Source organism: Anser cygnoides, chromosome 4, assembly GCF_040182565.1.
Source record: "Anser cygnoides isolate HZ-2024a breed goose chromosome 4, Taihu_goose_T2T_genome, whole genome shotgun sequence".
In the NCBI taxonomy this organism is placed as follows: Eukaryota; Metazoa; Chordata; class Aves; order Anseriformes; family Anatidae; genus Anser; species Anser cygnoides.
The window spans coordinates 48,953,483-49,075,378 of NC_089876.1; the positions used below are offsets into that span (position 1 = coordinate 48,953,483).

General features: G+C 38.2%; 2 long non-coding RNA genes across 11 annotated transcripts; one reads left to right on the top strand and one right to left on the bottom strand.

Moving 5' to 3' along the window:
• Window positions 1–28,387: 28,387 nt before the first annotated feature.
• On the top strand, window positions 28,388–114,669 carry LOC106032282 (uncharacterized). Of its 10 annotated transcripts, none has more exons than XR_010831147.1 (11): window positions 46,222–49,904; window positions 88,518–88,600; window positions 89,344–89,495; window positions 89,782–89,874; window positions 90,947–91,017; window positions 91,235–91,412; window positions 92,618–92,852; window positions 94,381–94,466; window positions 98,453–98,567; window positions 99,207–99,301; window positions 113,806–114,669. It is a non-coding gene; the product is annotated as an uncharacterized lncRNA (long non-coding RNA). The 10 variants fall into 10 exon arrangements; XR_010831145.1 differs by lacking the exon at window positions 113,806–114,669 and adding an exon at window positions 110,170–110,569; XR_010831141.1 differs by having other exon boundaries at window positions 98,453–99,301.
• On the bottom strand, window positions 84,169–97,097 carry LOC106032283 (uncharacterized). The gene is made up of 4 exons (XR_001204750.3): window positions 95,711–97,097; window positions 94,423–94,549; window positions 86,582–86,633; window positions 84,169–85,569 (listed from the first exon to the last, which is right to left on the bottom strand). It is a non-coding gene; the product is annotated as an uncharacterized lncRNA (long non-coding RNA).
• Window positions 114,670–121,896: the final 7,227 nt, after the last annotated feature.

Consider the following 121,896-nt stretch of genomic DNA (forward strand, 5'->3'; position numbering starts at 1 on the left):
GGGACTTTGCAGGTCATTAAATTTTCAGACCCGAGACATAAAAAATATAGAATGTAAAATTAGTGGTTACATATGAAAAGCTGGACTTGAGTGACTGGCCGAGACTGGATGACATTAAAACTTTGTGACAGACTCAGAAGTAAAATCTGATTTTGTAGGGCGGTTATCATTTCCTTGACTCTTCAGACTTTCCTTTTGATATTTATAAGATTCTGTGTGTATTTATAAGATTCTGTGTGACTCAGGACACTATAACAAAAAAAAAAAAAAAAAAGCATACAATAAATAACAATGAGGTCCGCAGAAGAAAGTCTTCTGTTCTGTACTTTTTGTACTATTTCATACCTAGCTGTAGGTGGGGTGGCACTGAGTAAACAAACATAAATCAAAGAGTTAGTCCTCAAACATCTTGTGATCTAGAGCATAATTTAGGACCAGGTGTATGAGGAAATAGGTAGGATATTATTCAGCTTGTTAGACAACAGTCTCAGCAAACCAGCTTCCCATTCCTCAGCCTACCATTGTCAAGTTCACTACAGGAATGGTGAAAAAAGTGTTGGAAAAAAGTTTATGAAATAGAATGGTAGATACTAAGGAATTCTAGGTGCTAATGAGAAGCAGGGTAGGGCAAACTTCTTTTAAAATTTACCAAATTCATGCTGAAGGTTAGCGTGATGAGCTGTTGGGAGATGGGAGTCACCGATAGGTATTAGATAAAAGCTGATAAGCAGGGTGATGGGGCTGAAAAGAGCTTTTAAAGTGCAAGTGTTTGTGCCATTTCTGTAGGGAGACCAGAGCCCACATAATAACCAGCTGCAAGATACTGGCTAAGCAGGTTTGAATATGCTCCTGAAAGAGGTATTAGAAACTAAAGAAGCATAGATGTTGGTGGTTTTGCTGCACTTCTCAGTCATTTATCAGCTATTAGGAAAGGGTTGGTTAATGCATGGGCCACCAAAGGTGTATGGAATTTCAATCTCCAAAATGACAGATGCCCAAATCAATGGTATTGGCGTGGTCTTAAATGACAAGGCTGCACAGCAAACCTTGTCATTGCTGTCAACAGCAATTGAGAGGAAGGAGCAAGGAGGGCTTCTGGAAAAAACACTGTTTGCCTCTGTCTGGGATGGTGACTAGACAACTACAGGGAGATACCAGAAAAAAAAGGTAGTTGTGTTTGCAAAGAAAGAAAGAGGTCTGGCTACAGCTGCCAATAGCTGCGAGTTGTTTCTTTGTTTGTGGGATTATCTAGATAAGTCTATGGAAAGCAAAGAGGGATCTGCGCAGAGGCTTATGTAGTATTCGCAAGATATTGAAGGAATGCATTTTTGTGGAAGAGGAATCTGAAGAGGGTACTCTCATGGGAAACACTGGAAAACAAAACTTCAAGATAGTAATTGACTGATTGAAGCAAAGGCACTTCAGGAGCATTGTCTGCATTAGAGGTAGCATTAGCTAGGAAGAGATAATTAACAACTTGGATTTGAACAGCTTTTTTTTTTTTCTGTGAAATCTAAGAGACAGAAGTTGAACTGGAGAAATAGTAGAAGAAATAAGGAAGCTTCTGGAGGTAGCTGTAAGGTGGACATTGAAGGGTTTCAGAATTACATAGAAGGTCAGTTGGTAACTGCAAGGGAAATAGGCAAGAAGTGAGATTTGTAAAGATAAGAGATTTCTTTGCATCCTTGATGTGACAAGAAAGAGTCAGAAAGAAGGAGAAGGCCAAAAAGAAATACAGAGGGAAGAGACATGACTGAGAGAAAAGTAGGGAAATGCAAGAGATTGGAGAGGAGGAGAGGATTTGGAGGTGGAGAAGAGGAGATAAGCTTTCACATGGTTTATGGGAGAATTTGGGGATAATTCTTCGAGGAATAGGAAGAAAGCAAGTCGTGTAGAGCTGGAAAGTGTTCACATCATTTTATCACTATTCTCTTAAAACAAATTGGCTATATTCAGTTTGATGGTATAAAAGGAAACATGAGAAAGGGATGGTTTGAACAGTGAATTGAAGGTGACAATATTAGATTTATTCCATTTATTGCCTCAGTGCTCTTTGTTAAGCTATTCTTTTTTTTTCTTTTTTTTTCTTTCCTTTTTTTTTCCATTTTATTTTTATAATGGGATAGTGGTAATGTGTAGCTAATGGTTAAAACTCAGAAAATTTGCATGTATGGCATCATGTCATATCTCATACTCATCATATCCAAATCTAGTCTACTCTTCATTCAGGTTAGTAAACTTTCTTCTTGGATAATGGTGAGAGAATAAAAATGAGACCTCAGTAGAGTCCTGGTTTCAGTTTTTAGCTCTGACTGCCAGCTCTGGTGTCTGCCATTGTAGAGAACTTGGCAGAAAGGAAGAAAAGTCAGAATATTGTAACGAAGAGTTTCTACTTTTCTGAGATTTTATGTTCAGTATATTCCTGATTAGCATATCCCTTCCCTTCCCTTCCCTTCCCTTCCCTTCCCTTCCCTTCCCTTCCCTTCCCTTCCCTTCCCTTCCCTTCCCTTCCCTTCCCTTCCCTTCCCTTCCCTTCCCTTCCCTTCCCTTCCCTTCCCTTCCCTTCCCTTCCCTTCCCTTCCCTTCCCTTCCCTTCCCTTCCCTTCCCTTCCCTTCCCTTCCCTTCCCTTCCCTTCCCTTCCCTTCCCTTCCCTTCCCTTCCCTTCCCTTCCCTTCCCTTCCCTTCCCTTCCCTTCCCTTCCCTTCCCTTCCCTTCCCTTCCCTTCCCTTCCCTTCCCTTCCCTTCCCTTCCCTTCCCTTCCCTTCCCTTCCCTTCCCCGTCCTTCTCTTTTTAAATTTATTTCTGTAACAAGTAGTATTTATAGATTACAGGGAACATTTTACTCTTATGAATTAAATTAGAGTCCTTTATAAGAGTTTGTACAAAGCCACCAAAGGACTCACATTTGTAGCCTTATCTGGGCTGATCTAATGCCTGTTGTTTCTGTGTGTGTTTTGTTTTGTTTTGTTTTACTCTTCAGTGCTCTGAATATGGCTTAGCCTACATTCTGGATGGTCCCTTAAATTGTGGTCTACGAGGAACACTTTATCTAGATTTCTCCCTAAGAAAGGGTCAATATTTGAGCCAAGATTTACCTTTTCAAGTTAATATCAATATATAAAATCATTACACATTAATAAATACTTTAGCAAAACATAAGTATGAAAAATAGAAGAATAGCATGCTGTGACTGTTGCCACAACTGAGACTAAAAAGATCCATGTCTCTCTCAATAGCAAACATATAGTAGATATATTGAGGTATTGTGCAATACATGATATACATTTATTCTGTATCAAGGGAAACTGTTATGATTAATACATAATGTATATGGTCCTTTAAGGCGAAGAGATATGTACTGAGTGAATAAGCTAGATTTATAGTTTAATAGTTCTTTTTAGAACTTATAGTCAGATATATTTGAAAAATGTACACTATACTATCTCCAATCGCTAACAAAAAGAAACTGAAGAGATGTTTCAGTTCAGAGGACATTTCTTTTACTTATTTATGACTTCAGCTGCAATGGTGGAAAATGCTTTCAGTGCAGAAATCTTCAGTAAATTAATAACATTTCACAAGTTAGCAGGTGAATAGAATGTTTAATCTTCTGTGAAGTACATATGTCTGCACTAAGAAAAAAAAATCACACAAAAATTACCTTGCTTTTAACAAAAATTAAAAAAGGTCAGAATGCAAAATAAATATATGACTTTGAGGCTGTAGTATGAGGAATATGGAGCTGCTAAAGTGCATCCACAAATTTTGATAAGAAATTGGATGTATACTTAAGCAATTCTTGAGGCTGAATTGTAGTTTTTTTGTGTTTTACATCTAAATATTTTATATTTTTTTGTTCTGCATTGATATTATTAATATTCTTACTTAAACTGAAGTCCCTGGAATGCTAGAGCTCTGATGTGCAGAGATTTTTGCCGTGTTAGAATGGGTTTGTTGCAGCTGTGAATTTACAGCATTCAGGTTCAGTTTGGCAAAAGCTGTGCAAAAAATAATGTTTAACTTCTGAGTAGTTTCATTGACTGCAAAGCATGAGTATTTGTAAGACCAAGAGCTAAATATGTGTGTGATATGGCAATGCTGGGAATTAAGGGAAAACAGGTATTATTGCCAACCAAAGATCATTTTCCAGGAAAAAAAAATTCATTGAAAAAGGGGGAGGGTGGGAGGAAGGAGAATATGACTTTTAAGCTTTTTGAGTTTGAGCCATATTTCCAGTTTATTTGCACATTTATGGAATCTTTGTTATCATGGTTATTATGAATTATCAGAAATACAAGCTTATTAAGTCATACTATTGTGTCGGCCGGGCCTTTCGGTTGGGATTTAGTGTTCTCTTTACCAGACTGCACATTTGGAATCATAACAGACATTGTATTTCAAATATTCCAGAGGGTATGCCACCTTCTGATCATTTCCCTAGTTGACATGATAAGTAGAAATTGATTTCGCTCTTGGAGTGGCTTAGGCAAGTCTCCGCTGCAGTGGGGAACTTTAATTACATCTTTAATCTAACCAGCAGGGATAGGTAATAGTAGCGTCAGCCCAAATTTCAACAAGAGCTGGAAATAGGAATGCTTGTTTCCATTTTCTTCTCTTCACTCCCTCTGCTAGCCATTCTAGAATGAGGCTGGGATAGGTAAACCTATTCTTGCTAACCTTACATCCCCTAACCAGAGTGAAGTCGTACCTTGACAGCAGTATTGCACTCGCTATAAATTCTGATGGTAGATAAAATGCCCACAGGGTCTACTCTGCTATCTGCAAATCACAGCAGTCTCTAATTGCCATCCTATTAAACTATATCATGTTATTGCAGGGCCTGAGACTCCTAACAGGAAAAATAACAATGTGATGTTTTTCATCAGAATGTACACTTATAAACATTTTTATATGCTTTTCTTTATGCCTAGTTTAAGCGTAATCAATGCTAAATGACAGTGAAATTCTTCCTAGTATATTTGAAATTGTATGTTTTTATGGGGATATATCTCAAAGTGCTCTATTTAATTAAAGCCCAAAGAGTCTTTGTTCAGGATGCATTTATTTTACAGTTGTGTGGGTGTGCATACATCTATTTTATGAAATTGTATTTGTTCAATCCCATTTTTTCTGTGAGAGATTTTGCAGCAATAAAATGTTGCAAGTGTTACCATAGCAATGATGATCTCAGAGTAGCAAAAAATGTTCCTGTTGAATCCCACTATCAGGTTGTGGTTCCATCATCACTATCTTTTGCTCAGTAAATTTTCCCATCCCATTGAAATATGAAATGAGAGTGACATCATATGATAGTCATATATGAAAGAAAACTGTTATTTTTGTTCTTATGACAGCAAATCCACTGGCTTAAAGAGTATGTACATCAGTAAACATACTTCACGTGAGAATGAACTGTGAGACTGCACATGAAAATAACAAAAACATCATTCCAAGTTCCAGGAAAGGCGTAGGATGTTACAGTTTTCCAATTTGTACCCCAGTAAGCCAAGAATCATATATTAAGACTAAAATGGTTATACAGGCCTTAAATGAGTATGAGAGAAAGGAGAATATTGGCAAAATCTTATCATCTCTACGTGCCACTTGTCAGTGTATTTTGTACAGATGGAATTCTTATAATATTTAATAAAAATCTATGCACAATGAATATACTCATGTTCTGGCAAGTAGTCTGGCAAGTTTGGAAGCTTTGGACAGAACCATTCAAGCATTCAGCCATTAATATTAGGGTTTTGCCATGCTGCAGAGGTAACATGCATGCATGTATGTGACGTCCTTAGCATAATGAGTGATGAGACAATGCAGTGAGCCAATATTTCATTGTGCAAAATGGTATGATGGGACTTCTTTTCATAAATAAGCCCCTTGTCTCAGCAACTTATGCCCTGAACTTGCTAGGTATTTAAACTTATGGACCAAATTTTGAATCAGAAGATACTTAAAGGACTATTAGTGCTCCAGCTCAAGATGCATATTCTCAAGCTTGATTTTAAGTCTGTAGTATTTTACGGAAATCACCAGACGCAAGATGGATGTTGTGCCATAATGAAAAAATATATAATCAGGGTAGGAAGAAAAAATTTGTCTGATCAATTGACTTTCTGATTTCAGATTTATTTTTTTCAAATGTTATATATTGACAGTTATTCAGAGCTTCCTCAGTAGATTTTTAACATCTGCATAAGTCTCTAAATAGTGACGTTTCTGAGACTCTGTGTTGGCTCTCTTTCCTTGCAAGCCACATGCCTTATTTTACAACCAAAGAAGTGTAAATATACTTATATTTGACATTAGGCTAAGGAAAAAACAGCTCCCTCAAATCTCGTCTGTTCAGGACCTTTCCTGCAGTAGACCTAATCTGAATTTAAATCCCATGCCTTTCTATCTCTGAGTGGCCTTTGAAAGTCAACCTCTTTTCATGTTTCTTCAGGTGCTCAGTAACACGACTGTGAAAGCAAAGTTGTGGTTTCATACTTAATTCAGGCCTCAACTATTTCAGTCTTTTCCTGTGGACAACATTAGGATAAAAGGTGTTGGATTCTGTGACAAGACTTGGCATGTATTACAAAACTATTTCATTTAATCTTCAGGTGTTTGCTTTGGAAGGCAGCAAGGCATCTCTATTCTTCTGAAGTTTCCCATATTTTGATATTCCTGTCTGTCTCCTTTCTGATCGTTGTTTTTTCCGTGTTCCATAATATAAAAATCAATATTGAAAAGGCAGTGGCTTCTCACATTCATTCCTCTGTGGATTTGTGATGATTTATAAAATATGGCTAATTAACTAAGTAAAGTCTGAGAGTTATGCTAAACACTTCCCAAACTCCATGCTCTATTTTTATGTATGCAGTTTTTATTAGTATTTAATATTTCCTTGAAGGGCAGGTGTTTGTAGGATTTCTCAAATGATTTACTGTATTAGCCTTTATAAAATGATCATAATATTGGCATATTTTTCCTTAAAATAACTTTACTGAATTGTGTATGCCACAGTTCCTTCCACTGTGGCAATGGAATATGCTTTAAAGCTCTGCTGCAGCACCACTATTTAATCTGCAGTACATCTGAAGGTAACTATTGAAACAAAAATATTTTTTTCTGGGATAATATTTCAGCAGGAATTATACATCTATAGTTGTATACCATGCCGGTACAGCTCACCTCAATAGCAGCTCAGGAATGAGCATTTATTATCCAGTAAAAATATCTTAATAGATTAAATACCACACAATGCCTACCAAACAGATCAATTGCCAGATATCTGGGGTTGCAATCGTGAGCTATTCCATTAATCAGTAATAACATGTCTTTTGCAAGCTTGTGCTAGCTTCTTACTCAACACAGGCACACCATAATGATGGTAAATTTATGGAAATATATAGAAGAATTAGTAAAGTACAGCAATTTATTATCTGTGTAATTACATCAGGAACATTTTTCCAATTGAAATAAATTTTATATAGATTAGGAGAGTTTTCTATAAATATTAGAGCTGATCATTTATCATTAACTGCAATTAAATGTATCAAGTATATCTTTTTTCTTTGCTTCTCTGCAAACTGTTCAGAGAAGTGATAGAATTTTGCAAAGAATTCCGTGAGTACTTGGTGAAAAAAAATCATTTTCTGTGTTGCTGATGAACTGTATGCTTTTTGTTATACGTCATATCACATGGTATTATTTCCCATTTAATTGTTTAAATAAGCACAATGAGAAAAAAATAATTTTAATAGCAAATACATTTCAATTTTGAATAATGTATTCTAACATTAGTGAAACTTTAAAGATTATTTTTTCCTAATAAATTGGTATTCATCTTTATACTAAAAACTGATAATAAGAATAGGACTGAGATCATGCATACTTACTATTCTACGCATGCACATCTTCACTGCTTTCTTGTGTCACCCATCTGGTTAATGTCCCTAGTTTCCCTATGCCTTCTCTGGCACCCATGTATTAGCTTGACAAGCTAGGCATTGAGGCATGTTTAAGGTGTTCTAGTATTTCTTTTGAAACCCATGTTGACTAAGCCTGCTGAGTTTTTCTGAGTTTTAAAGTGTATGTCTTGCTGATGGGTTATGGGAATGCCTGCTGGAAAAGAGACTTAATGACATTGCATAGATTGATTTCTCTAAATTACATGGGGCATGCAAGGTTTGTTTACAAACTCTCAGAAGGAAGATACCATAGTTTTCTCATTGCAGACTGATATCAAAAGAGCTCTGTGGTGCTCCTATTGTGCTGTGGGATATGACTTGGATATAATATTGGTTCATTTAGTGTGTTTGATGAGAAGTGAAAATGAAAAGATGTGAACATGCAAATAATGTTATACTTGTAGTGGTTTTTTAATTCTTGTTTAATTAGCTGCAGGTCAGAAGCACTCTGCTTCTGAAAAAAATACCAGAGGATTTTAATTTTACTGAGATGATATCTAAACAATGATTATGAGAATGATACAGGAACTGGGGAGTTTAGTTTGTTCCCTTGAAACAGCCTCATTTCTTATGAATTTTTAAAGAGGGATCTTTATTCAATTGTTGTTTTTTCATAAGACTTCAAAATATGTCCAAGTGTTATGAACTTTAATATCCAGTATATTGCACTCCAAAGATCCCTGTGCAATCTAAAAGGAAATATTCTATTTTTTTAAAGAACTCATGCTTTCATTAAGTCCTTTTCTAAAATTCTCCAATAAGCTTCCCCCCGAAACAATATATTTTTCCATTAAGAACTAAAAATATTTTTGGCAAGAAAAATAGTAAGTTGAGAATTACAGGGACACTAGACATTGAAAATCTACAGTTCTTCATGGATACTCGATTATCATTTTCCATTCATTGCACTTACTTTCAGAAAAAAATAATGAATTTTCAATATCTCCTCTAGAAAGACATTCAATTTATGTGCCTATTCTTGTATTGATAGAAGAGCTAAAGATTTCCTTCTGAAAAGACTTTTTGTTCATTGTAAGAGATGCACTAGGAAAGTAGGTTAAAATTATGTTGCTAGGGAACAGAAATGGATCCTAGCAACTGCTACAGAAAATGAAAATTGTATGCATGCTTTAAAGACTGTTTCAACCCACAGCAATTTTGTTGGCTAATATTGTTTTCTCAAAGATGATTAATTTTGTGATTTTTTAAAAATTTTGTTTAAATGATCTATTTGTGCTATTTTATTAGCAAAATAGTATTTCTTATTTATAGTTGTGTTCTTAGAAATGGAAAAACATTTTTTTACCCATTATAGTATATCACAGTGTGCTGATAGCATGCTTGGTGTTTGGTTGGCCCAGAACTGTAACCCTTAGAGATCCACATTCCTCATTTACATGCAGGACTCGCCTGTTAGAGAGACCCTCATTAACCTGTGGCTACTGGTAAGGTAACCAGTGCTGTAACGGAGTATTTGTTTTAATGAATCGTTATTGTTATGTTCAGGGACTGAACATCTGAGGGATGATGTATGCAGGTGTGATTCCAAAATACTTTTAGGAAAAGAAAAACTAAAAGTTTAAAAAAAAAAAAAAAAAGAAGAAGTAAAAGAAAAAGTAGCCCGATATTCATTTGGCAGTAGTTTTATTTCCTTCCTGGACTTACATTCTTTCATATTCTTTTCTGTGCTCTTTTTCATCTCATATCCCTAGTGCCTTTGCTCTTCTTTCAAGCTTTTTTTTTCTTTCTCTTCCACTTCTTTCTTGATCATCCGTCCTCTTATTTTGCCAGATTAGGTCTTGTTGTAACTTCTCTCTCTTACTGTCCTTTCTTCCCTGAATGGCATATTTATATCCATTTCCCTCAGTGAACCTTTGCATTGGAAAATAGGGCATTAGTTACATGAAATAGCACTTCATGATTCATTTTAGCATTGCTGACTACCTTCAAAGCTCGTAGGCTTGTATTAGTGACAGCTGAATGGTAAAGAAAGATCTTTTATATTTTCAGTGTGTAGGCTGATACTATGCAAGCTCAGTACCACTTGATCTACACCCATATGTATTCTCTATCAAATATGTATGTATATATAGACACACAAATATATTCATTTACCATACCATGTCATCCCAAATGTATGTGTATATTCTAATGTGCATTTGTGTAAAATTGTCTTACTCCTTCCCTAAATGCCAAGATAAATACCACTATAGGAATAATATAAAATAGGCCAACACACACAGCTGAAATAGGTTCCAGCTTGTGTTATCTTTCTGTATTATATACTTGAGTGAATCTTGGAGCAACAGAAAAGAGTTAAGCATGTAAAACAGGCCCTGCAGTTATTATGATATGAAGTGCTATTTCCTGCTAAGGAGTAGGAACTCTGACGGAGTTTAGATATCAAAAATTAAATTAGACACAACAGGTGAAGAGAAACCAATGAGACATGATAGATTTTACTTTCTGTAACAATCTCAGGTAAACTACCTGTGTCTACAGGTGAATATTGCTAAGTAGGAGCTTCTGAGCAATTGTGACTTGGGACTTCTGGAGGAAAACATGAAAGAGTCAGGAAATTGTGAAGTATCCATCTGTTCTTATAGGTGTATCATGAGGAAGACTTTAGAAATTGAAAATGAAGGAACCTTTAAGCTTGCTTTGGTTTAGTATGGGCATGTAAGTGTCATCCTAGGAAGCGTTGTGAAGCAGTTGAGCAGCTCTTCTCTCACTCAGTAGTCAGAAAGTAGCCAGTCAAAACCAGGACATTTCTTCCTGTCTGTCTGCTGGATATTTTTATGCCCTTCCTGCTCCAGAACCTTTGGGAAATTACTTTTAGGCTTTATTGTTTGCAAACTGAGGGAAAATATTGGACTATCTGTGTCCATATGGACAGAAGATGGGTCCAAATACGGGATTCCCCTCTTTTGTGTCGTTAACAGTTCCACAACCTGGATGTTTGTAGATACATCTCAGATACACAGGCCTTGGCCATTTAAAAGATTCTAGATCAGAACCACAGTTTGAAATTAATCTGTAAAATCAGTAGATAAAAGATCCTGAAGTTCCACCTCTGTAGTTCAATTCACGTTTGGAATATCACATATACAAAATGAGCTTCTATGTCCTGTAAAACATCCACCAGTGAATTCACTTGAGCTATAGTCTTGTAAAAAATATGTCATTTATTTGTTCTTGCCTGTTCTTCAAAGGACACAAATACACAAGTCATAAAAATACACACTTGCTCATGTGTATGTACACTTATAAATGAGCCCACAAGCAATAAACTCATTTGGCTGTTACAACATTATTTTTATTGCAACTAATGGTTAAAAAGGCTATTCAAATCTATTTGCCCAAACATAGAATTAAATAGAATTTGGAAGACTCCTTGCTGTAGTGTTGGCTTCACACTCCCACTAATATTGAAGAGTATTTTTGATGTTATTTCAGTTTAATCAAATAACTGTGTAAAAGCTGATTTCAGGATGCATTTTTTCTTCTCTGTGTCTTTAAATTGGACCAGAGATTTTATGTGTTGTTTAATATTTTTGTAGAAACTCCTGCTTCATAGAGATCAAATTTGTTTGTCCCCTTTGTAACGGGAGGGCAATTGTGTCACCATGGTTGCAGGTTAAGTATGAGAAAAGGTTTTGTGGGAGGATATCTAAGTGACATATTTGTAAGTGAAGCAGCAGCAGAAGAAGATTATGGATAAAATGAATGAAGTTATTCCTGGCAGTGATAACATTTTAGAGTTTTCTTCTGTGTGAAAGTTTTCTTAAACTGCATGATCTCCTGAACCTTTCTTAAACATGCCATACTTAAAATTGAACAGATTTTGACATGATGTACAACTGTGTTTTAACAATAAAGCATATGCTCATCCATTTAAGGAGGAATAGAAGTGTATCCCTCACACCTTCTTATGATGAAATACGATAAAAAGATCAAGTTCCCAGAAAGTAAAGGACTAGAAAATGCTGAATATAGTTTTTGGGGTATGGAAGCTTACCCAAATGTAGACTACTAAAGCTTCTACTAATCTTTAATCAGACTCATTAATCGGGTAGTTGTTTAAATGACCTCTACTGTTTCCAGATTAGCAAACAGGCAGAAATGGTGGAATAAAAATAATATTAACTACTTGTACATGCTTGTATAGCCTAAGGATTGATATTAAGGAGTTACGTATATACTTACAAAGGAAGACCTGTGGGAAAATAAGGTTTCAGCTGTAAATTTCAGACAATAACGTGAATGTTTGACCTCAGGTTCTTATTTATGCAAGTTCTGTAGCATTATAGTCTAAATACTTCTAAATACAGCTGTAGTTGAAAAAGAAAGTGTATAATACATAATTGTGTTCAACTGAAAAACCATAGGTTATATGTTTTCAAAGATGCAATGCAGCATATACTGGGTTTTTGAAAATTAAATTCTTCACATGTTTTATCTGCTAAGAAACTTAAAGATTCCTGACTGGCTGTTAGAAATCCAAATATCACAATAGTTTACAAATTGTTTCCCACTTAAGTAACATTATATAAAACCAACACTCACAGTTATGTGCAAAACTAGTAAATTGCATGCTCTTTTTTATTGTAGCTTATGGTCTGGAATTGTTTAAGTAAGGTCACACTCAAACCAATGTGTGTGATAAAGCTTATTTCATCTTAATATGAAAGAACTGTTTTTTTTTTTTTTTTAGGGGATGTGAGGTGGTAGAAGTCACTCGAGAGACAATAGCTATCCCCGAACCTGGGGTCATGTCACAGGTTACTTTAGCATTCTGAGGATTTACTTTCAGAAGCATGAGTTGCTCTTTCATGTTAGGTTCATGGGCCATTGAAATAACATATCCACCTTATCCCTGCATTTTTTTTAAGCCTTTCTTCAACACTCCCTTGAACTACAGCAGAACTAAAGCTGGTATGCACGTTCTAACCATGAGGTATCTACCTAGCTTGAGTGTGTGCCAGCTTCATCAATTGCCAACCATGTGCAGTCTTGCAGTATGGAGATTTTGCATGGGCTCCCTTAATCAAGGTAAACTCTGCCTAGAAATAATTATGTACAGTAGATGCTAAATTAATAAAGGGGCGTTGTCCTTTTAAGGGAACAAAGACATGATAAAGTAATAGTATAATCCTTGTAAACACAGCTAAAACCTCAATAAGCTAAGAAATAATGAAAAGTAATCAGCACTGTGTCAGGATTCTTGATTAATAAATAACTAAAACTCACAACCTGTTCAATAAGGGTGTTAAGTTTAATGAAATTAGATCTCAGCAATGTGAACTGGTCTCCCATTTAAAATAAAATCACCATTGCAGGAATTAGTTTGGCAATCTTACTCTGGTCCTCAAAACATTTTACTTTGCATAACCAAAGCACTTAATAGTTTGGTAAAAGTTGGTAAAAGTGGTGATTTACAATATATCAGCACAATCTGTAGGTCAGGATAAAAGTGAAACAGCTCTACTGAAAAAAACTGCTTGCACTAAGTTCCATCTATGATATTCTGGTTGTCTTCTGCTTCATTAACCACAAGGACTGATCTCATATTAGTTTTCTCTTTTTACGTGTTTGAGAGGATGGGGGATGCAGTAAGGGAGGTGGATTAATTGGAAATGCAGGATCAATTAGAGATGATTTGTCCATTTTCCACTACATTTATTTCCACATCTTGTTATTTCCTGCAGTACTGTCACTTATCTTATTTTTGTTTAAAAGAAATGTCTTGCATTTCATACATCCAAAGCTATGTTGTTCAAGGAGCTTGACAGAAAATTGTCAGTTATAAATAATTGCTTTGTGAAAGTTAGACAGCATCACCTAAATCTCAAAGCACAGCTGAACAGGCAGCGTATTTAATGAAACTTTAACAGATCCAGAAATGCGGTTGACATGAACAAACTTTTATGATTAAATTAAAGATTATTTCTAGTCCAAAACCCCAAATTAACTACAGCAAAAACAATCCTAATGGCTCCAGCATGCTAAACAGGATTAAAGAAAATGTGTCCTAAAGCTGACAGTGATCATTGATCAAAACTTCAGTCTTTTTAGCCCTAAGGTAACCGAGTCAGATTTCATCACTGTAATCCTTAAGGTATAAAATAGGAATTGAACTTGCATGGTAATGCAAGCTGGCTATGAAATTAGAAGGTCTTGGCTCACAAAACATGAAAAGTTGGCATACTCAATGGAAATGATGTTCAAAGTAGCTCACAGTAAGAATGAGAAAAGCAGCTTGTACTGCTCTGGAAGAATAAATGGCATTTCTCTTTTTGCAGCACTCACACTCCATGCACTAATAAGTATTAGGGAAAAGAAAGTAAAGTATATGCTAAAATAGTAATAAAAATAGTGATCATTTGAAGTTTCTAAATGTTAAGAAAATGTCTGTTATGAAATATGTGTGTGAAATATATTTCTGTGAAGAAATAAGTATGTAGGAAATAAAATGTTATGCCATATTTTGCATCATCTTTGCAAGGGAAGATCTAAGTATCTTAAAAAAATAGTTTTCCTAAAAAAAAAAAACAAAAAAACTAGTAAGAAACCTAACACTTGAAAAGGATTTGAGTAAATGAATAAAAAAAACCACAATTTATTTTTGATAAGGATTTTTATTGTTGCATTCTTACAATAAAAGTGAAAGTTCTTCAGCTGAATTTCAAAACAGGGAGAAATTCTGTCTTACAAGCACCATAATTGATGCAATAATTCTTTATATTGATTGTAAATCCTAGATTTCTTACTCAGCAAGAGGATGAGAATTCAAAATGCATGTCCAGAGGAAGGATTACTGACTGAGAAGGTCTGAGCCATGAGCTCACTGTGTCAGTTCTAATTGTACTTTGCTTTTCAAAATAGAAGCAGAGCATTGTTTCAATAGGACTCTTCCTTGATTATCAGCTAGGATCTCTAAATAAAGTATGGGATAAGAAAGAAGTCCTAAATACCTGAAATAATGCTGAAGTATAGCTTTTCCTTACCCTGTCCACAGCTTCCCACAAGAAGGGTGTAGGAAAAGCCCATATAGTATAATGACTGTAGCTACTTTGTCTTTTACAAGATCTCTGCCAGTGAAGCAGATGGGGCACAAGCACTATGACTTTGCATCCACAGGCACATCCAAGGGTGTGATCACAACTGTGGTGGTTTGCCCCAGCTGTCCTACCTGCTCTCTCATGCTCTCAGTGTCATCCCAGTGCTTGTCAGAAGCTGCAGCATGATCGGCTGTCACAGTTCAACAAAGTTTACATCCTCATTTAGTATGTTTCAGCATATGTTCAGGAATATTATGACCCCAAAAGCCATCACTTAATCATCCGTATGGCCAGATAAAACTCTGAGAGATACACACTGAAAGAATATGGCCTTCTCCAGCTATTTGTCTGATTATGATCTTTTTCTTTTTGAGCTACTTCATTGTATGCAGTCAGATGCCCTTGAAATACAGAAAGGTCAACGGGTACACAATGTACTGTTGAAAGCTGGCTGAATAGCCAGACCCAAAGGGTAGTGATCAGTGGTATGAAGACTATTTGGAGGCCAGTAACTAGTGGTGTACCCTAAAGGTCAGTACTGGGTCCAATTCTGTTCAATATCTTCATTAACTCTCTAGGTGATGGGACAGTGTACCCTCTTACTCTTGACAGAGTACTGGCATGGGCTGCCCAGAGAGGTGGTGGAGTCTCCTTCCTTGGAGATCTTCAGAAACTGCCTGGATGTGTCCTGGGCACCCTGCTCTGGGTGGCCCTGCTTGAGCTGAAGGTTGGACCAGATTGATCCAGAAGCCCCTGCCAACCTCAACCATTCTGAGATTCTGGGAATAGTTGGGCTGTGATCCCCTTATGTTTCTTCTAAACTGTTTGAATATGATGTGGACTTCTGTCAGCTATCTTCACCCTCTGTGTTTTTGCCTGTTGAAGTTTCCAGTTTAATAATAATAATAATAATAAATGTTATGTATCTCTAAAGGGGAAAAAAGGGTAACAAAGGTCTTTAAATTAGAATGGCACAATAAAGAAGTGATGATGAGAAACTGACTCAAAACAAGTATGAGATAAGATATGCATTAAAAGTGGCAATTAAACATTACGATAAACTACCATCCAACACATCTTGAGAATAGGTTGGATAACTGGGGGAGTGGAGGGTTAATATACTACAGTCATGGTTACTGCAGAGGCTGGAGCCTGGTTTGGGCTGCTGTGGTGCATATGCAAGAGCCTTATACCAGCCCTAAGTAATTACTTCCCTTTCCTATATACTCGGTGCTTTTCCACCAATCCACAGTTGGCATGTGCAGCAGGCATGTGTATTTAGCAGCTAAAGCATGAATGCATTATGTCTTGCCTTGTGATCAGACGTGTATTTAGCTGCTAATGATTCCACATGGGAAAGAGGCGTCAAAATGTAAATAGCAAGGAGGGCTGTGTGAAAACAGCCCCTTATGGGGGGGCTGTGAGGTTAAGATGTGTGAGCAGCTGACACCTGAGCTGGGATGAAAGGAATGGAGTAAAGTTGGCCTCTGGAAAGTGAAGGTAGCAGGCCAGATTCACTGAACAAATAGATTCCTGACCAAGAATTAATTTAACACCCTGGACTTGCAATTCTGAACCTTGATGGTCTGTGTATACTTACTATTAAAATGTCATTACTGCTGGTTAGGCTTCTTCGCTGCCATCTATTTTGGAAAACAATCTCCAAAGTGTTCCTTTTCTTGAAATAAATTTAGTAAATTTCCAGTGCTGGAAATTTGCTCATTTATGGGCACTTTTGCCTAAAGAAATATTAGTATGGAATTGGAAGAACAGACCTTCCAGGAGAGGCGAAATTGTAGTAATGGATTTTATTTGCATAGGCTGCCTGCTTGCAGTTCCTGAAGTCCTGTGAATAATTGCAGCCCAACCTGGATGATGCCATTTGCTAGAGAATAAAGGGAAGGAGTAGATTAAGTGGTGGGGTTTAGTGCCAACCTGGGATTCTGTTCAGTTGTCCTAGGTTCCTTTTTGTTCCCCAGCTGAGGATTCATTTGAGGACAGAAAACGAAGATGCCATGAGATAATACTGGGAGCTATATACAGCTGGAAGGCACTAAAAAGAGACGTATGTTTCATGGGCCCTACCTCCATACCTATCTCTGTCATAAAGTTAATTCAGTAGGAAGAGAATGATGCTTCTAGCTGGGATTTAGCAAGAAGCACTTTGGAAAATAGAAGCAGACCTTAACAGAGGTACTACAAGTTCTGTTGTGTGCTGGACCAATTTAGAAATGGACATTAGAGGCTAGATGAATTAATATCAGGAAACTGTTACCTGTGGGATATTCTCACTGGTGTCTGGGAAGAGAGTGCCATCGCCAGAGTCCTCAGCAGAGGTAAATAAGTCTCTAACTATTTAGTTGCCCATGTTACTGTGTGTATGCATATTTTATTCTTATTCTGAAAAATTCTTAAACATATTCAGTTCCCACTCTCCTAGTTTGTGCCTATCTCAGAGATTCTATATGTGGAAGCCATATAAAGAAGGTGCATATAAAGATGGTGCATAGTTTTTCCACAGTTTAGAGTGGACTTCAGCTAGGTTTATTTATTTGTTGAGAGGGGCCTTTGATATATTGTATCCGGCCCATTTTTGCTGCCATTAGCCACCTGGCAAAGGAATTGCAAAGGGTTCATCTGAAGTTGAAGTAGTAGAACCAATATACACAGTAGTTAATTAAATTGGCCAAAATACTTTTGGCTGAAGCTTTCAGGGCTTTAAGAAAAGGTCTTATTAATTTTTTTCCAATTTACTTTCAACGATCTGAAAATGATAACCAGCACACTATTCCACTGCCTACTAAAATATTTTATCTGAAAATTTAAAAGTGACCTCTGTAAGCAACTACCAGATTATCTGCCTGTGAAAATAAAATATGGGGATCTATTTTCAGTGTGCTCTAATATAAAAAAAGACTGTTAAACAATAGTTTATTTAATGTTTTTTTTTTTTAAGATTGCCTGCTTTTTTACTGTACATTTGCAAAATTACAACAGTGTACTTCTTAAAAGAATCATAAGGCCAAATTGCAGTTGCACTGGGTTTTTGTGGAACAGTAAACTTCACTGTGGAAGAAATTAAGACTATAAATTGTGATAATATCACATAAACACATATGAAAAATATTCAGGTCTCAACAAAAAGAAGAATCCTCTAGGGAAAGGTGACCAAAGCCACAATTATTTGTCTTCACAGATCTGTGCCTGTTGCTACTTTGCTTTCATTTGTTTTCAATATTTTGTTCCCATCTCAAGGAATTACTGGAGATTGCATTTATATTTCAAGAAAGTGTTTTCTGAGAAATTCGAGGAAACTATTCAAATATTATCCATAAGTAGGATTAATTTAAAAGTGGAGGAGGAACCTCTGCTCCAGTACACACACATAGAGAGGTGTGTATATGCTTTGATGATTTTTTTCCCCAAACATACTCTAGTGCACCATTCCAGGTTGTTCTGGTAGGAAATTCAACTTCCCCATAAATTTGTATTTGAAAATAAACACCAGAGATTGATTTTTATTTTTATTTTTTCTTTATTTTTCCTAAGAACTCAATCCAGCAAAAGCATGTGGACTGGGCTAGACTAGTTCTTTAAAACACTGTTTTATTACTGTTTCATTTAGGGTGGTAAATTTGGTGGCACTAAATGTAGCTTTTCAGTGTAATTCTGGACAGAAACTTTCTGCATTAGCTCTCTTTTCTTTGCTGAATAACTGAAAGAGTTCAATTCTGTATGTAGTCTGTAGGGTAAAGTACTTAAACTTGCACTTAAATCTATGTTTTTGTTGTTGTTGTTGTTTGTTTGTTTGTTTGTTTCTGATACAGAGCTAATGTTCATTGACATCATTCAGGCCATCCCTAGCCATTTTCTGCTTCATACTTTTATAATGAATTTTAAACTAAATTATTTCACTTTCTAATTTTCCTTAAAATACTATGATATTGTACAATAAGTAGGGATCAGAAATATGAAGCTTGCCAATGGATGATGTTTTGGACAAGATTTTACTGACAGTAATACTACCTGTTATTATAAGAACTTTTGCTTTTTTGGGCATTACCCTCTATCTTTACCCTATTTGTTTACATGAAATTAACCATTGTAGGTTATTTTAAAGAATTAATTAAATTGAGGGGATAGGCAAAAGACGATCTAAAAATACTTAAGAATGAAAATATTAAATGCAAAAGAATAACAACAGATACAGAGCAGGGAAAAGAGAAAGCCTCAATGTTATGCAATCGCTGTTCAATAGCCAAAACACTTGTGTGTTGTCAACATTGTTTCAGTCACAAATCCAAAACACATCACCATGGGGGCTGCTATGAAGAAAGTGAACTCCATCCTGGCCATACCCAGTGCAGTTAGATAGTTTGTTGTTAGCTGTTTTCATATCGTTTCTTTCTTTGTTTTCATTATTCTTTTCATGTTTATAAATTAATTGCTTTTTTTCTCCAACATCTTTCTAGGAACTGACATTAGAATTAGCTTGTAAATTCAAAGGGGAAAATTTTTCACTTGTTACTGTTGCTATTTTTAACCTGAAAAAGACTGTCAATTGTAATATGTGAGTCCAGATCTTAAATCTCTGTTCAATCTGATACAAAAACAGAGATGGTTCAGATGCTGGCTGACTAAATCCCAGATGAAAACTGTAGTTAATTGGTTCCATGATTATCTAAGATTTTAGGTCTTCTTTGCTTTCAGCCGTACACTTGACTCTCAATCTGAACTATCTTTTTGAGAATTTTCTATTTCAAAATTAGTGTGCTTCCATGAAAAGGCTCTGTTTTGAAGAATCAGAATTTCTTGATGTTTAACCAAAAATTCCAGACAAGTTCTAACCTTTTTCCAGCACCACCCATTTTCTACTGATTATAACTTGCCTAAAATCACAGTACAAATATGTGAAGGAGGGCATGCCTACACTGGCAGTTACAGGCAGGTCTGAGCACACTTTGGCTGTGCTAGCTGAAGAAGGGCAGAGACACCCAGTACAGGGCAGAAATTCCAGCTACCGTAGTGCCATCCTTCACACAGCCTAAAACGACAGCTCAGAGATCACTGTTAAGGACCACCAGACTAATTCACCAGTAGGAAGAATTTTTCTTACTGTTAATCCTTGAAGAAGACAGAAGCACTGCTTTTCAAACCCAGACTTGGAAGTTCTGCCCTTGTGTTCAAAAATGGGAAGACCTGATTGTATCCAGAGGTGCAGGAGCAGCTGCAGTCAGCTGAAAGGATCAAAGTGGTTATACTACTGTATGTAATATACTTGTTTCAGTGCCTCAGATTCAGTTGCATAAATGGCAAAAAATTGAAACGTTTTGTAAGGTGAATAGAAATTTTACTTTCCCTTAGCTGTCAGCTTGCTTCCTAATCTCCCTATTCACTATATATTATATATTAATTTCTGTTACCTAAGTCACAATACTACTTAGAACAAGGTAGTTGTACATGCATTCTCCACCATCCCCTGTTTGCAAAATGCACCATTACTCCTTCTCCCAATGAATACAACACCTTCAAATAGCATTTTTTTTGCATCCATTCCAAATAGTCACTGAACTGGGGAAAATGACGTTACCTCTTGTCTGCTTAATGTGTACGTAGAACATTGGAAATGAGTGATTGTTTTTATTACTTAAATTTTTGCTTAAACTAATTCCACCCCCACTGATCTTATCTGGTAGACAAAGACAGGTATGCTGCTATACACGGTAATTGCACAAAATTTCTATCCATAGTAGACCCATAGTATGGGACTTTTTTTTGTGCAGATGCACCATGAGAGTCAATTGTTCAGATACTGGTCATGGCTTCCGGACATCAGGCAACTGGGCTGGAGCTCAGATCTCAGAAATCCCGGACAGATGCACAGCACTTTATTGTGTGAAGAAGGAAGGCTGATTTCTTAAGCACCTCCCTCCCCCTTCCCCATAAATTCATGTCTGACTAACAAAGAAGTCATATAATTAACAAGTGGTATGTAGAGCTGCAGAATCAATGAAGCCCCATTTCCGGTGGACTGTTGCCTTGTGGTTGGTTGGCCTTGATGTCTGAGGTACTAAAACCTTGAAGCTTTTCCTATGACATGAATATTTATAAGTGCTGGCATGCAGGTTTTTGGGGGTCATAAAAAAAATGTGAACTCCTTCTGCAGCCCTTCCCTCAGCCAGAAGCTTATATGGTCTCAATCCTCAGTTTGAACATCTATTTCTGCAAAATATATGGAAACAAAATATTCTTTGAGATCAATGTCTTTTTGTTTAATTTCAGTTGAAATCAGACTGTAAGTGCCAAAGCTATTTATGAAACACATGCATATGTGCTGTGTGTAATCAGAGAGCCTCTGACAGTGTAGCAAACAATACTGCATTTTTCATAAATGTACTTAGTGAAAAGTTAGAGTATATTTTTCATAATTCTAGATGTCATCACAGGGAAAATTGTTGACTTAATTTGTGTTTTGACAAGTTCGGATGGAATCATGATTTGTGTCTTAGGAAATAATGCCAGATGAACTAACTGTCATGGAACTTCCAAGACACAGAAATAGGGTGACAGGTAATAAAGCAAGAGGTTACATGATTATGGAGTTGTGAAATTTAGATTAATTTTGAAAACGTTCTGAAGCACACTCTGACACTTACCTACAAACTAAATATCTGAAGAACATAGGAAATGCTTTGCATTTCTTTGATAGCAACTTAGTCTCTTCAAAAAATAAAAAATAATAATAAATATTTTTGAAAGTAATTTCTTATTATTTCACAATTTTTGTGAGTTTCAACCTTACAAAGGAAATTCAGATACTTTGACTAACAGTTTGAAGATCAAAGAAACAGCTTTTTACTGAAAAGCAATAAATAATTCTGATCGTATACATAATACTGATTTAGTACTGATTAAAGCAGAAAACCTAGTTTTTCTGAGACAATATACCTCTGTGATGCATATAAATTATGGTTGTATTACATGCTTTATCAGAGGCTTTAGAACCTGTAAAATATTATTCTTGGCAGACATCAGTTTCAATGAAATTTGAACCAGAGTTTACAAAAGTTCTCATAAGAAAGTCATGCTTTCATCCATGGAAAGCTAGAAATAAGACCAGCAATGACCCATTCAAAAAATATGGAATAGCCAGGAGAATGAGCCCCTGGAAGTGGCACTGCTTACCTGCAACATAGTCTCCAGTCACAGAAGGTCATATCTAGTACAGCTTGCATTGTGCTTAGCTTTAAAATGTGATAACACTGCAACAGCCCCTACTCCCTGCTGATGCTGCCTTGTGAGACTACTCTTTTGCAGGTTTCTGAGAATTTATGGAGAGATCTACTGAGACAGAACTGAGTTACGTGGCTTCTGCTTCCAGGGCAATTATCTCATTTAGAACCCTCTTTGTATTTGCCACTTCAATGTGTGCTCAGAGTGACTGCAAACAGGCACATATGCATGTACACAGAGGAAGAGGAGCTCTGAGACTGCATCCTAGGAAGGAAAAGATCATATTTTAAACTGACAGATACATTTTCTAAATTTTATCCATCCATAGCCTCTGTATTTGTGAATGAAAAGGTTGTTTTGATAGCTGAACTGAATCCTGAGGGATTCAATACATTTATTTCACTCTGAAGTTAAAGAGCAGAGCAGTGGGAGCTTATGAATGGAGTAAGGGAATACGCACTCTGGTTGGCAGCAATAGAAGAGAATGAGTATTTAGGAGAAGAAAGAGTCATTAATTATGTACTTTTTATATATACATATAATTTTATGTTGCAGTATGTATTCTGTCCAATTTACTTTCTGACATCCTTGCTCTTTTCATTTGATCTTGCAGTTCAGCTGAGCTGTATTCCAGAGTTTACAGTCTAGTCATTATTAGAATTCAGGAGTAAAAGGGAAGTGTTGCAGAAGTGCTCATAATCAGGAGCCAGCGTTTTCCAGATTGGTATGCCACATCTGTTCTAACTTCTAGTTATGAATAGTAATATCTTGTGATTGTATGAACAGTAGGGAATACTAAGGAACATGTGGAAATGCATTTGCTATGCCATAGGGTACTTTAATAAGCTGCACAAATATGTGCAACTGATGCATCCACAAACGTATCAGTAACATTTTTTTTCCTTTTGCAGTTTTGAGGAAGTCTTGCTGTAATATTTGAAATGAATCTTGTTAGATTTTCATAATCAAAGGCACTATGCTTTGTAGTATAATATAATATTTGTATAGTAATGTATAATATATGTTCTGTGCTAAATCAGGTTCCTGTTGCTTTTATCTAAAATCCAACTCAACATGCAAATTATTTTTTATTCTGAATAACATTTTCAAAAATCTGAGTTAGATTGTTAATCCATTTAAATACATCTAAAAATACCTTCAGTTTCCTAAAGATGTATGTAAGAAAGACCTGTAGAAACAATCAAACAAATTTCCAATAAATGAGCCTGCTAATCCTGAATACATTAAAAATGCACTTAGTCTCATGTGACATATCATTTAGTTTGCCAAAAATAACGATCCAGTTTATAATAAGGTACTATTGAAATATTCCTGCCCAAGAAATGTCAGAAAGGCATTAGCATTATTAGGCAGCCACATGGTCTTAAAATTAGCATAGTGCAGATATACCTCATTTAACAGAGTCCTTTAGTCTGACTGTTTCATTAATCAACACCTGAAATTTAGCCTGAATAAGAACTTGTGTTGTGGAATTCCTATATCAGGTATGACTCTGCAATATGCTTGTTTGGAAAACACTGAGTTGTCCTACTCTATATCTTTGTTTTCCTTGATAGTTTTCCATTCAAGCTATTGCAGCTATTTGCATATTACATTGACCAGGCAGATGTTTCCATGCTTACTTGCAGCAAAACGGAACCCTTTAAACACTTCAGAGCTTACTGAAAATTTCGGAAAAAAAAAAAAAAGAGTGGACTACAAAACATATTTGCTGTGTGTGCATATATAAAGTCTTAGAAAAGTGAAAATTAATTATTTAATACCTTTGAATATTTTTATTCCCTCTTGAATACTTGAATATTTAAGTATTTTCTAACTTAAAATTTCAAAATAAGAGATTTACTTGTCAGCTCTTTCTAATCATCAGATTCATGTTAACTAGCATGAAGTTAATCATAGTTCCCGAGTCCAACAGACTATTTTTCCTAGATGTGGTGAGCATGGAACATTGTCACTAATATCTCTAGGAATCTGACTCTCACTAACATCTTTAGGAATCTGACCTAATAGTTTGATACATCTTTGGCAGTTTATCAGGTGAAGTGTGTAAAAATTAAAAATATACACACTAAAAATAATCCCTTAAGTTATTTTTCAAAATGATTTCAGAGCCTGATAACTATGAGAAGAAATAGCCAACTTTTTTCATTCCTTTCACAACAAAAGTAATAGAATGATAATTAATGTTAGGCCCTACTTTTCAAGGAAAAAAGTAATACATCTTAAGTAAACAGCATAGAGATGAGCAAATAATGGTGCAGTTTTGCCAGAAAAGGGTTAATCTGAACAAAAGGTATGGCACAACCCAGTGTATATTAATGAAATTTTCTGCTTAGTTCATATAGAACTTAGGAGAACCTCAATTGAGTAAAAATGTCCCCAGATTAATAATTAGATTATTATGGATAGTAAAGTCTCTCCTGTGAGGAAAGGCTGAGAGAGCTGGGACTTTTTAGCATGGAGAAGAGAAAGCTTGGGGGGGGTGGGGGGGGATCTTATCAGTGTCTATAAATACCTAAAGGGAGGGTGCAAAGAAGATGGAGCCAGGCTCTTTTCAGTGGTGCCCAGTGCCAGAACAAGAGGCACTGGGCACAAGCTGGAACAGAAGAGGTTCTCTCTGAACACCAGACAGCACTTCTGTACTGTGTGGGTGATGGAGCACTGGCACAAGTTGCCCAGAGACATGGTGGAGCCTCCTTCTTGGAGATCCTCAAAAGCCACCTGGAAGTGGTTCTGGGCACCCTACTCTACAGGGCCTTGCTTGAGCAGGGGTTGGACCAGATGAACCCAGAGCACCCTGCCAACATCAGCCATTCGGTAGTTTTTCCACTTTTGATCACTGTCAGTGACAGAATATAGACTAAATAGACCTTTGGTGTGACTCTTGTTTTTATGGTATTTTCTACTATCTTTTCTGTAATTGGAATTGTATTCCATTGCAGTATTGAAGACTATATGCTGAGGGTACTGTGCATGTGTTTTCCAAATGCCTAGCATAAAGGGGCATCAGTCTTTGGTAACTCATAGGTGCTGCCCTGTAAAAATAACAATAACATGATTAATAACATACACTATGTGTTTTTCCACTTCTAAAGTAAACCTGTGGGTTTTTTATTTATCAATGCAAGGAAATAAAAAAGAACTCCATGCAAGCAATGGGATTGGAATTCAAGGGTAAATTTGGACATTAAATCAATATTCATGTAAGCATGTGATCTTCTGCAAGTTTATTGAATCTAATATAAACTAGGCGATTTGGGCTCTGCCCCAATACCTCGATCTACATACAACTTTTAGTATTGTAATTTTAGCAGGCCCAGGACCTTCAACCAGATCACAACGTACTAATGTTCTCTGTGCAATCTTCAATTAATATGGTTTTGGTGTATTTTTTTTGTTTGTTTCTTTGAAAAATTACAAAATTACCCAAAAGTTAAATGAGATATGTGCTTCAGTAACATGACTGTGAATTTGGATTTCAGTTTAAGCATGTTTCGATAACATTATTATATGATAAAGTAGTCTATTTCCGACTCAGGGAAATTCCTGTGCAGTTGGAAAGATATGCCAGTGAAATGTTTCTCACACCTTTCTTATGCCTCAGGTAGTGGTTGAAGGTGCAGGACATCTAGGACATGCTAGACATCTTCTAGGACTCAGAAAAGCTGCTCCTTTGGTACACTGTTATGTAACACTGACGTGTTCATAAGAAATTTGCACTTTTTCCCATCAACTAAATCAAGGTTTCAGATGACATGGCCCCTTAAACTTATGATACATGATGACGTTACTTAAATAATTCAATATTGTTGACATGAGATGAGATGAATTGTTTTATGGATTAATAGATGGGTGACCTTAATGTTTATCATAATGAAGTAGAAATGAATTGCCATTTTGTTTGATCATCTTGACCATTCTTCTAGAATATGTTCTATCTGTTTTTGTGCCATAACTCTTAATCGACCCATATCCTCCCTTTCAAAATCTTCTTGCTTAAGAAAATAGATGTAAGATTTCTCTCACCAGGCTAGCAAATGAAGTGTAATAGCCTGTAGTAATTTTTAAAATTAATTTCAGTCATTTTCTAGCTGCCTGCTTTTAAAAGTTATGTGGCATATCAACATATATGGCACATCAGTGTCTAAATTTCAGTCTTTACCAAGGACTCTTATAACAGATGTCAGTACTGTCACTAATACCCTTCATACTTGTGATAGCTAATAAATAGTGGAATTTCTTCTTTAAGGACTTATAACATTATGTCTATGCCTACATTGTAGAGCATATTTCTATTAAAGTCAAAGAGGCCATCTATCAAAAAGGAATTTAAGTATTTCCTGTGTTCTTTACCTTACCATAATTATATGAAAACATATTTTAAAGTGTGTTGGTTAATTTTGCTTCATGTTTGAATGGGTATAAAGAACTTCACCAATAATTTTTAGATACTCCTGACTTACTGAGTTAAATGAAAACAAAATTTTTGTATCGCCTTCTGGTAATAGTCATGCTGCAGAACAAAATATATCCCAAAGTTACAGGGCTTATATCTGGGCTTTTATACATTATGTTTTGAATTCTCACATTTTAATATTTTACAGTTCTTTGAGGCAAAATAATTATTCCAAAATATTTACTTGCTAGCAAACTTTCTTTCAGACTTCTGTCGCAAATGCAAGATCAGAACTTCCTGCAATCTGATGGCACTGGACACTGTTTTTATTCTCCTCCTTAAGGCCAGAAGCTTGTGTTTTGGCATTCAATTAAAAATAAAACAGAACAAAGTGGACTGCTCTGAAGAACTGCAGCCAGTGTCTGCTATTTGCCTAAGCAATGTTAGCTCTTGGCAGTGAATAAAAGCTCCAGGAATGGCACAGCTCTTTGAAACAAAAAAAGATCTCTCAGCACACTAAAAACAGTGGGGTTTTCCCGCCTGGCATTCCTGCTAGACCTGCACAGTCACTGGACAGACATTGCAACCTGTGAAGCAAAGCAGTCTTAAACACAGCAGTTAAAAATCCTGCCTCCTCTGATATCCATGGCAAAAATCCCAATGGAGACAGGATTTCACCATGTTTATTCAGGCTCCAAGATACTCCTTGATGTTTATAGGATCCCACTATGGAAAGGACTGCTGTAAAAGTTCCTTTGACAGCAATTTCCCATCTACCAGCATAAAAGCTGATCCTGGCTTGTTTTGGCACAAATGTTAGCAGCCGGAAAAAGCCAGGGTTGCACCCACCAGACCCAAGACTAGAGAGGCATGAACATATATAATAACACCATTTAACCACCTCTCCTAGCACTGGCTTTCATAAAATATATCTCAGCTTATCCAGAGATCTGGACAATTTCTTCTAAAAATCACTTAAGAATTGAGAAATTACTTCTCCAATATGCTATGTGTTAGAGAATTCATTCAAGTGCGGGGTGATATAAATGTTTTGTTAGCACTCATTTAGGATTACCTTACATTACTCAGAATTGGCAAAAACACAGGCAAGTCACATGGTCATCCTAAATGCACACCAAGAGAGCGTTCATGCTACTATGTACCAGTAAGGCCGGCAGGTCATCAGCGAGGCAAATATGAAATAGTTGACAAGAATGACTAGCCTCTGGAATGTAACTCTGGCTTCTAATATCTGTTAATTTCTGTGCTCTGCAAGGGCTGGCACGTTTCTGAAGCAGACTGGCATACCACAGGAATAAAATGACACTTGCTTTTGTTTGTATGGTGTGAAGACGAAAATTTGATTTGAGGCTATGTAAGTCTAATCAGCAAGTAAATACGACAGGCAGGCTTAGCAAACTTCTGAGCGTAGGAAAAAGGAAAAACAAGATGCACAATTCTGTAACCTAATGGTATGCTTATGTGTCTCAGCCAAAAGCCTCAACAAAGCCTCAAGTCACAGAAAAACAATTTTAATAAAACTGTTCATTCTAGACTGTTGAATTAACTAGGACATAGTAAGCAAATCTAGTATGTGAAGTTATGAGGCTTGTGATACAGCTCCTTTATGTTTGAAAGAACCCGATGGTAAACGTGAATCTGTACACAATTATGGAGAGGAGGAGTGCTCTAACAAATCTTTTCCTTTCTACAGCCCTTCTAAACTCCACACCCGCCCCTTCTGCTGACATGCTGACCACCTGTGTGAGAGATGGTGCTTTTGAAAATGGGTACCAGAATAGTTTCGGTATGTTGATCTTCTTTCTTTAGTGACCCCCTTTTTTGCTGCATACTTACCTTTCTTGGTACATTTGGATGTCCTGCTTTGAGTCATGAGTATATTTTTTCTGAATAATCTCATGCACAGTTGCACAGATTTTTTATGAGCCTGCCACAATTTTGTCCCAAACAGCATAACTGCTAATGTGTGAAAGAGAGGCTGAAATGGATAGACCTGCAATTTTTTTGTGGCTGAAAGGAAAATAAAAATTGAAATAGATCATAGCAGCTTATTGTTTTACCATGGCCAGACGATTAATCCTGCAAGAAAGGGGAATAAACTGAATGTCATAAATGCAACTGTGACTAGATGTTGGAAAATGAGAACATCCTGTGACAAAAAGCTAAAACATTAATTCTCAGGAATGATATTGCTTGCGATTTTCTCTTGTTCTCACCTCACATACATAGGATTCCTTTCCTGCTTTTTCATTCTCGGTTATTTATGATTTTCTCACTTTTATAATCTTGCCTATAATTATTTCATATGAAGATCATCTTCTGACTGGTAGGTTCTGTAACAATGACATTGGCAACACTTCATGAAAGTAAAATAGTTCCATCCAGAATACTTCATTTTACAGAAATGTAACACCTTTGAAATTCAGACACTGCTGGGGGTGAAGACAAGAGTCAGGATAATGATCAAAATTCTAGACAGAGCCAAAGGGCAAACCATTATTGTTACTAAAGATGCCATTGCATCATTAATGCTCATGCAAAAATTAGAAAGTAGATTTTTTTTTTATGCTCTCATTGTGCAAGATTAGGCACAATTGCATTGAAAACATTCAGTTTGTTCCCTTTGATGAAGATTTGGAGTGGCTGAATCAGCAAGAACATTTGAACCTGTGGTGCCAGACAGTCTAAGCTTGCTGTATTAAGATACCTCTTTCCTGATTATTTTTACCTTTGTTATAAAATAGTTTTATTTCATAAACATGCAAAACTAGCTGTGCTCTATGACCTGTCCCAAGCTGTAGGATACAAGACGCATAAACAGACTGACTGAAGAACTCAGATTAGTTTGTGCAAACAGGAATTCACATGTTTTATGATTACAGGATTAAAGGAAAGCAAACGAAAGCTACCATGTATTGCAATCTTATTATATATTTACCATATTTATAGGTAACTTGATTTCCAAAATGTATTGGTTCGGTAGAAGTTTAAACATCTAGGGAGTTAATATTTATTTAGATTCACCTAAGCAGACTGGGACACATTTCCTATAACACTGAACCTCAACTATGTAGACACCTGCATTTGAATTAATTATATTCATCAACAGTTGTAGGAGAGAGGAGGAAACTTTCTAGGCATAATTTCTCTCACCTATTTTAAATGCCTGTTTTAAGAGGAGAAGAATCGTGCTCTGCTGATGATAGAGGTGAATCAGTCAGAATCAGGTTTATATAGATGAATGATTCCTTCTGCAGAATGTCAGAGACACAAAGTGAGTATCTAATTGCTCAAGGGAAGAAGCACAAGACTTAAAAATGGAGCATCCTCTCCCTTAAGAAAATCTTCAGTATTTTAACACAACCTTTAGCAATAAGTATTTAGCATCTATCTTGGGGTACTAAATAGTTATAAAGACATTTTTTAAGTGTGTTTTTGTTGCTGTCATAGAAACTAGCATCATGGATTAATCAATTTCTTCTAGTATTCAGGGTGGAGGAACTCTAGATGGAGCTGTAAACAAACTTTCTTATGGAGCTTATATCATATTTATTTAGCAAATTGGACATGTAATGCAACTGTTAAAGTACTAGGATTTAGCGGTTCAGTTCATGATAATTTTGCAAGACTTTCTTACCCTGACAAAGTTACTAAAGGAACTTAGGAATTATAGTGATTAATTTTCAGATGCTTTTCTCTCTCTTTCACTTTCTTGTAAAATTAATTGCCTCAGAATGACATCTGTAGAAATCAGCAGGTTGAAGGGATGGATGGAAGCTAGTAGCTAAACTGGCAGTAATACAAGATTTCAGCAAATGGCCAAACTCCTGCCACCCAGTTAGTTTGGTGCATAGCTGTTGACTATGAAGAAAATGCTAATCTACTGCACTGCCTTGGTGACATGCACTTAAGTGGATAGATTTGTTTTCACAAATGTTCAGTGATGGGAATACTTACTGGCATGAGAGAGGGATCCAATTTCAATTTACATTCTGTCTGAGTTAGAATAAGGGTTTGATGATATGTCTTTCGTGTCCTAAGAAATGGCAGAGACAGAGGGCAGTCTGGCAGGATTATTTCTCAGTCTCTCAGATTGGAACTGTTGAGTTTTATAGAAATAAATTCTAATTTCAGGAGTGGTTTAAGCCTCTCTTTTCCATGGTCTTATACAGCATCATGATCATGGGACCAAAAAATCAATTTCTCATATTTTAATGGTGTGTGTGTTTGTGCATGTCTGTCTCTATCTCCTTTCCTAATCATTCAATGTCTGATTTAGCTTGGACAAGGCAGGGACAATAAGGGCTGGATGAATGGCTAAAACAATGAGTTTTTGAGTAAAATAATAAAGTCTCTTCTAAATCTAGTTTCAGCACAAACTTTTTTTATGAAGGTCTTGTTAGCGAGTGTGCTTTCAGAGCATCTTCAGGACACAACAGGACAGATGAGTACAGAAATCTGTTGGGGTGAAACTCATCTCAGCATGACCAGAATTTGAGAGGAATTGAAAATGCACAATAGCATATAAAGCAAATGCTATTTTAGACCAATACACACATTCTGGATCACAGGGAATCTGAGTATTTATTCTTCAGATTTCCTGTTCTCCAAACCTTCCACTAGCATGATTACAATTTTCCGTGTGTCAGAGGAGGCAGTTTTCTCATTGCCTTCTTCACGGATACATTGGTGTTAGATTACTGATAGCTGTTTTAATCACAGTAGGTGACTAACTGTGAGTTGCCTTATATAGAATTCAACTATTCTGTTTTATTTTCTCCAATATAACTGCATAAATCAGTAAAATATGCTAATTATAAGGGAAAATCATGTGGTACATATATTACAAGAAGTGGCAATTTTGTTGTATGAAAATCAATGACAAAGTAATATGGATTTTACTGGGAAAAGAAACAAGCCAAAATGATAATTCATCACTTTAAAACTGATTTCTGAAGATCAGATCTGGAAGACTAATATGTTACTTAATACGTTCATTAGTAGTAAAATTGTCGTTTCACTTTGAGGAGCCTTGTGATAGTAAGTGGTTAACCCAGAACATTGGAAACAATCATAACAGAGAATGGACTGGAGAATGGACAGGTCTTCACAAGCCTTGTTATTGAGAGCTGACATTACAAGAATCCTGTAATATTTTACTTCAGCTTTAGGTGGTGTGACTGATAAGAGATAAGATGCAATTTAGAAAATATGGAAACAGTAACATTTTCATACTTTTTGTTAACATCAAGAGGGTGTTTTAGGATTAGCATCAGCCTATTGAAATTCATCAGAATAATTATTATATTTTTTTAGTAGAGCTCTTATCATTATTGCAATTAATTTTAGTTTTGTTTTACTCTTTGAAGGAGAAATATGATTATTATCCAGTATCCAGAACAACCCAATTTGCAAACTAATCAGAGTCAAGAGTCCTTTAATGAGTGCATATACATTCTAGTTAGGTGGTGAGAGTGACACCTCTTTCTATAATCCAGATTTTACTTCATTTATTTTTGAATCCTTGCTTTTCTGTAGTTAAGGCAAAGTTGTGGCAAAGTTTGTGTCTTCAAGGAAGCCTCTTTGATTTTGAAGTTCAGTGAATTGAGAAATGAATGACAAATTACTGATTTAAAGGCAAAGTTTCAGTTTTTAGAATAAGCAGCTTTTCTTTCTAAACACAAGCTCTTTTGGTGTGCTCAGAAAAGTAAAAATCTCTCAGATAATTACCACTTTTCATTTCCCCCTTTTCTATTGTGGTGTCCTTAGACATTACATTATTTCAGTTCTTTTTAGAGAACTTTATAGTGAAAAACAACCCTGGCGGAGGGCAGTGCAACACTGGCATAGCTGCATGCCATATTTTTTCCACTTTGCACCGCAAGAGAATGAATATAATTTAAAAGGTTTATCAGGCACTGGGTAAAGTGCCAAATCCCAGACAAGCCTTTTCTGAAGTCTGCACGTGCCAGGAAGGTAATGGATAATGGATTGGTAGTAAACTGTCATGCCAGGGGAAAATACTGGCTTGACACAGAAGTCCCAAAAGGAAAAAGAAAAGCTGTAGCTTAGGAAGGCTATTGCCAACAAGCAATGAGATCAAGTAAATGAGTGCAGCTGCCAAGCAGTAATGTTTGTGACATTTTTATGGGTGTGAGTCTGTTTTTCTAATTCTGACTTTCCTAACTGAATAATATACCAAAGCTAATTTCTCCAATCAGGTATCCTGAGGTGCCTTCTCAGTGATCCTGTGATCACTAAATAGAAGTCATAGGAAAGGCAAGGATGAGATTTCATTGATGTGATTTCTCACAGGGCTGGATAAAACGCAGAGGTCTTACACAGAAGGAAAAATTCATTTTCCTCCCCTCCAGCATATTTTTTTCACAGAGAGCTATAGTTACATTCATGTTCATTCTTTATGTAACACAATCCATATTTTTATATTTCAGGTATGAAATATATTTCATATTTCAGGTATGTTTACCGTGTCACAAAACAATTCTACTTCAGCAGAAAGATCAGCACTAACTGCCTTGTTAGGTTGCTGTGCCATGATCAGAGAGAAATTACATAGGTTTTTGGCTGATGCGTTACAGCCCTACATTAAAATGCTAAAAAAAATATTTAAAAAAAATGGAAAGACAGACACATAAACACTTAATATGGCAGTAATCTTTTTATTTATTTATTAGGGATTGGGACACTATGATATGGTAGTGTATAATGTGTGAAATTCAGTTCTCCCCAACTGAAGAGAGTCAGTATGTAATACAGAAAGTTTTCAAACTGCACTCAGAACCAAATTTATAGAAAATGAAAAAGCCGTGAAAACTAAGAGAAAGATTTTGGTAAAATACTACTTTTATCTTTTTCTAAGACTTTTGTAGGTCTTCTAATACAAGTCATTAATATGCTTTAACTTCATTAAAAAAAATTTGATTTAAAATCTTACTTAAAAATTACTCTCTGTTGCTTTCTACATATATTGTAGGCACAGAAGCAGCCATTTTTTTTTCCCCCCTACCAGCCAAAGAAATCCAAGGAGAAAAAGAATAATCTAGACTCTACCTAGAACTTGAGATATGAACTAGATTTTCCATTCTACCAAATATTTCCAGGCAATTCCAGAATATATAACTTAGTTTCTGTCACACTTCAGCTTGGCTCAGCAGGGTTCACATACCTTACAAGACAGTAGTGAGGAAAACTGCAGAAAATGCTGTGGAGAGCTCAACTCTACAGTCACACACATGGTATAGACATCTTGTATAAAATCTTACAGAACTCATGGTATGGTATGGAGAGCCATATTTAAGAGGTGCTTGTGGGTTGGTTTTAATGATAAGTGGTAACACAGTTCCTAAATTAGCAGAGTATAATGGGTCCCACATAAAAGATATTAGTTTATTTATATTTAACCAGAAAATGCAGTTACTATTTTCTGTGATAAAAACTTGCTACATAATAACGAAGATGCTGAGTTTAACTTTCAGTGATTAGATGTGTAAGGGGCAATCTTACATATATTCATAACAGCTGAAGGACTTCAACTCTACCTCTGGAAGAGAGAAATTGGTACAGGTGAAGGGTTATTTTGCACATATTCCTAACAGCTGAAGACCTTCAGCTGTGCCAATTTCTCTCTTGCAGAAGCAGAGAAAAAGCAAATTTTCTCACACACTAGCCTGTCTTCCTTTGTATGCCTGTGCAGATGATAATTTGAAAGCTGAAAGTTAGTTTACCAGATCAAGCTAGTTTTTAAAAACTCTCCTGGAACTGGTGTTGCTGTACCTTATTCTGAGATTTCCAATTAATAAATATTTTAATTTGCTTCTCTGAAAAGTAATTTTTCTGCTGAGGGGAGTGTGTTGCAGACACTTCTGTGATCTGCCTATATTGATTCCTTATTAAGCCACAGTAGTTAGTAAAGATTTCCAATGTGTGTTTTTGTCTAAATATCATGATAAAATCTCTACTATATGTAACTGTTTTTGTTGCCTTTAATTACAGACTTGCTTCCTTTTCACTTTTAGTAGAGACTATTGTTCTCCTGTTCTCTTGTTTCATCTTAAAACAAAAAGTTGTGAATATGAGGGTAACGTAACTTGCAATGTAATGTATTTACAAAATATTAGTGATATAATTTACTCCTAAGTAAGAAACAATGAATCAAACTTGTTTTTAGAATGCATGATAGCTCATTCTAAAAATTTTGAAGGGTAGGGATATATTTTTCTCAATTAGTTTTTATCTTGGCCTGACCATAGCCTTAGCCATACCTTGAACTTTTGCCTTACCTTAGCTATTTCCTTTGCACAAACATATCGCTTCAGACTCTATTTTTATTTTTAAAACAACAAAATACAAAAAAAAAATCTTTGTATTTGCTATAAACCCCAATAAAATTAATATCTGGCACTCAATAAATGAACTGTCTTTCTCACAAAACTCAGTATGTTAAAAACATTGTGTTGTGCAACTTCACAAAGGAAAGTGTGTGAGAGTTATTTTTAAAGAGTTTATCTGCCTAAAGTGAATTTTTTTGTACACCTAGAAATGAGCAATAGTGTAATAAAAAGTACCACAGTTTAAAAAGATGTGAAGGGTTAAATAATGTTCCTTCTACCATTTTCTGCAAGCCCAGGTGTGAGAGGTTAATGGTGATTACTGCAGTTTTAGGCTGCAGGCTGGAGTTAGTTTGTTTCAGCCTAAAGCTGGGAAAGGCTTTCCTCCTCTCAGTCTCTTCTTTTATGCAACATCTTGAGTTTTCTGGAATGAAGAGTTGCAGTATCAAAATGTTTGCATTTGGAAAACTGAAGGTTTGATTTATTTACTTTTAGTGGTGGTGTTGGTAGCAGCAGCTTGTGTTTTGTTTAGGGGGCAACGGAAAAAGGAGCCAGTGTTGGAGAGACATCTCAGGACTTTTATTAAAAATGCCAGAGGTAAGAAGAAAGGTAAATCTAGGTTATACTTGGCAGGTGTGTTCTGAGGAGAGCAACTTTTTATTTACATGGGCTTAGTGCTCAAGCATTGGCAGTACTGTAAATAGTTGGAGCAGTGGAGCTTGGCTGGGACATAGGAATCCTGGGTTTTGCACTTGTGTCTTGTTCTGGCTTAAAAAAACTTTCATATACTTCTGGATTTGTGAAACTCAATTCTTATGATCCGAGGTCTGCTTTCAGTCAAAATCATCAAGGCTAAAGAATGCAAATTGTGAAGGTCTATCCAAGTGCTAGGTGCAACTTGTTTTAATACAAAGCAATTTCTCAGTTCCTGTGTAAGCTACATCTGTATTTACCACTTTATAACGGCTTAATTATCAAAGGTTTTGCCTGGTTTTTCCTGTAGAATACTCTAAACCTTCCATTTCCACTTCCACTATTGGTTGCATTAAAATGTATACAGTCAGCTAGCATCCCTGGTGACTTCCTTGCTGTACAGTAAAGCAATTGCTTTCCTCCTGCTTGTATGCACACAACTTTAAAAACTACTAATAAAAATGAGGGGTTCAACAGACAATTATTTCAGTGCTACTGTAACAATCTCTATGTGCAAAAGTTTATTTATTTATTTATGCCATTGGCACTGTTGTTAAAGAAAAGCTCTCAGGTGCTGCGCTATGTTTTTACCAAGTCAAAGAGAAATGATCCTTGGAAGGTGCATTGCTCTTTATTAGACACCTACCATATAGCCTGAAGAATGAGAATTAGATTAAATGCTCACAAAAACTGATAGTGTAGTCTGTTGTATATAACTGTATTGTCCAAGATTCTGCTTTTCTTTTTTTTGCCTTCAGACCTTTAGAAACAGTATTATATTGCTAGGGATTGACCATTTAGTGGTGGCATTGTATTTAGAAAATGAAATTGCATTAGCTCTAGCTGCAGTTTGATTATGCTCTTTTCATCTAGATGCAGCAGTTTGCCTATAATGAAATTTTCTCAGGTCCCTCCTCCACCTCCCCAGTCTCAAACTTTCAGGACTTCTGCGCTGCTCTTAGCGTTTTCTCAATGGTTTTTGTGTTTAAGATGGCCAAGAGGGAAAAACTCTTAAATGCAAGAGGAGAGCCATCTGACCACTGTTCTGTGCGTGTACCTAAACATCTGGTGGGAAGTCTTCTGATGAGACTGAACTGTTGGATGTGGGGAGCAAATGTTGTCTCTTCTAGTAGCTTGCCTACATTTTTTTATAGCACAGATGCTACACTACTAAGCTTATCCTCCTTTGCTTAATATTGAGCTTTCTGGATCCATTTGCCACACTAATGGAACTGTGCATGTAATCTTATAAAAGAATTAGCCCTGCTTTCTTTTCACCTGCAAAACTTAGAAATGATGAAGTAATAGGGAAAGTTGTGGAGACAAAAAAAAAATCTGTTCAGACTGAAAACTCAGTAGCAGAAGATCATTCTCTTATTCTTATTTTCCTCCCTTCTGTAGTTTAAATCATATGCTTCATTGTGAGTTTTGTGATCTGGTAACCCTTTTTTTTTTTCACCCAATAAATCCTTACCAACAGTAAAAACTCAAGATGGAGAATACCCTTCCGAATCTATGAATCTCTGAAATCAAGGAGAAGTCTGCTTGTTAGATTATATATTTCACAGATGAAAACTGTCTAATTTGTGGCTCAGTACATCTTGCCAAAAACACTGTAACACTTCTCCCCAAGACATAATCCCAGTTTTCTTAAGCTTTTTCAAATAAATAGGATTCCTTTAATGTCTTTAGAGGCATTGAAAAAATAGAGCAATTGTATTCATAGGGAAGCAGTGTGAGGTTTCAAATACCACAGGGACTGGTGTTTTCTAGTTTCTTTCTGTGTGCCATGGTGATCTGACAGAATGTGAGTAGCTGGTAAGTGAAGGCACCTGCTAGAAATTCGCCCCCCCCCCAAAAAAAAAATAAATTGGATTTCTTTTCCAAAGCTACTCTTTGGTTCTCTGCCAGGGAGCTTTCTCAGTCAGTCTGGTTTTGTTCAATTGAAATCAGACATGTTTATTTCATGCATTTTCCATGTTGAGGTGATATGGCTTACAGATGGCTCACTGGAAAAACAAAGAATGAGGCCCTGGTCATTAATACTTGCTGAGGGGAGAGTACATTGTTGCCTAAGAATTTGGGATGCAGTTTGAAATTGGTTTCAGACATCGTTCATGGTTTTATGATTGGTTGTGCAAAGTAATCAGAGGGTTCTGTGGTGGATATGTATTGTACTTAGAGATGGGATTTGCTGTGTCATTTTGAGAGAAAGGGTGGTGAGTCACCTCGAGGTCACTGGAATTGGGCAAATGTTGTATATACAATTCTTGTGGTCATCCAGATGATATTTTAGACTAACCAGACTGTTCTTGAATGCCTGACTACTTGATCTGGGTATCTGATGAAAGAATGAAGAATTGAGGTCTGTAATCATTTTATGAGGCACTATATGTTAACTAGTGTTAATGGTGCGGAGGGAAAACGATAACCAGTATCTGGTTGCTAAGAATGATAATGAAGTTATAGACTACAGGGAATGTTATTAAAGATCAGGTTGGGCTTGGACTTAATTACTCTGTTCTTTTAAGCATATTATACTTAAAATAAAACTTATCAAGACTGTTTTGAGCTGTTCTAACTTGGAGAACAAAAAGAAAACTTATAAAGGGACAGTAGTCTGTCAATAGATGAAAAAATGGGAAAAGCTTATTATTTTGGTGGTTTTTTTTTTTTGCTTGCTAGAGGATACAAGCCTGCTAGAAAAGTAGAAGAATATTATATTTATGTATCTCCATATATACATATGTACAAGTGTTTAGATTTCTAGCAGTAATGGATTTTTCTCAGATTAGCTGGGGTAGATGATACTTTTTGCCATTTATTGGAAAGACCAAATAAAATAGTAAGGTTATAAATAAATATATATAAAATAAATATAATATATATTATAAATATATGATAGGGCCTATTCAGAACCTTATAAGAACTTTCTCAAATGGTAATTGTTCATCAAACACAGCATATGTAGGCTTTGGTATGAAACAGCCTTTCAAAAAAAAAAAAAAAACTCATGCTGCCTAAATTTTTGTGAGAATCAATCAGTTGTATATTTTCTTAAGCTTTTAAAAGAATTTCAACAGCATGATTCAAACTGTCACAACAGTGGTAGATGTCCTTTATAGGATTGCACTCTGCAATAATTTTCCCTCTGTGCAATTAGGATGTTGGGCATTGTTAGTCTCAGTGGGCTTGGTGAGTGAAAATGGAACATCGTGAAAACTGAATTCCAGAGCTGTCAAATCAAGTCAGTATTAACTCTTGTTTGATTCTGCGTTATAAAAGTCTTGTGTCATGCCAAAGGTAGCAACAGCTTTCTTGATTGCTCCATGAAACCATGTCATAGTTTGTGCCACCAAAAAACTAAGCAGACAAGCAACCTAAGCAGAAAGAGAGAGGACTGTCTGTGGGGATTTTTAGCACTTCATTACTTCATTTCAAAATTACTAGTTATTATATCAACCTTGGCTGAGAATTTCATTAAAGCAATGCAGAGAGCTTGGAAGCTGAACTAAGCCTGACTGATATAACTGCCAAGTACATTGTAACCTTCTGTTTTGTAAAGAATAGCTTACTGTGATCTATTACACATTTTTAAACCAGGAGAAACTTCTAAGCACCTTGCTGCATGCAGGCTTTATTGATCTGAACCCTAGTAACTTCTGTGCAGAATTGAGAATGGATTTAATGCTGAAAACCATTCAGAGTTGAACTCTCAGGACCAGACTAGGCTTCCAGATGGATGTAGTGGTGGCCCACACTTAACAGCAAGAAAAATTCATCTTGCATCTGGAGATACTATAACAGGCCTCTGGATTTCAATAAGAACATAGAGGTTAACAGGGTAAAAGAACTGATGATAAAGAAAAACAATAGCACTCAACTGAATATTCAGAGAGGCACTTGGTATCATGGACAGTAAGGCATTTCATAGTCCTTTTATTGTGTTTGTCAAGTTCAAATCTGTGTAGTCAAAGTACATCTAGCCTGTTTTTCAGAATGGCTTGCAAATGGGTATGTTTTTCAAGCGGGACTTTTTAAAGAATTTCAGACTTGCAAACCAAACACCAAAGAACCTTGCAGTTGCTATAAAATATCTCAGAAGTGTTAATGTGGGAGAAAAAATAACATAATTATGGATCAATGGAAGATGTTGAAAACTATTTTTCATATATAGTTTTAAAGGATAAATATAACCAAAACTAATAAAACATCCATACAGACATATATGTATATATATATATATTATTTTTTTTTTCAGTGGAACATCTACAAGCTATACGAGAAGCAAAGCCAATAATTGTCTGGCAAAATTCCATTTACTAGTCATTGAAAACTAAAGATCTTTCACTGAAAGGTGAGGTAAGCGCACAGTCTGAGAAGAGTATCGTAGGAGGGTAAGCAAAAATTGCTGAGGGGAGACCAAGAAATGTGTTACACTGGTTTAGTCATTGGTCTTTCTTATTTGAAGTGCTTTAGTTTCCACAGAGCCTATAAATTCTTTCTTGAAGATTCAATAAAATTATGTAGCCCTATAAACATCTGAGCAGCACATCAGACTGTGGTCAGAAGTTTGGGTCTATGAAAGAAAGAAAATAATTAAAATGATTTCTTGAGAAGGAAGAGTAGACTGAATACTTTTGCAGAACCTTAGACGCTTTCATTACTGGTATTATGGGATGAAGGTCCTCTTGTGGTGGGATAACTTTCCCTCTCCAGCAGAAGCAACTGACAATAAATGAAACTTCTGAGGAAATGGGACTGCCAAAAAAAAAAAAAAAAGGCAATAGAAAACACTTGAAATGCAACTCTCATTTAATATCCACAAGGAAGGTCAGTAGTGGATATAGGATCCTCATTACATCTGAATCCATTTGCATGGGAAGGGATGGTGAGAAGCCATTCTTCTTGTTGGTCTCAGAACTCTCTGACTGGTGTCACTGCTCTGTCCCCACAGTCTAATGATGTTTCACCTAAGTTGATTTGGAACCTATTGAGTTCTTTGACAATAATGTTAAAAGGAATTCAGCTGTGCCGTATGTGGGTTTGGTGGTTTATTTTAAATGATGGAGAGTAAAGGTGGCTGCCGTGTGGAGGGTTCTTTTCAGTGACTTCATTGTATAAAAAAACAGAGCTGGCATTGCATTACTGTTAGCAGCAACAGGAGAGGAAAGAGCAAAATGGTGTAATTAGCCATCGAAGAAAGCTTGAGAAACTTTCTAGCTGAGTATGTTAACAGACCTAATGTGAAGTTTAAGATTTAAAAAGTGTGTGTGTGTATATATATATATACTTGCCACAGGAGAAGTATTCTACTTACTGTTGTACTGAAGAAGCATCCCTGTCAGTTGTTCTTAGCTCTTTGGTGAAGACCTTAAGCTCAGTCATCCAGTACACTTAGATCACCTTTGATGTAAAACTTTTGATGAAGTAAAGTAAAATAGAAATTACTGACAGATCCTTTTGTCTGATCCTCAGTGCTGATACTGGTAGCTGTATTTGCTCCAACTCATTCCAACTTGTCGCCTTTGTCCTCTCCTCTTCCCTCCAGTCTATTCAAGACAATGACTAAGAGCTAGAAAGACTTTGCATTTTGGAGAGCCATGTGCAAGTGGGAGGGAAAAAGGATTTATGATTTCATCCAAGTCGTTCCTAATGCAGAGTTCTCAAACATCATGAAGAACAACAACAAGACAAAAGAGCAACTATGGGTTTTAAAATTGGTGCTTTTGAAGGTATCACAATCTAAAACCTGCTATTCATGAGTCTCAAATTATCCAGTATGGAATGTGTCTTAAATGACATGGTCTCAAGTATAGTGTGTTCAGGCTCATGACATTTGGACCAAGTATCAGATGGAAAACATATCTTCAAAAACAGTAACCCTTCTACATCCAACGCAGAAATTCCATTAAATTGGCATATCTACACATACACTGCATTGGTGAATTGTACTATGTCCAGGAGCTTGGAGGATCTGAAGAGGTATAATTTGCTTTGTACCACAAGCTCATTAATTTATTTAAAAAGATAAAATAATTTTAATTAAAAACTAGCCCAGTGCTGATTCTGTAAAAATCTGTAAGTCTATACATGTCATGTATGTCTTCATTTTAGACTGTGATACAGAGGTGCCTGACCTGGAGAACAAGGTAGCCAGGTATTAGAAGACTATCTCAATATTTTACATTGTGAATATGGTCATATAAATTCATTTTGCTCAGAGCAATACTTATGTGCTACCTGATTTTTTTTTTTCCCTAAACCATTGGAAAACCCCATGTTTTTCAATCAGGGCAAAAAAGCGAAGCGTTGTTTAAGGAAAATCACTTCACTTAAGGACAAAACATTTCAATAAATATGTTGGCATTAGGATAAAAATTAGAGCATGGTTCTCTGTCTCCTATGAAGTTGTCTTCACCTCTTGCTTCCTCTTCCTCCTCCTCTTTACATTCTCCATTGTCCTGGATCTTGAACTGATCTGAACTGTGGTAATACAGGACACTTTGGGCAGGGTTGGTGTCATGGGCTGAGCTCTTTCAGTAAGAGAACATCAGTGGTCTGTGCAGTAGTCAGCTCAACAAATCCGTAAGTAGGGCAGTGTATTTGTTTTCTAGGTTATAATAAATCAAATATGCTGTGTGTATTTCATTATATTCTGTGGATTGATTTCTCAACCTCCCAGGTTAGGTCTGATCTAGTCTCCCCAAACACACCACCAGTGGAATTGATTTTAAAAGATCAAATATATTATGTTAGCATTGTAAGTACCTCTTGATATGACTTTGGAAAAATCTATGTGACCTACAAGCACAAAATAAGAAGTCTGTTTCCAACTGGAAGTCTTTTACCTGTATGGGCTGAGAAGGAAAGTGATACTGAATGCTTTTGTTCAGCACCTCTCTGAAATCTTTCTTATGTAGTATCCATGGAGATCTTTGCTCAGAGGGGCAAGCATTCAGCAGCTTCCACAGAGAAAATTGCAGTGCTTCTCTTCAGAGAAATTGGATAAGATACTCCTCCCTTTCCATGCTCTCAGATTGCCTCATTGGGAGCCTGCAGTTTTTATACTGCTACTCAATAAATGTGATTCCTGTACAAGACATTCAACTCCAGAGGGTATTAATAATCAATAGAATCTATAGATACAAGACCGAAAAATGTTTATTTTTTGTCTGTGTTCATTTCCTTCTTATTTCAAAAGAGAGTTGAGTGGATCATTTAGGACTAAGCTGTCTCCCCCTGAGGACATTTACTGCAGATATTTATGCAAATACTTTTTTTTTCCTTCACAAAAAATGAAAAGGGCACCAGATGCCAGCAGCTGTGATCTTTTCTGTGACACTGGTAAAAGGCAAGGTGGTATATAGGTCAGGCTGACAGTTGGAATTGATGATCTTGAAGGTCTTTTCCAACCTATATGATTCTTTGATTGTATGTCCTGATTTTTCATTATATGCATATAGGCATTTTTCTTTGGGTGAGTACATCTATAAAATCTCATTCAGATCTGTTATCATCAGTTACACCTGGATCATGCAGGTCAACCAAAGCGCCTAGGACCTTAGGTATGTGCAGTGAAGAAGAAACACGTGACCTAGCAATTGCAGAGACCAGAGATAATGGGATCTTAACATTTGCTGGGAAGTAGTTTTTAGAGGGAATAGTTAGAAGGATTTATCTTGTAGTTTTTAGAGTTCTCATTCTGTAAGGTGTGGAGCTCTGTATACAATGCAGTGCTGATGAATTCCCAACTACAATGCTTACCCATGAAGTGATGTAGAGTGGTTTAGCGGAGGAGAGGTCTGGCAGAGCACTAAGCTTTCCAGAGGAATCGGTCTCATGCCGCAGCTCTGTGTGAAGTGTGCTTTTCTTTGCAAAGTGCAGTTGCTACAAACAAGATGTGGGTTGCTTGCGAGGCAGCTCCCAGAACTGACGGGTGTGTGTATGATGGGGCTGTTGCTGTGGGAACTAATGAAGTTCTAAAGTCAGCAGTAAGATTTCTTTCTGCTTTGATCCCCTGGAGAGGATGAGCAAGTCCTTTTCAAATGCAAATCTTCAATGCGTAGCCTGTGTAGAGGGAATAAAGATGGGAAGGAGAATAAATCTTTATAAAGCTCCAGGCATTTTCATATTGGTTGTGCTACTGGTGCACTTCTTTAACCTTTATTTTTTCCTACTTCTGCACAGGGTTACATTGAGTAAGCTCTGCTATGCTAAAATCACTCTGGAAGTGATTTTTCTATTCTGTGTGCAGGAAGTTTGTGGTTTTGGCGGGAGTCTGCGTTCTTCTTTCCTCAAAGAAGGGGAAGTGAAAAGCTTCCTGCTACCCCAGAATGAACAAGGGAGATTTTTATCTCTTTGGGAGGAACTTTGCCTGTGCTAATACGGAGCTATCTTCTGGGTTTGGGGGAGTTACACTTGTCCATATTGCTTCTCTTCCTCTGCCTATGAAAACTCATACCTTATGGTTTCATCACAACCTAACATTGAATTGCAGACATTCCACTTTAGAAAGTTTTTTCTGAACTTTCTGAAAGTTTTTTTTCTGCAGAAGTATCTTGTTCTGCAGCTTTTCATCTGTGCTAAACTACTGATTGCAAACTACATTCTTGCAACATTTCTGAAATAGTTATTTCTGTGCAAAAGCCTGTAAAATGCCAAGCACCTTTCCTGCAAAGAGGTACAGCAGCCTAGGATTTAGGCGCCAAACTGTTTTCAATAAGATGATGCCTGCCTGATGTTCTAAAAGCTGCCTTCTATACAAAAGGCTTACAATTTACATATTTTTAGGGAAAATAAAAGTCTTAACAGCCAGGTCAAGATTGCAGTGGAAGAAGGGATAAGTCAAATGTTGCTTCTGTTTTCCCCTAACCTGGTAGTGGCTGTCCCATGAGCTCTTTAGAGTCCATCAGCCTGTAGGTCTCTATTTCACTTGCCAGTTACTGTTCCTTGAACCAGATTTCTGGAAACGGGCGGTAGTGAGTAAATGCGGAAGAGAGCAGAGTTAGTGGAGGTGTGATGCCATTGAGTGCTGCAGCCTAGAGCCTTAATTCAGACACAGTTTTATAACCTCTCCTTGAATTGCTTAAAACCTCTGTGGCTTGGATCTGTGAAGAGGGAGCAAATATTGTCTGGCTTGCAGATGGAGTAATTGTGAGGGGTCTATTTGCGTGAACTCTCACTGGATGAAAATGTGTGTTTTGCATGTTTGGCTGTCGCAAGCACAGCTGTGCAGCGTTCTTGATTTTGGGGGTTAACATCAGGATTTCACTGCTGTAGTTCCACTGACTTCAGTGGCATGACTTCTGCTTCTCAAGGGAATTGAGAAAGGAGCAGGACCAACTAGTTTTAAAGTTGCTTTTCACTCTAGCTACTAAGTAGGTCGTGACTTTCTCTTACCATCTGTTTCCCATAAAAGCCCTGGCTGCCTTGAGTGCTATATGATAGGCTGTCTGGAAGCTGGAGACAAAGTGCATGCACTCTGCTAGAAAGACTTTCTGAAATATCTTGTATACAGTAGCTAAAGTTGCCACATGCTGCTTATGCTACAGTGTCTGTATGCGGTCACATTTACAGTGTTCACACTGCAGCATTCACAAGAAAGCCACGTAATGATGAAAGGGCTTAAGTGCATACAGAATGATGTAAAAACAAGTTAAAAATAAACTTATGCAACATCTAAGGAGTGGAAAAATCCAAAGGGCTGTGCAGGACAATGCAAGCCTGTATTCTCGTGGATGGAGGTGGGGAAAGGAGAACTAAACACATGTCAAAACAAACACACTGAGGGATATGAAAAATGTTCTCTCCTACCACATTTATTTTCTGTAACAGAAACCAAGGCTGAGAATTGAAAGAAAACAAGTCTAAGTGTTTCATCAATGTAAAAGTTTTCAGCATGTAGAAAGTAATAGTTAAAGAGTAATCATCCAAAGCCAGCATTTTACTAAGTCATTTCATTAAATTTCATGTTTATTTTACATTTGACCACAATAAACTACCAGGTATGTTGCTATGGGTTCTGCTTGTTTCTGTGTGTTTTCCCCTGTTGTCTTTTTGCTAATGGTTATAAAAGCACAAGTCTGGAAGATGATCACTTGTACCTGAAAATCACTTTCAGCAAAGAACAAATACATTTATTAGGTTTCTTAGTTGTGTTTTTTTTTCTTTTAAACTATACCTTTTTCTTTTTTTCTTTCTTTTTTTTAATTTTTTTTCCCCACCCACCCCTGCTGAATTCAAGGCAAAATGTATGAGTTTCTGTTATCAGTGGGTGCTATTTAGCATTCATATTTAGTATTCAGATCATCTTCCAGTCTTTCAGTGTAGGTGCCTTGTAGCAACTGTTGTGGTTTCCCCTTCACGGGGCTGAAAAGGTTTTGTGCTGCATGCAGAGTGTGCGTCACTGGGACAGCATAGCTCTCATCAGTGGCTTTCCAGAAAGGACATCCTGCTAATATCTCCAGGAAGAGAGGGAGGAAAGTTTGCAGAAACTATTGCCACCATGTAGTTGAGCTGCAGACCAGACAGATGAGCTGCTGGGTGTCTGACGCGTTCTCTCCCAGCCAAGGCGTGGGGCCAAGGTATCTGACAGCACATCCTTCATTCGCTACCCTAGGCCTGATGGATCAGCCTGCTGGTCAGGCGTCAGGACTACCACTTCTGTCTTATGAAGTGGTTTCCTGCAAGGTGCAGAGGTAAACTGAAATGAAGGACAAGGTCTAGGCACCAGGAGTTCAGGCTAAATCCTGCAATGTGTTTAGTTACCTTTATAAAAAAGCAACTAAATAGCCAAGAATTCTGGGCTTGACCCAATACCAGTTAAAATCAGTGGACTTTCTGATCAACAAAAATCATCAGGCCTAATGGAATTTGTAATGGCTTTGAAATACAGAGATTTAGAAATCCACGTTCTTGCAATTTACCCAAAACAAACAACAACAACAACAGATTTGAAAACTACAGAGATAATTTCGCATACATAGGTGGTGGTTTGTTTGTTCGTTTTAACCTGTGTGTAAACTTTAATAAATTGCTTTATCTAACTTCAGGGTGGGCAGCAATAATCTCTGGCGTGGAAGAATGAATTTTTGAAGAAAGAGGATGAGCATAAAATCCTTTCATCTATGCTCTTGCATGGCTTCCACCATCTGACATATAGATATTGTAGCTGGGGGGACTACATGATGTTTGAAGTTTTCTGTGGTTTGTTTGTTTGTGTTTGTCTGTTTGTTTTGCATACAAAGCCCTTTCTAAACAGACAGAGCCTTGCGTGGATGGATCAGAAAAAGGCAAACATCTTGCTGAAAAAAACTGTCCTCTCTGCATCTCAGTGATGTTGAGACTGCAAGGCTTTTATAAAGAAAAGCTGATGAGTAGAACTTTTGAGTACACATAAGCACATAATAAATCTAAATGTGAACTCTGCAATATGACCCACTGTATAGCAGGGTGGATCTGAAAGCTTATAACTTTGTGATCTGTGGAAGGATTTTGCAATCCATTCTCCAGTTCTGCATCTTGAATTAATTGGCTGTAGTTTATACTTACATTTTGATTATGGAGCACTTGAGTAACTTACATAGCAGCACAGCAGCTAGATTTATAGTGGAGATGCATTAATCCTTGTGAGATAAATATCTAAAATCCTATTTGTAGTCCCAGTGGAAGAAAAATAAGTGGGAAGGTGAGAGGGGTCTGGCTGTATATTTAGTCTTTAACAGCTGCATGATAGATGAATGGGAGCAACTTGGTAAGGAGGAAAACTCTAACTAGATTATATGAATTTCTATGTTCCCCAGATTTGTTCTGTGGAATTATTCTGAATATTTCATTGACAAATATACACTGAAGTAAATAAGATCTGCCTTTTGTTTTCTGTAATAATCATCCTTTTTTTTTACCCAGAGATATTTGATCTGAACCCATCATGTTAACAAAATGCATTTAGCAACTATTATAAAACTAAGCAAATTATTTGAGGGCATAAATGTCATTTTATTTTTTAATTAAGCAAATCTGAATTTCAGTTAAATATCATGCAAAACTTAGGGTAAATAAATCTGAAGAAGCTCCTTTGGACATGGCAGGGAGGTGGTGAATGACAAGGAAATATCAGGGTCCTCTGCTGTCAATGAGATCTATGAGGCTTCACACAAAAGCCTCAGTAAGGGTGAGGGGGGAATCATTTTTTTGCAGTGTCCTGTAGCTTTTCATTAGATATAGAATTATTTTCCAAGCATGCAGGGGGAGAGTTAAGGATCTGTCACAAAGTGATGTTATTGGCAACTGGGGAATAAATGCCTCTGCAAGCAGGAGAAAGGTGTGGTGGTTTAATTTGGGGGCAATGCATTCTACCTGTTGGATGTGGCCAATTCATGAAGCTGTAACTGTCCTGTTTATCAGATCTGCAAATCAAGATGGTATTCATGCTAATTGGCGCTTCCTCCTAGAGCATATGTGTTGTGAGAATTGTAAGTATTTCGGTGCAAGGCTGCAGTCTCTCTCACAGGTGCAACAGGGAGTTTGGTTTCAAGGAGTCTGTAATGGTACCACAAAACATATTTGGTTTTAAGAAATGATGGCTTTCTGGCTAAGCCTTGATTAAAGTGAAAATACTAATTATTCCTAAATTAAAATTTCTTTTCTGGGATTTTCTAGAGGCACAAGATAGATGTGCTCTTCTTAACTGCTATGGAGCTGTTCTTCTCTTCCTGTGGTCCAGTTCAACTACAGTTACATACACTGAGCAGCACCTCCTTTTTGTTGTTATTAACTTTCCATTGATCTACCATCTCTGTCCTTCTAGAAACATTGATTTATCAGTAGAAATATGGGTTATTTTTGACAAAAACATGTCATGATATGTGGGGTGATTTGATCATGCCTTTCCCTGTACTAAATTTCTTGTTACAGCTGTGCCTATGATTCTTACATTTTACCAAGTTTCTCACTAATATTCCATGTTTAAATAGAGGTCCTTCCACACTCCTTTAAACTCTTAAGGCTGACCCCAGGGCTCTCTCCCAAGTGACTAGCAAAAATGACAGATTTGTTGTTTAGAAAACAGTGAATGGAGGAGACAGAGAGGATAGAGTATTCCTTCCCACCTAAATAATAGTAAATTCTGCTAAGAAAATGTTTTGTTTTGTTTTGTTTTTTTCCAGGCCCCATTTAGGCAAAATAACTCTTCATGTTGCATAACCATCTCCCTGTTCCTTTTCTCAGTAGATAGAAAACAGAAGGGCCACATTTGGTATACTGGCAAGAGATGTTTTACAGCAAAATCATTAACTGTCAATAAATGTTATTTAGAGTGGTTGTAGATGCTATATTTACCTGAAAATAACTGTATAGCAAAGGTGAAAAATCATTTATTTTACGATAGAAGCTGTATCAGTCTTGAGTTAACCTATTGGATTTATGTAAGCATGCACATGTATGGTTGATTATGGAGTTAGGATATATGTTGTGCTGCATCTTGTTTATCTGTTTGCCAGAATGAATTCTTTATGATTATATTTATGTACTAAATTACAGCTGGTTTTCAGGACTTGATATCTATCCTGAATGTATCTGCTAGTGTTCCTCTTTTTTTTTTTTTTTTTTTTTTTAATTCTGCAATTTGATATGCTTTGCCATGGAAAGAGGTTATACTTTAGGCAGAAATATTAATGTGTCTTATTTTCAGTACAGGGAGCAGGCTGATTCAGTTTTATTTGTTCTTAATGACTTTAAAGGCCATTGTAAAACAGTGAATTCAGTACTTGCAGGAAAAAAATTAGTCTGGCCTTAGGTGGAGTTTCTCTCTCTCCCCCTCAGCTACTCATACAGTGAAGTACTCTATTTTTCTCTTTGGTAATGGATTTCACAAAAAATAGTTTGGATACTGAGAACACACTGAACTCTTCCCCCAGTGTCTGGCTACATAAACAGATGACCTACCTGTTTATCACAGGCTCGTTCTCCAGATGTGACAAATTTCAATGAATCAGTGCTTCCTATTAAGCAATATCATCAATATTTAGAAGAGCTTGGTGGAATTTTCCATTGCTGTCTGTGGCAAAATGTTTATTTCCAGCATGTCTGGCAGACTTACTGCAGATGCCTTTCTGATAATGCTTTCTTTAAGAAATTGAAGGAATATTTTTGATATCTCAGGACAAGGTAATATTTGAGTATTTATGCATTAAGTTGTTGTTGTTGGTTTTTTTACTCTAAATAGCAATTATTATTGCCCCAAATATAAAAGGAATGGAACACTTACAGGTAGATTCTTCCAACAGCATATCAGGTTAAATATTGAAAAGCCCAAGTTGGAGGTCTTGTATTATGACCTTGATAATTTCTCCATTCCTGTCAGCAAAAAGTGTTCTTTTGCACAGTGTATCCTTTTCTTGTTAATTGGTGTACTCTGTTTTAGTCTGTGGTGGTATTTCTTGATCCTTTGTTCCTGTCCTATGTCCTATCTGAACCTTTATCTCTGCAACTAGAATGAGGAAAAAGCGTGAAACCAGCACTGTTTCAGGGATCTCCTTTCTTCTGTCATGGTGTTCAAATGTCTTAAAGTATCCACTGATTTGATATTGAAGGATCAATCACAACCTTTCAAGCAGTAATTGGCAGAAAATGTTCATGTCCACTTTTAGGTCTTAACAGAATTTTTAGGTCTTAGACTGAAATGAAATGGTTGCATAACATGACAGCAGTTATCGGATTGGTGTTAGTGTCTCCTCGCTTTTATCATGTCAGATACAACAGATTTCTGCATCAATTACTGTTTTCCATACATGAGTATCAGCATTTCTATCACAATATTTGTTCCCTGAATCTCAATTCTTTTTGCTATCAGATATCTTAAAAAGAAGTGTGAACAGCTTTTTCCATTTGCACTGTGGTAGGCTACTATTATCTAAAACAATTCTGGTTTTCAAGGTACAATGTTGTTTTATTTGCAATCTCCTATAGCCCCGTTCAGAAGTTACAGAAGTGATCCTGCAGTTATTTGTAAGGGAGGATCCTTATTGTGTAGATCCCCGTGGTATTGTTTCCATAGTATTGCTGTATCTATATTAGGTTATTTAGATGACAGAAGTTGTCCTAGGTAGATGAGGAATCTTGTTACTGGCAAATGTACCTTTGTTTTAAAGATTCAGGAATGGTTCCTACTGTAGTGTCTTCACTGTGTTTGCATGTTTGGCTGGTTACTACAGTGTCTTTGTCAACTTAACAAAAAGGTCAAGAGCTCAGTAGGCAAGAAAACTGCTTTGAGATTCCATTGCCAGGAGAAGGGGTAGAGGGAAGCGGGAACATCGTATTTTTGTGATCTCCATTGATTAAATTCCTGCAGGAGTGTTTCCTAGGACATGTTAAACAGTGGGAAGGGAAAGGGGTTGGGGGGAGGGAATGTGTATGTTTGTGCATAAATATGCATATTGTGGGATATTGGAAGCTACTTCTTATCTGTTTTTATCTCTTGATGTTTAAATGTACAGAAATTAATAGTGACTGGTTACTTTCAAAATGGGTCTTTGAACGTAGTAAGTCTGCATGCAGAAAAAATTTATAAATGGCTGAAAGTAATGTCAGGGTAGAAAGAGAAATGCTAGATAACCTACTTAGTTAAAAGAGCTTACTTCTTACTTCGTAGAAAAATATTTTGTATCAACCCGAACCACCTATTCTACGGTTTCTTTTGTGTGAGTTTGAATTTACCAACCCGTAAGCTGCAAACCAGTGAAGCTGCATGAATTTACCCTAGCTAGAATATCAGAACAACACAGGTTGCATGATGCTTACGGTCTCGTCGTAAGTGTCAGTATTATGCATTGTTTTTCAGCTGATGTCAGAGGTGCCCTAATGTAGCTGTCCTTCTCTCCTTCAGTTTGGTTTTCATAGCTCAGATCAACCATAAAAGCCAAGTCTCTTGCATGATATTCAGTGTAACTTTGATTTACACAGTTGACTCATTGATCTTACTTAAAGTTACTTGTATAACAATGAACTGAGAATAATTGAACTGAAGGCAGAGGAACCAGTGGATTTGGATGACTAATGAAGTCAATGAAACCAGAATGGATTGATACTTGAAAAAAAAGTTGTAATAAGACTGAACAAATTTTCTTGGGAAAGAATTTGATTAAATTAGTAAATTAGAGGTGTTCCTCTAAAACTCTTGTGTAACCAAGCACAAAGAAATGGGAACTTATGTCTTGGTCATAAGTTTATAAAGTGATAATTTTTTATATTTATATATATTTTTTTATATTTATATATATATATCATTTATTGATGATAATGTATACTATTTATACTTAAATGTTGCTTTATTAACGTGTTGTTTTATTATAGAAGGCTGTTTAACCCTGACCAGGACTGGCAAATTCAAAGATCAATTCACAATCAATTTTTTCCCCCTCTAATAATTTTGTTTGACTGTCAAATTGCTTTTTTAGATTGCCTCTTATTCAGTAACAAAGCACTTTGATAATTTAAAATTTGAAAAACAAGCCAGGGCTGTCAAAACATGATTTTGGTAAAGGTGTGCAAGATTCTTAACAACTGTATAAGATGTTACTTTTTTTTTTCCCCCTCATGTGTTTCATATCCATAAATTTACCTGATCATCACCATATTTTAATCTGTAGTTTTATAGACATCGTCTGGATTTTAATTAAGGGATTGGATGAATATGAAAGACTCTCCTCTGGAATATTTCCAATTTTTATTTCATCAGAAAGTATATAGGCATAGTGTTTCCATATGTTTTGTAACATTTTGCGATAATCTGAATGATGGTCATTGCCATGATATCATTGCTTCATGACATCAAATTGTGATCAGGTGGTAATTTAATTAAAGGGAAATACTGTAAATTCTTAATTCAGTCATGTACTGAGAATGCATGAAATGTCTTAAGCATAATGTGTCCTTAAATCATACCTGATTTTTGTAGTTTACATTACAATTTTCTCGCATCTATAGCTTTTTAATTCCATAGTCTCTGATAATTAGTGGGTTACATGGATTGCTACTTAGAGAACAGTCTTTTATTTATTTACTTGAATTGCCACAAGACCTAAATTTAGAAGAAAACACAATGAATTTATTTTTACCTCTGAATGATTGCAATTTCTTCTGAGCCACTGCAGTCAGTTGCTTTATTTCTAGGAAGCTGAGTGTCAAATGTAGAATGTCATGACATATAATGATACTGGTGCAGCAAAGCTTTTTGCCATATTGGCCTTAGATCATTGTCACCAGACCCCCTTCCAAAGTGGTATCGGCTGGACGCCATGCCTAATTCTTCTCAGTAGTGTGTTAGGATAAATGAAGACTGAAATGATCAGTGTTGTACCTATAACTGTACTGGTGTTACCCTTACTGGAGGAAAGAGGCTTTTGCCTGAAAATTGTGATAGTTCAGCATTGGGTACTTCCTTGCTCTGCAAGTGGTTTCTTTGGTTGGTTGGGCTTTTGTTGTTTGTTTTCTTTTCTTGGAGTATGCTTTGTTTGTTTGTTTTTGATGGTGTTTTGTTAAATTTTTTTGCCTTTGTTTGGGGGGGGGGGGGGGATTGGATTGTGTAGGTTTTTGTTGTTTGAGTAGCCTGTGCTGTACTGATACATCTAGGATAGGAGTCAGAATAATCTTTCTGTGTAGTTCCTGCATGTTAATTGATCTTAAGTACAAACTTTAACTAGAGCACTACTAAGCCATATATTAGTGGTTTGCATGTGTGCAAGAAAGATTCAGTAGTTTTCATAATGGACTGTCCTGGTTCCAGTTAGGACAGAGTTAATTTTCCCTCATAGTAGCTGGTAGGGTGCTATGTTTTGGATTAGGATGAGAAGAGCGCTGATAACATGCTGATGTTTTAATTGTTGCAGAGCAGTGTTTACACCAGGCCAAGGACTTTTCGGCTTCTCGCTCTGTCCTGCCAGCGAGCAGGCTGGGGGTGCAGCAGGAGCTGGGAGGGGACAGACCCAGGACAGCTGACCCAAACTGGCCAAAGGGGTATTCCATACCATCTGACGTCATGCTAAACAATATATAGGGGTGGCTGGCCGGGGTGGGGGGGGCCGGCTGCTCGGGAATAGGCTGGGCATCGGTCAGCGGGTGGTGAGCATTGCATTGTGCATCACTTGTTTTCTTACACATTATTATTGTTAATACTATTATCATTATCACTATTATTATTATTATTGTTATTATTATATTCCTTATATTCCTTATATTATTATATTCCTGTCTTAATAAACTGTCTTTATCTCAACTCACCGGCTTCACTTTCCCGTTTCTCTCCCCCATCCCAGAGAGGGAGGGGGGAGGGTGAGCGAACGGCTGTGTGGTGTTTAGCTGCCAGCCGGGTTAAACCACAACAGTCCTTTTGGCGCCCAACGTGGGGCCCGAAGGGTTGAGATATCGACAAATCTGACCAGAGTGTGTTAAACTAAAATTGGTATAAGTATTGGACCTGCTTAATAGTTGCTAGTCACGATGTTGATTGCCTTAATCTCCAGTCTGCTGTACCTGTATTCCAAATTGAGTTTTATGGTGCGTTACTTTCTGTATGTGCTCCCTGTTGCACTGTTTATCCTTTCCGGGCCCTGGTTTAAGATTGTTATGGTACTGTGCGGTGTAGCAATGGCTTATGAAATGATGAAATATCTGGTCACGACTTTAACCTGGTATTTGTACTCAGCACTGACGGGTCCTGTCGTATTGTGGGAAAGCATCGGAGATGGAAAGCTGCTGTATGGAGTCCTACACGACGAGTTGCAGAAGCTGCTGAGGGAGAAGGTGAATCGAGTCAGTTTGCAGAAGTAAAAGCCATTCAGCTGGCTTTAGATATTGCTGAACGAGAAAAGTGGCCAGTTCTCTATCTCTATACTGATTCATGGATGGTAGCAAATGCCCTGTGGGGGTGGTTACAGCAATGGAAGCAGAACAACTGGCAGCGCAGGGGCAAGCCCATCTGGGCTGCGGCATTGTGGCAAGATATTGCTGCCCGGGTAGAGAACCTGGTTGTAAAGGTACGCCATGTAGATGCTCATGTGCCCAAGAATCGGGCTACTGAAGAACATCAAAACAACCAGCAGGTGGATCAGGCTGCTAAGATTGAAGTGGCTCAGGTGGACCTGGACTGGCAACATAAAGGTGAATTATTTATAGCCCGATGGGCCCATGACACCTCAGGCCATCAAGGTAGAGATGCAACCTACAGATGGGCTCGTGATCGAGGGGTGGACCTGACCATGGACACTATAGCACAGGTTATTCATGACTGTGAAACATGTGCTGCAATCAAGCAAGCCAAACGGTCAAAACCTCTTTGGTATGGAGGACGATGGCTGAAATATAAATATGGAGAGGCCTGGCAGATCGATTACATCACACTCCCTCAAACCCGCAACGGCAAGCGCCACGTACTTACAATGGTGGAAGCAACCACCGGATGGCTGGAAACATATCCTGTGCCCCATGCCACCGCCCGGAACACTATCCTGGGCCTTGAAAAGCAAGTCCTATGGCGACATGGCACCCCAGAGAGAATTGAGTCAGACAACGGGACTCATTTCCGAAACAATCTTATAGACACTTGGGCCAAAGAACATGGTATTGAGTGGGTGTATCACATCCCCTATCATGCACCAGCCTCTGGAAAAGTTGAACGATATAATGGACTGTTGAAGACTACACTGAAAGCAATGGGTGCTGGGACATTCAAAAATTGGGATACACATTTGGCAAAGGCCACCTGGTTAGTCAATACCAGGGGATATGCCAACCGAGCTGGACCTGCCCAATCAAACCTGTTACGCACTGTAGAAGGGGATAAAGTTCCTGTAGTGCACGTAAGAAACATGCTGGGTAAAACAGTCTGGGCTACTCCTGCCTCAGGAAAAGGCAAACCCATTCGTGGAATTGCTTTTGCTCAGGGACCTGGATGCACTTGGTGGGTAATGCAAAAGAATGGGGAAGTCCGGTGTGTACCTCAAGGGGATTTGATACTGGGTGAGAATAGCCCATGAGTTGAATTGTAGTATGTTAATTATTATATAATACTGTATGTCATCACTACCATAATTGCTATATATCATAGATGAAAATGGTGATTAATTAGAATATATTGGAAAGAGTGTAACCTGAGCATGACATAAATGGTATGGAATAAGGGGTGGATATCTGTCCTGGTTCCAGTTAGGACAGAGTTAATTTTTCCTCATAGTAGCTGGTAGGGTGCTATGTTTTGGATTAGGATGAGAAGAGCGCTGATAACATGCTGATGTTTTAATTGTTGCAGAGCAGTGTTTACACCAGGCCAAGGACTTTTCGGCTTCTCGCTCTGTCCTGCCAGCGAGCAGGCTGGGGGTGCAGCAGGAGCTGGGAGGGGACAGACCCAGGACAGCTGACCCAAACTGGCCAAAGGGGTATTCCATACCATCTGACGTCATGCTAAACAATATATAGGGGTGGCTGGCCGGGGTGGGGGGGGCCGGCTGCTCGGGAATAGGCTGGGCATCGGTCAGCGGGTGGTGAGCAATTGCATTGTGCATCACTTGTTTTCTTACACATTATTATTGTTAATACTATTATCATTATCACTATTATTATTGTTATTGTTATTATTATATTCCTTATATTCCTTATATTATTATATTCCTGTCTTAATAAACTGTCTTTATCTCAACTCACCGGCTTCACTTTCCCGTTTCTCTCCCCCATCCCAGAGAGGGAGGGGGGAGGGTGAGCGAACGGCTGTGTGGTGTTTAGCTGCCAGCCGGGTTAAACCACAACAGGACATTATTGGGACATAAATAGTGTTGCATTTTTGAATAGAATTTTCAATTCAGGATACTTCATGCTTGTTGCAATGACTCTTCTATCACGCGTTGGCCATCCTCGGCATATTAAAAACTTGTAGAGGCACTGTGGTGATACATCCAGTTGATATTGTTTAGTGTAATGCCAGCTTATTTTGAAATGAGTCCTAAAAAATAAATTTCAATGAAAATTATGACTTCTAAAAGTCTCATTTTGAAAAACTCACTTTCCCATACTAGAAAAATTGTCATTAAAAATATGTTTTAATGGCAGAATTTGTGTCAGGTAAATGTCCTTTATTGTCAAGTCATAAGACTTTCTTACCAGGAGAAAATGTTTCTTTCCAGTTCATAAGTGAAGTGAGACAGGTATTCTTATATCTTCTTTCATGGAATATTCATGGGGAATAAAGCCCTGTCTATCCAGTGTAACACAGAACATCCTAGGGCCTGCAAGATCTGCCCATTTCTTATGTTTTCTTTTTCTTCCAGGGAACTCATCTTGGCTTTAGTAAATGGTCAAAGCACTGTGCTAAAGTTATTAATATCCTAAGGAATTAAAATTTTTGTTTTATTTAGAAATATTAAGTTTTTTTTTTAAGTGATAAAACTTAAATGATTAAAATATCACAAAATTTGTGCAGAAGTTCATGATGTGTAAGCAAGCCGTTTCACATTTTTAAAGACCAACACTGATCTTCATGGTAAAATGAAAGAATAGGTAAGAATCTAACTTCAATTTCATATTTTGTCTCCATTGAAATGGAAACTTAATGACTATCACTCTGTGTCAGGGTTTGACAGAATGTTTCTAAACATGTTCTAAATATATTTGGAAACTTTTAGTGAGAATTTGTAACAAGACTGAAGCAAGCTTTTCTTTTTGTATATTTATTTTTAATTAAGTCAACCTTGACGTAGAATTGGCACATCTTATTAGAGATAATATATCAGAATTCTGGATTAGTCATTTTCTGCAGAGAAAAGGTAGATTTAAGGTTTCAGAGATCCATCTTTGAACTGGATCAAGCATTTTCGTATTAATTCAGTCTGATTAAAGTGATCAGTATGCAGAAGCTTAACTTAGATAAGAACATGGTGTTATTTCATGAGGGAAAGTATTTGTGGAGGCCGTGTGTTTTACTCAGTAAGAATCATCTTTCCTACTTCTAATCATGTCAACAACCATGAGTTCCTTTGATCCCTATGTATTCAACATGCCATTCCCTTTTGGGAATGGGAACGTTGTGCCTTCTTGAAAATATATTGAAGTCCAGCATCAGTCACTTACAATAAGCCTCAGTGGTTTGCCAGACAAAAGCAACACGCATGTAGACCATGTTTACTCAGCGTGTATAAAGTTGTATACAAATGACTTAACCAAAGGGTCAGTTTGATCACTGAAGAGTCATCAGAGGAACTTGAATGACTACAGCCACTACTTAGATGTCACCAATTGCCTCAAAACGATTGCAGAGATGTCCATATGGTTCAGCTGTGCATGAATCTTGGTGCCTTCACTGTGGCCTGCCACTTGATCCAAGAAGAGGTAAAGAGGGAGGTTGTCCTTCTGCAGACGGCCTGGTAGAATATTTGCTGGTATTCTGGGATATCAATGTCCCTCTCAGAGCTATTCTGACAATAAAGGTATTGCCTTTTCTTGGGGCAGGCTGTAGAAAAGAATAAATATAGGTATATTTTAGCTTATGTATAGCAGGACTACTATCTTACTTTGTGACATGTGGGTGTTCCCAGTGCATCTCTTTCAGGGACTTATATTTATTTTATTTATATATGTAGACAATTTCCTCCATTAATTTCATGGGCAGCTGCAGCACTTCTCTAATGGCAGAAAAGTTTTTAATGTATCTAAGACACCAAAGAACTGGATGCTGCAGTATGGGGTATTGTATTACTTAGGGCTATAGACACCCATAAAAAGCATCTAATGCCCATCTCAGGAAGACAATCATTTGATTTCAGTAGGGCTTTCAAGAAAGTTGAGTTCTTATTGTAATTCTGCCTTCGCGGTTGTGTTTCTAGCCTATCTGCAGCTGGCACAGATACCACCTGTCTTCTACTGTGGGGAGAACAAGCATAACAAAAGATTGGCTTTCCTGACCTTCCTAATCAAAATCTCACTTGAACTTTCCCCTTTATAGTCACTATGGAAACACTGATCTCTGTAAGTTATAGTTTCATTTCCAATAGTTGCTATTTATACTGTCGTTTGAGCTGCTAGTACGAGGAAAACAAGTACATTCACTGAAGAACACCTTATTTGCACTATCCACATGCTCTATAGAACATTATTTCCTGTATTACTAACACTTCTCAACTCTTGTAATTTTCCATTTGGCTTGTTCTGCTAATTTGTTAAAAGCAAAATTATTCAACTTTTTTAAATGCTTGTTTCCAGAGCACTAGCAGTTCTAATAGCTGTATAAAGAGTTTTTGTTTCTGCCACACAAGACATACAGTCCATTTCACCTTTTCTTTTATAATTGGATTTGCAAATGAGTATAACTTTGAAGGACTTGCTTGCAATGCAGTATCAAGCATGTGTTTACCAAGTAGTAAAACTTTGATAAAGCTTACAACTCAAATAATTAACTGTGTGAAAAACAACAATTACAATGTCTTATGCCTTGAGTTCTGTTCAACAAACGCAAGATACAGCATTCATTTCTAGTTTACCTGTGGGAATGGAATACTGGAAAATGATCTAGAAAAGGATAGTACAATGAATTGATATTCGATGTTCTTGTAATCCCCACATATTGTGAGGTTTTCAAATTGTATAATGGTAGAGAGATCTTACTTCTTGATATCTATTTGTTTGGGGGTCAGCCTTGCACAACTTAGCTCTCTCTTGTCCTTGGGATTTTTCAGAGAAATGCATATAAGCACTGCCACAGTGCTTGCAGTAACTGTGTAAGGCAGCTATGTTAATGTGAAGTAAGGGAGGGCTTCCTACTTCAGATTTAATACAACTGTTTCTCACACCTTGAGAACTCCTTTGTTATCCTTACTTCACCACTTTGTCTTTTTTTCATTTGAGGTTTCTTTTTTGTTAGTTTTAATCAAGTGTTAGAAATGCAGTGTCATCAGCTCAGTATGGAATAGAAAGAAAATTATATCCTGGTGGGCAAAATAGAGGCAGATCTCCATTGTACACTGTGAATGATGGTGAGGGGTTATACACTTCTTGGAATTACAAATGAGCTTATGGATGTGCTAATAAAAATATTTTTAAAGGGCAAGAGATACTGAATGTACAAATCAGAGAAGGGATTACAAGCAAACGTGATTATATAAGAAAGGGCATTAACTGAATGTAAGGGCAAATTACAGGAAAACGAAGGGGGGGGGAAACTCTCTTTCAGTATTCATGAATCTGAAGAGCTGATACTGAATTATCCTATGAGGTAAATACATTGGTCTACACATCTGCAATAAAATATTCTTCCACAGATACAGGCAAAGGTAGTAAACAGTACTTAAAAGAAGAGTCCTGCTGAAAAGCACTAACAGCCAGAAGGAATTCTTTAAAACAGAGTAGATGAATGAACACATGAGCCAGAGTCATTTAACAGTGAATGCCAAGACCAACTATTACCGCATCTGTCAAGTTTGGGAATGTAAATGTCATGCCAAAAATGAAAGAAATCTTCGCTAAGGAATAAGAAACTTCACTATTGTCAGATTCATAGAGGTTTGTCAAGATACTGCATAAAGTTGCACCAGAATAAGTTATTTTGAGCATTTATAAAATGTGGGACTTGAGTGTTAAAACTGTTTTAGGAAAAATAAATGATCACCTGAAAATAAGCATTTTGTTGAAGGTGATTTACTGAGCAAGCAACTGAACGTCAGTAGACATCATATCTTGTTGTTTGATGTGAAGCAACATTTCCTGGTTATCTGGAAGTTAAGAATGGGTTCAGAAGGCATCAGGGATGTGACGAGCTTGAGGTTTGCATTTTTCCTGCCTCTGACAGGTTTGAGGATGATGCTTACCTCTGCTTACACAACTTTACTTTTGGAACCTTCAGGTCTGTCTTAGGATTCGGGTAGAGGTTGTGCATGCACATGTTTATAATTTTCTCTTCTAAAATACAGACCTAACTTGGATGGAGCTGTATAAATATGGTAGCACATGCATAAAGGTAGTATATGTGGGTGTAAATACAGTAGTCTGAAACACCGTGCTGTGTGATTTAATCTTTTGGTACCTTTTATCTGGTTTGCATTGATCTATGAAGACATTGTTTTCCCACACCTGGACCTAGTGCATTTAAATCATGATTTGGTTTAACACAGCAGTCTGTAGAGACAGGGGAACAGGTGAAAGAGGGAGTACAAAAATCTAGTAGTACTTTGGCAATTAATGTTGACACTTCCCAGCTGATCACAAGTTGGTCTTTCTTTTTCAGTGAACAAAAGGCAAGCAAACGAAAAGCATTTAAAACTTTCCTACTGTTGCATCATGACAGCAGGGATAAGATGAAAGGAGGTGCTCGGACTATCCTCTGAAGGCTGCTCAGCCTGAGCCCTGCTTGCTGCAACACAGAGGTCTGCATCCTGACCCAGCTCTGGCAGCTGGCAGCAGTTTGCATGGCTGTGTTTTAACCCACCTTCTGCCTTCTCGTTGCTATCTTTGGTCTGGCTCCATGGTATCTTAAGGATTAGCTCTGTGCATATTCCAGCAGCTTTGCATGTCTCTTGGCAATATCCAGCTTTAAACTTAATACAGTGGGAGGTCATTCTTCCCATTGCTATGCTTCTTATTTGTTTAGATTTCATTCATTTGTTGGATCTGCCACAAGCTTTACATTCTTGCATACTTGGTTGGCCAGTAAGTACACGTGTATAACTTACTGATAAGTGACACATTTTTGTCATTGTTTCCAGACTAGTGCAGTTTGTTACGCTTGCCATGTGTGTGCCATTTTCTGTTCAGTGGTAATCTCTTTCAGATGTTGTATGCTAATGTATCTTAATAAACCATTACTTCAGACAAAGTACCTGAATAATTTCATTATGCTTATATAAGCAAACATCTTTTGGTATTTTAACCCTTATCTTTCTAAGCAGGGATGTTGAGGCACAGGTGAGATGAGAAGACAGTAAAGCAAAAGCAGTTTGCAGGGTTATGGCTCGATACCTACCAGCCATCTCTGTTATACTGGTGCCCAGTGAGGGTAATGGTGCAAGGATTGCCAAATGAAGCACAGAATTGCCCTTGCCTTAAGAATTTCTGTTGTGCAAGGATGTCTGTGAAGCTTTATGTATTTGGCTTTGTACCTACTGGAGAAAAATTAGATATTTCTCAACAAGAAAAAAGGACAATGGTCTTCTGTAATATCCCTAGCTACTATAAAGAAGCTTATGGTATCAGCAGGAATTTTGACTCTGAAGTGAGAAATAAAATGAGACAAAGGAAAACTGACAAGCAATAAATATTCCCTTTCCATTTAACTTGCCAAAAGGCCTAAGAATGTAACACCAAAGATCTGTGCTGAAGTTCTCTTGCTTATTTCACTTAAAGCAGTACATTTCTTATTATCTACAAAATATTATCACATCATTTTGTCTAGGATGTTGCTTAAGAAAAGCTCTGCTGTGACTCATGGTAGTTAAGCTGGATAAAATAAGTGGCAAGAAACTCAATTCTCACTGATGTTCAATTGCCAATTAATTTTCTAGAGCATGATGCCTTGTTTAATACAATGATTTACTTAAACACAGTTTATTGTTTCACTTGGTTTGAAGGTATTTTAACCACAGTGATGGATGTGTCTAATTTAGATATCTTCATCCTAAAGCTTAAAGCTGAATAAGTGCGTTTTAGTCTTATAACTTCAAATAAATAGATAAACTGCTTTTCCAAGGTGGGGAAGATAAGTTTATGGCTGAATCCTACATCTGGATCATTATAATTTGGAAATGCCACTCACCCACTTCTAGATGTTTCCAAAATGAAAGTATGGAATAAAATAAGAAATTTCACTTCGGTAATTCTGAAACCACTAGCTATTACTCTTATACAACTTTAACAAGAACAAAAAGTACATGGTTGTCCAAAACACCATGCATTACGTAGTAAGCCTGTGCATGTATGGTAATACGGATGTTGCACAGGATTTTCGTGTGTTTTGCAGATTCCTGTGAAGAATTTCCAGTGATGGCCCCTATTCTTCAGAGCAGGGAGTGATACTGAAGGGCAAGGGAATGTCTTGCTGTTCATTTTTATGGCCACCGGGTGTCATTCTAGGAGCAGACTTTGGCCAGCCTGGGTGCATTACTATGGCAGCAAGTACTGGAGGCTTCACAGAAGCCTCTTTTCTTGCTTTGCAGAAAATCAGCCTCTAAAGCAATGATTATTTACCTTTTGTGTCTATTTCCGTTATTCCAAGGGATAAACATTGTTGTTTTCCATTTTTGCATCCAGAGTGTGACACGCCAGGATGTAGCATAAAATACTGAGGCGATTAAAGGCATTTGCGTTAAGATGTCCTGTAAATTCTACATAGTCATCTGGGGAAACTTCTGTATCTACACATCAAATTTGCATGGGTTTAAGTACAGTGTTTCTGAAGATGTTAATAGCTATTTTCAATAATTACCTTATTAGCAACTGTTTTGAATTTGTCCATAACTAACATCTTACGATGAAAGTGCAGGAAGAATGGGGAGGCAGAAAAAAATTCTAGGCAGAATCAAGTAAATGCTACTTCACCCCCCACCCCCCCACCCCACCCCCCCAGCTCGTGTCCCGGAAAGAGAAAGCCCTTTAAAAGAGCCACGGCACCATGTTCAGGCACCAGTATAGGCTTAGGTTGGTGTTACGCTGAAGAAAGCTTGCTGGATTCAGTGTTTGACATATCTTGCTGGTCTTGTTTCAAATAATTCTTAGGAGGAGTTTAAGTGGGAGAATGAGCCAATAAGAGCACTGGATATCTTCAGGAACAGGAATAGTAGCATGAAGAAACATGTGAAGAAAAGGAGATGAAAGATTTAATGAAGGGGAGCAAGGTACATGAGGCAATGAGAACAGATTTTGGTAGGGCAGAGATTTATGGAGCTTTAAAAGTGGAGATGTGGAGCCTGGACTTAAAAGTGGAAGGGGTCTGGAAGAAAACCAAGATGCAAGCGGGAGTAACAGTTGAAGTATTAGAGACTGTTTCTAACACTCTGAAGTGGAAGAGGAACAAGGAATTTTTGTCTTGTGTAACTATGTTTATCTTCATCCCAGCATATCTGCCTCTTTAAGTGATTAAAATGCCTCTAAATTGAAAGCATCATTGTCAATCCAGACAAATTAATCTGGAGACCTATGTATCATTCTACTAAATTGCTGAGAAATTATTCAAGAGACCTGAGAAGTGGCTGATAGCAAAGCTTCACAAGTAATATATATCAGAATTGAAGTTGGTTCTGGAATTCTTGTTCCATGTTGCCTGTGATGTTTTCAAAATAAAATATATTTTAAAAAAAAAAAAAGATGCACCTTTTGTAATGTTAGTTTCCATTTACTCTGCCTGCCACCTAACTCTCAACAAAGATCAAAGATGTCTGGAGTTTAGATTTAAAATATCTGTGTGTGTGTTAATGGTGTTTTTTCGTTGTTGGTTTTTTGTTTGTTTTTAATATGGAACACAAAGATCAGTCAACTCTGGCTTGACCTGAAACTGTCTGGAGCAGGTACAATTTGAGGGGTGGAAATAGCTGTGTCTTCTATGAAATCTGATGCCCCTCCTGCCATATTAGAGCTGGAATATTTCTCATCTCTGCAATTACTAAATGAAGGATGTTCATTAACAAAGATGGGTTGCAAAAGCTGGCAGCAAAAATAGTGAAGAAATCCTTTATGTTTCTTGTTTTCTATGCTTCTGATCAGTCTAAGCCTGTCTTATGTATAACTTGAGAATCTTTTTCTTGATTATATGGGAATGCTGTTATGAATGTCATGCTTGCAACTGAATAGTTTTAAAGATTTTCTAAAGCAGTTGGACAACTTTAATTATCTGATAAGTGAAATGCAAAGTATTGTTTTTATTGGATCAGACACAGAAGCATTTAATATTTCGTTGTTCCACTATGGTTGCATTTCTAGTAGTGTCAGAACTTGAAAATTTGCCTCTTGTCCTACTAATAATGGTTTTAAAGGCTATCACGCATTGCCAGTAAATTTCCTTCTGAAGATACTTCTATGATGAAGAGAATCAGGCCTCTCAAAGAACTGGGTTTCATCTGAGCTTTTCTTTTTACATCCACATTTCAGGAAGGAAGTTGTGTTCCTATTATACTTTCTCTGCCGTGCTGTCTGAGCATCTGCTAGTATTATGTTAAGGAAGGTGACTACAATCTCTCACATGATGCTTTCCTTCCTCTCCTTCCACCCCTCAAATTTCTCTCCAGGAAGTGAATTATGTGTTTCATGTTCTGTATGTATGGGCGAAAGAGCTGGCGTACACGTGCTGCTGTGCATGAGACAGCAAAGCCAAAAGTACCCGAGTTCAGTGCAGAAGAGACGTTCCTTGCAGTAGCTGCTGACATGAGGAAATGCTGATATTTCTTTGGGCTTGAACCTGCTTCCTGGAGGCCGAGGCTATCTTCTTTGTCAGGCTTCTGACAACTTGGAAGAAAAACTGAGGGGATTTGCATCCAGCTGCATGAATTAGTATTTCCTAACAACTGAAAATTGTTAGTGGCTAGACATAGGCATTGGAGGTGGATTTCAGATTTTAAAATGAATGCTGTTGTGCCCATTCCTTTTAGGGTCCTTAACATTTTAGTGCATTTTCCTGGATGTGTGCCACCCATTTGGGAGTGCAAGTGATATCATTTGTCAGCTTTGTATTGCCTAAGGTTATAATAATACTCAGTTCATCTAGAACTGCTGGTATGTCTCTCAACCACCTTTACTTTGCAATAGAGTATTTATTGATTTATACCTGCCTGAGGGAGCTCCTTCCCAAAAGCTGTCACCGACGGTACAAGTCCCACCCGGGCTCTTTGCAGACTGATTCTTGACAGGGAACACTCCTTAGCCCCTGCAGGCTGTGAAGATTCCCAGTGCTTTTCTGATCCATCTCCCATCCTCCTCCCTACCCCAGTTCTACCCAGGCTTAACAGTGGAACAAAAAGATTTATTTAGCAAGCGCTTACAAACAGGATTTTAGGGAAAAGATTGAAAAAAATCTTTAAGCTACAACTGTTTTATAGCTTAGACCTATAGCTGCCTAGCCAGCCTGGACTACTTCCTACCCCAGCATCAGTGCTAGGAATTTGGTGTGACACAACACGCTATTTCCAGAATTTTGCAATCATTTCCTCCAGTGCCTTTTCTTGCCTTGGAGGTAAATTTTATGATAGAGATGAACTGCAATGAAGAAAAATGACAGCTAGAAGTAGAAAAGCTGTGGGATTTCTGCTCTCTCAACTGATAAGCGGTTTACTGGCATTTAAGTGAAGCACTTCTTTTGACAGGATAGTTTGATTCCTTAAAAGTCACTCACATTAGCCAGCTTGAGACATTGTATGGTGCCCATTCACTTCAACTTTTGAGGCTTAGTTTTTTTCTTTAATATTAAATGTTGCTACACGCATTTTACAAAGTTTGTGGTTTCTAAACAATCACCAATTTCTTTTGTGAGTACTAAACATCCTCCCATTACTACAGGTAACTGATCTACTCAAATACTGTTTGGCTTGGATGTATCTGTGAGATCAGCTCTTGATTTGTGCAAGTATATTCTCAATATGTTTCCTTAATCCTCTATCAGAGACAAAGTTTTTGTTGTTATTTTTATATCTTTTATAACAAGTTATGATAAACAGTTTTGGGCTTTGCATATCTAATTATACTATTGGGTTCTTAACGAGACAGAAAAATGGTACGTTGCATACAGCTAGTAATTACTGGGAAGATCAGAAGATATATTTGAAAAAGATGTAGTGGTAACTGCTTAAAATATTGCAGCTGCTGCAGAGTTTGCTTTTAATGTTAGGTTGGGTATATTTTCAAACATAGTACATCTAGTTACCAAGTCTGACTTAACTAGTAGTTGTCTTGCTTATGATGTTGGGCAATAAAAAGGAGGGAAAATACCATGATTTTTTTTTTTTTAAAGTTTGTATCTTGGGTTGCTGTTTGTTTCTTTCTTCTTCTTTTTTAAAAGAACAATGTTGTTGAATAGCTAAGGAACTGTAGAGGTTGAAGGCTAATTTATTGTCCTGAGTTGGGTGCTAGTGAGTAGAGTTTCACTGCCTCTCTGCACTGTTCTTTCAATGTGGAACACATTTAGAAGGGGGAAAAAGAAAAATCAGTTTTGCAAGAGAATAATACTCTACAAATGTCTGCCTATACAGAGGCACAGAAGGACACATTAGCTGCTTCCACTGTGATATCATCCTCCCCTTGGATATTTAAGTACCACAAAGACCACAGAATAAGGGAGGGAGTCTAGGCATGCTCTGTTATGACTAACTGCCAGGTTTAGACGTGGCTTTTTTTATTATTATTTTTTGATTTGTTTTTTTTTTTCCTCAGGAATACTGGTAAGTCTTACCTTCTAGTTCCAAAAACTCTCTTTCATTCTGGTAATGTGCTTCTGTATCGTCACCTGTCAGCTGGGCTTGCGTGGCCTGATCTCTTACAAAGACAGGATTTGTCTGCTTTCCTCAGTCAGGGAAAACGCTGTTTGCTGTTGTATGGTGTTGTATGTTGTGAGGTGTTCTTGGTGATCCGGCATGGTGTGGTGCTTCAAGTATTAGCCGTCTTTAACTCTACTCAGATACATGTAAAAAAGAACATGTGACTTGAAGCAGGAGCATGCTTGAATCCAGCACTCACCACCTGTGCTTATTTGGAAAATGGGAATAATAAATAACAGGAGGAGATTTGTTCTGTCCTTCTTTCTGCCCTTCTTTAGGGTGTAAATGAGAAAATCTTGTAACTGCTATAGTTACAGATGGAACTTGAGAGAAGTTAACTTTCTTTTCTTTAGCTCAGAAGACAATATTCAATCCATGTAATCTATCACTAAAGCACAGAGATCTTACTTTTTGGGGAAAACATTGTGGTGAAAGTGACTGACTCCCTTCCTTCAGGTATAAATTAACTAAGAGTTAACTAATGAACCCATGCAACGAGGTTCTATTCAGATAGTGTATGAAATAGCTACATTTAGTAATAATTAATACTGTGCAATCCCCAATAACTAACCAAGATATGAAACTCCCTCAACTCCAGTTTAAATATTACTTTGCATGGTCTTAGTTCACTCCAGCTCTCCCCAGGGCTTTCACTTCTATCTCCAGCAAACAGCCAGAGTCAATATGCAGTGTAATATCATCAGATATGCACTTCCAACACAGAAATTTAATGGTCACCTGTTATGATTAAAGCCATAAGAGATTAGAATGCTTCATAGTCGCACAATTCATGTCTTTTATGATTTATTTTGCCCTAATCCCACTGAGTGCTACACAATATTTGTAGAGAGTTACCGAGTGACTGAGAGGCAACGAGTTATATCTAAGTCCCATCTTGGAAATAACTTAGTTCTCTAGGGATGTTAAGTGAAACTTTATTAAAGGTAGGTACAAACATCCTCTGACTTAAGGGTTAATTATCTGGCAACACTGAAATTCTGAGTTGTACGTGTTTAATTTTTTTCTTTGCAACAATTAGAGATGCTTAATTATTTTGTAACGTCACCTTTTTTGTTGTCACTTTATTGCAATAGCTACTCTATTGTACTGTCCTCATAAGCTTCAGATGAACAGTTTCTCTGACTGACTTTTCTCAAGAATCTGTAAAAATCCTACTAGTTCTCTCAGCTCTGACAGGCCATGCAACAATCACGGCACACCAACAAGGTCAGCTATAATTCTTCAGAAACAAGGCCAGGAGCTTTTCTTTAAAATGCTTTCTAGCAGCCTACAGAGGAACATTATGTCCCCATACTAAATGTTTCAATTAGACAGGCCTTCATTTCTGAGGCTTTGGTAGCAAATCATCACAATTTCTGTGGCTGATGTGGAGAGCCTAAATCTGATTCCAGAACCAGATGTTTTTTCCACATTGGTTTAGCAAGCCACTGATTTTAAACTCTAGATGCAAACTAATAATGCAATACGTATGCAAGTGAGGGTGGAGGAGGAGATCTCCCTCAAAACCTTATAGAAGGTAGCCAGAACTGATGACATTGGACTAGTGTAACCAAATATACAACCCAATACGATTGATCAAGATTTCTCAAAGTCACCACAGGTATATTAGGAATGAATTTGGGCCTGTAGGTTCTTATATGTGCTGCCACTTTGGGAAGCTCTCCGAGACTTGAGGTGTATCGACGTGTATTTCAGATTCTTTTTTTTTCCTGCTGTGATTGCTTGTGATTGAGACAAAATGTGATTTTTAATCTCATTGATTATCTTATGAAAATGATAATAAGCTAGTTTTTGTTTTCTTCAGTATTTTTTATCTGTGTATAACATGCTGTTTCTGGTTCAGGACTAGGTCATACGGCTGCTAAAATTCTAAAAAGTCTTTCCTGAGTAAACCCCAAATCAATCTTTTGGGTCAAGAATTGGGTTGACTTGAAACAGTTTGTCAGGGGAGAGGGTAGAATCAGGGAAGGAATAGAACTATTGCAGTTTCTCTCTAGAAAGCTATTAATTTTTCAAAAAGCATGTTGTGTGCTTTGACTTCCTACATGTGAGTTCTAGTAAAGCAGAAAAGAAACCCACACCATTGCCTTATGCAATACAGAATTAATCTTCGGGACTTCCCAATGGGGCCAAGAACTTAGTTCCCTCTTAAAAATAAATAAATAAATAAATAGATCTGTGGACGAAGCATCTGTGAGTATAGTGAAGTAACAACTAGTTTTGCTTAGATGGATGTATCCTCCAGCCAGCGTGGGCTTGAACGTTGCTATAAGTAATGTAATTTCCATGACTGGTTAAAGAAACCTGTGACAAAATTAATCAAGTATAGGCACCTGCAGTTCAGTGATTTAGAGCACTCAGAGTAAAATGCAACTTTCTATAATGGTGACATTTCCTCATAGTAAAATACGCGTGGAACACCAGGTTTGTCTACACTTATTGCAGACATGACCAATGGGATGGGTAGCTTGTTCGTGCAAACCGTGATATCAGCTGGAGGCTGCAGAGAATGACACCGATGTTTGTGTAGAGACAGGTAAAAACATTTATTACAGTATGCATTCATACCTAAATACCACATCACATATTTCAAAAAAAAAAAAAAAAAAAGAAAAAGCTAAAACTCTCCTAGGTCAAGTCCCTTTCTCTGTTAGTACAGCTGTGTCTTTTTACAAGCCCGTCTTTAGTGCTTTGGTTGTATTCTCAAAAGGCAAACACCACTCCCTTTGGAGGCAGTTTCATAATCAATAGACTTCATTACAGGCAATGTTTTCTCCTTCCTTTGTTCGTTTTATTAACCCTAGATGACTCTTGCTATCTCTCAGGAATCTAATCCCTGACTCTCTTTGGATCACTCCCCTCTCAGCCTGCCCTTACCCCACATATTTTGGAGATAGTATATAATGCCTCCTAGCAAAATTTTCCAGGAACTAACTTCTCTTTGCACTGTTGAGCAGAGCATGCTTAATTATATATATACCTGCCAAAACTAGTGGTGGTGTTTTGTTTTGTTTTTGGCTTTGCTTCCTATTCTCTTACCACCTGGCCCCATTAAGAACAAAAATAGAACTAATTTTATTTTAAGTAGTTTAGAAAATCAGACTGGTGCACAGAACTACGTTTGGAGAATGCAATGAACATACAATTGTAAAGGATCTGTTAGACTTCCAATCATCTTCCTAACCAAAACTTAAGAGCTCTTTGAGAGGAGAGGGATATACAGGTTAAACTGATAAAATATAGTGGAATACTAACAAACCTCTGTGTGTGTGTGTGTTTAACATTCTCTATTTGCATAAATCAATGGAATGAGTCCTTTCACAAGGACAAGATTAACAAGAGGTGATTCCATATCAGTATGAAGTTAGATATTTTAATTTTTCCTCCAGAGTGCAGTGAGCATAGCATGGTATGTAAGGATTAGCTCAAACTGATATGGTTCCATTTATGAAAGGTCCTTCAAAGGAAATTCCTGATACAGTCTGACACAAAAATTCTGTCAGGAAGAAGCACGTTAAGCAACCTGCTTTCCAGTTAGGGTATATTTATTAGTTACACGAGCCAAAGTATGTGCAGAAACGTGTTGAAACTCTTGCTCTTTTTCTAACCTGCCTTAAAATTATGTCATAGCAAAATTTTATTTATGGCTTCTTTTCTTTAATAGTATTTTTTCTTGTCAGTTAAACCAGAAACTATTATACCTTTTCTGATGGTGGAAGAAGAGTTGTATGTACAGCACAGCTAAAAACAGAAACTGAAATGTCTGAATATTTGCCAAGATGGAACAAAGTATTGGTGTTTTTTTCTTTTATAATTAGTATGCAAATTTTGAACTCTCTGAGAGATAAGAGAATAAGAAAACTAAAAAGCAGATTTTTTTTCATTCTGGTTGCTTCTGATCAGGTCAGAAAATGGCCTTAGTTGTCCAGCAAGGAAGGAGGGCAAATACCAGGGAACGCACCTGAGCAGTTCTCGGTGATGTCCGAAGCAGCGCGTAAGCACTGCAGGCCCACCGTGGTGCCATTGCTGGAGGCCAGCAGTTGTCTGCTCTGCAGAGCCATGGCTTGTAAACTGTGCCCCTCCTGAAAGCAGTTTTTACAGAGTTTTGGACACAAAAGTAGCAGTAACCTGTGGCTCTTGTAACTGTATGGTCACAAAAGCAAAACTTACTCCTAGAGAGGAATTAAAATAAACTTCCTGTGCTTATCCTGCCCCACTCGTATCCCCAGGCCTGAAGGGATGAGCAGCACAGGATCCTGCCTGTGCTGTGCCGTACCCCCAGGTTATGATTATGTAGGAAGAACCCTGCCTGTTTCATATTTACTGCTTTCTCAATGAAAAAGATAAAATTCTATGAGCATAACCATAGCGGTGTGATAAGAAGGAAAATACTATGGCTATCAAAGTCCCTACTGCATAACAAGCTCAATATTTCCTGCTAATTTTAAAGTGAAAGGGCCTAGCTTCCCTCTCACTTAATATGGATAAACCTCATCTTGCTCAACTATTTGCTGATTGTTTCATTGGGCAGGAAAGTGAAGGTTAAAATATGCCCTACTTGAGGGATTTCATATTTAGGCCATTATTCAAAAAAGTCATTGGTAAATTGTCCTTCAAAGACCAAACTGCCTCTCAGTAACTGAAACCAAACAAAAATCAATCAACATTCTGTAGTAAACTGGGTGCATCGATCCTGTTCATAAACTTGTATGAAATATGATTCAGTATATATGCTCCCATGATTAATTGTGTGGAAAGCCTTCACCCTAAAGCCTGAATGCTGCTGCGTGGTGCAGGAAAGAGCATTTTATCTCACTGCAGGCTAATGATTTGTTTAGAGCTTAGTGAAACATCTGTTTGAGGGTGGCAGATGACCACACCTCATACAGCCATGGGACACGAGTATTTCTGAGGAGGTGGAATCAGGCTGCACTTCCAAGGATGAATTCAGACTGCTCTGTGAATAAATGAGCTGGAGTCAGGTCTCCCTCTCTTCCAGTGGAGCCCCCAGGAGAGCTGGGGCTTGTAAAAGGAGTGGGAAACAAAACAAGTGGGAAGACTGGGAGGGAGAAGTGCTTGTGCCCCAAACTGGGATTCTGCTTGCTGATGGCAGGTGTGAGTACAAAGATCTTAAAATGCAGGGGATTCCATTATGATTTTAGTTGAAATGTATCATGGCACCTTTACAGCTCACAAGATGTAAAGGAAGTCCCGGGGACATCCTTCACATTGTGGTACCATACACAACACCTCCCACCCTCCCCTTTTTGGTTTACCTGCCATATTGAGTATGTTTGGGATTACTGAGTTCCAGAAGGGACAATTATAATTTCTTGGCATAGGGGTTGGGTTGTCATGCAAGCCTCCAAGAGGTTGCTGCTGAGATGACGTCTAGGCTGCTTTTTTTTTTTTTTAACATCCGAAGGGAGTAAGATGCTCAACTGCAAGCTGCTTCTATGGTATATATCTCCTCCAGACCACTTAGAAAACATGGCTTTCAGCCCTTTCTTTATAGCCCACCATTATGACTGGATGCTTCATCTTTCAAAGAGAGATGAGAAATATCCGAGTTTTAATATTATAGCATTTCTGGTTGCTCTGCTTGTCAGCAGTGTGTTCTAGTTCAGGAAAGGAAAAAAAAGCAACTTTGAGCAGCTGTGCTTGCTGTCCAGTGCTTTCGCATTAAATAGCTCCTGGTTTGAAGATAATTTATTAATTGTCATCATCACTGATGGCACTAGAAATGCAAACAAGTGCTCTGAGAAAGCTGATAAAAGAGTTGTCATTGGAGCAGTTTATTAGTTTTGGGTAGTTGTTTTTTTTTTTTTTGGTTTGTTTGTTTGTTTTTGTTCTGTGTACCTTAAGTTGTTCATATATTTGTGTAATCATACAAAATAGATTTTTTTAATTCTCTGTGAATGCCAAGTATTCCTACTGTCCTGCCATCTTATTATCTCTGTAAAGTCTGAATCACTGCTAAACTGCTAGGCTGAATGTTCAAAATCTGTACTATAAAGAACCAAGTGGATCTACATATTGGATTTCTGTACACCAGTATCTCACCTCTACCTGTGTGCCATTTTCACATAATTATGGTTACATACATTTCCCCTCCTTGCATCAAAAGGTATGTGCACAGCGGGTGTTCTCCTCAGGAAAATCTCTCTCAGTGATTATGTAGCTGCAGCCCGTGACTGTGCAATCCACTCTCTCCACCTTCTCTGTGTGTTACATTCTACTTTTCCCTGGGTTGCCCCAATCTCCTCTGTTGTCACTATAAGCAGTGCGCTCCTCCTCTCCCTTTAGGTCAGTTATTACACCACGGTAAAAAGGGGAGGATATGAGTGTGTGTGCATCCACCGGGAGCTGGTGAGTCCAAGTTTTAAATCGATACAGGACAGAGGTGGGTATATTTCTGTGAGAGGGCAGAGCAGTGGGAGCTGCTATAAAGGTTTAAAAAAGAAGTAAATTATGCACTCCTCCCAGTGCTAGCCGCAGCAGGCAAGCCAATAAAAAGCTGAGCCCTCTCCCTGGACACAGCAGACGTGCGTGCACCTGATACAGGAATTTCTGCCAGCAGTGCAATTTGGTTTTCCTTGTGGTCAGGAAGTGCAGGCAGCTGCGTTATGATTACCTCGAGCACACGCTCTCAGGGAGCAGCTACTGCTGGTTCCTACTATCAGGTGCACCCAAGTAGGAGAAGTCAGTGTTTGAGCCTCTGTGTAGCCAAACTGTAGATTTGCCATGACTTACTGTACATTTTCTACTTTTAAGATATATGCTGAACCCCAGGGCAGTGTACATGCTTTGAACACTACTTGCATAATGATTTAGTGCTCACTAGTAAATCTTCTGTGGGCCTATACAGTACTGTAACTATTCCCGACTTTCATTTTTCCAGACTTGTAGTGAGATTTTTTTTATTATATTTTGGTGGGGGGGGTGCCAGTTTCTTATGTTCAAAACATTAGGAAGGCCAGTGATTGCTTCAGCAGCCAGGCTGTTTGCCCCTGGTAGATATGAATGCAAAGCCACTGAACTTCATAGATGCAGCTGCATCACAGGATCTCTCAGTGTGACAAGTTATATAAAACAGTTTTAAATATCACACACTAACAAATATATCATGCTGTTATTCTTTCTTCTCTCAATTTTTAGTTTTGTCTGGTTTTATCAAGGATTAGCAAAACATGGGATTGGAAAGTATTGAATATTGTTTACTGTTAGGCTTTGAAAAGACTCCCTCTCAGGAGAGTACCTCAGAATTTCTCTACAGCCTATAAAACCTACATAAAATCATAAATTTTCTTTGGCAATCTTTTATTTTAACTGAAAGAAAGTAAAATAAAGACAATTGTTAAAAAAAAAAAATGGTGGTCTGGTGGGATTTAATGGAGAAAGCAGACTATAAAGCTTGCTTTGGATCAGCTAAAATAGACTTCCTGACTACTCCTAAGCAGTTGCCTACTTGCATTCCTTTGGAGAAATTTTTGTCTTGTTCCAGATTGGATATTGCATATTCATAGGACTATTTTAAAACGTGGAGCTGATTTAGAAATTCTTGCCTTGAAAAAAATAGTCATAATTCATTCCTTTCCCCCTCAGTTTCTTGCTACCTTTTTGTCTTCTTTAATTCTTACATGAACAAGCTGCCAAGAGTATTCATAATGCACAGTCTGATTCTGTTTCTTGATGGCTAAATTATACATGATAAATATTCTGGCAAATATTAGGTTTTAAAAAATCCTGCATATATCTAATACATGAGTTAAGTGTACTAATAAAAGAACTGGGATGCATGGAATAAAACCCCTCTCCTTTTCTAAGAATATTTCACATGCAAAAGCTGCACATTGCTATCTGGACCTGTGGCCTAGCAATTAAGCCACATTTTTCTTTATTATTTTTATTTTGGCTTATGCTAGATGTTCAGTACTTCTGTGCATTAGCATATATGATAGATTTTGAGTTGTATTCCTTCCTATCTTATAGTTTTTTTCTTGAAGGCATGCTTTGGGCCTTAGAAGGCATGAGTTACATTTCAGGGTTTAGGGTAATAATGCTTTTTTTATTCCAAGTATTGCTTTCATCATTATCCTCTGCAATGAGGCTATTAGAAGGGGATGGAGGGAGGAGGGGAAGGGAGAAAGGGGGAAAAAAAATCTGTGGTAAACTCTTTCAGGTAAACAGATGACTGTTAAAAAGTTTGCACACCCATCTCTTCAGGGTGACCCTAAACTGCTACAGTAGAAAGAACATTTTACAATAGTGTCTGACAGTGTTACTTTCCTTATCAAAACAGCTCATCAAGGTTAGTGTATAACTACAAGTCTGAGTAAAAACTTGGTTTAAAGGCATGAGGTCACTGGAAAGAAATACTTGCATTTATTTGTATTGAAACTAAGCTAAACACATAAACAGCTAAGTTTTGTGTTGTCCTTTGTGATTACGTCCTCACAGAAAGTAGGGCTCACAGAATCAATACAAACAGGAAAAGTCTTCTGTTTCTATATTTCTTAGATAGAAGAGAATCAGCAGGAAGAAACTGGGTTTCTGATAGAAGCTGTAGCTGTGCAGACCTCTCCCTGTCAAAGTTCGGGGAACTATAGGCCTGTCAGTTTGACCTCAGTGCCAGGAAAGCTCATGGAGCAGATTATCTTGAGGGTCATCACGCGGCACTTGCAGGGCAAGCAGGCGATCAGGCCCAGTCAGCATGGGTTTATGAAAGGCAGGTCCTGCTTGACGAACCTGATCTCCTTCTATGACCAAGTGACGCGCTTGGTGGATGAGGGAAAGGCTGTGGATGTGGTTTACCTTGACCTCAGTAAGGCTTTTGACACCGTTCCCCACAACATTCTCCTCAAGAAACTGGCTGCTCGGGGCTTGGACTGGCGTACGCTTCGCTGGGCTAGAAACTGGCTGGATAGCTGGGCCCAGAGAGTTGTGGTGAATGGAGTCAAATCTGGTTGGAGGCCGGTCACTAGTGGTGTCCCCCAGGGCTCGGTACTGGGGCCGGTCCTCTTTAATATCTTTATCGATGATCTGGATGAGGGCGTCCAGTGCACCCTCAGTAAGTTTGCAGATGACACCAAGCTAAGTGCGTGTGTCGATCTGCTCGAGGGCAGGAAGGCTCTGCAGGAGGATCTGGATAGGCTGGAGCGATGGGCTGAGGTCAACTGTATGAAGTTCAACAAGGCCAAGTGCCGGGTCCTGCACCTGGGGCGCAACAACCCCAAGCAGAGCTACAGGCTGGGAGATGAGTGGCTGGAAAGCTGCCTGGCCGAGAGGGACCTGGGAGTAGTGGTTGATAGTTGGCTGAATATGAGCCAGCAGTGTGCCCAGGTGGCCAAGAAGGCCAACAGCATCCTGGCCTGTATAAGAAGCAGTGTGGCCAGCAGGTCTAGGGAAGTGATTGTGCCCCTGTACTCGGCTCTGGTGAGGCCGCACCTTGAGTACTGTGTTCAGTTTTGGGCCCCTCGCTACAGGAAGGACATGGACGTGCTCGAGCGAGTCCAGAGAAGGGCGACCAAGCTGGTGAGGGGTCTGGAGAACAAGTCTTACGAGGAGCGGCTGAGGGAGCTGGGCTTGTTCAGCCTGGAGAAGAGGAGGCTCAGGGGCGACCTTATCGCTCTCTACAGTTACCTTAAAGGAGGCTGTAAAGAGGTGGGGGTTGGTCTGTTCTCCCACGTGCCTGGTGACAGGACGAGGGGGAATGGGCGAAAGTTGCGACAGGGGAGTTTTAGGTTGGATGTTAGGAAGTACTTCTTTACCGAAAGGGTTATTAAGCATTGGAACGGGCTGCCCAGGGAGGTGGTGGAGTTACCACCCCTGGAGGTCTTTAAAAGACGTTTAGATGTAGAGCTTAGCGATATGGTTTAGTGGAGTACTTAGTGTTAGGTCGGAGGTTGGACTCGATGATCTTGAGGTCTCTTCCAACCTAGAAATCTGTGAAAGAAAGAGGGAGCACAGAGTGGGGTGGCCAGAGTAAATGTTTTCTGCATTTTAATCTGGCTCAGAGTTACATTTGTCCAGAGGGAAGAGGGCACAATACTGCACCAGAATTGTTATCTTCACTCACCATCAGAAATGTTAAGTGAGATGCCCTTTTGCCTGGAGGAGGTCTGACCAACTGGGTGGTTAAGTTTCTAGGAAGCTTGGAAAGGTCTTACAGGCTGCTCCACGCAACCCAGCTGAAATGCTCCCCTTGCTTCTTGGAGGGAAAGAAAACATTTCTACACTGGAGGGGGGGGGGGGGGGGGGGAAGCTTGAAAGTTTTGGATTCTGAATTTGTAGACACATGGAAATAGCTCCAATTTTATGGGTGTATATAGATGTTCTGATTTTGCTGCAGTTATGTTCTCTTTATTTAAAGGACTTTATATACTATGACAACTTGAGACTCCATAGTTCAATCACATAAGCGCAGAACTGTGTCAAGATGATTTGGCAAGTCCTTGGATACATCCAAGTATATAATCTTGCTATTGATCTATGTTTACTTTAGTCTGATAACTATGCTGATAAAAGCGAGACAGCTCTGCTGGTAGTACAGGTAAGTACTGCACTGAAATCCATAGAGCTGTACTGCTGTGCCAGTAAATGAGAATCATATCCCATAGGAACAATGCCTGAAATAATAACTTGATAGCTTTTCATTCATCCTGAAGGTACTGGAGCAAATTTTATAGGCAGTCTAAGGAATTGCTCTGTTATGTTTTATGGGGATGCAAGATTTTTCTGCTTAGAAATAGCTTGCTGGACACCAAGGTCATACACATGAAAAAATTGTATTTAATGCCAGGCCTTCTGAACATCAGGGACTAGGAATTAAGAAGTGTCAAAATTAAGGGGTGTGTTTGTGTGTGTGTGTAAGATCAAGATTTTACAGCTACCTTTGTATATAAGGGGTATTGTCTACAGCTACATAAGAGCGTGGTACCAGGGGAAGTCTTAAGACCATGCACATGGTGAAAGATGCATCTCTTTCCTTTACGTATCCTTTGCTTTTTCCAAAGGTTCTTCTGCTTCTAAGTCTGTGAACATAGTGATATTCATTGCACCAGTTTTTATGTTGCCTGTGCCAAAGCTAAATGAGTCAAAATCATTTTATTTTGATGGGGAGGAGGGGGGAGAGGTATAAATCTATTCTCTGCAGTGATCTATATGGAACAGGGAATTGAGCCTAGGTTTATATTCCAGGCTGTGTCTTAACGTATGTAGCCTGCTGCTTCTTTGTTACCAATCTCTTCATGGGGGGAGGGAGGGAAGTACAGCCAGCTTTGATATGTCTGGGTGCAAGAAATATCCCCAGTAAGATAGCAGAGGAGCACCTCCCTTGCATAAGCCCTTCCAAACCTTAAGAGATGCAGCATGAAGGGGTCTTGAGGTAGCAGGAGCTGTGGGACACTAGCAGTACCTGATCAGCTCCTTCATGGTTAGATGGCATCTTGGAAGGGCACTGGTTTTCCTGAAGGTCTGTGATGCCTGTGTGGCAGAGTTAAATTTCATAAGACAGCATCTTCTGAGCCTTGACTTTTATTTAAGGAACAATATTTGTGGCACAGAAAGCCATGTGGGCAATCTGATACAGATTAAGCAATAATGTATATTGAAAGCTCCTGATAGACACGTCATGGTCTTTCAATATGTGCTTCAATCCTATTGGAAAATGTTAGTGGATTTTGTCAAGAAATGCATCACTTTGGTTCCCTCCCTCTTCTGAAGTTTTTAATTATGCATGTTACCGCAGTCTGGATTTCCACTGATGTCACCTAGTAAAGAAATAATTGCCAAAAGGTAAACTGCAAGAGTGTATGAATATTGCTGAGTCTATGTAAATGTGAACTCTTCAGGAAGCAGATGACATAGTAAAATTCAAACCTGGTTCTTAATCTGAGTTGAGACCTCTTTCTGTTGAAGCCAACGGGGACTGTTACCATGTTCTCTATTGCTAAATTTGGGAAGAATCACCAGTGTGAGGTGGTTTCATAAATCTGTAGGTAGGATATTGCTATAAATCAAGATACTACAGTTCAATTAGTGTTTATGACATAGTATTTGGTATGTTGAGCTTTGAACTGCTCTGACTAGGTAGTTTATTTTTGACCAGCAGGACGATACAGAGAAATCCATACATCTTGGTGTGGGTTCCTGAGACAGAGCTTGTGAGGGACTTCCTCAGGTGAAAGATCAGCCAGAAGCAGACTTTGTGTTACTGACCTGTATAATGACCAACCAGTATAAGAACATAATAACTCTTAATCTCTTTTTTGTTGTTGTTTGTTTTGTTTTGTTAGGTGACAGTAAAATAGTACAATAGTGGTGCTTGTTTCTACTGTTATACCATCTAGGTTTTCTAATACTTTGTCAATGACTGATGTTGTACAGCTATCCTCTGGGCCCCTTACTTATTCCTGGTGCTCTGCTAGAATACATTTTTCATTTAAAAATGGTGTTGGTCTGCTGATAATAGACTATTCTAAATCTGCCAGTACTGCATTAGTACTTTAAACTCTGTAGTCTCACAGTTCAATCCTTCTCTGTTTTTCTTTTACACTTTTTTATCTCCAAATACACCTCATTATTTCTTTTCTGGAGTGTTTTTTTATACGTAGAGTCCTCAACCTTACTTTGTAAGAACTGAATCACTTGCTGAAGACTATATACTAAACTTGGGTATTAGAGATGGGAACATCTAGAAGCAAAAGGGCGCTGTAAGCTCTGTGCAGTACAGGAAAGCTGAAGACAGTCAGCTTTTACAGTCAGCAAACTTGGTAGTGAAGCTTTGGAAATCCCCAAAACGAATGTAACAGTGAGATTGACGGGAAACAGAGGAGAGAAAGAAGTTGACAGGAGAGGGTGGAAGTCCCCTGCATCGAAAAGATTAGACCAAAAGTATAAAAACAAGAACATGGATTGCAAGTAATAAGGGAAATTCGTTGTCAGTTTGCTGTGCAATTCTGGGCTTAATTATTTATTTATTTTTCACATGATAAATCTGCACCATTCAACTTTACCAAGTTGAATTTTTATTTTTTTAATAAATTTCCCAGAAAATGAAACTATGCTGTAGATTTCACAACAGTTCTGAAGTTGTTAATATGATTCTCAAAATGGAAAACTGGTTAGATTTTGCTTCAGAAAGGAGCATAGGAAAAAGGACATCCTTAAAATGTTATCTGCTACAAGCTCTTCTTAAAACTGTAAAGAGTTGGACAGACTCAGTAACCAAGAATGGAAAAGGCAATTTTGAAAAGTAGAAGATTCCTGTTCTCTACCTCTCCAGTGGATGGGCCATGCTTCATGGTCCTGTGGAGTTGCTGTTTTTGGCGGGAGGTATGAGACACAGAGGAACAGAGCAGGCAAAGTGGCCCCTTGGAAAATAAGGCTCAGGAGTGAAGGATAAACAGCTGGTATCATTGTTGTGCTTTGAAAAAGCCAACAAGCTTGGAAGCTATTGTGTAAAAACTTCCAGGATTATGGTAAAAAATGTGTTGCCCCTCATCTGACATCTCACTGAAAGCCAAAAATGTCTTTAATCCCTGAAAAATGACTGGCTACATCAGCTTATTCTCTCTCCTCTCCTTCTAGCCCTGGGAAGAGTATTCAAAAATGGGGCGTGTATCGACCTGCTGAAGTAGCAACTGAAAGGGGCAGGAGAGAGAGGGCTGTTTGGTTTTATATGCTCCTAAGGCAATTTTCTGTGAATGAAAAAGATTATTTTTGAAAATGCTCTTTCTCAATTATAACAGCTTCATGTTTACTTTGGGGGGTGGGGGGAATCACATGCCTAGAGCACGGAAACTTCCCTGTGGGATAAGAGAGTGGAAAGGACTTAAGCAATATTCAGTGTTCCAGATAACATTGTACAGTAAAGCTCAAAATGTTAGTAGTAATGACAGCTGTCAAAATCCTTGCTTTGGATCACAGATCATATTCTGTGCTACCAACCAAATTTGCATAGGGTTAGCTAAATCATCATCCTATCCTGCACCCATGTTATTAAGTAGCAGATGCAGTGCTAGAAATGAAAGAGAAAGGATTTAAGGTTATGTGAGGGTGAGAAATGCAGGCCCGATGCATGCAGCAGCTGCTAATTGTTGCTGTCATGTAGCACAGGACTGGGAGGGATGCTGTGTAGCCATTTCTGCATTAGGTCACCCTTGGAAGAGTATGTTTTGGATGGATTAGTATGTGCTATATCATATCGTTGGATCTGTTGCATGACAAGCTCTAAAGTGAACATAGACACTATGGAAGAACTAATTTTTTTACATATCTTTATAACATACTTTAAGATGCTGATTTTTATCAATGAAGACAGCCCTACTAGTATTCAAGATTCTGAGTACAAACAAGGAGAACTAATTTACCAGGCATTTTGAAAACAGGGAAAATGAAGGTGGTGATACTGTGTCAGTTCTCATGGTTCGTTCAAAAGCCCAAACACAGAGCAACGCTCCGCTTTCTTTGGTATCCCTAATATTGAAAGATTTAAAGTAAAATTAAAGTTGGTGGATAGCAATACTACCACAGTTTGCTCTAGAACAGAAAATACAATTTCTTAAGGCCAATATGCAAACCCAGAATTTTTAATCTTGTCTTTAGGCCTTTTATCAGAAGAGAAGCTGGCAGAGTCAGTTTTTCCAAGTCTGACTCAACATCTTCATTTGGAAAATCTGCCTCATTCATATTCTGAGTGAAGTATGGTTTTATCATGGATTGTCCCAGTACCCATTTTTGTTGGTTCAGTTACAGAACGTACCAGCACCAGTGTTTATAAGTGAGGATAAGGCCCTGAAAGAAGGTAGAGGTTTATGAGGTAGACTATTCTGCATCTTGTTGCAATAGCCTTGATTTGTGCCAGGGGAGATTTAGAATGGTATCAGGAAGAATTTTTTCACAGAAAGAGTGGCTAGGCATTGGAACAGGCTGCCCAGAGAGGTGGTGGAGTTGCCACCCATGGAGTTATTTAATAGACATGTGGATGTGGTGCTTAGGGACTTTCTTTAGCACTGGACTTATAATGTTGGGTGGATGGAGCTGATCATTTTGAAGGTCTTTTCCAACCTAAATGATTCTATGATTCTATATGCCAGACCCTTTCCTACAACCTGCATGATTATATTCTTTCTGGAAATAGTAGTAATAAAAGAAATTGTCTAAATCTGTGTTTTTACAACTCCATAAAATACACATATCAAATACCTTTATTAGCAGTAGCCAATAACTTTTAAATAAGCTCTGTGATCTCTGAAGTCAAGTTGCTAGTATGCCCCTTTCCCTCCTGGAAGCCTGTCCAGAATTGCTCAGGACAGCTTTTGTTGTAGGAGCTGCAACTTTAACTGCTGCCACTGAGCCTGGACATAGCAGGAAGTTTGGGTTGTTTGGGGTTTGTTTATTGGTTGGTTTTCCTCCAGAGTCCTTGTGCTTTCCATTTTGTAGAGTGCACTTTGTATTTGCAGTGGATCAGAAAAAGTGTAGTACTTGGCTGCTGAATGTGTAACCAAAGGAATTTGCTGGTAATAGTGCTTAAAATCTGCTAATTGAAGAGAATGAATGGAAATTAAGAAACCAGGAAAGTAAGAGATTGTTGAAGCTTGTTATTGTGTAGGAAATAACAAGTACTGTAAAATACTGTGACACTGAGGGAAAGGCCTTAAGGGCAGCGGTCATTTTAGAAGCTTTAAGCCTTCAGCTACACACAGGAAAAAGAACAAATTTATGTAAAGTACAAAAACTGCCCTAGATTTCTGCACTTACACACTGTGATTCAGTCCCACCTGAAGTCTGCTTAATGTGGCTCAGTCATGGTGACCTAATGCTTAGTAAGTCACAAAGCATTATTGCAGATCGGTAGAGGAACAGGCATTTAGCAAAAAGAAATATGTAGATAACACAAGTCTGGAAAAGTGTTTTATTCTCTTCTGAATATACGTGAGATCATCAGATAACAGGCTTTTTAGTCAGAAACATTAGATTGTACTGCTTTTATCTATTTTAAAATGAAGAGAAAACAAATAACAGAATAACCTGTTGCTATGCAACATCATGCAAGTAAGTTAAAAGTTGGCAAAAGTAATTAATACAAAAGATGTGACTAAGCATACTACGTATGAGGCCTGTCCTGAACCACTTTAGCTGACTCTCATAGAACACAAATTTAACAGTGGAATTGATTGTTTAATGCACATTTGGGCAATACTTACACAATAATTGCTCCTGGAAATTCCTTTTGCTAATGAGTTTTATGCCAGTGGATGTAGTTGTCTCTGTATTTTAATAATCACTGTGCTTTAGGACATCCTGTGTGTACCAAAGTAATGCTGACAAATCAGATTATTCAACCGCTAAGTTCTCTTTGTGATCCCTGCTTCTCCATTATAGCTTACATTATCACAGTATGTCTAATTTGAGGTCTTACATTTGTTTAGAGGGGAATAAGAGAGGGGAACTATTGCAGTCTTAAATGATGTGGCCAAGAGGCATTGGAAATAAGCATCCAATAAAGCAGGATCTATAGTGTAAAACCACTGCCGGTAATTGTTTCTGTACAAACAACAGAAGGTGGACCTGGGTTAATGGAGGGATCGCAAGGTAACTGCGAGGACAGCTGCTTAACTGTTGGTAAATACATTGAAGAATCTAAGGTACAGAAAGGTTTGAAGATGTTTAACATCTTTTTTTTTTTTTTGAAGGTAAGACAAGTAAGAACGGTATCATCCAAGTAAAATACTCCAACCATATGCGTGGAATAAAGAGAGAAAAGGGGATTTTATAGTTTCCCATTTAAAAGCAGTATTACAGATTAGACTACCAGAGCTCTTGCACTGACTAAGTGTTTGGGACAAAACGCAGTTAGCCAAGTAACTATCAGGACGTAATTTCAGTATGTGTTATTTAATGTAAGTATGCCTGAGGGCAGCTGAAAACTCATTTTTCAGTAGTATTAATAATAGGTTATGGAATATAGTAATACAAACATCACTAGAAAAAGGGTCAGTTTCCTAGGACAAGAAGGTTTCCAAGGAGTCAGTGCTGGAAATGCAGCACTTCCTCTCCTCCTCTTGCCCTCCTGTTTGGCTGGCGGGCTTTGCCAAAACTATTAGGTCAGTAACAGCAAGTTACAGGGAACTCTTTACCAGCCCAGTGAAAAGTTTATCTTATGGGTCTTGCAGTCAACTACAGTGGTAGTTGACCTTAGCATCTCTATCAGTCTCATATTCCTATGATTATTCTCCCTGGTAGTCATGTACTGTCTCAGCTTACAAGCTAAACCATTGCACCCAGTGAAAATGGCTAAAATATGCAAAAGAAAAAAAAAAAGAGAGAGAAGCAAACACAAACAAACAAGCAACCCTTTCTGTAAAGCCTGACTATAAATGACTATAGTGAAAGTAGCAGAGGATCCCATGCAGGGTCAGCACTAGCTAGCATAGTAGTGCAAATTTGTACTGATACACAAGCAGGAGCAACAGACAGACTGACAGCTGATATTAATCCTATCAAAGCTCAAGTAGGTTCATTCTGAGTATTAGCGTTTCTCTTCCATTATCAGTACTGACAGCTCTGAAGGTGGTCTTTCATGTTACGAAATCACTGAATTCAGGAGGAGAAATTAGGCCTACTTTGTATACTCCATAATTACAGTATTTCTACCACAGCATGTGCTAGATGTGAAAAAGTCTCATAAGAAAATGGATAATGAAAAGCTGTGGGTAGGTAACATTGTACGTGACATTCATGCAGAGATTGTTCTCTACTTAGCTTGGAAGGCTGGGACATCCTCAACTTGAGTTCCCTTTTCATTTTGAATGGGGAAGGGATAAATAAAAATAAAAATTGTCAGCAATAAAAATTGTCAATCTTCATCACTTGATCCATTTTATCATGTTTGAATAGGCAGACATTTGTGCAGTTGGAAAAAGTCAATAAAAAGAAGGAAAAAAAAACAACGCAGTCAGTCCTTCAGTTATATGTAACTTTGTATACAGGTAGAGACCTCAAATAACAAAAAGCTAGAACAGAGAATGTTAGCAGCTGCTCAGAAAAGGATTCCCTGCAAAAGTCCAGCATTCACTGAAATTTCGCTAGCTAAAGAGCAATTGCCTACAGTTTAGTGCCCAGTATACCATACTGCAGACATAGAACCTGCATCCCAGTAAAAGTCAGTCATGTTACAGGTAATCTTTCCATCACACGTGTGGCTAAACAACACCTTCTTCCATGCAGATTTCTCCAATGAGGAACACTGGCTTATTGCAGTGCGTGGTGCTGCATGAAGTAGGTGGCTGAGTAGTTGTTTATCCATATCTTTCCTCACAGCACTACAAAAACACAACAGTAAGAAACTTAAGTGACACTTGTATTTGGGTTACTGATCTGCTTAACAGCTGCCTCAGGCTGTTTCTAGAAGATGCCCTTAAGCACTGTGCAAAAGATACAAAGCAGTGGTAGAGGCTGGTTATGGAAAATGTCTGGATTCATGCCATGGGGGGCTGTGAATACGCTGATAGCTGCTGTGTCAGCATTTGAGAGATGCTTTCAGCAGCAACCATCAGGAAAGACCGCTAAACTATGTGAAACTGGATGTTGTGAGTCACCAAACCCTTAGCTTTGTGCATAAGAAAGAACAAGGACAATGTCATGACAATGATGAGGTTACTTTACCTTCTGCTTTTGTTGAAATTTGTGTCTGAATCTACAAGCTAACTTATCCTACCCGGTTAATTTGTAGATTTGCTGTTAAACCAAATCACGTTATATCAGATGGAAGAGCTATGATAGAGTATCAAACCCAGAGGCATTTGCTGCTGATCGCTGTGTTTTATATCAGGCTCCAGATGATCTCTGAGGGATGCAGTGCCCTACCAGGTGCAATGTTGTAAATATTTGCTTAATGTGAGCACTGCAGTCAACAAAAGCATGCTGGTACCTTCTCAAGGAACCCTAGATGAGTTAATCATAGGTGTGATACAAAAGGTAGAGTGACAATCAGAAAGGATAAAGAGCATCCAGCCTAGACAGCAACAGGATAGATCCTCACTAAGTAGCCTAGGCCCACAGTTTGGTTTCTGCACACTGCAGAAAGCAAAACTCCAGCATCTTAGTGCAGGTTGGATGCAAACTATTGGAAAAGGGAACAATCTGGTCCAGTCCTTTACAAGGCAAATAGCACAAGCTGAGAGTTTGCTAGGTTTGGCTCGTCTGGCAAAACCACTGGCTGTGGTAAGCTGATGTGGACTTTGCAGCCTCACAGAAATAACAAGATCCTCAACTTTGAGGATTTTGTTCTAATGACATCAAGAGTTACGTCAAGTATTGTAATATTGTCCTTACCTTTAAATTTACATCTCAAGGTGAATAATAAACTGATGACTACAAGGTAGGTCTGTCAGAGGCAAAAAAAAAAAAAAAAAAACACACTTTTGCTTACAATCTAAACAGGATTAAAATGTTTGCTCCCTCATTTGAAACAACAGAGAAAATTGTTGAAATTTCAGAGGTAGAAATGAAATGTGAAAATGAGATGAAGTTACACTAGGTTCTCTGGTTAATGTGGGTGTGGCTGTTTGGAGAGTTTTATGACCTGATTTGTCCATTTTTTTTCCTCAGGTAACTAATCTTACAGTAGAGTCAGTAGAACAATATGTATGTTTATTTTAATGTTGTAATAGGCAGCATGAATAATTAACTGATGCTAGCAGTGAATATACATGTGTGCTACAACTATACTACGTAAGGCAGATGCAGGAGCACAGTCATTTTGTGTGGGCAGTTGTCTTCAGCAAAAGGACAGTATGAGGTGACTCAACAGCACTAGCCTTTTGAAGTGCCACAGCCAAATCTGCCAAAGATTGTCTATCTGAGACCTAAGTCTCATAAAGAAATTATAGTTTGCCTCCCCAGCTGTGTTTCTTTATAGCAGCGTAAGAGCTGAGAAAGTTATTCAATACCTTAGACTTTTTTTTCCTGTGCTTACAGCTAAAAACAGCTGAAGTTTTGTATAGCCCTCCACATCTAGTAGAATGAGATATTAAGGTTGTCCTACTAATTCTAATATTATTGGTTTGTGCCTATTTTATTTTCTTTAATAACTCGTAATGTGAATGTGAAAAGATACAACTATTGCGCAATTGGGAGAAAAAGTTATGGGCCATAGATTTAGGCACTTACAATGTTTGGGCTTCTTCCCTACTGAAATAAAGAGGAGTTCTACAATTGTCTGTAAAAGATGCAGGACTAGGTTTTAAATCATCCTACAAAGCATTAAAGCTCTATTAAAGAAATATACTTTCAGAAGGAGCTGAAGAAAAAGCTGCCAGTCTAACTTATTCCATATAACCAAGAGAGTGATTAAATGTTCCAAATATGCAGAAGTCAAATGTCCCATTTCTGCTTTAAATCTTTTCCTTTTATAGGCTGTGGGTTATACTCCCTGCTTTGAAAACCTGTGCTGTTTAGGAACAAGAATTTATTTACAGTTTTAAAAACTTGCAACTAATCTTGGATGAATAGTCTAAATTAACCTTTGGCAGAGAAGTTGTAATTTCTAAGCCAACACACAACTGCATTTTGCATTAGTTCAGGAATATTGGGTACTTTGAGGGGTTAAGAATGAAATATTTTCCATGATTCATATCTCTTTTAGCTTGAAAAGTCAACAACTCGATTCTAATGTAGCCAAAAGGGGTTTTCAGTCCAAAATGTCTCGTTGCTTGCAATTAATTTGGGTTCTTGCAGTTAGGGTTTTGTATCACAATGCATTAATGCATGAAAGCAGCTGCACAATGAGTAGTGCCACATGTTTCAACTAAAAATAATCTGTGTATATTGTTGCTGCGCAAACAGTTGTACATTTTGGTCACTGAAGATAATCTCTCTGTTAAAACAGCAGACAGATGGTAAAATCAGATGTGTATTGGTAGAACTGAGGGGAATGCTCGCGTGTGCCTGCTCATGCCACCTAACCATGAGCCATTCCTTTCTGTCTTGGCAAGGATGCTGAGTCCTATTATTTAAACCCACAAAAATCGCAACTAAACTTTTTATGATAAATGTACTTAGGCAAATGGAAACAACTTTTATTTTCCCTGAAACAAGGAGTTTGGAACTCAGACAACTGACATGGAGCTTGGGGGGGTGGGAAGCTATTCTAATTTAGAATTAATTCTGTCTTCTTGTAGACATATCTATGGGAGAGGGAAAAAAAAAAAAAAAAGAAAATGGTATGCTTTCCAACTTGCTGAGATCCAAATCTTTCTTCCATTTGCAGGCCAATGTTTTGTGGCCCCACTGAAGAGCCTGTGCCTTTCAAGAAACTCCAGAGAAATTGATTCTGATCCCCATCCTGCTAAGGTACATACAGTGGTTTGTCAGTGGATGACTTCTTCATCTTTGGGTCTTAAAAGCACTTGCCTCTACTTCCAGCTTTGCACTTGAAGCTCTGCTTTCAGTCCTAAAGTAAGCTATACAGAGAAAAGCTTAAAGACTGTCTTTTCATCTATTCCTTACATTAAACCAGTTCTGGCCTACATCTCCGACTACGCACAGTGCTAGCTCTCCAGTACAATACTGTGGTACACTAGTGCCGGGGGTCTTAATACATGCTGGAAAACCTAGAGCCTGGCTTTCCAGCCCATAGGCAACTGGAGTACTTTAGAAAGCTGTTCCTTCCTGTCCTTCTTCTCTTTGTCTGTCCCTCCCTTTTTGGGGTCTGGCTGGGATGGAGTTAACTTTTTCACTTCCCAGGTTAGACTTCAGTGGACAGCAGGAGTGCTCCTCATCCATCTAGAGCCCTGGGGGCAGCAAAACACAGGTCTCAGCTGCAGTACAATGTTGTTATGCTCAGGAGGAGTAAAGGATAAGTGTTCCTGCTCCCACTGCAATTGGACTCATTTTTGCTGGGAAGTGTGTTCCAACTTTTCATCTTCCCATCTGTGCTATCCTGTTAAGTCTGCAGCTTAACGTAAACTGCTAGCGAAGTGTAACATAATGGAGGAGATAACACTAATTTCCATTCAAAGATAGCAGGACTGCCATCTATCACCGCTCAATAGGCACTAACATCTAAGGCAAGCTGTCTGTCTTTATTTTCCAAGCCTCAGTACAGTGCAATGTACTTTAACTCCAAGAGCCGTGACTGACAAGCCTTGGTTGCTGCCACTTGCTGCCTTTCGTCTGGGTCCAATGTTTCCAGTCAGCCAGCTTGAATTAATTTACCATTGGAAACGAAGAGGCCCCATTCCTGCAGGTAAGTCTGATCTCATTTGACAGGGTGCAGGTGGCTGTTGATTACCAAGTGAAACCTGTACAATAAGTGCCCTATCTGAACATAGTAACAGACTGGCAATATGGTTGAAAGTTAAAGTAGTAGCAGATAATTTATAATAGTGTGTTATAATTATGGATCTATTTGTAAACCAGCCATTTATAACCATTTACCTATCACTAGGCAAAGGTCTAGGGACGTTCTCTATACTGGTCTGCTCTTACATCTGCTAAGTTCTGCAGGTTAATGATAATGTATTATCATGCAGATATATCCCTCTTCCAAAGCGAAGCAGCAATCACCTACTGATAATGGAGAAAGAGAGGCTGGGACCCTGCAGCTGTGAGACCGTGCAGAAATGGTAGGAGAGACTCAGAGAAGTGTTTAGTTCCCCATTAAGAAGCTGAGAGAGGGAGTTTTCCAGTCCAGAGTGTTAGCTACAAAGAGACTTTGATCTGTGATTAGAGAAACGGACCGGTCTTGTATCTGTTCTTTGTAAAATAAGCAATGAAAAGGGGTGTATTCTTGCTATTTAGGATTATAACCAAACTTGCTTATTAACTACTCCAAGAGGTGAAGAACTTAACTATTGACTAATTACTTGAGCCAGAAAGCGCAGTGGTATTTGAGTACTTTTTTTTTTTTTTTTCCTTATTTCAAACATGTTCTCTGCTTTTCATTGTGTGGGGTTTTTTTTGTTTGTTTTGAGAGAGAGACAATAGCAATACATGCCCATGGAAGAACTTAGTGTATAGCCTTGTACGTTGCATCTTGGCAGACAAGTAGGTGCAGCTCTGGCATCTCATTTTTTGTTCTCTAGACTGATACTGACAGTAAACAAAAGAAATACTGTGTGCTAGAATTTTTTTATTCCTACTTTTGCCAAGACCATCTTGCTTAATGCTATTGTTACTGAAAATTTTGGCACAGAGAGAGCACAGAAGATGTACCCTCTTCACCTTGTATTTTAACTAATAAACTCACTTATTCCTCTTTAAAATGGCTATTTTGGAAATGCTGTTATTGTTTAAAACATCTTCCCTTTTCTAGAATAAGGGAATAGCTGTTTGTGTGAACAAAAAGCTCAGAACACAAAAAGCTGTTATCATGTGAAGCTAGAGAAAAATATGCTAATTTCATACAGTAGCAAAGATTGCTGAGTTTTTCTATTATAGCAATTTGTTTGGTCTGATTTCAATGTACTGTTTGCCTTAGAACTTTCAAGACTCTAGTTTCTCTTAGATTTTTTTGAGAGAGAGAGAGAGACTAAAAGACACCCTGTACCTAAGATTTCATTCTTAAGCTTTATTTTATAGCACGTGAGAAAGCGAACATGGGAAATGGATTAGAATTGTTCAAGAATATCTAAGATTGTACCTTACATGGCTTCAAAGAAACTAAGAGGTAATTTAAGAATTTCTCTGTTGCTCTAGATAGAAATTTTGATGTGATAACACTGTCCTTCAAAGACTAACTTCAGACCTGTACGCCATGGGGAGTATAGGTAAGATTTGGTAATCCAAAACTTTAGTTTTCAATACAGTCAGTTAATAAGCTGTCCCCATTATTTCTTTGCATGTAATCCTTCTGTTCTCCTGGGCTTAGGCATCTCTTTTCACTTAGAATCCACAATCTAGAACACTCTTTTTGTAAATTATTCTCAAACTTATTTCTGAAGGAAGAATGAAAATCTGTTCTGTATCTAACTGCCATCTGCTTAGGCTGCCTGTCCAGCAGGTGAGCAAATTTTCTCCTAAACCTGAAGAATGGTGGAGTCAGAAGACTACAAGCTGTCCTGGAAAGTAGGAATTCAGCCCCTTTTTACTCATGTGGAAGCTGTGCCAGCCTGCAGGGTGGAAAAAATCATTAATCGGTAAACCCAAGAGAGATCATCAGAAGGTATGTGACAATTTACTAGCTTAGTGGTTGTCATCTGTCTGGAATGGAGAATAGCTGTCTCTGATTCCTATATCCCATGCTATGTCAGCATCTTAGTTTAAACAGTAGCTGAAGTAATATATTTAGTGTTGAGAGCAGGAACTGAAAACTAGAACTTTCAGTACTGCTGGTCCTGGATGACAATTTATCACTGTTTCCAATACTTGTTTTTTCTCAGACTGTATACATCTAACATTCACTGTTGCAAAGACACTGTCTCAAAAGCAGAAACAGAGAATATCCTCCCCCGGCCTGATTTCTTGCACAACACTATCTGTGGTCTGACCACAGGCACCAAATCAAACTTTCAGGGTTTTAGATTCAGGGAAAACTTATTTGTGAATCCCAAATCATATGTGGAATAATCAAAAAGGTGAGTAGCAAAGTATATCAGTGTTTTTGGCAGTACTCAATTATGGAATAATTTTAGTCATCATTTTTGCTTTGCTAGTAAAAATACAGGTGTGTGTTGACTTCTGGTTGCTTAAACACATAGAAGATTAGTTACTGTTTTTACATTTCTGCTGGTTTTACTGCCTTGAACTTCAATATCTACATGCTATATAATTCACAATTTACCGTCTGTTCTTTTTCCCCCCCTCTATTGGGAAACTCAGTCCTTAGCAAAATGAGATGCATGTGGAAACATTCAAAGGCCAAAATTCAGACAAGAACTTTGAAGGGGAGAGCTAAGGACTGCAGCATTTCAGGTTCCAGGATAAAGCGCAGTTATTACGGTTTTTGAAAAGTTTCAGTTTTGGATTCAAACACCTAAATTCCATTTCACTCTGACATTAGGCATCTAAGTCTTGCATTTTACTTTTCTTTTAAACAAAAGGTTTTTTTTTTAACAAGTATTTTCATTCAAGTTTTCAATCCAAATTCCTACTATTGCAACTACCTGTGAAATTGAACACATTTAATAACAGTGTAAAGACACTCCCGAGGAATAAAAAATTCTTTCTTAGACAAAATCTCAGAATGTCATAACCAAGGCTAGATCCAAAAAATGTGTTAATATTTATAATTCCTGGGGCACAAAGAAATTATACCTTCCAAACTGTCTCAGCTGCTATTTTGTAGACTTTCAAGTCTTCATAGTAAAGGCTATCTTGCCTCGATTAACAGGACTGAAGGAGAAAATAGATCTTATCCTTTATTTTCAGTGTTCATGGACATCAGACTGGTGGCTTCAGAGGTGGGATTACTTACTGTAGTGACAATTTTCCTCTCTCAGATTTTCCTTACTGAAGGCCGAGCTCATCTTGCTTCTTTTCTTCATTGGGGTGGAGAGTGAACAAAACAGCAAGAAAACAAGCACAACCCTTCATCCCCCATTAAGAATCCAGAGTTAAGTGCACTATCTCCTGAGATCAAGAATTTAACTATTGGCTAAATTAGGTATCTTGTCTCCTTACCCTGATATTTTTTTCTCTCTTAAGAAGAAAAAGTTGCTTTTCTTACGTGATGCAAGTGTTTGTTGTTGTGTGTGGTGTTTTTTTTAATATTAAATTAGTATTAAGTTAAGATACCTACATATTAAGAAAAGAGTTTTGATTATTGATATGTTAATAGTGAGCCTACTGAATCCATACACTGCACACTTAATGATTTTCAGTGTGCTTGAAAATTGTTTAGGAAGGGTTATCTTGTCCAGTTGAGAAAAGACTAGAATGCATTCCCCACACAACTAGATGTGTAGTCCTGCAGGCCAACTCTGCTGTGCAAAATATAAGGAATATTAAAGTATAAGCATAAGGAATGATAATGAACAAATGGTGAAAAGGGGTCTCTGGGCCTTTATATTCTCTGTTTAACCTTAAGGTGACAAAATTAGTATTTGTGTCATTTATTCATTGAGGTTAGGTTTGTTTTTCAGTTTTATAAATATCATCTAAAGAAGTACAGTTTATAAGGACAACTGTTTGGTTTTTTTTTTGTAACTGCTTGTGGAAAAATCAGAATGGCAATGAAATGTGAGAAATAATTAGTAGCCTATCAAATGAAAACAAACCCCCCAAAAAAGTAACTGAACCAGCAGTTCAGAGCTCCACTTAAAAAAAAAAAAAACAAAAAAAACCAAACAAAACCATAGCTTTCTACTAAAAATACGCATACTATTTATATAGATTTCCACTAAGATGTTCATTAATTTGTACGCCATCTGCTGTGTGAGATCTGTCTCCCATAAGAAAATGTTGATACGTAAATCCAGAAATGAGCTCTTGCTGCACTCACTGCTTAAATCATACCTCAACAGGCACTACCTGTTCAAAGTGTCTCACAATTCCAACTTTGCTTCTCTCACACTTCTGGTAGATAGAAAAAGAATACTAATTCCTTGTTAAATCTGAAAGCATTCAATCTAGGTAAGCATCATTTGAGATGTTGCATATTAATGTAGCTTGCATGCATCATCTGTGTAACCTAGATACTAGTTTTCTGTTTAAAAAAAAAAAAAAGCCAAAGAGCCAAAAAGAGAAGCTACTCCTCTCTCTTCTTCTGTTTCTTGGCTTTTTGTAGAGCATCTTGTTTAGGCTGAGAGAGCTATGCATTCAATTTCCCAAAGCAAACTTCATATGCATGTGTTAAAGTTCCAACTCACAGCAATTTGTTTAGCTAGTACTGTTTTCTTAAAGATGATTAATTTCATGTTTATGAACTTAGCTGTCATATTAGAGAAATGGTATTTCCTATTTATAACCTTGCTTTTAGAAATATAAAATCATACTTTGTCCACTATATTATCTCACAATGTACCAGTAACATGCTCACTATTCAGTTGGACCAGAACTGGAAACTTTTGAGACACAGGTTCTTCGTTTATATGCAGGACTCACCTGTTAGAAAGACTCATTAACCTACGGCTGTAGGCAACCAGCACTCTAACAGAGTATTTGTTTTAATGAATTGCCATTGTCATGTTCAGGGACTGAACATCTGAAGAATGAAGGGAGCAGCCAAAACCCACCAGAAGAGAATGGACTGAATGATCCGAGAGTCTCCCAGAAAACTGTGAGTACAGTCCAATATCCTGTGCTGAAAGAGAGCGCTTCTGAAGGGCACTACGGGCTCCTGGTGGATTAGAACAAGTGGTACTGGAACAAGAGAGATGAATAATGCAGATATCAAAAGAAGCAATTACACAATATACTGAAGTATTAAGATATGATGCCAAGAGTAAGACATGGAAGACAATTCAAACCAGTCTGTCAGTACCAGAAATTACCTACTTGTATCACACTTCAGGAAAACAGGAGAGAAAAGAACAGAAAGCAGCATATGTAAGGAAAGAAGAAGGGGGTAAAGCTTGGGTTTTAAAGGCCAGAACATTTCCCTCCCCCCAAAGTTCAAAGAGCTTAATAAGCAACGGAGTACTGTGATCCACTTATGAATAGGAGCTTCAGCTCCTATTTACACTTAGATAAGGTATGCTTTAGAAAAACAAACGAACAAAAGAAAAAAAAACTGAACATAATGCCTCTGACCATCTAGAAATGCTACTTGGGGATGTGAATTTGACCAGGAAGTAAGAAAGCTAGGCTTCTAAAACAGGAGCAAATCATAGAATAGAATCAAAGAATGGCTTGGGTTGGAAGGGACATTAAAGATCATATAACCCCAAGTCCATTTGTAGAAACATGACTAGGTGAAATAATAGGGCACTGAGGATCAGTCTCAATTTCATGATGGTATAACTGTGTAACCAGCAGCACATAAGGCCGTTAATTCTTTTATTTATTCAAGTAAAATAAATTACTTTCAGGTAATGTGTTTGCAACAAACAAGTTTGTTTATATGCACAAACACATTCCTTGCAGTAGCTTTTTACAGAGGATTTTTTTTCCTGCTTTTCTTTTTCTGTAAACAGGAAAACCCAAAGGAATTTATATAGAGATGTGTGAATACGAATCAAAAATGGACTCCTATTGGTTTGGTGAATTATCAAGCTGTGAACAGTTTGCAAAAAAGTCAATTTAGATGTAACTATAAAATGTAAACTAGTCAATCTAGTGAGGCCTAGTTCATGAATGAGGGATGAAGAATGGTGTGGAGTTCCATTAGGAACAGTAACGCATTCTTATATGTGGAAGAACAGGGTAGTGCGAGGCTGATTAGAAAACAAGAAACTGAAAATGCATTATAGTGGTAGTAGAGCATGAGGGGTTTTCTTCTGTACAAAGTATTGATCTTTACTAGTTTAAGTAAAAAAGCCCTAATGGCTTGCTCAACTGCTTTTTCCTGAGATACCTTGTTACCTGAGCGTGGTGTCAGACAGTGCAGCCCTGGAACTGCTTCACGGAGGCAGGCAGCACATACTGCTCTCTTTTCCTTCCACGCCTTCTCTGCAAATTGTACTCCCGAACTCCTAACAGCAGTTCAAATACTGTGTCAAAAGGCTAGCAGGATAAAGGGACTGTTAGTTTCACTCTGTATTCAAAAAGCACTTGAAATAGTAAAATGAAGTCGATAGCTAGATAGTCTTATTAAAATGGCAAAAATAAATGACCCTTTACTGAGCAAGGCAAAGTAATGATATTGAGTTGGCCTCAACAGCAGGAGCTGGAAAAGAATCCTTTCCCCGTTTGGCTAGCCTTCTCACATTTGAGTGCTTTCCATAATGAAACGTTGCTGGATTTCTCCATTTTTTCCATTCCTAGAGAATCCAATTCACAGCAAAGTGTCCTGCTCTATGCATTACAATGTCAGGACTCAAGTGCATTGTAACTTATGGTTCAGGGTGTGCCAGTATGGGACGATTTTGATGGAGAAAATCCTACATAAATCCTCTCCTACACACAGGAGACTTATTACTAGCTACCTTATCAAATCCAGCCTCAGTAATGGGCCACACAGGAAACATAATCTCTGTGACTGTGCAGTGGAAGCTAGACTAGCCCCTTTACAAAAATGAAGCATTATTTTCAGGAAATAATTGCTCAGACTTGCTTGTTAAATCAGCTATGTACTATTTGACTTTTATACTATTTATTTTAGGTTTGTTTGTTTGTTTAAAACCTCTGACCAGAACAATAAGATAGGTTTACATCCTCTGCAGAAGTTATCTGGGTATGAACAGTGACATATGGCCTAAAGGAACCTGATAATCATTCAAAAAGCAATAAATGGCTGACATTTCCAACTTCTGTTGATTTGGGAGGGGAGGGAAAGAGAGAGGACTAGGGGGAGGAAGGGTGTCTAGATGCAATGCTAAACCTTAGCCTTCTAGAATTTGACAACTTTATTACGAATTGAGGCATGAAGGCTGCTGCCAACACTTGTTCTTCAAATTTCCAGTGAACACTCATTCTCCAGTGTGCTTTTTTCCTCCCAGATTTGTTAACATCACTTCTGTCTTACCCTTGTAGCTGGTCTTCACTCATATACTTTCTGGTACCTATGGGCTAGCTGAGAAGCATGATAGTATGAGTATGTATTTGCAACATTAAATATTCAGTGCTGAGCCAGTTTTTTTTCTTTTCTCTTTTAACTGTACTAACTGTAGAGGCAAGAACAAGGTATATACTGGCTAAACCCTCTAATTTTTAAAAGGTTGCAAGGAAGACTTGTACCATCTGACAAGGAAAATCAAAGTGAGTTCCTCTGTTCAGTTACCTGTCTTTAGAGTGAGTACTGCATCATTTGGCTAATTCTCAAACTTAACTACATTTGGCAAGTCACTGGCTGTGAGAGCATTATCTAGGGCTTGCCCATAGAGCAGCATTATACAGTTGGTCACTGATCTTAAAGATGAGTAGCATGATTATTTAGAATGACAAACACGTACACAGATGATGTGGCACAGATTTACTTCTAAATATAGATCTAGACAACAACTGCGAATGGAACAAAGGTTTCCCAGAGAAGAATATTAGTGTACTTCCCAGTGAAACTTTTTCATGTATTTTTTATGCTGGTGAGTATAGTAAATAAGATTATGCCACTTCTGATCCTTCACCTACCACCTCATTTCTTAACAACAGCTTCTCTTTTGAATCACATTGGAAGTGACCCACAACTTATTAATAGCTGATCTAAACGCAAATAATTGTGATGTATTAGAGGGAGCCTGTAGTTATTTTTTTTAACCAAATACTCTTCCTCTTTTCTGTTCCAGTGGTATGTAATAAATAAATAAATGAACAACAACCACCCCAACAACAAAAAACACAACCAAGAAAGTCAAATTTAACCACGCTTCTAGAATTACTACTGATTCAATTTCCTAGAAGACTCATTGCACACTCGAAGAACATCTGGAAATTCTATTTTATGTTTAACGTGGCTTCTGTCGTTCTTAGAACATAAGTAGCCATATCTGATAAGAACATTGTACTTATAATGTAGATAAGTTTATTCCAATTCTTTTTCCAGTTAGTGTAATCTGCGAAGCTGGGAAAAAATAAATAGGACTAAGTTAACCAATTGAAAAAAAAAAATACTTAGCTGGCAGGAATTAAGACTTTTGTCAGGTCAGGTCACTGTTGCTTTGAACCACTGGCAGGAACTGGTGTCTTCAAAGATGATGCAAATGAGTCCTCCTCCATATTTAGACATCACTATAATAATGTAGGTAAGGTGTGGATTCCTGCCTGTTTCCTTAGAGACCTGCAAAGAGAAGGGCAACGCTTTGAATAAGCCTGTAAAGATTATTCTGTTAGCCAAAACACCAAATATGATGCTATGCGTTCCTCCAGATAACTGTATCTAATAAATAACATCAAAGCCAGTTACTTCAAAGTCAACATCTTCTCTGGTTTTTGGGGTATGCGCCTATGAAGAAAGTGATGCTACAGATTTTAAAATATCAATTTCTAATTTGCTTATGCAAAAATATATGGCTCAGAAATGCAGTTTTGGTGTAAAAAAAACTGGGTGAGCCTGGAATAATTATTCTTTCTCATAAGCACAGTCTTTCTGAATATCACTGTATTAAATTCTTAGTGAAATAGTTTAATCAAACATAAATATCACAAATGCTTTTTGCTTTACAACTTTAGGTCTGGTAAACAATTTTCAAGTGAGAAGGCAAAATGCACCTTAAGAAGCCTGGGCACTGAGTTTGGTGATAGAGACTGTTACATCCCAGGCTTCCCTGCAGCCCCCTGTGGCATGGTAAGCTTACAGGGGTAGGTGCTCTTTCTATTCTGAATTGCTGTTGACAGAGTACAAAAGAAATAGATCTAACATTTTATCTGAAATCCTTTACGTAAATATAGGTCACCAATTCTTAATATGAAATAGTATGTATATTTGCAGTATATTTATGTATCCATCACTACACTAACACCATTCTCATTATTTTACTTTGTGTAAAATCTTACTATTTTAACTTCGTGTAGGAAGAGGCAAGCTGAAAGTAGGTCTCAATTCCTAATTCCTTCTGCAGAAGTACACGTCAGCAGCTGGAGCTACTTTACATAGGATTTAAACAACAGTAAACAAAAAACAGATTAGAAAGGCTGCTAAAGCCTCAACCACAATGGAAACTCAGTTTAGCCTCAGTTTTACAATCTGCCTACCACTGTCTAAGCTTTCAGAAGACCCGAAGGGGAAGGATTTGGGATTGAAAAACTGGCTAACTGCAACGCCTGAAGAATCTGAAGATTTCACAGTCACGGGGAAGTATAATCCTTAATCTGTAAATGAAGAAATACCATCCCAAAATTCACTGCGAATTGAATACAGCTTTCAGGGAGTAGGGCCTCCTTCTTGCCAGCATTGTTCACAGTTTAAATAACAACTTGCTTGCAGGTGCTTAATGAAGAGTTTAAGTCACTCAGAACAGAGGCATCCACTAGACCCAGAACAGGACCAACATACTAGGCTGTGGCTGCTCAGGCCATTTGGTAAGTATATTCTTATAAGTAGCTGAATATATGTACCAACACATCGAAATCCTTTTGTATATATAACTATATTCTTCAGCCTGCAAACATAAGAAATTGCATGTCCATGTGTGCTCAAATGATTTCTCAGATTTGTTTGCTTCACTATAATGGAAGCCTCAGAATTCAATTAGTACAACATGGAAATCAAGTGTCATTTTCAAGTTTAAACACTATTAATCCTCTCATCTTTTTCCTATTGAGAGAAGACTATTAAACACATTTCATACTTGAGCAGTATTTTAGGAAACTGCATTCATCCACATGCCCTAGTTCGTTTTATTAAGCATGTGAGTATTATGGCTTAGAATCATTAGCGAGAGGAAAAAAAAATCAGGATAAAGTGATTTACATTTACTTTAGTTACTGTAAGACAACTTGTTAATGGAAAGCTTTTGTGTTCAGCTGAGAAGGTTAAAACCTTTTCAGTATAAAAAGCAGTGGAACTGCAGAATGAAATAGACAATTACTTTCAAAAAGAAAAATCTAAGCAACCCAACATTTCGAGCTTCCAAAAAAAAAAGCTACTACAGACATACTTACTGTAGACCTTGCATGAAAACTACCACGCACCAGCTAACACTGCATGCAGCATTTCCTTCATCATTTAATTATGGCTGTTGGTTACATGCATACACGACTCTGGGCAATGGTACAAAGCACAAAGCTAACTTTCTCCTTTTTTTTTTTTAAACAAAGCCAAGTTAGTCAGCAGAACCTAGGAGTGTTTTAGATATTGAAATGCAAGCAAGTTCTTGGCTTTGGCTTAAGTAGGCTTCTCTTCCCAAAGGACAGCTAGAACATGGAAAAAGAGAGGATGAACAACTTGTGAGTAATAGTCACTCATTTGGGAGTGTATTTTATGCCATGCCACTTTAACAGGATGAACCGAGAGCAGGATCCATAGCCTTAGCTCCTACTTGTATCTCCCCTCACTGGCTATACATCTGTGTGTGTTTCCTGGTGAGTGCTCTGGCCCTGTATGCTATAACTTCAGTCTGAAGTCTTACTCCTTTCTTAAGACTAACCTCTAAAATAAGTTTTGCTCATCTACTGTGTAAAGTGGGAGACATTAAAAAGCTCGAGCCTTAAGCTATTCATTTGGAGGATGAAAACAGACAATTGCAACTGGATGATCATTATAATTAAACTAACAGTATTTCCTTTTTTTTTTAATATACGCATTATTGAAATAAAAAGCCAAAGTTAGTTAACTTAGACTAAAGGTAGAAGATTTACCTTTCGAAACGGTACTTAAAATGAAGTACCAGAAAAATATGATTGCATAGAAATGTAGTTCTTAAGTGTTGTTACAGACCGATATTTATTTCAGTACTTTGTGAGTCCCATCCTTTCAAATGATATTTGTGTTGGCTCCTGGTTGTCCTTTCCCACTAAGCCCCACTAGGAATGCTGGGATGTGATGTCATTTGGGAAGGCTTATTTCTTAAAATATCCCCCTCTATAATAAAGCTCATAACATAAGGGAAGGCCAAACTGAGACAACAACTGTTGTTAGCAAAGACAGCAGGGTAGGGCAAGTCATAGCCAGTATGCACTGGCTGCGGTAAGCAAGATGCTTCCCTTTGAGAGGTTCTGTGGCTTTTTGCAGGTCAAGTGGCACACCTCACTGTTACGGAATTATGGAAAAATGTAGAAATCCATCTGCGTGTACCTTTCTTGACACTAGGTGCCTGTACAAACAAGCAGTGTAAGCCAGTGTTAGAAAGGATTATTTTGACTATAAACATTATGCAAGCAGAAAGAGTATTAGACTAGAGGAAAACTCAGAAAAACATGTAAACCACCAAATAATGCATCCAGCGTATCCTCCAAGTGGAGGTGTATTCTACATCTACTTTCTGCATTCAGGACTTTTTTTTTTTTGTATCAATCAAATCTTTTTTCTCTTGCTTCCAGAATAAGAATGAATTAATTTAAAGTTTTCCCATCAAAACATTGTCAGGGGCATCACCTCTCATTGTTAACAGAATTATATTCGTGATGTTCTTTGCAAGCATGGGGAACAAATTCATGAGAAGCCCACCAGTTACTGTGTAGTACTGCACCTGCTTAGCTGCCTTCTACTGTCCAATATACATTATTAAAAAAAAGAGTCACCACTGCTATTACAACCAGCACAGGAAAAACAGCAGAAAGATTGAAATGAAAGTTTGCAGTGAAGCTCTAATTTACACACAAAACATAAAACTGATGAAGAACGTTTCCCTTAGCTGGAGACTTCAGGTCTGGCTCTGAACCCTCTGGCCCTTCAAGCAACTGTTGCCCTGGTGGCCTGTAGGTTAGTTCTTTGTAGTGCTGTAGAATAAATGGTTATGAGTTCAATTTTAATGTTTTTGTTGTTTAAAATGACTGGAAGGGTTTAGGTTTGATGGTTTGTAAAACCAGCAGAGGTCTGTGTTGTATGGAAGCTGTGACCTCCAGCTCAGGATCCATTTGATACCACCACCAGTCTACTTAGGAGCTTCAGCCTGGCAGGAAAGCGGGTCCATAATTGCATCATCGAAACTGAACTGTTTTGATAAATTATTTACTGCCAAATAGTATATTCTACGAGGGGAAAAACCTTGTCTCTCCATGTCAAGACAAGAACCTCCTCAATGCTCTAAGTGTGCTCCATTACAGGTGGAGACCGAGAGATCAAGTACATAGGAAAATAATTAGAGTGGGAAAAGAATGAGCTCTCTGAGGGAGCATGCCAATAAAGAGCAAATGTCTGTAATCCCTCAGAAATCAATAACATAATAAATTAGGCATATGCCACAATGGTTTCCGATTTTCTTTCTATCAACCCACCACCAAATAACATTAAGAAGAGTTGTATAAGATCAAAAAATTTCATCACAGGCATTTGTTTTGTAATACTGAGACATATGGACTGTGCTTCTCTCACCTCTCATTAGAGCACACAGTCACAGAACTGGTTTTCATGCAAGCAGATAGATAAAAAGAATTGAACCTACTCACTGTATATGCTTTTTATAAGTATTACACATTTCTCTCTCTCCTCTCACCTTCTTCATCCCCTTAGAAAAATACTGTCCCATTATGTGAACGTGTGTCAGATAGTATTACAAATATTTCACTACTCTTCTCATAGTGAAAGATTACATTAACTTTTTACAGAAAAATAAAATAAATTCTGGTTTTCCTGTTATTTCCTGTTTCATTTGCTGTTTTTGGCTAGAGCTGCAGACCCTGACCTTTCACTTCACAGCATATAACAGGACACGTTTTGGTGACAGGAGCCTGCATGCCCAAACTGAAATTGCAAACTTCATTTGATAAGAAGCACAAAACTTGCTGTAGAGCTGGCTAAAGCTACAACACACAAGGAAGGATGTCAGTTTAGTGCCTTCCTTCCCTGTCCTCCTCACTGGCAGAAGAGAAGGCAGGATGCGCTATCAGCAGCCTTAGGGGCTTCCTCTTATGCAGCAGCTGCTGGCCAGGCGGGCGTGAGCAGGCAAGTAGCAGTGACTTCCAGGGCTGGAAAAAGAGATTGAAGTGTGGCATAGAAAGCATGTTCAGTGCCAGACGCATCCAGGCAGGGAAGATGGAAAGGCATCAAACAAAGACTCCTGCCTCACCCACACAAGCTGTTTCTGCTCAGATCCTTATGATTTTGAATTACTGGATTCTTACTCAGTCTTTGAATTCACAGTTAATTTTCTGAAAGGCTGAATTAGTTCCATGGGAAGTCGTACACGTTTCCAGGAGGTATAGGCATAGGCTAGAACAGACCAGTTCACTGATCCTGAGGCACTGAGTGCACTTGGTTAATAGTTACCACATGCACACACAAATCCCAGGATCTATTTCCCTCACCACCACAAGATACTGGGGGGGTGGGGGGGTGGGGGGGGAGAAAAAGGCTCTCGTTTAGAGTGTCATACAGCACAATTCTTAAGCTGTCCCTGATATGTGAAAGGTCTCATGACAAAGTAAGTGAGGACGCACCTACCACATCTTGCAGAATGTCTTAAATGGTATGTCCTTCAGTATTACTGAACAGGAAGAAGACGCATCCTTTTAAACACGTACCAGCGCTATTGCCATATGCTTTCTCTAAAACTAGAATCAGAAGTTAAAAAATCCATTTAGGTTTTATTCTGGTATGTTTGAAACTATCAGAACAGTCAGCTTTCAGCTGAGCTTCTGCAATCACCTGTGGCTCCAGCCCAAAGGAATATCTTAGTTTGCAAAAGTCTTAATTTCAGCAGAATTTCTTCCCTATTACAAAACCAGCTAAACAACAGACAGCTAAGCCAAGCTACTGCATGCTGAGGAGACTCTCACTATAGATTTTCAAATGCTGTTAAACTGTAATTTCAGCTCACGATTAATCCCGAGAATTTAGTGAGGTACATTGCTGATATTCTGATAGAGGATGGGGAGTGCTACAGTCCCTTGCTCAATGTCCATGAAGGGCCTTTACACCGTGGCTGGAAAACAAAGTCACAGAAGCCTTTGATATGCTTCCAATAAGCCTTCACCACATTCAAAGCCTCATAAATTCTGTTACTTGAAAAGCAACAGAACATACCCACATTGCTTTCAGTAGAGGAGGTGCTGGAAAGGGCTTTCTTGTTTCAAGAATTTTTGTAGAGGGAGTTATAAAAACAATGGTAAATCTTCCCTCTTCTCATCCATTAAATACCAGAGAACAAAACACTCTTATCTGATTTCTGTCCATGCAACAGTATTGCATTTCCAAAAAAGCTAGTGAAAGCAACCAAGTAGCAGGGGAAAATAAGTTAAAAAACACTCTTCTGAACAGCCCTGGGTCCAGAAATGAGCAAGAATTGGAGGTTTCATCTCAGATTAGTGAAAGCAGAAATCAAAACTCTTGCAGAGATTTTATTCTGAACAAGATATAACGACAAGAAATGGTTGCGTGCAACATGCTGATCACATCTTATTACCCCCTCTAGTAGAGAACATAGATGACTAAATGAAAAAAGGACTCTAATCCACCGAACAAGAACTGAGAAACGGATCTCTCTCCACTACTACCTGTTACCTTATCCTCAGGGAGCCTATTACAGTTTTCCCCCCAACTGTCTTTTGTATTTACTGAAAAAAAATGCTACATCCTGTGGGGTCTGGGCAACTTGCAAAAGTAGACACTTCTCCAAATTGCTGAAAATAAAACTTTATAAAACAGCAATTAACCAACCAAAACAACTTCACAAGCATAGAAACATTCTGAGTTTTCTTTGATAATTTCACATGTACTTCTTTTGATACAGCCAATGTACAAAGCTAGTCCATCGGTACCTGTGATACGTTCTGACTATGAAATCAGTATTCCTATCATTTATGAGATGCTTGTTTCTAACCATCAGTATCAGAAGCCTTTGTAGCTAGATTAATGGTATGAAAAGCAGTTCAGAAGATGTCTTGTGCAGCTTTAAATACCAAACACAAATAGGCAGCTAGATTTAGCTTCTGACCCAACAAGAAAAAGGTGTGACACAGAGCTGAGAGCAGAAGGATCTCCAAGAAGTCATGAGCAGAAATTGTTCTTCTTCCCTGTGCCCTTGACAGGACATTTTCTCTATGTCTTTCACCACTTTCTTTTCTGGACAGCCAGACTTCCAGTCTCATGGACTTGCCGGTATAGCATAACTACATCTGAGGTAATTTGAAAGCTTTCATTCAAGAAGTTAATCCTTAGGAATACACATTGGCTTTTGCTAATAACCCCTATAGATCAAGGTTCATCTATATGCTGAAATAAATCTTTTAACATTACAAAAATTATCTATGCTTGATACTTCTGTGCACACGTGTAGGTGTACATGATGCTAAATGGAGTCTGGTGCTTTTAGCAATTTTTAATTTTGGAGTAGGCACCAAGAAGTCTGTTCCCATGACATATTTTTAAAACATTTCAAAATAGTAGCCACTTCATTCTTTTCAGAAGGAAAAAAAGTTTTCTGAGATTTAACTATACATTTACTCAACTCAACTTGGGGAAATATTTAAGGATTTCATATGGGCAGGCAGTGTCTTAATACAGAAATATACAGTAACACGTCACCTACAGCTGAGTGTATGTCCTACAGCTCAAGGGCAGCACCTCCATGATTAGAATATCTGTTTGCAACCTACTGCTCATCTAACTTATACCGCTGGGAATACAAGACAAGCCTTTAAAAATCACTGTTTAAAAAAAGGTGCAAGATTAAAAGGAAAAAAAAAAAGGATGGGAGTTAAATCTTTCAGGCTTTTATTGCCCTTTATTGCTGTTTGGGGTGACTTGATATCTATCTTCACAAGTGGCACGGCGATGTCTGTAAGATGGCAAGGACTGTACACCACCAGTTATGTTTTCAGAGCCCAACCAGTGTTTGTGGCTCTGTGTACCAGAAGCACAGACGGAAACCAAAGCTCCAGTTCTGACGTGCAGTTTCAGATGATTGATGGCACCCTGACTGCTAACTTGATGCTTGTCTGAGGTAAAAATCACTTCTCGTCCCCACCCTGCTCTTTGGCTCTGCATACCTCGTGTGTCCCTGTAGAGCGCGTGTTATACAGTAGGCCTTTATGCCATTTCATGTAAGGCTCCAAGGAGATAGTTGTACGCGTTTGGGTGGTTCCCCCCCACACACTTTTCTTTTTAAATTTAGTGTGGTCAAGTCAATCTTTAAAGTTCAGTTTGTTCCAAAGGGTCTGTAAGGATGGATGTTTGATTACAATGCCTGAAAGCTCTTTCCCATTTCTTTATTTGCACACGGAAAAATATACTCTTTTAATGAGACGTTCCCAGTGATGAGAATATTTTGAAGAGCTGCACACATCAAGCCATACCCCAAATGTTTCACAATTTGTAGTTTCCTTCTCTAAGCGTAAGGATCATCTTTGAGCATAATACCTTATTCTGTTTGGAGTTCAAAACACTTTTCTAACACGTTAAACCGCTTCCCACAAACTTCACTCTCAGGAAGTTTGAATTGGCTGCTTTTCCAAAGAAGTCTGAAGGATGCCAGTGTTCTCAGCTTTGTAAACTCAAAATGAACTCGTATTCATGCTTCAGATCAGATGAAAGGCTCAGGTTTTGTATTTTCATTTTAATCGACACGGTAGCATTTTTGGAGTGCAGATATCTAGTTCCTATTTCTTGCCTTTATAAGTGCTTGCTCACTCTTGTGTTTTGCCTAGCCCATCTGCCCGAACCACTAGCTTGAAACTTTTCACAGCAAGAAAACAGCAAACACAGAGTTGCATTTCTACGTTGGAGGCTGGGACAGAACTCAGGCCCCGTAACACTAAGTGAAACAAATATTACTGATCAGCCAAAATAGCTGATACAGAGCTGTCTCTCTAAACACCTGAACAGATCCACTGAAATGTCTCATTTAAACTTATTTTTCTTTTTAGATGATGTTTAGTAAATATATAAGCCTTAATCATTTTGAGTTTAATAGTAGACTAAGTAGTGGTAATAACAGCACTAGCAGCAAACAACAACAAAATAAACAACCAACCAACAGAGCAAAAACCACTAACAAAACAAAACCTAAGACCATGAAAACCTTAAAAAAAATCCCAACCAATTCATTATTCTAAGAAATTTTAGAGCTCTATCAGTTCAGAAGTAACTTGTGAAATACAGCCGAACATGGATATAACAGAACAATTTGTACAAGTACCCTATGAAGGCCAAGAGCCAAAAGAAAGTAATAATAGAAGAGGAAACGCATTTGACAAGTGACTTCTCTCATAGCCCTACCAACCACGCATTCAGGCTGCAGATTTGAGCCTGGTGGTGGCCCCACCAAGGACAGAGCCCAGCACCACCTGCAGGTGGCTCTGCCCTGAGGATGCCACTGACATTTGTCTCCATGCTTTAATCTGTGCTCGCTGCCACCTGATCGGAGAGCACCTCCTAGAAGAGATCTTATCCCTAGTCCTATAGAAAACCGCAGGGTTCTGACCGTTAACGTCAAACAAGCATCAAACCCTGGAGATGCGCTGGACTTGTCAGCCAAGGGGTCACAGCCTATGCAGAAATACCATGAAGCAGAAATAGTTCCTATTTTTAGCCCTGGACTAGATGAAGCCACAAGGGTGGCTACTGCCTATAACCATTTGCTCTGTGATTTGCATTCCAACAGTTGACTCTCTGCAAGAGCTGGGAGTCCTGAATCTCATCCTCCTGCCAAATCTTCTCCTGTTTTCACCTTCTAAAACAAAAGTCAGTGTGACCCAACATCAGATGTGGATTTAAGAGAACATTGGATTTCAGTTCAGTCCCTAGACAGGATTCCTTAAAAAAAAAGGAGGTGGAAAAATGTTCAGAATAAAAAAAAAAAAGTACACCGAGCCAATGCTACCGCCTGCTGATTGTCAGCTGGCGTACACAGCCCATTAAACCGCTGCAGATAGCGTAACAGCTTGTCTCAGCGACTGGAAGGCTGAAGAGCTAGCTGAATATATTGCTTCTGCCTTCACATCTCACACGCACCAGACACCATCGTGACACAGCCAAAGACTGGGCCCTCCTGAAATATATTTTAAGATTTATCTAAGTAATTACAACATATTGCAACAAATGTCTGTATCTCAAAATCATACAAGAAAACCTTTTGAAAGCATCTCACAAATTACCACATTATTGAGAGAACCATAGGGAATAATCTTCTATGTGTTTTCTGTGTTTATTCACTTGAAGGGTTGGATGTTTGGGTGCTTTGAAAAATACAAAAAAAAAAAACCTTTAGGAGAATGAAAAGGAAACCTTAGAAATATTCAAAGAAATACTGCTACTACCAAACGTAAAACAGCACTATAAAACAGTCACAGTCACATCATTTAAAAGTTGTTTTTCACATAACTGAACTGCATTACAATAAATATTCTGGACAGTAGATGTCCTAATTGTCATTTGGCAAAAATGCTTTGGCTGCACCAACCTAGTTAAATAAAGTGTCAGGGAGTTATTGAGCAAAATCTACCTTATAAGGCAAAGACAATACTTGGATTTGAGACATCCAGTAAGCAACAAACATACTCTATTAGCTTTTGCTTTTGAGATAAAGTAAACATAACAATTGTGTTTCTGTTAGAAGTTCAGCAATTCTCTTAAACACTGTTTGTGAGGTTTTGCTTGGCCTAATGACATGGACAGTTAACACAATCCCCAGAATGTGTTAGTGGGACATTCCCAGTCAGAAATTTATCAATAAAGCTGGCAAATTCATTCACAGGATAAAAACCATGATACAATTAGGGAGATCAAAGATAACCTCCATTGCTGATCAGTGTTTGAAAGGCAAATCCATTATGCTATGTAAACACAAAGGTCAGATAAGCCTTTTTGTGTAAACACTGGGCCAAAAGTGCTTTAGGACACCAAGAGCCTATAAACTTGAGACAACATATATAAATGGATTCAAATCGTCTCCACGTACGCGCAGCCAACCAGTCCCACCCCTCAGATTTGAGCTTTGTTGGCCAAATAAATGCAAATAGTGCTTCTACTTACTCTATGGTACAGGAGAAAAAGGTAAAGCAGGCAAGAATGCTACAGCTCAGAGTCCAAACTATAAATAGGTTTAGGTTTTAGAAAATACAAACCAGAGAACTGAGCATTTCTGGACAGCAAACACAAGGACTGTTTTCAGACAGATGCCTACAGTAGGTCTTAAAATAACTGACAGTTTTACTCTGTAGTTTTTCTTCACTGTTTTTCCAAGCTATTTTGGAAACTTTGAAATCTGTCCTCTCTGTAGAGAAGGAATTTCAATCACAAGAAAAAACTTTTTCAGCGCTGCATAGATCTTTTCAATAACAACAGACAAGCATCAGCATATTCAGAGCATCAGCTTATCATTGTCTAAAATTATCTAACATATCCAAGCGGGTTAAAAATGTCACAGAAATAAACAAGCTCTGTAGAGGTTGAGAACAACTTGCTCCTAGAAAATGCCAGAGATGCCAAAACAGCTTACACAGGTCAGAAGTAAAAATTCAATGAATTTATGCTTGTTGTAGAAACAATGTTACAAAAGAAGAGTCAGATTTCTTGTCTGACAGATACCAGAAATATGATGAAAAAGGTATTTAAATACATGCTGTCAAATTATGTCAAAAGTCTATTCATATGCATATCTCAGAGTAGGAATTACATTTCAGACAAAGTTTTGGGGCTCAGCAAGAACAAGACATACTGTGTGTTTATCCAGACTGAGTACTCAGAGCAGATTCATGTCTAAATAGTTGTCTTTTGTTACCAATATATCTAAAGCTCACAGCAAACTCAGTATAGCTGGCACATGTTAAATGCAAAGTTCCTGCTCCGTCCTGCTGAACTGTTTGAATACATCCATCCACCTAAACACCTGCAAGTGTTGTTACTAAAGCAAAACATGTTCAGAAAGAGGAATTGCTGTTATTAGACCTGAGCAAGGTTACTTGGATCTTTTGGTTTTAATCCAGCCCAAATGAAACCATATAAACGGTTCGTGTCATGATGTCTGTTTTGAATACCTACAGGGCCTGGGTGGTAATTTGGAAGAAAACCCATTTTGAAAGAAAATAACAAAATGTAGGCTGCAGCTCCTGGGCCTCACTTTGCTTGTCAGGCCACACTCAGTATTTCAGGCTGGTAAACCTCACCAGCTGAGATGAGCAGATCCAGCAATGGGGGCTGGTGGACAAAAAGGGCAACACACTGCTATGAGAGTTTCCCTTACTGCCTCTTCCAGTCATGTCCTTACCACTAAACAATTCTCTCTTTCAGTAAGTCACATGATAGACGTTAGCTGTTAACCCAGTTTAAGCTATTTTTGTTTCTTTTCCAGTATGCTCTGATCAGCAGCACGAACCACAAATAGTGCCCAGCAATTGGCGAGCAGCAGATGCCCGAATCCCATGTTTTTCATCTCAGTTCAATATCCTTGACTCATGCATCCTGTCTACGCTAATGTTAGTTTCCTGATTGCAGTGTGTCTGCAGCTTTGGAGTGTCAACAAGTGCCTGAGCCATCCCAGAAAGCTCGCTCCTCCTCTCTGGTCTTCAGTTTTGCTTGGTTTTAATGACTCTCTCTCAAAGCTACCTTGTTTTGCCAATTTACATCTGGAATCTTTGGATTTACACTGGAATTGCAGTACACTTTCTCCTTTAATTTTAAAATAATTATTTTGATAGTCTAGAATATTCTGCTTTGACATGTCAGAAGAATGTGAACTACTAACCACTAACAGTTACACTTACCTGCTATATTAATTACACTACATTCTCATACATACATATTACAACATTCTCCCACTTGAATGAAACACCCCAAACAGGAAGATCTGACCTAGAATAGACCATTGCTTGTTTGGGAGGTGCTTGTGTCTTTGTTTTCCAGATAATCTGAAATTCTCCTGTCCCAATTGCTGTCACGTTCTAGATAGTGTAGCAGTGACTTCCGATTGCTTAAGACCATTTATGATTTGCATTTTTCTTGCAAACTCATTAACAGCATTGACTAGGGATACAAAATAGTTGTCTTTTTCTTCTCCTTTTAAAGTATACAGCTAATACAAAACTCAAATTAGGATCACTACTACTTATAAAACAAAAACCAAAAACCGTACCACAGCAACAGGCAAAGTAAAAGTACATGACAAAAATGGACAAATGCGTTATTAAACTACTCATCAGAACTTTAGATGCATTCCCTTCCACCTTCAGCTATTTACTATAGAGACCTTTTCCTTACCATTATTTCAAATATTTGCCCCCAAACCTTTTGACGCAGCACTATTCTCACCCGCATTTTACAAAAGAAGGAACCAACAAGTTCCATGCAGCCAAGACTCCCGACTCCCAGCACGACGCTTTGACCACAACACCACTTTCTGCTCTGGATCCTTTTGATGTTTTCTTTCAGTAAGCTTATGTGGAACTATGAACCTAAAGTTGCAATTATGCTCAAAGGTTTTTAAACAAATCAGAGCTCAGGTCCCAGGAACTCTGCTCAAACAGCCCACAAAGAAACACATTACCCAGCCACCATTATTTGGGCAATGGGATTATATATACAAGGCCAAAAGTCTACAGAGTCCCAATTCAGATATATTTCCTTAAGTAATGGACTATTCATCTAATCAATTATTAGCTGAATAATAATTAGCTGAAGCGGATGGAAGACTGTCTCACCTTAAACCATGACAGCAAGGGAAAAAAATAGTAACGATCGCAGCAGCTGCATACACTAACACTTTGGGTAGAAACTTTAACTTGAGGCTCATATAAAGGGTTTTCTTTGTTTTAAATTACAAGTGGCGCCATTATCCAAAGGTGCAGTCCTCCCAAGAGAAACAAACTGAAACAATGAGAAACCTGAAGGCAGGAAGTACTGAAGCAGGACGGTGGGTTCAAATATCAAAGGCCTTATTTAGTAAGGTGTAAGTCATACCTTACTACATCATAAACTACTGTCCTCCTACTTGGAAATGAAGTTGCCATCTTTTCCTCCTTCCATGAGCTACTTCTGATGATTACTCAGTGTTTACTTGACCTAGCAATAAGCTCTAAAGCCCTCAGCCACTCTAACACAGACAGAGTGGTCGCACACACAGCTCTGAGTCCCGCTGCACAGCTCTGGTTGAGCAAGAATTGTCCTCCTGCACCGAGCTAACCCTGCAGAGGTGCTACCACCAGGACGTTCAAAACCTCTACCTTTTAGGGGTACTGGGGTGACCATGGCATGCAGATCTTCCTCTGCTCTGTTTTTAAACACTGTGCACTCTCCTTTATTTGTGAAGCATTTCAAAATAATATCATTTGTTTGTGATTGTAATCCTTTTATAAATAAATTATATATATATATATATATAAAGTTACTGATGAAGCAGTTTAGTTTACAATAATGCAGTTCAACACAAGAAAAGTTGAGCAAGTTAAGGTATCACACTTCTGTTCACCCCATGAAACTGCTTAGGGTGTGCAACACCCAGCTGATTTCTGCTGTGATATTCACACTCTACTGTTGCAAAGTTACAGTGAGCAAAAGAAATTAATGTCTTTCATTCTGATTTGAAATTGCTCTGAGCAGTCTATGCAGGAATCCATGCTGCGCATCTGAATTGTTCAGATAGAGTTTAATCGTCCACTTACTCTGTGAAAGGAAGGGATAGCTCATAGCACCCTTCATAGCTGAAAGGAAGCTATCAAAGTTGTAGGAGAAAGAATTCATTATATTCCTACCAGTATTTTTTAAACTCCCCTATTCTTGAACCGAAACATTGACTTCTCTTGATTATCTGTTCAGGCCATTTATAATGAATGTGTGTAGATTAAACAAGAAATCTCTCCTTCCCGGCTGTGCAAGCACTGATCACAATAAGCAGTCCCTGAGACCCATGATTTTCAGCTTTGCAAAACTTTTGCAATGAAGCTATGTTTAACAGATCTCATAGTTACACAGCTGAAGGCAATCCTTGCTCCTCTAAAATGAACACAGCATTAGAAAAAATAAACAAATACTGTGCCAGAAGAGGTAAGAAACAGCACTTCTCAGTTAAACTAAGAAATCAGAGCTTAAAAGAGGTAACTATAATGCTAGGCTTTATATAAAACTGGATTAGCATAGGTTTGACTACCTATATGCCTTATTGTATAGGTTTAGCATGACAGGTGTGCTATCAAACTGGATATGAATCCGTAGAAATAGAATATTTTACCTACCATGTTGGATCATTATTTATTTTTGCCTCTATAGACAGTTGTCTTTGAAAAAACACTGCTACACAACCTTGATAATTATTAGCTAAATCTTTGCTAAAATATCTCTTTAAAAATGCCCTTTGACTGTAGAAGTTTTTTGAATTATCCATTGAGGAAGAAGCAGTGATAAAGAACGTAGTTTCTTCTCGGAAATTATTCATCATCTGTGGTAGAAGTTTGCAGCAACTGAGTTATGGTGTTGTTATATGGATATTTCCCTTATAAAATTATAATATTTAAACTATCTAAAAACCTGATGCAAATCTGTTGTTGCAAGTGAATCCAAAATTATTCTGAATCTGTCTGAATATTAGAACTGATTGCCATTATTTGTATTACCACTAGCTTTCATAAGTATATTTCACATTGCACTTACAGGAAGCGCTTCTTTACAAAGATGGATGGTGCCCACATTTATCATATTGATAGCGCTTACCGTATCTATTTCTGTGGGTGGTTATTAAATATTTTATTTATTGCTGCACACAGCTGATCTGATTGCCATTAGTGAGACATATTGATAAAGTTATTGTGGGAGACTGATGCCAGTAATATATTTAAGACCGAGAACTACTTTATGTATACAAATGATAATGTATGCAACTCTTGTTTCATCAGTAAAAACCCAAACAGGCCTGAATATAAAATGCTGTTTTGAACTTAGTCACAAGAATGTTAAGAATTTCTTTTTTTTAAGATTTATGTGTCTTCCTTGTCCACAGGGAGCAGCAGCCCTAGCAGTCTATTACTAAATTCGAAGATTGCTCTCATATCATCTTATGAATAAAACTGTCAGTCACAACACTGGTCTTACATTTTGCTATAGATTTTCTCTTTATTTTCAAACAGACTTTTAACCAGTCATCTACTATATTCAGAACAAAGCCATATCAGTCTAAATAGGACACCACGTGGTCTCCTCTGGATGCTCCAAACCACCTGGCCTTGCCTACTTTCCATGACACAGCCCACGTTTCACAGCTCGGCCCCAGTTGTGCTTTGCATGCAAGCAAGCCAAGGTTCATGACTTCAAGTCAAGACATCCCCTGAGTAGCCTAAAAGCCAGAAGTAATTGCATTTTTCATTTAGTTACCGGAAAGAAGAGACAAAAGATTCAATTCACATCGCAAGACTTTTTCAAGACAGCACAGCAGAAATACATATACAACTTGGACTGATTTTCAGAAGGGATGAATGTTGAACTTCCTTAGACAGGGGTAAAGAAAGTCATGGGAATTGGGAAGTGCCTGCTATCTTAACCTTTCACAGGTGCAGGACTATTCTTTCAAGGAGAAAAGCATTAGTTTTGTTTTGTACAGGGAGGTGAGCACAAAAACCTAACCTCTTCTAGAAGCTTATCTACAATAATCGAAGTAATACTGGGAACATTCTTAGCACTGCTTATCTATATGATAGGTAGTTTCTGTAGGAGAAGAAACAGGAAGATGAGGGAAAACCTACTTCCCTTAGAACAGTTCTTAACCAAATACATACATGAAAGTACTCTGTAAACATCACTAGAAAACTCATATTCCATATGTTATTTATCACTGCTGGAATTAAGTCATGCTTTTTCTTTTCACACCCCAAAGACTGTCAACACCAAAACATGTTTGTTGCTTAAGTGAGAATTATTCACTTTATAATTCATTACTACTAATATGAAGAAATTTATTTTTAATTTGAAGACAAGCATGGAAGCTACCTTTTTATTTTTTTCCTCCTCCAGTTTAGTGCTGACACAAGCAATTCATGTTTCTGCTCTTTCTCATTTCCGTTCTCATCTAACCACCTCAGTTTGTGGTTGTGGACCCAAGGTTTCTTATTGAAGGCCTGTTCCTCATGTGCTGTGCCTGTGACTTGTGTGAGGAAGCCACGTCAATAATTTCTGGGCAAGAACTGACCTGAGGTGAAGCATCTGTTCTCAAAGTCGCTGCACTGGGCTGCTTTGTCAGATTCTGTCTGACCATGAAGTCTAAACAAGCTCTCCGACAGTCCAAAGAAACAAGAGGCATCAAGTGAATAATGTAGTTTTACCAACTGTCTACAACATTTTCTGTGAAGCCAAATTACTATGAATTTCAATGAAGCAATCCCCATTAAAAAGGATCCTGTCCCTGTCCTCTGAGTTCAGCCAACAACTGTATATGAACCTAGTGTAATGCATTTTAAAGAAATCAAATCTCTTACAATGTTGCCAGCTCCAGATATTCCTTACAAATAAATACAATGATTCCTATGACATTTTCAAAACCTCTGTAAGTTTGATTTTGAACTCCGAGAATCAACGTTGTCAGCTTTTCTTAACAAGTTCCTTGCTGTTGTTTACCACTTTTAGGGGGGAAGGGCCATAAAGCCTTCAGCATTAACACATCAAACCTAGCAGTACTACTACTGGCCCCACACATCTGGAAACCAGAAATTCTGATTGCTAATTTTATTCATTCATGCCTACTATTTCTTTAGAAGTTATATATAAAGATTCAAAGTGTCTCTTTTAAATGATCTGAAAAAAACAGTTTCTCATCAGAAAAAGTCTCCTTTCTGCGAGCAAAATACTTTAGATAATAATTTTAATTTTTAGTGCTTCCTGGTGGAAGACTTTCCTGTACTTGGCTGTAGCTGCCTGCAGCGCGGCCCCACATCTCTGCTTGACTGACTACAGCCATACGGAGTCAATGAAGCAGGTGCTGCAGGTGCCTGCCAAGTATTTTGACTGCTCCCCCTCACCACAGCGAGAGGGACGCCTGTCAGGAGCCTGCCAAGTGCAGTGCTGGTCCATAAGTTTCCTGACCAACTGAAAATGTTAAAACTGAGTTCTGATAGAAGCTGCACCCTGGTCTTTCAGAAAATACACGTGTATTCTGCACTAAATAAACTAGTGGTTGACTAGCTTCTGCCACCTGATGCTTGGTAGAAAACCTCTGCCACCAAATGCATATAAAAGTCTATATTTCCAAGACAGAAGACAACAGATGCCTGCATACAGATACATTCCCTACCAGCTGTGATCCAGAGTTATTATCTGGTGCAGAAGCCAACCTCCAAAGCCAGCCAGCATCCCTTTGCTTTATTTATTCAGTAATGTCAGCCCCGTGTTTGAGCTAAGAGCCTCTACCGAGCAGCGACTGTGTCATTGTTAAATAAGTCAGGCAAGGTTAATTACCAGTGTGTTTACATATAAAGATGATCTGCGATGAGAAAGACTTCTCAAGAAAAGTACAGTGCGATTAAATAGAGGTAAAACACCAGATTGTTTGTTTAAGCTTTCCATTGCTCTAGAAGTAATTTTCTCTCTCAAGAGCCGGAGCACAGCTTTTTCTTTCAGTCAAGAAGCTGATTCACTCAGCATCGCTTTATTTAATCAAAATGCAGCATCTCAATAGCACATATTTTTCCCCTCATTGGCGGCTATCTGTGTTGCTAGGTTGGGTAGCGCCTGAATAGCCCTCACATGCAGACGTATTACAGATGTATAAAATGTCAACACAATTTACTGAGCCTGGTGAGGATGCCTTTGTTACAGCTTTTGTTTTAAATCCAGTACTGTGTCTGCCTCCTAGGGCCCCGAAGTGAGTCTCTTTAAAAAAGAGCTACAGATTTATTCGTCCACTTTGAATAAGTGAAAATGTGTTTTGTTGAAACCTCAGGAGAGTAAATGGATTTACTATAGAATCCCCTTTTGTTTATGGGCTTGATGAAAGCATTTGGCACTTAATGATTCCCAGGCTATTCCAAGTTTAAAAAAGAAGAAATCAAGTGTGCTGAGTGTTAAAATGTTTTCCACCAACCTCAAAGCAAATTTAATATAAAGACTTGTTCAGGTGTCAAATTAGTATGGCAGTGGAATGCTTACTAACTCGCCTCCTCAGCATTTACACCCAGTATAATGTCACATTTTGTTCTTAAAACAGAGCCAAAAGCACGGGGGGTGAGGGAGACCTATCCACGTGGCCACCTGAAATCCAAACCTGTTCCTCTCAGTTCTTGCTTCTCCCATCATCTGCTGCTCCTCCCATCTTCATTTTCTTCACAAAACTTTGCAAAAATTCTGAGATTACAGCACGTGCTAACTTACAAAAACCACAAAATAATTTCAAGAACGAAATTTATGTAAGCACAATGAACTTCCATTAAATTATTAAACTCCTCATAAGAGACTGTTTATGTTCTTCTATCAAATTGGTTCAATGTGTAAATTTTCTAACAGAGCGCTACCGACACTATAAGTACAAAGAGGACACAATAAATCACTGTTAAAAGGTTTTATGTAGGGATAGCTTAGTTAGCAGCAGTTGCGGCTTTTGGTGAGTGAACTATTTGCATTGCCGTCGAGAAATATTGCAGTCTACATCAGTTTTTAGGCCAATACTGATCACGACTAATAAAACACAGGAATTAGCAAGCTCTTTAAAACCTAATATTTCACCTAAAAATCTCAGAGCTACACATTCCCATTTGGAATATTCAGGAATTTTTCAGCAGAAATATTTTAAATGTTAAAAATACCTTTTTTTTTTTTTTTTGAGAAATAGCGAGCCACCAGTGCATTCCCACTGAGAGACCATCAGTTTCTCTTTAAGAGAATAATCAGGCATAATATGCTTATCTGATCCTGTTCTCTAGCCAATATATTTATCCCTTCAGCTTTTCCTCCTTCTTGTCAGCCTCTTAGGGCTCTGTTCTAAATATCGATCTTTTATAGATATTTACCCACAGAAGCTGCAAGACATGTCCAAGTCCCTGCAAAATACAGTATGTGATGTGCTAGTTCTTACTCAATCAGTTATTCTCAGTCTATGGGTTTTTAAAGGGAGGTTTCTCAGTCTATATTTTTTTTAACCTATATAAAAAAAATATCTCAAAGACCATTCAGAAGTTTGTATCCTTTTTACAAAGGCAGTTCAAAGCCAATTAGGGTCCCTCCTCACCAGAGAACTACATAATATTTTTTCTGTCAGGGAAACAGACTTTGTACTGAAGACATTTATGTAATTTGTTATTTGTATGGATCCCTCAGCATAAAGATGACAAACACCAGATAACGTGACCAGGCAGGTAGAACCACTCTGCTAAAGAAGTTATTTCTCTAAAATAAAAATGATTGAAAAATAAAGAGGGCAGAGGGATAGGAGGGGGATCATGATTGTATCCTAAGATTCTTCCTATCAAGGACAGCTTTGGTTTATTCCCTATAATGAACTGTTGACAACTGACTATTAAGAGAAACGGTGAAGAGTAAACATATATATACTTGTATACTTTACGACTTCATCATAACTTCCCGAAGGGACTACATACCTTTAAAATCCAAGAGCTACTGAATAGTAAAGTTGCAGCAGATTTGGCTATTTAAAAAGTTTCCCAGCTCTAAAGGAGGAAAACCACTAGTTAAACTCTCAGGATAACCTTCCCCTGAAACCAAAGCTCTTCCCATCTCGGCCTTTTTGCTTCCGTTTCACACATAAAAGGGGTTTCTAATTAAAAACCTGTGAAGTACCTCAGGATGTTTCCTCCATGCAATCCATTAATTATCCTGAGAAAACCAATCATTATAACCCTAATGCTGACCTTAGCTTGTCTCTCACTTTGTAGCATTTACTATTGTTCTTTTCAAAAGGTATGAAGTGCTCCTGGCAGATCCATCCAGTCTAGCAGACTCCCACCTGGTTCAAACACACATGACGGTCTGATCAGATTGGCCTTTCTCAAAGCCATGGGTTGTACAGCCACCTGCAAGGATGCCACAGGGTTACCATCTCTGGGGTAGGGACTGTCCCCAAACTGCCAGTTACCTCACTCTATGTCCAAGATATCTTTTCCTTTAGTATACTTTGAAATGCAGCAATGTAACTGAGGTCAAAATCATTTCAAAGCTAAAAGAAAGAAGTGAAATAAACACCATTGTTGGTCTGCATAACATCATTTCACCCTCATAACTGCCTCCTTTGGTACAGCTTAAACTTGCTGCCTACAGACCACTGCCAGTCCCTAACTCGCTCGTCAGAGACATGCAAAAGATAATCATGGAGTTTAATGTCTATGAGCCATTAGAGTGGCCCACTTTAGGATAAAAAGGACCTGCTGCCCCCTTCAGACAGCGATTCATGAGGAGCAATGGGAACCAATGTTACATCAGACAGCACAGAGGATCACTCCTCTGTTCTCTCAGCTTAGCTGCCTCCCGTACCAGCAAGCACCAGCATCCCAGAATAAACCCAGGCAAGTGACAACAGCAGTGTTTCTTATTTACAGTGGCAGGGTAGTTAACCCACAGAATAATTTTGTAAGATGCAGTACGAGAAGAAAAACTATAACCTTAAGATGCTGGCTTGTAAGTAATCCTGTGAGGCCATCAGCTCAGTATCAAATAAGCCTTTGTATTTATTTTGAAACAGGAGAGCAAGGGAATCCCGGCAGCAAAGCAGGGAGCAGTAGCACTAGTGTGAGGTGAAGCGAATGCAACAGGGGTTTTTGGAATTGGTGCCACCAGCAGCATGCTGCGCCCTGGCCCTCAGGCGCAGTGGTGTTACTGGGGGAAATGCAGTGAGTGGGCATGCGTGTGGAGCGGGGAGGACATCTCCGAACCTGAAAATTGACAAGCCGAAAGCAGCTGGCTGAAGTGAAGCTTTTAAGGAACAGTAACAATCTGGATCATCTGAACACCCATTTATTACCAGCTTTTCCTTTTTCCTCATTTGATCTCCTCAAGCACTGAAAGAGGGTCCTTGCTACTGGCAGTGGGATACCTGGCAACAAATAATAAGGCAATACCTTGCCTTTTCCAGTGAGACAGCAGGATCCTGGCAATTTTTCTTCTTTCCTATCAGCTTACACATCTCTGCTAACCAACACTAAGTCTAGACTTCTAAAACTGTTTTAAAATTTAGGGTAACATACTTTTTGGCAAATTACATTCCAGGAAGCCTTAATTCACAGGAAATTCACTGAAGCTTTATTACTGACCATCAGTGACTACTGAGGCATATAAAAGCACCTATGCCACAGAAGATATATCCTCTTCGACTTAAGAATTGTTTTGGACTATAATACCTTGTAAGTAGCTGTCTCAAAACCAATAACATTGACCTGCAAATGACACTGTGGTCTGTGGATGTGGTCTACCTTGACTTCAGTAAGGCTTTTGACACTGTTTCCCACAACATTCTCCTTGAGAAACTGGCTGCTTTTGGCTTGGACTGGCGTACACTTCGTTGGGTTAGAAACTGGCTGGGTAGCCGGGCCCAAAGAGTTGTGGTGAATGGAGTTAAATCCAGTTGGAGGCCAGTCACTAGTGGAGTCCCCCAGGGCTCAGTACTGGGGCCAGTTCTCTTTAATATCTCTATCAATGATCTGGATGAGGGGATCGAGTGCACCCTCAGTAAGTTTGCAGATGACACCAAGTTAGGTGCATGTGTTGATGTGCTCGAGGGTAGGAAGGCTCTGCAGGAGGATCTGGATAGGCTGGAGCGATGGGCTGAGGTCAGCTGTATGAAGTTCAACAAGGCCAAGTGCCGGGTCCTGCACCTGGGGCGCGACAACCCCAAGCAGCACTACAGGCTGGGAGATGAGTGGTTGGAAAGCTGCCTGGCTGAGAAGGACCTGGGAGTACTGGTTGATAGGCAGCTGAATATGGGCCAGCAGTGTGCTCAGGTGGCCAAGAAGGCCAACAGCATCCTGGCTTGCATAAGAAGCAGTGTGGCCAGCAGGTCTAGGGAAGTGATTGTGCCCCTGTACTCGGCTCTGGTGAGGCCGCACCTTGAGTACTGTGTTCAGTTTTGGGCCCCTCGCTACAAGAAGGACATGGAGGTGCTCAAGTGAGTCCAGAGAAGGGCAACGAAGCTGGTGAGGGGTCTGGAGAACAAGTCTTATGAGGAGAGGCTGAGGGAGCTGGGATTGTTCAGCCTGGAGAAGAGGAGGCTCAGGGGTGACCTTATCTCACTCTACAGGTACCCTAAAGGAGGCTGTAGAGAGGTGGGGGTTGGTCTATTCTCCCACGTGCCTGGTGACAGGACAAGGGGGAATGGGCTAAAGCTGTGCGAGGGGAGGTTTAGGTTGGATATTAGGAAGAACTTCTTTACTGAAAGGGTTGTTAGGCATTGGAACGGACTGCCCAGGGAAGTGGTTCAGTCACCATCCCTGGAGGTCTTTAAAAGACGTTTAGATGTAGCCCTTAGTGATATGGTTTAGAGGAGGACTTGTTAGTGTTAGGACAGAGGTTGGACTAGGTGATCTTGGAGGTCTCTTCCAATCTAGATGATTCTGTGATTCACCACTGCACCTGAATAGTCACAGTCCTTTGCTGGGACTCTATCTCTGCTGCAGATCCTGAATCTAAACATGGTTCACACAAGGGAAGTCACTTCCAGTTTTCCCCAAACAATCCAGAGATTTCTTTCAAAATCACATCCCTGACTTGAGCAATGCAAGGGCAGCCCAACAGGCCCCATCAGCACCAGAGCCATTTTAAGACAGGATCATCAGAAAGCATGGAAAGGAGTTGGAGATTGCAGAGTTATGCTGCTTAAATAACAGCAAACCAGCTCAGACACCCAAGGAACTACAGTCACTGCTGTTGTTACCAAGTTCTTACATTTTACGTTCAGCCACAAAGCATAACCAGGAGCAGGCATATTCAGTGGTATACATTAAAATGTCTCAGCAAACAAAGGCCAGCAGAAAAAGCGTTGCCCTTTCAGGAATGCTGGGTTACATCTGGCAGCAAAAGGCTGGGAGGAGGTCGCTGGCACATAGTCATTTGTTCCAATGCCACAGAGGACAAAGACAAGCAAAAGCAAAAGATGAACTTTTTA